This window comes from Anabrus simplex, chromosome X (genome assembly GCF_040414725.1).
Source record: "Anabrus simplex isolate iqAnaSimp1 chromosome X, ASM4041472v1, whole genome shotgun sequence".
In the NCBI taxonomy this organism is placed as follows: Eukaryota; Metazoa; Arthropoda; class Insecta; order Orthoptera; family Tettigoniidae; genus Anabrus; species Anabrus simplex.
In genome coordinates, this window is record NC_090279.1 from 202586967 (window position 1) to 202731145 (window position 144179).

At 39.2% G+C, this 144179-nt stretch overlaps 2 protein-coding genes across 7 annotated transcripts in view; one reads left to right on the plus strand and one right to left on the minus strand.

The window, feature by feature from the left end:
• ND-23 (NADH dehydrogenase (ubiquinone) 23 kDa subunit) overlaps positions 1 to 217 on the plus strand; it is a 13524-nt gene extending 13307 nt beyond the window's left edge. Inside the window, exon 5 of the mRNA XM_067159700.2 lies at positions 1 to 217. This exon is cut by the window's left edge and continues 341 nt beyond it. The gene's annotated coding sequence lies outside the window, so the exon portion shown is untranslated.
• Positions 218 to 26388: 26171 nt separating this feature from the next.
• Tango5 (Transport and Golgi organization 5) lies at positions 26389 to 89179 on the minus strand. Of its 6 annotated transcripts, none has more exons than XM_067158764.2 (9): positions 89122 to 89138; positions 88492 to 88813; positions 58603 to 58835; positions 52911 to 53001; positions 52639 to 52829; positions 49455 to 49683; positions 37904 to 37984; positions 30486 to 30767; positions 26389 to 27090 (listed from the first exon to the last, which is right to left on the minus strand). In XM_067158764.2, the coding sequence occupies exons 2-9, from the start codon at positions 88708 to 88710 to the stop codon at positions 26941 to 26943; spliced, it is 1476 nt and encodes a 491-aa protein (XP_067014865.2). In that variant the 5' UTR covers positions 88711 to 88813; positions 89122 to 89138; the 3' UTR covers positions 26389 to 26940. The 6 variants fall into 6 exon arrangements, with proteins under 6 accessions (XP_067014865.2, XP_067014864.2, XP_067014868.2 ...); XM_067158763.2 differs by having other exon boundaries at positions 88999 to 89128; XM_067158767.2 differs by lacking the exon at positions 88492 to 88813 and having other exon boundaries at positions 89122 to 89179.
• Between the last annotated feature and the right edge of the window lie 55000 nt (positions 89180 to 144179).

Sequence of the window (144179 nt, forward strand, 5' to 3'; positions counted from 1 at the left end):
AAATATTTTTATTTTTTGTGTTTGGGTTAATTTAATTCTGTGTACAACTTGAAATCCATTACTGAATTATGTTGGAGAACATTAATGTAATAGACCAAGACAGATCAAGGCTGTACTCCTCACGTCTTCGTGCGTTAATAAATTGCTTTGTATGGCCATGAGATAGAGATGAAAATTCCAAGTGATGTGCAATAAGCTATTGAAGTTGATACTGTAATTGCATGCTTCGATGCCTCTATTCATCATCACTAGCAGAAGAATATATTTTATGTCCACCTTCCCACAGCGTGTCATCCTCAGTTCTGTTAAGTGAATAGCGTTACAAGGCATAGGTGAAACTAGTTCATTACAAATATCAGGGGAATGTAAACAAACCTCATAACAATTCTGATCAATGGGTTGCCTACCCAACTTATAGTATAAGGGTGTCGTTTGAGGTAAAGCAGTGCCAACCTGATTTCAAATAATGTGGACACCCCATTTCACTGAAAAAAATATATGGAGTATTGGTGTATGTATGGTATTTTTGTTGTGAACTATTGTGGCTTTCAGCGTTCAGTTTGCAAGCTTCTAAATGCCTCCATAATTCCAGCTAACACACTCGTCACATTTGATTCTACATCTCTTATCTCAAAATCAAAAGCAGAGTTGAACCATGGTCAAGTCTATTAATTTTGTATTGCCTTACTTCAGGGCCTCTCAGGGTGCATGCACCAGTGCATTGCATGGTGCAAAAGACTACTTCGCTTGGTTGACTAGTGTAGACCCCCACTCCTCGATTTGGAGCAATAACGCCGTGTGTGTGTGTTCCCCACGCCTGTCTCTCTCTTCCTCACTTGTTCTGTAGCGCTCCAAATCTGAGCTGAGTGGGACCGATGCACTGTGCACAGGATGTCTGCGCCTCAGTTTGCACGCGTGAGATTTTGGGCATTTGAGAGGCCCTGCCTTACATGACCGTGGCACCAGAACCACTAGATATACACAGCTTATTTGAAGCATTCACAGACTTGCCAACTCCCCCCTGTTTAAGTGGGAGACTCCCACACTCCTGATTTTCAGAGCAGATTTAGTATTCCTGTATTTTTTGAAAATCCCAGGTTTTTCCCCGTTCTTTAAGTAGCTGGAGAGAATTGATGTTCAATGGGTTCTGCCAAGACAGTGCTGGTGTTCTTAAATATGACAGAATCTCTAAGGTAATGCTTTTCATTTTATCATTCCCAATAGTAATGCTGACAGACTACTTTTTAGCATATTTGCAAGGACAAAAACTGAATTTGGATCAAAGTTTCCCAAAAAAAAAGAATTCTGGAAAAAATGTTAACCTGAAACCTGTTCAACAAAGCCAGTGCTTTGAGCATAAATCTTGTTCTAGACAGTTATGATGAAGAATTGGTGTTCTATAGCTCAGATACATGCAGTATTTCAGTATTTATAAAAAAAAAAAAAAGAGGAATGACATAATTTAGTATAATGTGTTGAACATTCTTCCAAGTTACATCATCAATGATGTGTGGTAAAATAGTGATGGGCAGTCTGAGACGAGGTCTCGAGATTTCTCGAGACTAGAGCAGGCACCATTTCTCGCGATAAATTTTGAGCGAGATCTCGAGAGTGTTGTCCCCGCATAGTGCGGCAAGCAGCATGTCGTAGGCCTACAGGTATGATATACTAACAATTTGTTGGTTATTTTGATCCACCTTTTCAATACAAATTATTTGGATCAAAATAACCAACAAATTGTTAGTATATCATAGCATAGTTCAATACGGGTCTAATAATGAGATTAGTTACATGTAAAGGCCTACAGGTAGTCGGAGCTAAATGATGTTTGTGCCGAGTATGCGAATAGCCAACCACGGGCCTTCTCAATTTCATAAATACGGGTCAAGAAGCGACTAGGGCGTTCATTTCTATCAAGGTCTATTTTGACGGAGTATGACACAATTATGAAGGATACACATTCTGGCATTGTATGCACTGGTAGGTACACGAATAAGTGGTTTAAGTACAGAACCTGATGGCTACTGTAGGTACACGTACCTGGATACTAGAGGTGTGCATTATTTGAACTCGAGACGAGGCAAGATGCACCTTGCTGCATATGCAACCACCATTGCGCGCGAGTGGATTGTGAAATCTAAAATGCTTCAGTTTGCTCCAGTTCTTTCGACAGGTATGTGTACATCGTTATCAGACCCCGCATTCAATAACATATGACTACTGCTTGTGTTTAGTGATATTTTGGTGACAAAGGAAATAATTCCGTACAATGTTATAGAGTATTCGCGTCATAATTCGGTGCTGCGATATATGGTGGTGCAATGTGAAATTGTATTTAGTTGTACGCGACAATTTGAAGACGATGTCCGAAACACAATGCAAGTCGTGGATGTCTGTTATTTTTAAGAGATGTCACATAGCTCAGCCCACTGTGTTACTTATTTAAAAGAAGTAAAATACATCGGCAGAAATACTTCTGGGATGATCCGGCACTTAAAAACGCATAATATCAATGAAGATAAATCGTCACAGAACACTGGCCCGGTATGAATCACACGAAGCTACCCTGCCGACAACAATTGTCAGACATCCAGGTAGGTTTACAACCTAATGAATGAATGGCGTATGACTTTTAGTGCCGGGAGGGTCCAAGGACAAGTTTGGCCCGCCAGATGCAGTTCTTTCGATTTGCCTCCCGACCCGGCCGGGAATTGAACCCGGTGACCAAAGGCTAGCACGCTAACCATTTAGCCATGGAGCCAGACTTTAATCCTAATAGCACTCATTAACAAATTATACGGAATATTCAGCTAAGAAGTCCACCTGACATAACTCGTGAACAATTTAAGATACTGGCAGACTGTATTCACTTTCGTTAATGGCATTAAGGAGCTCATAGTTCAACATGCAGTGCTTTCCTAGGCTTTTGACAAAATTTATCATCACACACGTTTCCATATGAGAACTGATAATGATAACTACCAAGCTTACATTCGTAGTTACTGGGATGTAGCACAGCTCGCAGCACAAAAGAATCGGTCTCGAGAGCGCTGCCCATCACTCCTGCTGAAAGAATTGGTGCAAAGTCGGGCATTTTAGATTACACGTTCCACTCATATGTAATGGAGGTTGCATGTGTAGCAAAGCACATCTTCCCCGTCTCAAGTTCGAATACTGCATGCCTCTAGTATCCAAGTAGGTGTACATCCTATCTACAGTTATTCATAAATTATGCAGGTTTATTCAGCTAAGATGTTCACCCCAAATAAGTCGTGAACAGTTTAAGATACTGACATTCTGTTTTCACTTTCGTTAATAGTATTAAGGGGTTCATACTTGAACATGGAATACTTTCCCAGGCTTTTGACAAAATGTAATGGCTCGCATGTTTTCATATGAGAACGTTATTTCACGCAATAACTGCCAATGATATACTATCAAGTTTACAGTCATAGTTACTGGTACGTCGCACAGCTTGCACTACAGGAGCATCGGTCGCGAGAGTCTCGAGATCTGCGACGTCAGTCTCGAGCGAGAGCGTAAAATATTGGGATTTGCTGTTAAAAAATCTCCTGATTTTTGGCTTTTGTAAGTCTGCATTCACTTTTCTGTTCCCCACTGTTTGAGCCAAATCATCATTCTCAGTAATTCTATAGCTATTACTTCCAGCTTAGGATATATTCACCTTAAACTAAATAACGCCTGTTGAGCCTACCATTTACCTGTGAAGTACATTACATATTGTGGGGTTAAATGTAAGAGAGGACATTACTGTCTTAATTTTGCCTACTACTACTACTAAAGCAGACCTGATTAAAGGATGAGTGGTGCTCCTTGAGGAATTTCAGTGAATTTCACAGCTGATAAGCTTTGCTGTTCTTCCACAATGTTAGCCAATATTGACATTTCACCTGCCTTTCAAGTAGCCTTTTTTCAAGATGAAATGATTCACGCTGGAACAAGTGAGTTGGCCACGCAGTTAGGGTCTTGTAGCTGTATACATTTATCATAGCTTGTGAAGTGCAAGTAAAGGTATGTGTTTCCTTTGAGAAAGGGGTACTTAGATAGAGAATAAGCTGCAACATTTCCATCGTCATACGAATTGGGTTTCTGGTGAGCTATCACCCTTAGCCAGCTGTCTGTTGGGTTACGTCCCCAACGCGGTCATCCAAGGCCACCAGCGGAAATCCCTCTGCACAACTTTATCGTGTGTGCATTTTTTTTTGAGCAACTATACACTATAATACCAATATAATGGTCCGTTATTGGACATTATAAATTTTCCAGCTAACTCATTCTTGGTTGCCTGCGTTTCGCCCTCGTGTGCTAAGTTAGGCTCGTCAGTTGGGACTTAGCACACCACCCAAGACGCAAGGCTAGTGCATACCGAGGAGGCCACTGCATAGGCTATTTGAAGCCACCAGCACTATGAGAGCTATGTCTCATTTCCAAAAATAGATGTATGCCTGGCCATCAAATGATGTAGATGTTGATTCCCATAGGGAACCTAAAACATTTGTCCTGAATGAGTAAATGAGTAAACGGTGTTTTTCAAATAATGGCACCATTCACAGGCAACGCAAACCCATGGTACTCCTCACCTAAGGTGTATTAATCATGGACGCCGGTATTTCCATGGTGTTTCTCATATAGTGGATACTGATCACAGGCAACGCAGACCCATGGTGTCGCTCATACAGTGGTACTAATCTCAGGCAACGCCCAGACCTGTGGTGTTTCTCACAATGGTACTAATCACGGGTACTGGAATCCCACAGTGAACCACTCTGCTGCTACTAATCACAAACCTATTGTGTACCTAACATAGTGGTATACTTGCAAGTAAAAGTAACCCATGGTGATCCTCAAGTGATGGTACTAATCATAAGTAGTTTCAGGGTCCTAACATAATCATACCTTGGTCACCCTTTTTAGTTGCCTCTTACGACAGGCAGGGGATACCGTGGGTGTATTCTTTGTCTGCGTCCCCCACCCACAAGAGGTCATCCTCCTGATGAACCTGCGATGCAGAAATATTATAAACAGAAAGAAAAATCAGATGGTTAAATTCTTTACTGTATCTGCGCACATCACTGGTTACTTTCTCAGGTTGCACAGCTAGACTTGCAGCTATTTAGCAGTTGACTCAAGACTGACTTGTAGTTCCAGCTTCGCTTTGTATAAAGGCCACTTCCAGATCATCATGAGCACCTTTTTTTGTTAACCAGCTTCCTCACCACAAACCTCAACAATCTGCAGAATCCACCCGTGGCCCAACTGTCGCCGGCACTGTAGCAGCCCTTTATCATGTTGTTGCTTGGCCTCCACTGTGGCAATATAATCAATGCTTTGTTAAACTAGACATAGTTCTTTCTGTATACACTAGAAGACACTAATGCTAATGCACCACTGAAAACCATCTTCAGGGCTGCGGACAGTGGGGCTCGAACCCACTATCTCCCGATTACTGGATACTGGCCGCACTAGCAGTTGTTTATTATGCATATGGATGTGTTTGACTTTTGCTGATATTCAAAGTGCCGGTGTACGCGATTTGTTTCCTACCCATTTTAACTTGTTCACACAAGTGTTACGACTACAACTCGACTTAAAGTTTGCTTGCTGTATGCCCCCACTATGTAACGTAACAGCAGACTGCACATTCGGTGCTTATATCAAAGAAAAAACAAGCAGCCTCTCAGATGGGCCACTTCTTAACCATGTAAACATAACGACTAGGCCTATCAGAATTACTGCTTTAATCCCTTCGTAAGTATTCAGGTTTAATCTTTGATGCTTTTACTAGTATATCGTTGATGTACGTCTGTACCGGTAGGCACGTCCTATTAAAACATAATACCGGTAATGAAATAGCATATGGCTTTTAGTGCCGCGAGTGTCTGAGGACATGTTTGGCTTGCCAGGTACAGGTCTTTTAAACTGACACTCGTAAGCGACCTGCGCGTTGTGATGAGGATGAAATTATGATGAAAACGACACATACACTCAGCCCCCGTGCCAGCAGAATTAACTAATGATGGTTCAAATTCCCAACCGTGCTGGAAAACGAATCCGGGACCCCTGCGACCAAAGGCCAGCACGTAACTAATTAGCCATGGAGCTGGACTACAATGAAATAAGGCATTGCCTCGAAGTACAGTAATATGCATCATTCAAGTTAGAAGTTAAAACACCACATTACAATACACAAACTAAAATAAGAGTCAATGGAATAAAAGAGTAGTTAATGATTATGTTTGTTGTTTAAAGGCACCTAACAGCTAGGTCATCGGCCCCTAATAATACGAGGTGCAACAAAATGAAAATTAAGACTACAAAATGTATCCACTGACTAGAATCTGAAATGACTGATGATGAAGAAATGATTGTGAAACAAAAACCATCCGTGGATCCAATTCACAATGGCTTAATTACTGAGATGATGCTTATTATTTAAAGGGATCCAAAATCCAGGTCACCAGCCCCTCATAATGGCACTAATCACAGGTAATGCAGACCCATGGTGTTCCTCACATAGTGGTACTAATCACAGGTAATGCAGACCTATGGTGTTCCTCACATAGTGGTACTAATCACAGGTAATGCAGATCCATGGTGTTCCTCACATAGTGGTACTAATCACAGGTAATGCAGACCTATGGTGTTCCTCACATAGTGGTACTAATCACAGGTAATGCAGATCCATGGTGTTCCTCACATAGTGGTACTAATCACAGGTAATGCAGACCAATGGTACGTCACCACTCACAGGTAACACACCTGTGGCCTTTTGCAAGTAAGGGGTATTAACGATGTATGGTTTCCTAAAGCGGTACTGGAAATACCAAAATAATACCAGTAATTTACCAATATTATCTGTAGCCATATGGTTTCCTACTATGTGTGGTCTTATTTTTACAGTAACTGTTGCATAAAATAACTGTTTTAAAATAGTTATACCTCATTAACACAGATTCCAAGGGACTAAAAAATTAACAGTACTCTAATTTAAGAGGTAGAATATAAATCTCCTTACAGTACTGGTGCATTGTACAGTATATGACACTGCAGAAATAACTGTCAAGGTACTACAGTCATTTTCAGGAGAAAATTCAAATATGTTTAGCTGTCGCTCACGGGAACGGAAGTGCCTTGTCCTTTCATGCCGAGCTGTATTCATAGATACTCAGCTGTGACTTTTGATGTTTAAGCAAATTGTTTTAAAATATTCAAGGTGGTTAAAGATTTCTGGCAGCTAGACGAATTAGACCGCTCTAAGGTAAGAGGAATACAAAGTGATTGTTAACTTGGTAATGTTCATGAGGGTTGTTCTAAATGCAGCACGAAATGTCAATGTTCACCCACTTAACATCCATATAAATTAGTGTGACAGAAGTTTACTTTTTACTACGCACATTTCTTGCATGCTTAGCAGAGAAAGAACTTAAAAGAAAAAAAAACACACACAATAGCATTGAGGACATGCTATACGAAGAGGTGTCTGCCAGGGATGTGTCCTGTCCCCACTCCTTTTCAACATCTATTCTGAAGCTGTGTTCAGAGAGGCTATGGAAGATGCTAATCTAGGTATCAAGATCAATGGCTTTGTCATTAATAACATCCGATTTGCTGATGACACGACTGTGTTAGCCAGCAACCCTAGTGATCTTCAAATCATTATAAACAACATCGTGAGGACCAGTGAAACTTACGGTTTATCCTTGAATATTAACACGACCAAGCCGATTGTATTCTCAAAAACACCGAAACAGGCCTCCCTTTACATCAACAACATCGTCCAACAAGTATCTTCTATCAAATATCTTGGAACTCTAGTGAACCAACATTGTGATTCAAAATGCAAAATCTTATCCAGGATTGGACAAGCAAAAAATATGTTCAATACCATGAGGACCTTATTCACCAGCCGAGAACTCAACCTCCAGCTCAGAGTTCGAATGCTACGGTGTTATGTCTTTCCTGTCCTTCTGTATGGTTTCGAAGGGTGGATGCTTAGCCCTTTACTGGAGAAGCGTATTGAATCTCTTGAAATGTACTTATACAGAAGAATACTCCGAATATCTTGGGTAGAAAAGAAGACAAATGAAGAAGTCCTCAACATCTTGAACAAGAAGAAAGAGCTTCTCATAACCATCAAGGAGCGTAAGCTCAGCTACCTCGGGCACATCATGAGAGGTAAACGATACAAACTTCTCCGACTGATCATTCAAGGGAAGATTGATGGGAAAAGATCTGTGGGAAGACGGAGAAATTCCTGGCTGAAAGACTTGCGGCGGTGGTATGGACATACGTCGATAGAAATCTTCCGTGCTGCCGTTTCGCGTGTAATCATAATCAATTGGATCGCCAACCTTCGAAGGGAGACGGCGTCATAAGAAGAAGAAAGTTTGTGTTGAGCGACATATAGTGAAATTAAACGAGTTGGAAGTTCATGGTAACAGAAATTTGTGTTAACCTAAGAGACCTTCCATAACAAATAATACATTCCCTGCTTTTGTGGATGTTTAATGCTTACTGAGTGTTTATCTTGGGCAAGTTCGTGTTTATGAGGTTTTATTATATATATAATAAATTTTGGCCAACTATCTTAATTATTTTAGTTTTCTTTGGCACCAGAATTCCTTCATTCTCTTGTTTACAGCTTCTTTCTTTCCAGCCGTCCTATGTTGTTTCTTCTTGGTTGCTGTTTCTGGCTCTAGGAACCCCTCAAGTGTGTGTATCTTGTTCCTGAAAGTGGTTCTGTTGTGGATGTCTTGATGCACGATGTTCATTTCTTGCAGTCTTCGTATTAACAAACTATTTGTCATAAGAGTTCCCTTTCCTATTAGGCTTGTTGAAACGATTAAAAATTTTCTTAGTGTGTCTATCATCCGTAATATATAAACGTTAAACTGAATTTTTTCAAGTATCCATATGCAATATGCAGCTGTCACCACCACCATCATCGTTCACCATCTCCAGTTGCCCGAGTGTGGTGTACAAGCCCTCTACATCTTGGTCCGTGAACCATTGTTCTCTCATAATCTTCTCTCAATCTTGTCCTCTCTCCTCGACATCTTTCTTCACCAGATTCCGTCCATTTTCTTCTGGATCTGCCCATTGGTTTTTTTCCTTTTACTTCTCTTTCATATTCTCTTCTCGCAGTTCTGCTTGCACTCATCCTTCTTACATGGTCAAACCACTACAGTCTTGCTTTCTGGATCTTCTGTAGTAGAGAGTCTCCTAATCCCACCTCCTCTCCGACTATTCCATTCCTGAACTTGTCCTTTCTGGTCTTCTGTATCATGGTGCATAGGAACTTCATTTCTGCAGCTTGGAGTTTTAAGTTGTCTTGTCTCGTTAACATGGTTGTTTCCAAGCTATACGTGACGATGGGTGTATAATGCGATTTATATAATCAAAACAGACTTTCAACCTATTAGGTCGTGTTACGTACATTTAGGACGTGTTGAAGAGATGTTAAGAACAGAACAAAAATGGCCGGGTCCCACTGGTGTCCGGTTGGCCATTTTTGTTCTGTTCTTAACATCTCTTCAACACGTACTAAATGTACGTAACACGACCTAATAGCTTGAAAGTCGGTTTCGATTACAATACGGTCGTGAAAATTCAATATTCATTAATTTATATAATGTCATCTTTGCTTTTAATGGTACTTGTTTATCACACACCAGTTGTCTTACTTGGTGGTAAAATTGAGTTGCCTTGCTAATCGACTGTCCATCTCATATTTTGCAAGGTTGTCTTTTGATACTATACCACCCAAGTACTTAATGTTGGAACACTGTCCAGTTTGGTGTCATTTATTCAGATTTGTGGCTTGTCATATCACCTCTAACTTCATCACCACAGTCTTAGCCTTGTTGATGTTTAAATCATATCCCTTAAACTCTCGACTCAATTTTTGCAGCTTTTCCTCCACATCATTTTTGGTTTCATCCCAGATCACCACGTCGTCTGCAAAGATGGAAGCTTGCAAGTCCTGCTGCTCCTTCCGTTTTTGTCCTTTGTAATGGATGGCATCCATCACAGTAATAAATAGGATGGTGACAAAGCACTGACCTGCTGTACTCCTCTCTTCGTTCCAAACCATTTGGACAGCCCAATATCCACTTACACACAACTTTTGGTTTATTCATAGAGCATCTTCACTTTTCACTTTTGCAGCTGCCACCATTGCATAGATTACGCAATTTATTTTTCCTTTTCCTAATGGTTTTATGTCCGACACATCAAATGTTTTCGTTACAGAAGGATAGGAAAAGGCTAGGATTAGGAAGGTTCTGGCCGTGACTTGCCTGGTGTGAAAATGGGAAAACATGGAAAACCACCTTGAGGGCATCTGATGATGGAATTTAAACCCACTATCTCCAGAAAGGCAAAAATGAGTGCAATTGGACTAGACAAAAGGGGGACTGAATGGGTGGCTATATTTCTAGAAAATAGAACTAATTAGAGTAGGCAAAGCTTTATCTGACCCTGTATTAAGAGGGGAACTCCTCAAGGCAGTGTTATTGGACCATTATGTTTTCTTATATATATAAAATTTATATCATGTCATTTAATGATATGATTAAAGAAGTGGAATCAGAGATGAGGCTTCTTGCAGTTGATGATATTCTGTACAGAGTAATAAATAAGTTACAAAATTGTGAGCAACTGCAAAATGACCTTCATAATGTTGTGAGATGGACAGCAGGCAATGTTATGATGATAAATGGGGTTAAATTTCTTTTGGGGATCATTTTAAGTACCTCGGTTTTAATATAAGGAAAGATCTTCATTGGGGTAATCACATAAATGGGATTGGAAATAAAGGTTACAGATCTCTGCACATGGTTACAAGTGTATTTTGGGGTTATAGTAGTGTACAGGGAAAGACCAGATGAGATAGAATACAAAATGACGAAATAAGGAGACGCGTGGGAGTGTGTAAACTTCAAGAAGAGATTGATATAGCAAAGCTAAAATGAGAGAATACCAAAGTGAACATTCATGGATACAGAGACTGGAAAGAGGCCTGGGGGACGTCCTAGACTGAGCTGGAGGAGCTCTGTTGTGGACTGTATTGCAAATAGAGGAGTTGATAGCAATAAAGTACTAGAAGAGGAATGGTGGAAAGATCGAGTAAGGTGGAGGGCTTTGGTACACTACCCTACCCGGAGAGAAACTGGAGAAGGGAACGGATGTAGAAAAAGAAGGATGTAAAGGAGAGGGCATACAAGTCTCGGGTAAGACCCCAAACAGAGTATGGTTTCAGTGTATGGGACCCTCACCAGGAGTACTTGATCAAATACTTTAATATGACAATACGGGACAGCTTGCTGTTTTCAGCGAGAAAGTCGATAGTGCTGCTACCTACACAGCTTGGTGTGACCAACTCTTCAATAACATATTGCTATCTGTATGATTCTTGGCGCACTGCCGTGTTGTTTATAATGTATCAGTGCTTGTCACTAAATAATCTTACATTGTAGTTATATTCCAAGAAATGTGTTATGCGCTGAACAAATTACCCAGCAAGATAATGCGCATGGGAACTGATAAGAACCGCAAGTATTAAAAAAAGTAATGACCTCGCGTCTGTGTTGAGGTTACATTCTATGCTCCTTATATTAAGAAAATCAATCAAATACTCTACTGAAATGTTAGTGGGACCTAAAACCAATAATATTAACAAATATGGAACTCTAGTATACTAAAACTTGAGGGTCCACATTGTTAAACAGTACGATAAATTTCACAATCGGAAACTTGTGGGCCTGTAGCGCAATGGTTATCGTGGTAGTCTTGAAATTGAAAATTGAAGGACATGAGTTTCGAATCCAGTCACCTTTTTTACTGTAAGAAAATAATAATATATTTTTTACGTCCCACTACTTTCACGGAGACGCCGAGGTGCCGGAATATAGTCCCGCAGGAATTCTGTGTTGGACCTCTTCCATTTCCCTTCTGATTAGTGTTAATAGAGGATGGCTGGCCAGTTGTACTTCCTCTTAAAATAATCATCACCACGGAATGGTCAGCGTACTGGCCTTCGGTTCAGAGGGCGCTGGTACAATTCCCGGCTGAGTCGGAGATTTTAATCGCGTCTGTTAATTCCTGTAGATCGAGAGCTACGGATTTGTGTTCGTATTCATACGCATCTTCAAGTATATACAACACATCATACAGAAAACAACCACAAAAACACGCGATAGTGAGTACGGTATATATCCCTCCACATATGATTGCTGTTAGGAAAGGCATCCTGCCGGAAAACTAGGCTAAGTCCATATAAAATCCTGCGCTAGGTAATTGAGAAAAGGCTAAAAAGGAGCGGAGAGAGTAGTTGTTAAATATTTCCCCCAGAGGCTGGGTGGATCCTCAAACAAATTCTGCTTTATAATTCTTAAGACAGCAAAAGGCACGGCTAACATAATGCTCGTTTGGAGGTTTATGAAGGAGGCATTTAATATATTAAAATTTCATTATTATTATTATTATTATTATTATTATTATTATTATTATTATTATTATTTTAACAAAAATATTTCCAATGAGTGTAGTGCACTCCTCTCCCGTTGGTCTTGACTGTGGCATAGACAAGTATGCAGTTCACACCAATACGCTAGATGTCACCACCGTCACTGTTCGCACTCCACTCAATGCTGTTGAGATAGAGCTGTCCGGTATTGATGTATTAAAGTATTTGACTTGATTCAAGAACTGGGAAAAATCCAAAGAAAAACAGCTCGATTTGTTGTGGGGGATTTCCGATAAAGAAGTAGTGTTACAAAAATGTTGCAAAGTGTGGGCTGGAAAGACTTGGGAGTAAGAAGATGAGCTGCTCGACGAAGTGGTATGTTACAAGTAATAAATCTCATTGTATGTTGGTATGTTGCGAGCTGCCAGTGGAGAGTTGGCCTGGAATGTCATTTGTAGACAAATAAGTTTGAGTGATGTCTTTATAAGTAGGAAAGATCACAATATGAAGATAAATCAAGAGAGATGTTCAATAAATTTCCAATTCCTTTGCAATCATTCAAGAAAAAGGCTAGGAAAAGAATAGATAGAGAGCCTGCCACCTGGGCAACAGGCCTAAATGCAGATCAGTAGTCACAGCTGCGTGACCCTAACCGCATGGAAAGTTCGCTTGGTCTATGAGATTTTAGCCAACACTGAAAGGGATGCTCTGATGTATTCTTACTTTTAGAATAAAACAAACATAGCATCAAACCAGATTGTATCAATGTATTTACTTTAAAAATCCACTTACAAATAATGGAATCATTAAAATGGGAATGGGTATGTTTCCTGAATCATGTGGTGTGATTGACATAAGAAACAATTAACAACAACAAACTTGAAACAATTCACAAAACAACAAATGTCTCTGTAACATACAGAGTATAACAACAATACAAAATAATAATATTCAGTGTTTCAAACTGAACTTCAAGTGAGGAGAAACAAACATACTCTGCCAGTTACAAACAATTTTCAATGTTTGGCAAAAAATGTGCAATAATTAAAAAGTTTTATGGGACAAACCAATAAAAAAGGAGATTGGCATAAGTATGCCTAGCACTTCATGGGTTGAAATTCACACTCCTGAATAAGCCACAGATATTTGTTTTGAAATATACTTGATTCGTCCCAGGCTGTTTAGATACAACACTTCACTTCTTGAAGTACACCTAGGGATGCCATGTCCTGAAAAAGCAGGATTGTCTACTTTTAACACATGAAAATGTGTCTTGACTACTCTGATAAAAAGATCCTGATTTATTAAATTATGATACACAGTTTCTATCTTGACTTACACAGTACATAGTCAGAAATACAGGGGATTTGACTTTTTAACAAATGGCCTTGTTAAGAGAAAAGTGGGTAAAAGTAGTTATACTTTATTATTTTACATCAGTGAGACGTCCGTATTACAGCTCGGTTTAGCAAGAATAATACGTATTAACCAACAGCATGCCTATACTTGGCCCACTTTCATTTTACAGGGAGAGCATTTGAACGAAGATCCAGCCATTTCAATACACGGCAAGTGAGCACGGATTCATCCTGGCCTTGGATGTAATGCGGTCTTGTTAGTGAGGAAGTGCCTATTGAAAGACGTGTTTGTGAGTTGTGTCTTTTGTTTCTGAGGTATTTGCCTAGTGTGAAAATGGGAAACCCCCACCAAATGCAAGCACATAGCTCCTTAATTGGAAATGCACAGCCAACTCGCTTGATAGCACAACATGGTCTTTAGGTAAACACGTTCGCGGCCGCTCAGATATCGGTAACCATTACTGCGGTACCGTAATATTCTTTCTGCTTGACAGAGTTTATTTCTGTGTCCTTTTGCATTTTAGATTATCAACTGGTTATGTGCAGCCATGTTGCTGCAATGTGTTTACATTCAGTCAGCTGCCCATTGTAACTAAGAAAACATATTTTTAAAAATCCACTTTATTTTAGCAATTCGTGCATGTCAGTTGTATCTAGGAAGCGTGGGGAATTCACTGGTTCCAAGAAGTTATATGTTTAGCAGACAGATGGCACAGTAAGTCAGTTTGAAAGTCTAGTACGCTCTACTACGCAACCCGCGGGAAAGAGTTAACCTCAGCAACCGTGCAGGCTGTCTTCTGGTCATCTGAATTTAGCAGCCGTTGATGGATGGCCATGACCGAGAGACATATTTATGATCATTTGATTTTCGCAAAAGGAAAAGTGGTTTTATTTTTAAAGCATGTATGAAAAGAAATTTTGAGACATTTAAATTTTTTGTCTACACAGAAAACAAGTTCTTTTTAATGATACTTGTGTATTTCAATGGTTTAATCAGACATCAGAAATGCAGAAACAACACTGAAATGAACTTGTATATTTCTGGCATAGACAAAAATATCACAGCATTTAAAAAAAATGCTCATAATTTATCAGTGGATCCTGAATAAAGTATCTCCCTTCATAATGTTGGTAAGTAATAACCAAAGTTCTTAAAATAGTTCACGATGCTGATGCATGGCTGCCAACAAACTCTGCAGACTCCAGACAATGACCGTTACACGTGCCGGTAGGAAAAACCACTGCGTGGCTCATTCTTAGTTTATATACTCTCGCTGTAGCTTTACACTTTGTATATAAACAGTGTATGTTTCTATCTTTCAGTACATGATTTATATATAATGTAACCAACAACCCTTTGCTCAACATTGCAACCACTAAATTAACTTTCACATATTACAGTGTTTGGACATCCAGCTCATCATGAGATCTGTAAAGTTAGAATTCACATCTTATTCAAGAGAATAAAAATACTATATCACTGGTCTTTAAATAAAATCCGAGGAATTCAACAAAAAGTTTTCAGTCGCTTCTCGAAAACTGTGTAAATGTTTCAAGATAAAGAAGCTGAAATTATGACCACACTGGAACGTGCATCAAAATTCTTTCACTTCCAAACAGGAGTACTGACCAACTGTGCTAGCATGGCCAACTTGTGAGAAAGACCTTTCAACTTAGAAACTCACAAAGTTATATTTTTAAGTTGTTTATAAACAGAAAAATTAGTCATTTAGGGCATTGATCGGTTACATGTACAAATTATTATATAACTTTACATCTCATATTTTAAATTCATTTTAATCATGATTTGAAAATTGTCTATTCTGGGGTCAGGTGCAACATGGGCTTACTATGCATAGAAAAGTCAAGAATTAGCATTATTATGACCTCTGAAACATTTTACGCTCCTAGAACCACAAGACATTATCTTGTCCGTATGATCACAACATTACACTGGTTTTTCTTTTTTTTCTTCTTTTTTCCCAATCTTTCTTCTTATCTACCATATGCATGTCTTCTGCATTTTCATATAGGTAAGGTGTTCATACCCAGGGTAACCAGATGACGACTACTCAATTGGAGGACACTGGGCTCTGAAATGTACGAGGATTATACATAAAGTAGTGGCAACGTAGTCCAGACATTCGCAGGAGATTGGGCATGAGCGGTCAGTTGCCGCTGTTGTCGATGCGTAGTGTGCATTTGACGGGCATCCAGCTGGGAGTGGTGGTGTTGTGTGGTGTAGAACACTGACAATATGGACAAGATTGAACCATCACGGTTGAAATAATCAGTTTAAAGTGGTGTGTGTTGGTTTTACTGCTCTAAAGCAGGTTTTCAAGAGATAAGCGTTTGAGGTTGCCAGTGGTAAAAATGGATCAGAATGTTATTGAGGATTAAATGAAGCCTGTGGTGAGAATGCATTAACGTATAGGACGGTTGCACGATGGGTCAAGGCGTTTCGTGCGGGTCAGAATTAAACTACGGATTTGCTCGACACGGGTTGGCCATCCATTCTTCAAATCAGATTGACACCGTGAGTGGTCTCATTTCCGTAGACCATCGATGGACTGTCCGGGAATTATCCATAGATGTCGGTCTCGGTCATCAAACGGTGTGGCACATACTGGCGAAATGTCCTAACATGAGCAAAAATTGCGCACTATTGGGTTCCACATCAACACACCAACGTAGAGAAATGGCACCAGTATGCACTGGTTGGCATCCACCTGGACAGATACCGCAATGAGGCACATTTCTGCAGCATGAGACGTGGACACATGCCTAACTGCCTGAATTAAAGCGTCCATTTCGACACAAACCCAGTCGAGTGAAGCTTATGCTGATTGTGGCATACAACTACAAGGGTGTTCTTCTTACACATGCTGAGTCTGTGGGAAAAACCGTCAACAGTGGCTACTAATGCCGATTTCTGAAGCGACGTTGCGGCTGGTTATGCGGCATAAACGTTCGCGTTCATTGCGAGACCTATCGTGTTACATGACAATGCACGTTGTCATGTCGCAAACAATGTCAAACTCTTATTGCAACAGTGGCATTGGGAGGTCTTGGAACACCCTCCGTACTCACCAGACACAAGTCCTTCGACCTTTTTCTGAAGTTGAAGGAACCCCTCCGAGGCTGCCGATTTCCAGAGGCGGCATCTATACTCCGCGCAGTAGGGCGCTCCGACGCTGTCATCAACAGAGAAAGCCTTGCCAATGGTCCCCAATGGCTTCCCGATATTCGCCAAAAGGTAATGGATTTTGAAGGTGGCTACATTAAAGGAATGCAATGCAATTGTACTTGTTAGCTGATTAAATATTGCGTTCTATCAATGGTGCCATTCCTTCACTTACAGCCCTCACAGGACACTTCATCCACTGACAAAAAGTTTACTTCAAATACAATCTAGCCTATAATCATACTGCAAGTCATTAAATTAGTTGCTGGTTTGTTCTATGATGGATTCTAAGAAAAGCACATCATACTACTGTATTAAAACACAGATTTTCTTACCATTATGTGACACTGTTCGTTACACTCCTACTTATTTGCTATTACACATTTTTGTTCAATATGTAATAATATAAAATTCTGTGCATTCAAAATGTTTCATATTGTACTTCACAAACAACAAACCTTCAATTGATTCATTCTTTAAATGATTACGAATTTCAGACCATTAGGCAGACATTAGAGAAAACAACTTCTCTTCATTAGCATTATGGCCTGGTACTGAAAATAAATACTGTGCAATCTTTGGGAATTCAGAATACTGCTCAAAATTTGTCATACTCTAATAAACATATCAAGTTTCATTTGAAAGAAAAATCACCAAAGCAAGAAATCTTCAAATGTACGACATCTGGTCACCCTATTAATACCTAACGACCTGAATTTACATAATTTGATTAGGCATACTCTGCTTATTGGCAGCAATGTAATTCTCATTTCTTAATCTCTTTACATCATAGAAAACTTGAAGAAAATGTGTGCCGGTAATTTTAGTAGTTCGCCTTGGTCAATACAATGTTTTAAATCGATATTTGTGTATTGACTAAAATGGATTACTAATATATTTACATTTTTTTTTAACTGCAAAGTAAATATGGAATGATTATGAGTTTCTTAAATCATAGTGGCTTATCTGTAGAGAAACGTTTATCCTCCATCATCATCATAATCATTTCCATCTCCAGTTTCCTGGGTATGGTGTAAAAGCGCTTGCCACTTCTTCCTGCTGAAGTATAGTTTCTGTTCCTTCCTCTTGACATTCCTCTTGCTGACCTCCAATTTCGCTGTGTCTATTCATCGATTCCTTGGGCTCTCCCCTTTCACTTCTCTGTCAAAGTAATTCCTGGCTGTTCTTGTTCTGTCCATCCTCATAACATGTCCAAAACACTGTAGCCTGCATCTTCCTAACAAGTATTTTGATGCCAGCCTTCTTTCTGTTTGCTTCACTTTTAATCTTTTCTTTCCTGGTCTTTTGGTTCATTGTTTCACATTTACTATTTATCTTCATTAATATTCTGTCTCCAATAGTAAGCTGAATACGGTAATATGTTGCTGGAACATACTTCTAATCTTTCAATTACATTTTATTTCCAAAATGTTTATCCACGGTGTATCCATCTATAGCCATTATTAAACCAAAATTCTAATGCCTACACTACCATATTTCTTATAAATTTGCTTTAATGCTATTTATATATTTTCATAATAAGGGATTAGTGTAAGAGTGTAACGTACGGATAGAGGCGACTAGCAATTCGGAGTGATAAGGAGGACTAAATACAATTAGTATTACTCCAGCCTATTGAGCAACCAAGTCGACACACTTAAGCAAAATCACCAGTAACAATTTGTTATTTAAAGATTGTATTTTCTATGGAAAAAAGCAGAATATTCTGTCTTTTCTATTCTAATGATATTTTCTTTTTATTGCTTTCTCATTTTAGGTCCAAATTTATTTTACAAGAGAGATCAGAAAGCAGTTAGTAAGATACAACATTGCTACAATAGGAATTTCTCAAAACAAGCCAAAATATATAATCATCCTGCTTTTTCTGCCTTGGGATTGTTCAATAGCAGAAAATTAATGGCACCCATTAAACAGCTGTTGACAAAATAAGTGGCACTGATTTATGAACAAAAGAATATAAAGTGTAAATTTTCTTAAGAAATAACACCATTAACTCTCCCATCAAAATCACGTGCAAGAAAACAGAGAACTTAAATAATAGCTAGGAACTATAACTATGCAACAGTGGGCACAATTAAAATTGGGTTCCTACCAAAGCATCAAACTCATTTCACAATACTGAGTCCCATCATCAATACCAACAATAACATTTATAAGGAAATTCAAGATAATAATATATAAAATATTAATAGCAAATACTACATGGCACCAATACCAGAAATGTATGAGGGGAGATGTGTGATAATCAGCAACATTACATAACATATAAGACAATGAGCAACCTCAAATTTGCAAGAGATTAATGATTATAAAATAGAGCAGTGTCCACCAACTGGCTGATGTGCGACATCGGAGAGCCCGTGTGACGTAAGAGCACAGAGTGGTCAGGCACTTCAGTTGTAGAGTGGGAACTCAATCGAACTGCTGACTCACTGATCGAATGCTCGACAGTTACACATACACGTTCTTCGCCTTGATACTGATCATAATCTGTAATGTACTGGACTGGTGTTGTAAATTATATGTTTTTACACACCGTAGCTATTTTCTACAAACTTAACATTTAGCTGTAGCATTCCTATAATTTTATTTATTTATTTTATGGCTTTGTATGTGGCAAAGTTAGGGCTCAACAAATATAGGTCTTCACATAAAGACAGAAAGATCGGAGGCATAGATAGCTTGTCGCACTGTGATGCGCTTGGTTCATCCACACTGTACCACTACTAACATCACTGTGTACGTCACAGTATGTGCCTACTACAAAGCGTCCCACTCTACGACTGAAGCACCTGACCACTCTGCGCTGTTACGTCACACGTCAGCCGGTTGGTGGACACTGGAATACAGTCTATTACAGTTTTAGAGTTACGGGAAAGTGGGAAACATGCTTCTTGTAGCCAATTTAAAGAATTACAATGGTTGGAGCCACAATAGCAGACAATGTTGTCCTGCAACAAGATGGAGCACCAGCACACAGGTGATACAAGCGGGCCACTTAACATTAAAATCAGACAGTTCAACTTCAGTAATGATTGTGTATATCAGTCCATGTTGTGAACACAACAACTAAGCCAACAGTATACAGATACCAGTCGAACCCCACTAAAGGACAACAAAACTTTGAAACAGAAAGACCTTCAGCTCAAGACTGTTTTAACAATCAACATTTCACAGTTTTTAACTTTCATCATGTTTTTAAAAAACTTTTTAAATAACATTTCATTTTGTTTCCTATGTTTTTAATTCAATTTACAAGTCTTACTGAGGATGACCCAATGCCGGGTCATAACATGTCTATTTATGTGTGAAGTTTCGTCTTAGACGTAAAATATATAGTATTAACTAGGAGAGTTAAAATAGTTTTGTACAATTTTGTAACAACTTCAATCGCCAATATGGATTTAACATGAGATTCATAGTCTGTAATGATATTACTAAGCAATTGCAGTGCTAAACCCGCAGGTATCTGGTATTGGTGTTAAATAGTATCTGACGAAAGAAACACCGAACTCAGTTATCCATGTGAAGATGGGCTGGAGTTAGATACCATCTTCTCCAGCGAATCTCATTCCCCCTCACAGTTGGAACAAAGAATTTAAAGATATTTCCGAATGTAGAAATGTGCTAGCTGTCCAAATCCATCTTGAAGCGCTGAAGCAGTGGGATATCCATGATTACATGGGACTTGACGAAACATTTATATCTTTTCAAAATTAGGGAATTAATGTAAGAGTGTAACGTATGGATAGAGGTGACTAACAATTCAGAGTGATAAGGAGGATTATACTCTGCACTGCTTTACTTCTAAATTGACGTTTTGGCCAATTATGGCTCTATCTGGTGGTTATGTGCTGAAACAGACATCCAACCAATCCCAAGCTGCCATTCATATTGACTTACATCAGAAGAGTGTGATCTCGAAACCTAGTTGCTAACTTTAATATTTACGTTCACAATACTGTTAACCTATCTTGCTCAGCGTGTATGGTATTCGGTATGGTTCACGACCTTTTAAATTTTGCGATGACTGGAGGAAAGTTTTGCGGCATATACGAACAATAATAAGCAAGGTGTGGGAAAATGAAGGTGCAGTGGAGAACTGTGTCGAAAGTTTAATAATATATTTGGGAGCTGGTGATATTGATTTATTGTTGGAGGGTTCCAGTGACTGAGATCAGTGGAGTGTTCCCTTTGTAGCCCATAACCTCCTCCCTGTGCAGCCATTAGCAGTGAGTGATATTTCCTCATTCTCCTTTATTCTTAATAATATATTTCTTTTTATTGTCGGATCTTGTTAGTAAGTGCAGTTCTGTGAATGTGTTTACAATCCGGATTCATTAGCTTTTCTGAGGATGGTATTACATTTTAAGAGGGCTGTTTACCGCGATCGTATTGCATCAGCTGTTCTCGTGGCAGCAGCATGCTGGCAACAGAGGAAAGGCGATGCTTGTTTGTTTTGTGAAACGCCAATTTAGAAGTAAAGCCGTGTGGAGTATAAATACAATTAGCATTACTCCAGCGCCTATTGAGCAACCAAGCCGGCAAACATAAGCAAAATCACCAGTAACAATTTGTCCCCCAGGTCTACTCTGTACCACACAATCATGGATTATGATGTGAACTGGAATGCAGTGGATAAATCATGCTATCAGACCTGTAAATAACCTTGCACATCATAAAATTATATCCAATGCCATATTTACTTACATAATTTTCCCAAGTTTTAGGACATTTGTAGATTCCAAGAATTGTATAAATACCATTGCGCATGGAAAATCCAAGGTCAAAAACCATTACTTCCAATTATCTACTACCCCTACCTCCTCCTGGGCAGGTTCACTGATAAGGAAACAAGTATGCGGCACTCAGCCTCTTAAAGCAGCGATACAAGTGTGGTGTACAGTGAAACCTGCCTACAACGGCCATCAGTCGTTCTTCTGAAAAAATAGCTCTTAAATTAACGTTATTAAATGCAGTAAAACCTCGTTAAGATGTTTCCGCAAGGGACAAGGAAAGAAAACATGTTAAGCGGGAAAACGTACTATTGAACACACAAATAACTATCCAACAAGGATATGGAAACTCTTGATATGTTTCTTTTTTACTTTTTGACATGCATGTGTTTAATGTTGTGTATGTATGGGTACAGCAAAGGATATTGGCTACCTATAGTTTCTAAATATAATGGTGTGTGGCCTCCGGAGAGGCCTGGTGCAGGTCTTTTGATTTGACTCCCGTAGGCGACCTGCGCGTCATGACGAGGATGAAATGATAATGAAGAGGACACATACTCCCAGTCCTTGTGCCAGGGAATTAACCAATTATGGTTAAAATTCTCGACTCTGTCTGGAATCAAACCCGAGACTCCTGTGACCAATGGCTAACCATTTAGCCATGGAGCTGCACTTAAGCTCGTGTCCTCATCCCGAGGTAGTGCAGCTCTTTTCAGGCACACCCCCAGCGCAGGCGAGCTGCATGTACCATTTCAATCACATACCAGCCCTCCTGCCATTCTTAAACGTCTGGCAGTACCGGGAATCGAACCCGGGCTCACGACGACTGCAGCTAATAACACTAATCGTTACTCTACGCAGGTGGACTATTCTAAACGAGGCGATTATTAAAGACGTGAAAAAAACCCCCGAGAGAATACAAAAACCTTTCTTTTTCACGAGTATTAAAACATTTGCACTGTGTAAAGTATCAACTTATTATTGCATTATCACACACTTTCCAAAACAAATGTTAGTTGAAGCCAGTGGGTTATTAAACGATGTTTTCTGGTCACACTCTTCGACCTTGAATTATCTGGAGGTTCAGCTTAGCCGTGTGTGAGAGAATGACTTTGACCGCCATCTTGAATGTAAGGCAACTTGCCTGGAAGTGAAAATGGCGGACAGCTGACGGTGGGGTTCGAATCCACTCATCTCCAGAATTTAGAGGTTGGCTCCATACAGCCTTAGCGCGTAAACATGTGCGGATAAATTATATGAGTAAATACGGTAAATGAAGGCAGCTCCAAGGGGAGCACCAGGTTTAGCCTCCCCCGAGGAAAATCTTAAGGTCAACTGTGATCCTTGTGAGGTTTGAGTTTTGGCCCATCAGACTAAAGTTGAGTCCCATTTTGTTCACATTACTCTTGTATCAACCAATAACCAATTAAATTATATTCTGAAGCATAATTATTTGTACTACTTTATAGGTACACCGCATTATCAGTTTCTCTTTGAAGAAACGCTTAAGTAAATCTGTTTTTATGAGGAGAAGTCATTAAATAACAAGGAATTATATAATAATAATAATAATAATAATAATAATAATAATAATAATAATAATAATAATAATGTTATTGGCTTTACGTCCCAATAACTACTTCTTCTACGGCTTTTGCAGATGCAGAGATGCCAGAATTTAGTCCAGCAGGAGTTCTTTTACTGACACGACGCTGACGTATTTGAGCGCCTTCAAATACCACCGGACCGAGCCAAGATTGAACATGCCAAGTTGGGGCCAGAAGGCCAGCGCCTCAACCATCTGAGCCACTCAGCCTGGCTATTCTAAATTTCAGAGAGATTCGTGCACAATGAAAAATTAAATTTCTGGACACAAAATGATTCCTTAGCAATACATCATCAAGGTATCGTAATGATTGAGCAGCATGCACAGTGGCTCATACAACATGGCCACTCCACTTTTGACTTGTACCACAGAAGAGCAATGAAGAGTTGCTCTGTTTTTGAGGTCAGAGGGAGTGAAGGCTCCTGAAATCTCAGCAGTGTATAGGCAGTTGTTTAGGTCAGGGGAGAGAGTACAAATGGGTGGGAAGATTAAGAAATGGAAGACAATATGTTAGTGATGAACACCAGACCATTTCTTTTTTTACAATTTCCTTTAAGTCGTAATGACACAGATAGGTCTCATGGCGACAATGGGATAGTAAAGGGCTAGGAGTGGGAAGGAAGAGGCCGTGGCCTTATTTAACACAATGAAGTCCAGGCCCGGAGATCTCCGTATTACTGCAGCCAGTGATTGTGGACAGGCCCCGGAGATCTCTGTTCTTATGTACTGGCTTAATTTTCAGCTTGATGCGCTGTCTGTTAGCTAGAGTTTGAACTATCTGCCATCATATCATGGAGTAGTAGGATCATTGATGTTAGTGCCGATATTTTTTTCCATTTTTACGATCACTGTAACCAAGGCAAGATTATGAGTCCTAAACGGTTTAGTTATGGAATAAAAACTATCGCTATTGCTGCATCTTTCTTTCTTTAAACCGTCATGTATTTAGCACAATAATATCAGATATGTAGAGCTATTCCCAGGAGCGCCAGCGCGGACGTCAACATGGTGCAACGCATTCGGTTGCTGACAGATACCGATATTTACAATTAATTATCTGCAGATTGGTCATCATAGGTACCAAGCGACAGTGAATTGGATACTTCTAATGATTAATGGCTACAATTAAACGGGGAATAACCATAAAGGGAAATCCTTGAATACAATAAGTACACGAAAGGCACAAACAGGGCATTCTTACTACACCATGCTTAGAAAGACTCAAATGGAGACACAAACGGTACTGCTTTGAAAGGTATCACACTGTACAGACCTAGTGAGAACATGTTCTAAGTTTGAGGTCTATAACATTGAATACTTTTTGAGTTACGGTAGTTTGAGTACAGCAGTGTAATTTCTTTAACTATCCGGTCTACATAGGGTAGCAGCCTCTGTTCGGGGCCCATTCAAAATGTGTTAAATGTGTCAAAATGGGAAACCATGGAAAACCATCTTCAGGGCTGCCGACAATGGGGTTGAAACCCACTATCTCTCCTGAATGCAAGCTGAGAGCTATGCGACCCAAACCACGAAGCCACTCGATCGGAAGTGGGAGACCAGTTTGCATGCAAAACAAGCTGCAAATCACTGTTGATGGAACTTCTGCAGAATCAACACAAGCCCTGGATTTCTGCACAATAACGTTCATGATGACCTTGCCTATAGGAAAAGTATGTAACTGATGGGAACCTACGCAGCCGTCCAGTGATCACAAGCGTGTGCGGTAGACAGTTTGGCAGGAGCATTTGGACTGTTATGCCCATGAAGGAGATGCTTTCTCAGGAGATGAGTCCTAGTTGTGCCGTTATGAATCAGAGAGAAAGATCAATCGATTAGCGGAAGCACCCGCTATCTCTGGTCAAAAAGAAATTGATGACACAGGAATATGCCAAAGTCATGCGCACAATCTGTTAGGATGTCAATGGTGCAATTCCTGGAAAAGGGTCAATCTGTGACTAGTGCTCGATACATTGACACATTGCGTTTAAACCTGCCATATGGTCAAAAAGTTGAGAACATCTCTGAAAAGGAGTTCTGTTGCTGCACGACAATATGTGCCTCCGTATGGCTGTGCATATAATTGGTATAATATACGATATAAAATTTGAGGAAGTGAAACATCCACCGTCCAGTGTGGAGTTGGTGTCATTAACTTTCACTTTTTTTGAACCTTTGAAAGAACATCTGTGGGGTCAAAAGTTTGCAGATGATAAGCTAAGATGGTATGAAATTGGTTACAGGCCACAACAAAACCTTTTTTTTTTTTTAAGGCATCTTCATGCTTGTGATTATGTGGACAAAGTGTCTTGAGAAGCAAGGTGACAGTGCCAGGAAATAAGGCAAAAAACTTTTCTGTATGTACACCATACGAAGCAGAGAATAGGATTTTCAATAAAGAAGAAAAAAGCTCAAAACAAGGTATTCCAGAGGATTTTTGGACCAATGTATAGAGGCAAATGGAGAATCAAGCATGTCTAAGAGGTCACAGAACTGTTTACAGACCCTGAGGTTAAGAGCAGGAGACAGATGGGCAGAGCATGTCATAAGGACGGAAAAGAATACCATGATCAAAAAAAGTAATTTGTGGTAAAGCAGAGGGAAGACCTAAAACAAGATGATGGATTCAGATATGACGATGGGCCTGACAGACGGTGTTGCAGCAGACAGAAATAAATGACAGCAGAATGTTAGTGAAATAAAGTACCAACTGGGATACCGGTAGCCACAGCAAGTAAACAAGAAAGAAGTAAGTAAGTATCCGTGCAAAAAAAAAAAACCACCTGTTGTTTAATGACTTTCCTTCCTAATTGGAGAATCTAAAAAAAAAAAATTAAAAAAAAAAAAATATATATATATCCTGTTTAATGACTTTCCTTCCTAATTGGAGAATCTACAAACAATCTGTTTTTATCTTTATATCAGGCAAAATAATACTAAAGCACTACAAAATGAATTAATTGTATTGCTTAATACTATAATATCATTGATTACAATAATTAAAACACACAGTGTTTTAGTATTTATTTAAGATAGATACATCCAAAAACCTCAGCCGCTGACTCATAGAGCACTTTAAACTTACAATGCTGTCCCAATTTATGCCCTCTTCCAAAAGATTCGAGTATAAAGTCCTGCGAGCAATAACAAGTGGGTTTACAAATTCTAACGCCACTTATGTACCCGCAGGTTGTCAGATACAAATACGAGCACTTTGTTGTTACAAATACATTACAGTTATGAGGGTCGGAGAATTTCAAACCCTCTTACAATATAGGTAAAAACCCAAATTTGATTGTGGATGATCAAACAGTGAAACAAATATCACATCTGTCACTCGACATCAGATTAAAGAAAGAAGAAGGATCAGTGCTCTGTTTTCGTACATGTTCATCCATAACAAATAAAAGCTTATGTTTCAATTTCTCTTGTATCAAGAGCATAAAAACATAATACAAACCTATATTTACACACAGGCATACACCGATCATCATTCCTTGCTCACTTATACCCCCAACTTATTACCCAGTCACTAACGTGTCAATCTTGTGTCAATCCACAGCTTTCTTCGACGCGCCACGCGCTTGTTTGTGGAGCCGCTTGTGGTGGCTCTGCGCCAGCGAGTTCACGATCGACACCACGAAGTACAGGATCATGAGAAGAACAAACTTCTCAAAAATGAACGACAGCATATTGCTTTCCTGTAAGAGAGAAGAACAGGAAAGGCATTAATTACATGTGCACATGAAGTAGTACGTGTAGTAAGTTATCCTCCACGTTCAGTAGTGAAGCAGCCAGGCAGGGAAAAAAAAAAAAAAAACTAAATGCTGGTACACTAAAGAACTTCATAGACGATCTTTTGTAAAGTAAAATATTTAACCCTAGAAATGTTTCAGATTTATCAGGTAAATGCTGCAGTAATTTTCTACAATGCACATAATAAAAGAAAACAGTGTCTGAAAACATATTCTAATCAACCTTATCATACATAAATATAAATCTGAAAGACTGATCTATATATATTGATTTTTTTAAAGTTTGTCATTTTGAATTACCATATTTTCTTGCATAATTAAAGCACTTTCTTGACAAAAAATACAGGCAAAAATTTTGGATGCGTAAATTATTCAAGGAATTCAGATATTTAAAAATGATTTACAACACATTTAAATGATACATCACATATAATATAAACACAATTGGTTCAACTCATTTGCGGTTATCGTCATTTGGCGTAAAATTCAAGCGTGAGATTTTTTCTGGAAAGTCAAATAAGGTACCTACATCAGGTAAGCTGGACACATGGGTTTGATGTACCGACAATGGTAAACATTCTTCCCGTTACGAGCTGACAATACGACCTGAAGTGAAATAAACATGAACTAATAAAAGTACAATTTATATAGGTACATAATGACATACCAGCAGAAAAAAATGTAAAGTGTCCAACACAAGAATGGCCGGGCATTGAAGGATGGACCCTGCTAGATATATATATATATATATATATATATATATACCATTCGTATCCAATCTTGTACGAGTGATATGTCCATCACCTTTTATCTAGGATACAATCGTGGATCCATCGCGGAAATTTTACTTAGGCACTGTTTTTTCGTTTTAAAACAACGAAAGGTGCAAGCTTTCTGCCATCAGCTGTTACAGCAAGCACTGCAGTATATCGTTGTCTTTCGCTTCCGGTAGCGCGTACGATAACACTCACTGTCCTTCGACTTTGTGCCACACGGAAACTAACTGGCGTCCGACCTGTGGTTCCTGTTTGGGGGATCAAATATTCCTTTACTTTATGCATCTCAATCACAAAGCGATGAAAATCAATTACTTTTTGGTTGAAATCATTCAGCATTTTTTGGTATAATGTTAAACTTCGTCGAAGACAAAGTCCATTTCTCTTCATAAAATTAAGCATCCAGCCGCGGGTAAACTTCGAATCCGAGACACTGATGCCATGTGCAGCAGCTATTTCTTGCCCTTTAAAATACAGCATTTCATGAGAAACGGCATACCCAACGTTGCGTAACAAAATCATATATTTAAGCAGATCCTCCTCAACTTGTAGAAACATGCCCCTTTTTGGTCCGCGAAATGCTTTGCTAGACTTGATGGACGCTTCAAGTTCACTTCCCTGTTACCACGGTAGCGCACGTTGCATTTGGACACTGAATACTTGGTGGCCACTACCCTATTCCCGTATGTTTCGGTGTAACTGATCACCGCGAGTTTATATAATGCAGTGTTACTCAAATACTTGCTCACTGTGGACTAACAAACAATTTTGAGATCACACATTAGACTTGCAGACAAGCTTCTGGAAGTAGTGGAAACGTTCAAACACCTGGGGAGTGAATTAATGGAGAATGCTCGAATGGATGCTGAGATTAGTAAGAGGATTCAAGCTGGAAGTTGTTCCTATCATAGTGTAAGAAACATGTTATGGGACAAAGATGTGCCAGTAGAAGTAAAGGAAACTATGTACAAGATGTATTACGTACCCATAACAATTTACGGAGCAGAAATTTGGACAATGACAAAGAAGGATGAGAGTCGAATACTGGCAGCCGAAATTCAGTTCTTAAGGAGTATGATACAGAAGAGTAGAAGAAACCCAGGAAGAAATTGGAGTGGAGAAAATGATAGAATAGAGAAGAGCTGATTAAGACGGTTTGGGCACATAAAGCGAATGAGTGATGAAAGAATGCCAATAAAGGTGATGGAAATGCAAATGAAAGGAAGGAGAGGCCGTGGACGACCACGATTGAGATGGAAGGATACAATCCAACACAGTATTATAGAAAGAAACCTGGACTGGGACACAGTGTTGGAGGAGGAGTGGTGGAAAGACCGAAGAAAGTGGAGAGGAACCATATTTGCCTCTACCTGGCTACAGCTGGATAAAGGGAAATGATGATAAAAGGCATGTCCCGTACCTGAAACATTCGCAAATTATGTTAGTACCAGACTGGAATAGAGCGCCACTAGTCACTTCTGGGCTGATTCTCTCACTGAATTAGTGCAGTGGTATTTTCTACCGGCCGGTTTTGCAATAGGAAGGCTGCTACTAGAGTAGCTGATATCTTTATAATACTAATATGGTTGATCCATTATTGGACATTCCTGGTTGCCAGAGTTTTGCCCCAGTGAGTTAAGTTGGGCTCATCAGTTGGTAAATAGCACACCTACCAAGATGCATGGCTAATGCATACCGTGGAGGCCACTGCGTAGGCTACTTGGAGCCACCGGAAACAAATATTTCCTGTTCCCTATGGGAATCAATATCTTTATTTCGAAAAGCATCCGGAGCTGCGTGATGGATATCCAAGGAAGTGGGTGCGTCACATACGTGAACATTTCTTTTTCTCCACTTTGGACCCAAAAATATTGGGATGCGTAAATTATGCAGGGGCGTTAATTATGCGACAAAATATGGTAATCATAAAAAAATTATAAATATTTTTAATAAAAAGTTATTGATTTTCGTGCTGGAAAAAAAGGGATATTTTCTCACACAATTAGTCTCAAAAATATGATACAAGCAACGGTCAAGGCATTGATTTAATTACTCAGCCAGTTTTCGGTAAATCTTTACCGAACTCTATCCGAAACCAATTTCGAGTAATACATTTGTTGTTTAAAGAGGCCTAACATTTAGGTCATTGGCCCAAGTAATAAATTTATAAACTACCTTAAAACTGTGTAGTGACAAAATGATGACTCGCATTATTTTTTAATAATAATGTTATTGGCTTCATGTCTCACTAACTACTTTTACGGTTTTTGGAAACACCAAGATGCCAGAATTTAGTCCCACAGGAGTTCTTTTACATGCCAGTAAATCTAGCGACACGAGGCTGATGTATTTGAGCACTTGCAAATACCACCGGACTGAGCCAGGATCGAACCTGTCAAGTTGGAGTCAGAAGGCCAGCGCCTCAACCGTCTGAGCCACTCAGCCTAACACTAGCATTATTATGAAAATATTACAAAAAAATAATAACACTCTAATTAAAAATAGTGTTTAGTACACCTCAATATTTCCTTAACAAAAAAACAAAAAACCATATAAAAAACCTACCGAAGGCACCTCTGCACCAGAACGGCGGTGCAATTTCATCTTTTGTTTAACAAGGAACTCCTTAAAAGGCTGTTGTAAACGAGGCCCAATGTACGGGACATATTCCATCATTTCTACGGCACGTTCTACAAGAGTCTCGTTGAATGCGATGATCACAAATAACTTCTGGATGTGCATCTTGATGACTGCTTTGCCGATGAGTGTCGCACCAAAGAAGGTCCAGAAGGGCACCAGGAAGTGACCACAAGTGATACCAGCCAAATCGAACAGAGGATTGGGAATCTGCAGCAAAAGGCAAACATGAAAGTAACAATATTTCTGTGGTAACATGTACACCATTATCAAATAACAACTCTCAAGCTGTAAAACATAAATACTGTGTATATGCAAATAATCCCTGCATATCTTTTTTTCAAAATGCGATGATGACAAGTTGTGGTGTGGGTATTATTTGTGTCAAGATTGGTACAATATTCCTGACATACAAAAATCTGTAAGTTGGTATTTTTCCATCCACACTGCTGGCAAATATGTTTTCACCACAAGCGAGAAGCGCACTGTGTCCATAACGCGTCATTTGCATGGTGTCAGTTTAAGCAGTAACCCCTGTTTAGGAGGGTTGGTATGAGTTGTCATTACAGGTAATTCACAGAGAAAGTTATCATGCAGATGGGAGTTATGGTGACTCAAGGGAAAAGAGTGAAAAGCAGCACCCGTCAGGCATAACGGGATAAAATGTGAAATTACCAGAAGTCGAAAAGAAGAAACTGTATGGAAGTATGTAACTGAAAAGTGTGTTTGAATGTGCATTCAAGACTGAACAATGCCTGTTGAAAGATATAGCAATAGCATGAGAGGTGAAATTTGTATGGATGGCTGACGTGTGTTTTTGACCAAAATAATTTCAGTTTTCATAAGAAAATAAACACTGTGAAACGTCTCCCAGCCAATTATGAAGAAAGGATTGTGAATGTCCACAGACATGCCATTGGTTTGCGCCAGAAAAATTTGTATTTACTCTCGCAAATTAGAAATGCAGACCAGACGCCAATATATTTTGAAATTCTGCTGGACTATACTAATGAAGATTATGATGACACAAGTTGCTCAATAATTTCGTAATTTACTAGCTGATGTACCCGTGCTTCACTACGGGATTGTCAGAAAGACTGACTTATTGGTTTTCCTAACTGGTCAACATAGGTCATTACAAAAACATTAGTAGGAAAGCAGCATTTAAAAACAATGTTATCATATAAAATACTCGATCAAATGAAAACCCGCACATTTTCTCACTTTTAATGAACAGAACTACGGTACCGATCTAACAGTCCAAAGTCCCAGTGCTGGAATTACCAAGCCGCAGATAGCTGTGAACACTCCTCTGCCATTATTTATGTAAGTGTGCACAATGCTCATTCCAATCAGTGCTTCAGAGTAGGGATTGAATAGCTCGAATGCTATGATGAACCAGTGTGTTACGTACCATTAGTATCAGAAAATTTATGAACCAGATGAATGGCATGCTAAAGAAGAAAGTTATCCCAACTTCCCTGCTACTTCCCGCCAATATTCAGGCAGGCTGTTACACTCGGTACGACCGGGCGAGTTAGCCGTGTGGTTAGGGGCGCGCAGCTGTGAGCTTGCATCCGGGAGATAATGGATTAGAACCCCACTGTCGGCAGCTCTGAAGATGGCATTCTGTGGTTTCCAATTTCCACACCAGGCAAATGCCGGGGCTATACCTCAATTAAGGCCAAGGCCATTTCCTTCACATTCCTAGCCTTTTCCTATCCCCTCACCGCCATAAGACCTATCTGTGTCGGTGAAAGCAAATTTAAAAAAAAAACTAGTTACGCAGCAGTAATTCTATCTATCGGAGATGAGTGGCAACAGAAGGCACAAAGCACATCACAACAAACAATGGTCAATGTAATGTTACTGTTGCATCAATTTTATGAGCTTTCTATATTGTAGGCCCTCACATTTAGTTTTCTTTCAACTCTGTGATATTAGAGCATCTTATAAAATTATTTATAGCGTAGATTGTAGTTCCTTATTCTCTGACTTAACACACAGAATTTCATTAAATTCAGTTTACCCATGTTCTTGTGACTCGGCGCAGATATGGACTTAGTAACAAAAATCTAAATTCATGAATATTTCTGTGATCATAGTCGGTACGACAAGAATGTATAAGAAATAAATAATCGGAAATTTACTACTATATAACTTTAGTTATGTAGTATTTATCGATACGACCACTAATAACAAATATATGAGAATTAAATTTTAGGTCTTTCAGCGTGAATAAAATTATTAATGGCCTAGACTATAGCGACTTATTCCCCAACTTCACATACCGATTTTCATTAAAATAGGACCATAAATAAAATAAATATTTGAGAATTAAATGTTAGGCCTTCCCCTAAACTACCATTTTTATCAGCGTGAATACAATTATTTTTGTCCTAGATTATAGCGACTTATTCTCCGACTTTGCATATCGATTTTCATTAAGGTACTACCACTTATAACATAAATATTTGAGAATTAAATTTTCGGCCTTCCCCTAAACTACCATTTCACGTAACTTGAATAAAATAATTTATAGTGTAAATTGTAGCGAATTATTCTACGACTTTGTATACCGATTTTCATTAAATTCTCTTCAGCCGTTTTCTTGTGATGTGTGTACAGACAGACAGACAGACAGACAGACAGACAGACAGACAGACAGACAGACAGACAGACAGACAGACAGACAGACAGACAGACAGACAGACAGACAGACAGACAGACAGACAGACGTTAATTTTTGTGCTTTAGCTAATCTATTTGTTCTTGTTTGGATTGAGATTTTTTCATTTAGGTTATGTGTTATTATTTCTCCAAGATATTTAAATTGAGTTACTATTTTGATTTTATTACCATTTATGGTAACTTCTTTTAGTTGTGTTGGTTTTTGGGGCATAATTTCTGTTTTCTCAAATGATATTTTGAGACCAATTTTATTTGCAATGTTTTTTAGTTCTGATATCTGGGTTTTTGCTTCTTTTATGTCCATTGCTAGTAATGCTAAATAGTCAGCAAAACCCACAATTTTTTTCCCCTGGCCAATCTTTATTTTGGGGGGACATTTCCTAAACCATTCCCTCATTACCATTTCTACAGCACAATTAAATAATAGTGGTGAGAGCCCATCTCCCTGCTGTAGTCCAGTTTTAATTTCAAATATGTCTGATGTTTCACACCTTAACTTCACTTTTGATTTGGTGTTAGTGAGAGTCAATTTTATCATGTTTATTAATTTGGGGTGTAGTCCAAGGTGTCTTAAAATTTTGAACAGAGATTCCCTATGGATGCAATCATCAGCTTTCTTGAAATCTACAAATGTTATCACCATATCTCTGTTTCTTCTCCTGTTATAGTCCATTATCAACTTAAGACTCATGCATGATCTGATCAGGACAGCTCCTCCAGGGTCTGAAACCTCCTTGATATTCTCCTAGTTCTTTCTCAAGTTGTAAACTTATCCTATTAAGGATGATTATTGAAAATATTTTGTATGTTATGTCTAGGAGCGAGATTCCCCTGTAGTTATTAGGGTCGGTTTTGTCTCCTTTTTTGTGCAGTGGATGAATGAGGGCTGTTGTCCAGTGTTCTGGTAGTTCTTCTTTAATCCAGAGAGAGACAAGTTGTTGATGGAGGGCAACTTTTGCTGATGTTCCTGCATATTTCCAGATTTCCGCAAAAGTCTGATCTTCTCCTGGCGCTTTGTAGATTTTAATTTATTCAGGGCTTGGTAGACTTCCTTTATTGTGGGGGGATTTATGTTCTCTGGTGGTGTTTTTATCGGGGTGTTGGTGTCCAAATGAAGGAGTTCTGTAGGTTCCTCACAATTTAAAAGCTTGTTGAAATATTTAGCCAGAATTTCTGCATTATTGTTATGAGCCAGCTTACAATTTTCATCCTTCATCAGTAGGGTCGGGGGTTCATATTTTTGGAGCTGCTTTCTGAAGGGTTTGTAGTAGTCCCTTGATTGAGTTTTATTGAATTGTTCTTCAATTAACTGCAGTGTCCCCTCATGATGTTGTCTTTTTATTCTTCTTAAGACTTGGGTAGTTTCTTTTCTCTGTTTTACTAGATTTTGATAGGATATTTCTGTTTTTTGGGACTGATGTAATAGCCATGCCTGATGTCTTTTCTCCACTGTTTCATCACATTCACTGTTCCACCATTGGTGTTTTTTAAGTGGTTTAATTGGAGCCAGGTCTTCTGCAATTTGTTTAAGGTTGTGTATTAAGTCTTCAAGTTTATCTGTGATTTTTATTTTTTCAGTTGCTTTCTGGTAATTTTTGTTGTTGATTAGCTGGCTAGGATCTATTTTTCTTTTAGTTTTAAGGGCTTCCTTTTGCTGTCTCCTCTGGGGAGTGAGTTCAATTTTAATTTTAACTACGTAGTGATCTGAACCTGTGTCTATTCCTCCGAGGACTTTGACGTTATAGATCTGTTTGTGGTGGTATATGTCCATGCAGATGTGATACAGTTGCCATTCTCCTAAACCCGCGTTTTGAGTTTTTGAGGCTTCCCCTTAAAACATGTAGATTTTGAAATTAAGTTATGGTTTCTACACAGGTAAACTAGTCTCTCTCCATTTTTATTTGTTTTCTTGTGTGCTGGCCATTTTCCGATGATGTCACGGTATTTTCTTTCTCTGCCTAGTTGGGCGTTGAAGTTGCCTATTAATAATTTTACATGGTGTTTGGGGATGTTATCTATGGTCTGGTCCAATAGGTTCCAAAATTCTTCTGTTTCCTCATGGTCTTTTGAGGAGTTGTTTTTATCATTACTGGGAGCATGGTCATTTATTATAGTATAGATTTTATTAGATGCTTTTAAGGCGAGCGTTGAGAGTCGTGGAGACTGTGATTTGAATTTTTGAACTGAGTTTATTATTTTAAGGCTGACCAAAAATCCTGTTCCAAATTGTGGGACATTCTTCATCACACTCTTCCCAGGTATACCTTCATAAAGTCTGTACCCTTGAGATTCCAAGGCATCCTGGTCAGTAATCGAAACAGACTTCCAACGTATTAGGTCGTGTTACGTACATGTAGTACGTGTTGAAGAGATGTTAAGTCATCATCATCATCCTAAACCATCTCCAGTTTCCCGGGTGTGGTATATGAGCCTCCTCCATCTCATCCTGTCCTTGTACCATTCTTCCTCCACCAACTTGTCCCAATCATGACCTCTCAGCATTACATCGCTCTTAACTAAATCTATCCATTTCCTTCGTGGCCTTCCCACGGGTCGTCTTCCTTCTACCTTTCTGTCAAATTCCTTCCTTGCAGTTCTGTTTACTGGCATCCTCTTCATGTGACCAAACCACTTCAGTCTTGATATCTGAATCTTATTTAGGAGAGAATTGTCTATTCCTACTTCTTCTCTTATTTTCTCATTCCTAATCTTGTCTTTCCTGGGATCCGGCTGGCCATTTTTGTTCTGTACTTAACATCTCTTCAACACGTACTACATGTACGTAACACGACCTAATACGTTGAAAGTCTGTTTCGATTACAATGCGGTTGTGAAAATTCAATATTCATCCTGGTCAGTGTTTCTAATTTCCTGTAATCCCATGATAAGAATTTTGTGTTTAAAGAATAAGAACAACAGAAACTGATAAACATGAACCCAAAAATACCTAAGGCAAAGGCTCTGAGCAAAATACATGAAAATAACATACTCATCCGACAATCATAAATAGCAGGAATAACCGCACTTATAACACATCAAAATTTATACACCAATTTCTAAACTAACATTACTAACTTAAAAATAAATCTTCAGTCAGAACACCGATAGAATTCTGTGAAAGATTAATAAAGTGCAACCTGCAGCCCCATTACAAAATAATCTTGTTTGATATTACTTTTTTGTTTTTGCTATTTGCTTTACGTCGCACCGACACAGATAGGTCTTATGACGACGATGGGACAGAAAGGGCCTAGGAATTGGAAGGAAGTGGCCATGGCCTTAATTAAGGTACATCCCCAACATTTGCCTGGTGGAAAATGGGAAACCATGGAAAACCATCTTCAGGGCTGCTGACAGTGGGGTTCGAACCCACTATCTCCCGGACGCGAGCTCATAGCTGCACGCTCCTAACCACACGGCCAACTCGCCCGATGAACAATGGTTCATTAAATTTTCTAGATGTAACACGCACAGATTTAGGATCTGATTTTCAGATATACAGAAAACTGATACACCCCCAATTACCAAAGATTCCCTTCATCCGAAATCCCATAAACAGGCATCCTTTATCACCTGTTAACTTAAGGAAAGAACTTAGATTTATAAAAGAACTAGCACTAACTAACGGTTACAGAGACGATAAATCGAATCATTAACAAAGTAAAATCCGCCCACAGTTCCTTCCCCTACGCCTCCTACTCTCTCTCCACCACACCCGCCCCACGCATATAACACAAGAAGCCGAAACACGATAACAAATAGTCACAGTACTGCAAAAAGCACAGCTAGGCACTAAAGTGTGAATAAAGGGGTAAGTGAAATTCCAACCACAAGAATTTCTCATTACAACTACAAACAACACACTCATAATATTATTTTGTTACACACACATTCATCCACAATTGTTGCAGTAAAACAATACGTCAGCAACTAAGCAACATTTATTGGTGTCCCTTTTAACCACTCTTTAATAACAAACAGATCAGTGTTAGAGTAGGCTAACTCAAACCAGGTGAAGAACGGGGAGGACTACTAGTAAGATGATTCCAACAGACCACAAACCTTCAATGCACACTCTTTTAATAATGTAGTGGTTTCTCAACTAAACTGAAAGTACAATGAAGGAGAAAAACATTGCAAGCTTAATTTTCTAACATCATTCGTTTCAAATAGGACATATAAACTTACAAAATAACTTAGCACTAAATAGTGTTAGTAAAAACTGGGAACTAACAATATTTTTAGCCAAATCTTACAAATGTTTAGAACATTACTATGACTTGGACATCAGTAAATTGTGATCAATGTGTAGTCCATCACAGCTATATTTTAATTTGTTAATTCTTTTTAATTATTGTTAACTAGTGGTAATATTCTAATGGTGTAAAATAATTTTAATGATCAAATTGTTTATATGAAAGTTCAATGTAAAGACTTAACCTTGAGATATTTGTTCAAATGAGGCTGAAGATGCTCAATATAACGAGTGAAACATGTTCCTGTTAGTGTTGTTTTGTAATAAAATGTCCTTCTAGAGATGAACATTTTTATGTACTGAATTAGGTGGGAAATAAAACAAGAATTGAAACAATTAGTTCTACTGTAGTCGAAACTGAAAGGAATGGCTTCTACCATAACTGAAGAGTCATACTTACCGAAGCACAGGCAAGGATTCCCAGGAAACCAACTCTCTCCACTATCTTTTCAACAAAAAGTTTTGCTCTATCGATGATAGTCTGCAACATATAAGTGAAAATGTAGTACAAGGCTGTTGAAAACAAATAACAAAAGCAATACAATCTAATGAGAAGCTACTACATGCAATGAATCCTCTGTTTTACTCTTAACAAGGAGCCAATGTAACCAAACCGAAGTAAAACACAAAACAACAATCCTCACAATTATCATTTTTAAAATATAGTAAAATCTCCAGTTTAACATTTGTTAATGGATGTATGTTGTATGTTGGGTATTCAGCCTGAAGGCTGGTTTGATCCTCTGCAGCTCCGCCAACAGCTGTCATAAATAGCCTAGGCGTCACTGAAGAGACGTACTAGAGAAATGAGGAGTGAGGTAGTTTCCCGTTGCTTTCCTCACCGAGCCAGCAGCTGCTGTTACATTATCAGTCTGCCAAGCCCACTGAAATGCATGCACCAACCGACCCTATGAGGGATACTTTCACACCATTCATAACAGGGACTGGCTGCATAAGGAATGGTATTACTAGCATCGCTCATACCTCAGTCACTTTCATACTGTCAAAGCCAAGGATGAGATTGAGACAGGCCAATGAAAGTAACACATTTGATATAGCCCATACCAGAAGCCATAGTGCACGGTAAACACTACATCTCGCCAGCAAATAAAATCCTTTAAAGACACGTAAAAGATATGTAAAACAGACATGTCCTCCTTCATTTCTCCTGGACATAAATTTAACTCTCAATTAGGGACATTTCAAGTAAGTGGAAAATCAATTAGGCCTACACAAATAAATGATAGAAAGGTAAAATGTGTTACTTTGTTCTCTTCGTGTTTCAGCACTTCTTCATTATGTAGTAAGAATTAGAGCAATTTTATTTCTCTAAGACCGATTCTGATGCATTTTGTTTCATTTCCAAGTTAAAACACCACATAGTCAACGAAAATGCAATATGTATATGGGGGAAAACTGTTCTCAATTTTGCAAGTACTACACAATTAATTTACGTACGTAAAATAAGCAAAAAGCACAGGAAAGTCATCTCCGTACAGGCCATGAAGGCCCCTGGAGGATTGGAAGGTAAAGGCTTCTACTATCCATAACTTACTACCAACCTGGAACAATACACATCCTAAATACTTGAAATTATCTACCTGTTCCATCCCTAATCTGACATTCAATCCTCTTGAATTTCTTACCTACCATGGAAGAAAAATAAAGAAGCAAGTCTCGTGATGATTACACAAGAAAGAGGCCTTCAAATTGTGGAAAGTTCCAAGTATGTGGACATGGATATCAGTAAAAGTGTACAAGATTTTATCGGTGTATGAGGAACTTGATCTCGGAGTGTTATGAGCGGGTAGAGTAGTCAGCTCTACGTCTGGAAAATTAACCTGGCTGGTACTCGTGTTTGGTGTAGGCTGAGTAAACCTCATGGGCTGTCCAGAAGCAAGTGGACTTCTTGTTCCAAAACTTTTCGACCTCTTGACGGGGAATCAACCTCAACATCCTTCAAAATTTACCTAGGTAGAGCACATAAAGTTTTCAATACTAACTTCAATAAATACATAAAAAGAAAAATAGTTGTTTTTACAAAATAGCACATTACTGCAAACGTACAGTTTTGAATTTTCAATCCATCTACTGCATGTGCATCTTTCCCCAACACGGACTCCTCCCTATTATGGAACCTTAGGTTTTACTGCGTTCTATTACACTTTGAGAGAACCACTTGTTTAGATGCTAGACTGAAAGTAAAAGAAGAGGAAATTATGGAATGGTATCACGTGGAACAACAGATGCCATTTTTTGCAGCCTCACAGCTTATGGAGAAACACCAGGAGAAGGTCCATCCACTGCACATAGCATTCCTAGATCTACAGAAGGGTTTTGTTCGTGTCCCACATCAGCTGATCTGGTACGCACTCCGTGAACATGTGTGCCTGATAAGACTTGTCAACTGTGTGTGATATATGGCTAGCCTTTCTGACAGTTTCCCAGTGATGGGTGGAGTGCATCAAGTTTCAGTACTGTTACCAGTTCTATCCATTGTGGTCATGGACACCATTACACATGACTTACACATACCTGCCAACTTTGCAAAACAAAAATCAGGAGATTTGAACATGAAAATCAGGAAAAATCAGGAATAATAATAATAATAATAATAATAATAATAATAATAATAATAATAATAATAATAATAATAATAATAATAATAATAATAATAATAATAATAATAATAATAATAATAATAATAATAATAATCGTATGGCCTCAGCTACCGTGTGCAGACATTTCAATTTGACGCCATCTGGCTGTCTGCTCGTCAATTTCGACGTTCCGTTTTACTCTAGGCCCCCACTAGATGGCAGACCGAGTAAACCGAAACTTTCTTGGGCGTCTATGGCTGAGATTTAATGAATTTTGTCGGGTAAACACCAAATGTGTTACCAGAGATTTTTTACATGCTGACATCGTACGACATGGAGTGTCGAATGGACTTTTTTCCACCCTTCAAAAATCCAACTACCTCTGCCGGGTTTGAACCCGCTATCTTGGGATCCGGAGGCCGACACTCTACCGCTGATCCACAGAGGCAGCTAGGAAAAATCGGGAGGAATCAGGAGATACAATTGCTCAAAACCGAAATACAGGAGTACTATGGTACATTATAATACTTATTGTCCGAAAACACGAGTGTTGCTATACGACGCTACAAGGTTGAAAATTACACATCTCTAGTACCTCACAGGAAGTATGTCCGACTCGTTGGCTGAATGGTCAGCGTACTGGCCTTCGGTTCAGAGGGTCCCGGGTTCGATTCCCGGCCGGGTCTGGGATTTTAACCTTTATTGGTCAATTCCAATGGCTCGGGTGCTGGGTATTTGTGCTGTCCCCAACATCCCTGCAACTCACACACCACACATAACACTATCCTCCACCACAATAACACGCAGTTACCTACACATGGCAGATGCCGCCCACCCTTATCGGAGGGTCTGCCTTACAAGGGCTGCACTCGGCTAGAAATAGTCATTGAAATAATAACATTAAGTTATTTATTAGACCACCTAATCAATACAAAATCGTCTTGGATGATTTACATAAATTTGTTAGCTAATAGTGGGACATGTTTCGCCTTCTCTGAAGGCATCATCAGCCATAGTCTTAACCTTAAATTAAAAATAAGCGTCTAAATAACATGTAGTGATGAAATGAATTTTAAAATCTTGAAGAGATTTGAAGTAAAATAACATTAAAAATAACAATGATGGTTTGAAAATACAATGTGATGAGATACAATAGTGGAAGTATTAACAAAATTAACCTTAGAAGGCTGCTAAAATAAGTACAATGGAATAAAACAACAGATTGTTATACAACAAGTAGTAAGATTGCATAAAAGTAAAGTTGATAGTAATGGCGGTTATAATTAGACGATGGCGAAAAATCTTATGTAATCAAAGTAAAGAGGAGAGAGTAAAAGTCAAAGTTAGTCGAGAGATCCGAAGTTCATTATGATCTAGAAGATAAAGGATGAAAGTCAGATGCATATGGTGAAGTTGTAGAACACGTTGAGGATATGAAGTTGGTGAATAGAAGTTGAAGAACAGTTTCAAATAGGATCACTATGGACCATCTCAAAATTTGAAGTGATGTTCAAATGTTGTAAATTGTGAGTTTGTAGATATTCTAGTTGAAAAAGCATATACAAGTGGAATCTGTAAATGGAAGCAAGAAACGTAGAGTTAATTGTGTGAAAAGATATTTGAAAAATCTTGAAGTAGAATCGTATGCACTTACCACTTGACGGTGACAAAGATAGCTTGTAATATTATGAGTAAGAAGTATTTGCAACAGTAGACTTCTTGCTACGTGTGTTATAACTGAAGTTTTGTGTTGGAGGGGGATCTGTTTGCGTTGACGTAACTATTAGAGGGGGGCTGCTATTGGTGGGAGGGAAGGAAGAGAGTGTATTACTGCGCGTGTTGTAACGGTGTAAGGCTATTGGAGGGAGCGATGTTCCGGTGGGTGTGGCTATGGGTTTATTGGTTGTATTTGAATTAGAGGTACTAGCGGTGGGGGGAAGGGAGGGGGGTATATTAGCTGTAGGGGAGGTGGGAACTCTAATTGATGTGAGGTTGAAGATTTTTAAGAATTTGTTGGTGAGGGAAGTTGATTCTCGTAATAAAATAAGAATCTGTTCATACAAGGGGCTTTTTTTATCAATAGTGTCATTTAGATTTTTATCTTTATTAAAATGTTGGTCGAGGAAAATAAATAAGTTTTCATATTCTGTCATGAGTTTGCTTTTATCAACTCTTTTTAGGATATGGAGGTCTTGTTCTATTGTGGTGAATTTATGCCCGGTGTCCCTCATATGGTTGGCCATTGCGGAGAATTTGTTGTGTTTTTGGGCATTGTAATGCTCGGCGTATCTGGTAGAGAAGCTGCGGCCAGTTTGGCCAACATAAGAAAAATTACATGTAGAGCATTTCAATCTGTATATTCCTGATCCAGAGTAACTATTGTCTGTGATGTTGATAGAGTTGTGATTGAAGAATAAATTGCGATTAGTGTTTTTTGTTGTGTAGGCTATTTTTATTTCGTGCTTCATTAATGAATTGGTTATCGGGTAAATGCTATGGTTAGTGAACGTGAATTTAGCGTATTTTGGTTTGACGGGTTTTAATGGAGTTAAATTGGTAGCTAGTTTTAGTTTGGTTTTATTGATGATTTTATCAATCATATTCGTGTTAAATCCATTGAATTTAGCTATTTCCTTGATGAATAGTAATTCTTTCTTTAAATTAGTAGAGGACATAGGGATCTTTAATGCTCTATATATTAAACTGTGATAAGTGGCTTTTTTATGTGAGTTGGGATGTAAAGAATCATTTTTTATGGTTGTTGGAGAAAAGGTGGGTTTTCTGTATATTTGGAAGTCGAATTTGTTCAATGCTCGTGTGATTTTGATATCTAAGAAGTTCAGAGAGTTATTGAACTCATCTTCTTTAGTGAATTTAATATTATTATCTAAGTTGTTGAGGAATGATAGTATGTTATTGCTGTTGTTGATTTGTTTATCAATGATAGCTATGGTATCATCAACATAGCGATGCCAAAGACAGAGTCCGTTGATGTTATTAATAATCTTACTATGTTCGAGATTATCTAAGTATATGTCGGCTAGTATTCCAGATAACGGGTCTCCCATCGCTAGACCTTCTTGTTTGTAAATTTTCTTATTGAAGGTAAAATAGTTGTTGTCTAAAACGAAATTAAGTAATTTTAACCATTATCAATTTCGATTTTACTCAATGTGCTATGTTTCAACAGATTGTTTTTTATGATGTTAATAGTATTGTTGATAGGGATATTAGTATACATGTTGGTGATGTCAAAAGAACATAAAACGTGGTTTGGTTGTAGACTGAACTTATTTAGGGAATTACAGAGTTCGATCGAGTTCTTTATGGGGTTGGAGTTGTGAAATTTGAAGTGTTTTTTTAGGAATTTGTGTAGGAATTGAGAGGTTTTATAGGTAGGACTATTGATACTATTAATTATAGGTCGAATGGGGACATCTTTTTTATGAATTTTGGGCAGTGATCTGACTGTAGGTAATTTTGGGTTCATTACAGTTAATTTCTGATAATCTTGATCATTTAAAATGAAGTTAGAATTTTTCAGAAGGTTCTTTAAGTTACGCTGTATTTTGTTTGTAGGATCTTTGTTAATTAAGGTATAGGTATTGTCTGAAAAAAAGGTTTCAGTTTTATTGATGTAATCTTGTTTGTTCATTATTACTATGGTGTTGCCCTTATCTGCTTTTGTAATTACTACGTTGTTGCTATGGATTTTGGATTTCAGGTTTAGAATTTGTTTCGAGACATTGTGGTTATTATTAGATGTTATCTCATTAATCAAAGTTGGGAGTTTCTTTTTTACTTCATATCGTACGTCATTCTGTTTATCAATTGGGATTTGTTTATCGATATTAGTTTCGGTTTCAGCGATGGTAGTGATGATGTCTTCTGCCTTTTTGTGATTAGGCCAATTATGTTTGATGCCTTTATCTAATAGATTTAATTCTTGGTTAGAGAAGGTTGCATTAGATAGGTTGATTGTAGTGGGAATGTTAGTCAAATGGGAAGGGGACACTTTGTTGTTTGTATTTTGGTCAGGAGTTTTACATTTGTTTTCTTGAAGACTAAGTAATTTATGGTTTAGGGTTTTCTGTTTCTTGTCTAATACGTAAGATAGTTTGAGGTCAGTGTACCTTAAAAATGAGCTCCATTCAAGTGGGGGTAATTTCTGAGAGATGGTCAAATGAGTCCTATATAATTGTAAATTTAGTAAAGATTTCTTCTTGTATAATAGTTTAATTTCATTTTTCAACCATATGTTGTTTACTTTCTTTTGAGTGGCATTAGATTTTGAATAGGGATGACTTTTTCTTTGTAAAGATTTGAGAAATTTAGGTACCAACTCTAATTTCAAGCAATCTTTAAGAAACTTGATATCTCTAGAAATCTTGCCTATTTTAATTTTTAGGTTTAAGTACTTGTTAGGTTTTACTATTGCCTGGTTGGCATTGACATTACATGTAATAAATATCATTTTTGGTCCGTATTGATGATGTAGATTGAAATAATAACATTAAGTTATTTATTAGACCACCTAATCAATACAAAATCGTCTTGGATGATTTACATAAATTTGTTAGCTAATAGTGGGACATGTTTCGCCTTCTCTGAAGGCATCATCAGCCATAGTCTTAACCTTAAATTAAAAATAAGCGTCTAAATAACATGTAGTGATGAAATGAATTTTAAAATCTTGAAGAGATTTGAAGTAAAATAACATTAAAAATAACAATTTAATTTCGTTTTAGACAACAACTATTTTACCTTCAATAAGAAAATTTACAAACAAGAAGGTCTAGCGATGGGAGACCCGTTATCTGGAATACTAGCCGACATATACTTAGATAATCTCGAACATAGTAAGATTATTAATAACATCAACGGACTCTGTCTTTGGCATCGCTATGTTGATGACACCATAGCTATCATTGATAAACAAATCAACAACAGCAATAACATACTATCATTCCTCAACAACTTAGATAATAATATTAAATTCACTAAAGAAGATGAGTTCAATAACTCTCTGAACTTCTTAGATATCAAAATCACACGAGCATTGAACAAATTCGACTTCCAAATATACAGAAAACCCACCTTTTCTCCAACAACCATAAAAAATGATTCTTTACATCCCAACTCACATAAAAAAGCCACTTATCACAGTTTAATATATAGAGCATTAAAGATCCCTATGTCCTCTACTAATTTAAAGAAAGAATTACTATTCATCAAGGAAATAGCTAAATTCAATGGATTTAACACGAATATGATTGATAAAATCATCAATAAAACCAAACTAAAACTAGCTACCAATTTAACTCCATTAAAACCCGTCAAACCAAAATACGCTAAATTCACGTTCACTAACCATAGCATTTACCCGATAACCAATTCATTAATGAAGCACGAAATAAAAATAGCCTACACAACAAAAAACACTAATCGCAATTTATTCTTCAATCACAACTCTATCAACATCACAGACAATAGTTACTCTGGATCAGGAATATACAGATTGAAATGCTCTACATGTAATTTTTCTTATGTTGGCCAAACTGGCCGCAGCTTCTCTACCAGATACGCCGAGCATTACAATGCCCAAAAACACAACAAATTCTCCGCAATGGCCAACCATATGAGGGACACCGGGCATAAATTCACCACAATAGAACAAGACCTCCATATCCTAAAAAGAGTTGATAAAAGCAAACTCATGACAGAATATGAAAACTTATTTATTTTCCTCGACCAACATTTTAATAAAGATAAAAATCTAAATGACACTATTGATAAAAAAAGCCCCTTGTATGAACAGATTCTTATTTTATTACGAGAATCAACTTCCCTCACCAACAAATTCTTAAAAATCTTCAACCTCACATCAATTAGAGTTCCCACCTCCCCTACAGCTAATATACCCCCCTCCCTTCCCCCCACCGCTAGTACCTCTAATTCAAATACAACCAATAAACCCATAGCCACACCCACCGGAACATCGCTCCCTCCAATAGCCTTACACCGTTACAACACGCGCAGTAATACACTCTCTTCCTTCCCTCCCACCAATAGCAGCCCCCCTCTAATAGTTACGTCAACGCAAACAGATCCCCCTCCAACACAAAACTTCAGTTATAACACACGTAGCAAGAAGTCTACTGTTGCAAATACTTCTTACTCATAATATTACAAGCTATCTTTGTCACCGTCAAGTGGTAAGTGCATACGATTCTACTTCAAGATTTTTCAAATATCTTTTCACACAATTAACTCTACGTTTCTTGCTTCCATTTACAGATTCCACTTGTATATGCTTTTTCAACTAGAATATCTACAAACTCACAATTTACAACATTTGAACATCACTTCAAATTTTGAGATGGTCCATAGTGATCCTATTTGAAACTGTTCTTCAACTTCTATTCACCAACTTCATATCCTCAACGTGTTCTACAACTTCACCATATGCATCTGACTTTCATCCTTTATCTTCTAGATCATAATGAACTTCGGATCTCTCGACTAACTTTGACTTTTACTCTCTCCTCTTTACTTTGATTACATAAGATTTTTCGCCATCGTCTAATTATAACCGCCATTACTATCAACTTTACTTTTATGCAATCTTACTACTTGTTGTATAACAATCTGTTGTTTTATTCCATTGTACTTATTTTAGCAGCCTTCTAAGGTTAATTTTGTTAATACTTCCACTATTGTATCTCATCACATTGTATTTTCAAACCATCATTGTTATTTTTAATGTTATTTTACTTCAAATCTCTTCAAGATTTTAAAATTCATTTCATCACTACATGTTATTTAGACGCTTATTTTTAATTTAAGGTTAAGACTATGGCTGATGATGCCTTCAGAGAAGGCGAAACATGTCCCACTATTAGCTAACAAATTTATGTAAATCATCCAAGACGATTTTGTATTGATTAGGTGGTCTAATAAATAACTTAATGTTATTATTTCAATCTACATCATCAATACGGACCAAAAATGATATTTATTACATGTAATAGAAATAGTCATACGAAATTTTTATTATTACAGGAAGTATGAGAGTGAGATGTTCGGTCTCTGATAAGTCTTCCGAAAATAGTATGAACTCATGCTCCACATGTGTGAATCAGTCATGCATTTACTGTAGATGCCATTAACTTAGCAAGTGCATAGAATATATTGCATCACGCGCCCGCGCGATTATGCGAATCACAATACTATTTTCTTTAAAGTAATAAATTTAAATTCGCCAGAATTGTCTCCGAATGGCTCCTAAAATCTCCAGAAAAGTCACTAGCCGCTATCTTTGAAATTGTCACTAATTTATTAAAACACTTCAAACCTAGCGACTAGTGTCTAGAATAGACTAGACTGATTTGAACGAACATGAACGTAGCACGTGACGAGAGATTGACGATCAAAATACGCGCCGTGATATTCAGGTTTCAATAAACATCGCACATTCGCGTGCATTTCTCGTATTAATAAACGTTGATATTTAACTTGAAAGCGGCAATGAGCGAAGGCTTCCGGCCACTAGCGTACAATGCTGAAATGGCGGGATTTGAAAAAAAATATTTTTAGTTCAACAAAAAATAAGCTACAATCGGGAGAAATAATAGAATAATCGGGAGGCGGGAAACAATGTCGAAAATCGGGAGTCTCACGCCTAAATCAGGAAAGTTGGCAAGTATGCTTACAGCTGAACATGCCCTGGACCAGGCTCTATGCTAATGATGTCGTGCTTGCTGGTAGTACGAAAAATTAACTGCAGAGACAAGTCCAGCCATTTTGGACTCCACCTGAATACACAGAAACTTCCTATCTTGAGTCTAGTTACTATGGAGTGCCAATTGTCACTAACATCTTTGTCATTGCTCTGAATACGATCCTGGTTGCGGGTTTGAATCGAGTAAGTGTATAATATTTATTTCATGACCTAATATCCCGAAAATAATATAATGTTATTTAGTGGTCGTGAAAGTCTGTTTTAAAGAACTCAAAGCTGTTAAGAAAAGTACGAAGTCTTACAAATCAAGTAAGCTATTTTCTGGTTCTCAACTTTTGACATGGAGCTTTAGTTATGAACTTGAGATGGTAGTTGTACATATTGTATATAATATTGTATTCATCATACAGTAAATAATAAATAAGGCATATGCAGAATGCAGAAGGCATTTTTCACAAAACTGCACTTTTATCTAATCAAAATGTAATGCTTTTTCCATGAATGTTCAAACTATGAACAAAATTTTTAGTATCATTGTACTGAGACATGAAAAAGAAATGTTTTCCTAAAGAAGTTCCTGGACAAAAATTAAATATATCATGTATAACATAAAACTTGGTCGTTCTTCTGCTGTGTTTGTTCAATCACAGATGAACTCCAGCTATAGATGACCGACATCTACACAAGTTCTATTATTTACTTCTGAAAGTGCAAAGCTCAAATAGTACTACAGTTGATGTATCTCATGTTCACAGTGGCCCATTACTGACGGCTTATAATACACAAAATTTCTTTGAAAAAGGAGAAAAAAATGTAAAATTCCACCTTAGTCAATACAATTCAATATACGGTAGCCTATATTAGAAAACACTTAAAAGGTCACAATAAAAAAACTTTGGTACATGTTTCAGCCAAATATCTAGGAATGTATGATATGGAGTTCAAAAATTAAAAAGAAATTGACAAAAATGTATAATAAAAATGTCCATCTTAATGGATGGATATCAGTCTTTTTCAAGAAACATATGCCTGGGTTCTTCATGAATCACTTTTTGAATGCTGACAAGACAAGAAGTGATTCATGATGAACCCACCCAGACATATGATTTTTGAAGAACACCAATATCCATTTTCATCAAGATGGGACATTCTTACACGATACATTTTTGTCAATTTTAATTATTTTTTAACTTCATATCATGTTTTTCCAGTCACTGTTTTATATGTGGCTGAAGAAGGCCTAGATATTTTGCTGAGACATGAACCAAAGTTTTTAATCGTGACCTTTTAAGTGTTTTCTAATATAGACTATATTGAATTGTATTGACTAAGGTGAATTTTTTATTTTTTCTCCTTTTCAAAAGGAATTTTGTGTATTAAGCTCAAGTAGTACAATATAATGCCCAAGCAATTGCACAACATGCCAGAGATCAACTCGGCTCTCGAGAATGAACAGAAAAATTGATAATTACAGACAAAAGAATGCAATGAGACATTTTACATTAGCTAGTTTCCTTCCCATTGCTGTGCATACAACTTTGAGAGAGATGACTGGACCAACAGGCAGGTTTCAGTTTGTGTGATGAAACAGAAACTGTTGCATAACTCACCATCGACTCTGGACTTTCCTTCTTTCGTTGCAGTTCTTCGAATTCTCGAAGGTCTTCCTCATCGTCAGGATCGTACCCGGACAGACGAGCAGCTCGCGCCATGAAATAGGGAGGCAGTTCGCCCAGCGCAGTGCCTGTTCCCCACATCATGGCTTCCAGACGTACTTTGGACATGATGTTCAGAATGCTAGCACCCCACTGTGGGTCCACTTTGTCTGGACAGATGATTCTGAGAAAGAGAAATTAGCCATCACCATGGTAATGAAACTGTAAATAATTTTGATATACTGAGCATCTAACTTAAATTTAGTAAAATTTACGATTTTATACATCAGCTATTAGAGATGCTTCTTAAATCCTAGCCTGGCGTGCAGCCATTGCCTGGGGTTGGTGTATTTCAGTGCCCTGGCACCTTCCTTACAGGAAAGAGAAAAACAAAAATTAAAAAATGAAGAGGGTGAACATAAGACCACTTTGGGTCCCTTGGCCACTATTTGGAGACAGGCAATGTTAGGTATTGTTTGGTCATGGTCTGGTGTGGCCTGATATCTATAGTTATAATGGACCAGTTGTGCATGCTATCGTGGCGCAGTGGCAATGAGTTGAACTGGTATTCATGAGGTCATACATTTGAACAAACTACAGCTTGTTCATTTTTTAAGAGAGAAAATACAAATGCCCCTGTCACTTTTATGATTGCTTTAGTAATTAACACAAGGGTCATTAATTTATTTATAATTATTTATTATAACATTTCAGAACTTGCACAAATAAAAAGTACCAGGTTGAAGGAGTATGGAGAATCCTCCCCAATGAAACTGTCTATCGAGAGATGACCCAGTTACCAGCACGATGAAGAAAAAAATAATCTCTTATTTCTTTCACATCTTACGATTACCAAAAACCAGGATTTTATGACAACTAGTGATGAGAAATCTGGGAAAGAAGACAGGAGGGCATTGGTTCAAAGGAATTCAAGAGGATCTCAAAACAGTTGGACTCAAAATTACAGATGCAGAGAAGAATAAAATGACCACCCTTCTTAAGAATCACAAATTTTCAACTGAAATGATGCACAGAAGGCCTGTAGAGATTTCAGATGAATTAAGAACACGAATGAAGAAGTACTGGGTAGATAAGAAGAATCAAACAGTACATCCTTCAAAGAAAAAGTGTACATGGAAGACTCAAGTGGTCCAATGTGGCCAATTAAGTTAATAATAACATTTCAGCTTCAAATAGAAAGAATGAAAATTTTATTCTCAGCATAAATATCTCTTGTGGCATAAACAAAACACTTAATGGCACCTGACTTATAAAAATTATTATTATTATTATTATTTTTTTTAAACTTGTTTTACGTTCCACCAACACAGAGAGGTCTTATGGCGACGATGGGATAGGAATGTACAAGTCTCGTGAACACTGTCAGCTAGTTCTTTCTGTGCACTCTCAAATGCTGATGTAGACATGCTCATAACTCCATTGTCATTTCTAAATGATTACTTAAACCTACACCTGGAATCACCAGGAAACTTGTTGGACACACTTGACAACAGACTGCCTTGTTGATGATCAAAAATAACACTTGAACTTGCTCCCATTTCACACTCTTCAACTCAGGTCGCAATACAAACAAAAGCAGCAGCAAGGAGAGGTATGCAATCTGTTGTTCCGAATGCATGCTAAATGCTTTAACATGTTATCCATTCCCCATTCTGTGAAGTGAAGTACTTCACACGCATTCTCTAGAACAGAGGTTCTCACACTGGGCATTCTGCCCCGCGGACACCCAGGGCTGTACGTGGGTGGGCTGGCAGGCGATGAGCGTAAGCTATTGAACCACAGTGACGTTGTGGCCACGTCACAGGCCGTGAAGTTCTCCCCGTCACTCTCAATAAATGGAGCGATGCCCGAGTTTGAAATGGAGGCAGAAAATAATGGGGGGAAAGAGAGCAGAAATCCACGTCATATTCAATTTACGTTGCAAGAAATACCTTATTTATGTTCAATGCAGTTTATGTATTTTGACCGGATACATTAAAGAGTTAGGCCAACAACCTCAAATATTTTTATAATGTACGTAATGATTTACAATTTTCACTATTAAATTTTAAGAAGTGCTTTGGAAACAGTTCTAATATAATACGGAGTTAAGGTGAATAAGCTGTGGATTGTGATTTTTAGGGCTTAAATTATCTGATAAACTCACTAACAATCCAATCATGCTTATCCGGAATAAAATTAGAGAGTTTATTTGTTTGAAGGCATAGTGTACATCTCTCTGGTGGATATATTTACATTGTTGTTGTGATGAAACTCCCTCTCGCCATTTAGAGGCTACCCGTTATCACCGGATGCCTGTTAAATTTTAAATACTACAGTATTTTCAGAAATTCAGTAAACAGGAAAAATCTTACAAGACTGTGGAAAATCATTGTCGCATTATTACTTGCTGCTTAATGAATAACAGGAATTTTACATTTTTTAAAATGGAAAGATTGTCATTCCAATACAAGGAATTGTAAATCATAGCTTGTAAGCTTAAACCCTGTACCTTTACAGACTGTAGCACAAAAATTATAACGTGTCAGTTTTCTTTCAATGAATAAATATAAGAAAATAAAACAGACCGTTTATATCGAGCGCAGTATAAATCAAACCGGAATATCTTGAAAAGGTCAAGTTTTTTTTTGGTTGCGATTATAAATTTTTATTTTAAATAATGTACCCCAATCAACACTTCGGTGGAGAGCTTTGTAATGTCAATGATCCCTCGCTTCCCGGTAAAGTGTGTTTGTTCCATTGCTTGACTGTGACGTATGCTTATTACTACGAAAGCTGCTCGCATTTATGTTATGCCAGCCCGGTCGCTCTGGGCTAGCCTCAATGGCCATCCAGCTAAACACCTCTGCTCTAGAAGCACATTGTAACGAATTATTTGCAGTGCTGAAAGCAAAATGAACTATAATGTGAAAGTGCACGAAGACAATAAAGAACATCAGCCAACTGACTCATTTCGCCCATGTGCTCTACATGTGCGTTTATTTACAGCAATGCTGCAGTAAAGATGAGCAGATTGAAGTAGTCTTCCATCGTCTCCCATGCCTACAATTTTATAGTCAGGATTTAGACGTGCAACTACCTTTAAAAAATCGAAGAGATTAAAGACCAGTTTACTTACTCGTCTGGGTACGGAGGCTCTGGAAAGTTGAGCCCTCCACATTCATAGGCTGCGAGCGTGACTGATGCTATGTGTGGACCCAAGTACAGAAGGAATGTATGCAAGCCTGTCCCCAGGCCGACCGACGACAGCACTCCGAGTCCTACCCAGTAGAAGCACCATAAAGAATATGTGCGCAAGGATGCCACATACTGGAAACAGAAAATAATCTCTAGAACACTGTTCTTGAGGAGATGAAAGATGGAAGGAGATCTGGACATATACTGACTCACTTTCTGGTGTGGACCGCCAATGTTGAAGAGTACTGTTGTGGCTGCTAAGACTAGAATTATTGCTCCCACAGCTTTACGGTGTTGGAGCAACCTGCCAACATAGCAAATAAAAACAGGCATAAGAACATGCTGGACATGGATGGGCTCTAAGCCCTTTAACATCTGTATTCATTTTTATCTTTGGTCTCTTCCCTTTATTTGACTTTCCAATTAACCCACATTCCCCTACTTCATGGCAAGAGATCTGTGAGGATGGGCCCCTCTCAACGGCTGGATATCCACTCCCCAGATATTGCTGGGAGGCAGAATCAAGTTTGTTGGCATTGAGAAGAGGTAGATATGGAAAAACTGGGATTAATGAGAGAATCTGTCTACGTAGGGACGGCTGTGTATGACAATACAGAGCTTACATGTAGAACCTCGATTATACGTTCTCGGAAACTACATTTTCCAGTATTATTTGTTCAAATTACGTGATCCCACAATCATCCCAATTAAATCACATTGTAAAAATCCTGCATTATCCGTTCCTCGAAGAAACGTTTTCCTGGATCAACCGTCCAGAAATTTCAGTACCATCAACGCTAAATCCTCGATCATGCGTTTTTCAAGAAATTGCATCTCACGAAAGGATGGCTATGGCATACTTTTGGATCTTGATGTTAAAGTTTCGTCGTTGCAGTAATTTGAGGAAGTACTGTACTGGAAAAAAAATCGGCGGCGAACTTGCATAAGGGACCATCTTAGCATCGCATTCGGGTGGTACTGTTTAGAGAATCTGTGGAAATGATGAAGCAGAGAGTGTCTGTTGTGTATCCTTCGCAATCTCAGCTCTGCGCCTGATGGCTCCGCAACACGCCGCAGCCCAGATCTTTCTCGACTCTACGAGGTTCCTGCAGTGCGCTTGCTTGTGACGTCAGCCAGCGCTATGAAAGAAGCTGCAATCCGCTCCTTCCTAGGACTCCTCAGTGTCTAACGCCAGATTACACTGCAAGTCGAACACGGAGGCTATCCCTCTTAAACATATGTATCGAACAGGTGGACGGAATTCTGGTTGTGAGGTCTCACCTCTAGACACTGCCTCACCTCCCGCTTCCTGTAACCAAGTCGAGCCCCGATGTCAGTATTCTACTCATCCCACAGTCCTCACTTAGGCTCCGACATTAACATTAGTATTCTACTAATTGTGAATATTTATGTCAGCTCCTGACAAGCCTACGGCAACTACTAGCATTCTGTTAGTACGAACTTGCATTGCGAATTACACTAGTAATTCTACAAGGCAGATAGTTTTCGACTATCTTGGACTCTCTCTTATTTATTATTATTATTATTATTTATTTATTTTCCTTAAATTGTACATGTACAATTTAGGGGTGGTAGATGGAGAAAGGGCAAGCCCCACATACACGAAAGTGCCTCCATCTCCACATGTGTACATAAACTCTACTGAATATTTACATACAAACTGACAGACTATCTCCGCAAGATAGATTCGTGTGTATATAGACTCTCATGTATATAAATATATATTTCAACAGACCCTCAGTCTACTGTAACCTCATCATTAGTTGCGCAGAAGTTCATCCAGCTTCAAGAAAAGTTTAGTTGTATTTATGTACATACTGTGTAAAACTGATTGAAACAAATCTCATTTTGACAGCTCTACTTGAAGACGGAACGAATTTCGTCAAATGTTCGTACATGCAAAATGTCTACATTATGTCCAGGGTTAGACGTTTATAATTTTTCCTTTTTTCGAGTGTATCACCGAACAGGTTTTCGGCATTTCCCTCAGGGCACTGTAGAGTCACTGGGCTTTTAGGAAGGAATTGAAAGTGCTCCTTCCTAAGTAACACACATTTACAGTAGTATTTTAATATTATCGTACCCGCTTATGTTATCGAGACCAGAAAAGATATTGCACCCTACATACATAAAGCCATGGGAGGTTTTGAGATTGCCTATTACTGTTTTCGTCCTAATATAAGAAAGGGAATTTCACGTTTGTGTTTAAATGTTGTAAAAACCACAGTCGTTTTATTTGTGCACGTTACATTTAAAGCTTTGCATAATTTCGAACTTGTACCGACCTGTACAGAGAGCGCGCTTTCCAGCTGACCTCAAGGTCGCGAATAATCGTAATTTCGGAAGAGTTAATGATATTTTTTCTCTTTCCAATTTGATTATGATAAGTGACGGGCAGAATTGAATTTAACCCTGACAGTAACATCATACGTTTTTCTGACGTGTTGTGCGAATGAATGCCATCTATTCCTCTTAAGGAGGGGAGAGTTATCCCCTCCACCACCTCTATTCCTTGTTCATTCCATCTGGTAACTTTAATGCAACTTTAAATAATAGGATTTGAGTGACACATCTTCGAAACGTGTGGTGTAACTAAAGCGATATTTATAGACGTGTTACTGTCAGGGTTAAGGCATTCGAGAACTTGAAGATCGATACTTACATTCGAAACAATTCAAAACCATATTCTCAAGTTCAATATAACCTTGAAAAGCCGATGTAGGCCTAGGCCTAATTTACGCGGTACAAGATTTCCATAAACCGACTACCGGTGACCAAATTACAATGGAAGATAAAAAAGAGGATTTCGCCACCATGTTGGGCGCTTTTGCATCTAATGTGCTTTATTTTATTTGATTAGAGAATTAAAAACTACTTGTGGCCGATTGTTGTTTGGCTTGCCGTTACGGGTATTAGATTAGATTAGAAGAGTTTGGCTCTGGCTCATCAAAGTTGCTGAACTGAAAAAAGTTTTCAGAGCAAAACTGACAAAGTTTCCAGGGTAAAACTGAATGTAAAGTTTCGAGATGTTAAAGTCGCGCACGGGTGATTAATGTGGTCTAACATGCCTGCCTCTCACCTGGAGGGCCCGGGTTCGATTACCGGCCAGGTCAGGCATTTTAACCTCGATATGAGGGCCGGTTCCAGGTTCACTCATTCAACGATTACCTTTAATTGAGGAGCTATTTAATGGTGAGATGGCGGCCCCAGTCTAGAGAGCCTGGAATAACGGCCGAGAGGATTCGTTACACTGACCATGTGTCACCTTGTAATCTGCAGGCCGTCAGACTGACGGAGGTCACTTGGTAGGCGGAAGGCCCATTGGGGCTGTAGTTTGGTTTGGTTTAGGGGTCTTTGTAAGATTATAAGTATACATATTTAATTTTTGTGATGTTTAGCCAAATTGTTGATGGTTCATTCGTTCCCGGATTTTCTGTTTTCTCATGTTGTACGTTTTTTTTCCGTGGTCCCTCCAAAAATGGAGAATCAAGGTTCCACTGTATTAAACTTCATTTTGGATCCATACTGACAATTATGTTAAATAAGTTGAAAAACTAGTATTTTTAGTTCCACCTAGTCAATACCTTTACATTAATTTATAATTCAAAGTTGTAAAAACATCATATTAAAACAACAGGACATGTTTTGGCCACATTAGGCTGTGTTCAGCTGTCTAGAAATAGCTTAAAATTAATATATTACAAGTTATGAAACATTAATATGACACACGAGGGCAAGTCAATAAGTATCTGCAATAAATTTTTATAATTTATTACAAAAAGAGTACAAAAGAGTATCATTTTTCAATGTAGTCACCCTGCATTTCAATGCACATGGTCCACCGTTTCACAAGCTTTCTGATCCCATCTGCAAAAAAGGTTTTTGGCTGCGCAGCAAACCACGTATGCACTGATTCCTTCACCTGTTGATCAGAGCTGAATCAATGGCCTCTTAGAGCATTTTTAAGTAGACCAAACAGATGGTAATCTGACGGGGTGAGATTGGGACTGTACGCAGGATGCTCCTACACCTCGAAATGCAGCATCTTAAGAGTTTGAGTGGTGTGGGCAGCGGTATGTGGATGCACATTGTCATACAACAAAACAACTCCTTCCGACAATCGACCTCTGTGTTTGTTGCGAATTACAGGTTGCAGCTTGTTTACCAGCATATCACTGTAACGTTCACTGTTTCTCCCTTTTCCTGGTAATGTTCTAGGATTGGCCCCGGAGAGTCCAAAAACACTGCGAGCATCACTTTTCCTGTGGAAGGTTGACTCTTGAATTTCTTTATGACTGGGGATCCGGGATGTTTCCATTCCATGCTCTGACGTTTGCTCTCTGGTTCAAAGTGGTGAACCCAGGTTTCATCTCCAGTGATGATCCATTTCAGAAACTTTTCACCTTCGTTAGCATGACGGTCCAGTAGGTGCTGACAGATTCTCCCACAATTGCGCTTCTGCTCTTCATTGAGTTATTTTGGAACCCATTTCGAACAGACTTTGTGAAAGTTAAGCCTGTTATGCATGATTTCATATGTAGAACCACGGCTGATGTGCATATGATTTGCCATGTCATCAACAGTTACTCGACTATTATTCAGGATCATATCACGCACTTGCTCAATATTTGAAGCAGTTACGGTTGCAGATGGATGCCCGGATCTTTCCTCATCCTTCACACTCGTGCGACGACTTTTGAGCTGTTCAATCCACTGGTAAACACTTGGCTGTGGCAAAACATTGTCCCTGTATTGTGCTGAAAGTCTTCTACGAATTTCTGGTACACCCTCAGACCACAAAAAATGGATTACGGAACGCTGTTCTTCCTTGGTGCAAACAGAGAGTAGTGCAGGCATCTTTACATCGCAACAGCGCAAGCTGTACTGATCTGACAACGCTGAAACCTACCACAGACGTACACAATGGTGCCGTCTAGCGGCTGGTGAGCACACAACACCATAGAAACAACCTAGACAATTAGAGCAAAATTGCAGATATTATTGACTTGCCTACGTACTTATAAATTAAAGGTAGTGTATGATGAAACACCATCAGATGAAAACGTCGTTTGATGTAGTGTAATGAAGTCAGAATGACATTGAACAGTTATATGTAATAAATGAAGATGTAATTAACAGTTTCTCTGTTCCTTAAAATTTGTTTCATGTAAAAGTAATGTTGTTCCACTTCATATACAAACTTGAAAAATGTTATGAATTTACAAATGTAGATTAAATTGTATAATGCCAGCCAGACCACTGAATGGAAATCAACTGCCATCAGGCCATGTTGCGCGATATGAAATCTAGAAGGAAAACGAAAAATTACTAAGATGAATATTAAAACTAGGGAAGCAAGATGTAGGAAAAGAAGAACCATGTAGATAAAAATATAGAAAAACAGACAGTTTTAACAGCTCTTTGTTTGAGTCATATCATTTCTGTACGCTGACTAATTCGGTAACATGTTTGTCCTTGTGCGAGTGTGAGCAATGTTATCAGCAGCAGGGAACACTGGAGGGGAGGAGGAATGTAAACAACGGGAGTAATGAATGGAATGCGTACGTAAGACGCGTGTAATATGGTGATGGCAAAAGTTTGAACTTATTATAAAAATTTACGATTTCATCATATAGGACATTGGCTTTCTTCTAAATTTCATTGATGTTAAAGGCTTCATTATATATTTTTTTAAATACAGTATGTGCATAAAATGCATAAAATTTATGTACATATGCTAAAATTTTTGGCTCATATGGAAGTTAGTGGAATATCCTCTGAGGGAATCAGACTTGCAAAAGGCTGCAACATTGATTTTATAAGAGAAGACTTTCTTTTCATGGCCAGAACTGTATTTTATTATTTTTCACAGTGTACCACTTACTTGAAACCATACAGTTTGAGGTCCAGGAGAAGTTCTCGAATGAAGTAGTCGAACGTTCTGACAGGTTGTCTCCACAGTACTAGTCGTTCCCGTTCTAATCTCTCCTCTTCTCTGGACCGAGCACTCTGGGAGGCAGCCACTGCAGACGAACTGTCGCCGTTCGAGTGACTTCCTGAGCTGTCGGGCTTTCTCTTCACCGTTGCTGCCGACATTATGCTACCTAACCTCTGTAACTGTTAACGAACAAATCTGTACTTTCACGCATTAAACAGTATACACAATGGCATAGATTTCGTACAATTTTCAGTGTGTCCTGTAGTGCAGTAGCATAAAAACAGGCAGCGAAGCGATGAATCAAAACAGTAGGGTTCTCATGCACAGTACATTAGGGAATCCAGAGCTATGAAATACAAGGTAACTTCAAAACATCATTTAAACAACAGCTCGAACAGGTAAATATTAGGGCATTGATAAACTTTACTATTCAACATTGTCACAGTTTCTGTCCAAGCATTTGTTCCAACGGTACAGCAAGTTGTGTTTCTCTTACAAGTTGCTTTATGTCGCACCGACACAGACACGCCTTATGGTGACGATGGGATAGGAACGGCTAGCAGTGCAAAAGAAAGTGGTCGTGGCCTTAACTAAGGTGTAGCCTGGCTGAAAATGAAAAACCACGCACAATCATCCTCAAGGCTGCCAACAGTGGGGGTTCAAACCAACTATCTCCCGAATGAAAGCTCACAGCTGCGAACCATAACAGCACGGCCAACTCACCCGGTGGCATAGAAGAAATCTGTGTCCACTCCCTGGAACCCCACTGAATTAGCTGTTTAATTGCTTCTCCAATGGTTTGAAGAGATAGAAATCACTGTCTGCCAGGTCAGGGTTGCAAGGAGGATGGTCCAGAATCTTTCACCAGAATTGTTTTAACAATTCATGCATGCTGTTGGCTGCATGTGGTCTGGTGTTGTCACCCAACAACACGATACCTGCTGAGAGAAGTTTTCAGGTCACTTTCTGCGAACTGCTACCCGCAAATGCTCCAGTGTCTCGCAGTAACTGGTAGTATTCACTGTCACTGCGCTAATGAGGGCAACAACTGCCATCTGGACCATCCTCCCTACAGCCCTGACATAGAACCCATCGATTTCAATCTGTTCAGACTCTTGAAGAAGCACCTGGGTCGTAAACGATTGAACGATAAGGTTGTTCAGCATGCTGTCATGATGTGGCTTTAGGGACTGGACGCAGATTTCTTCTGTGCTGGCATAAAGGGATAGTGAATTCTTCACTAAATTCAAGAGATTTTGCAGAGATTACCTGTTGAAAACTTCCGACTCATGAGTCCACTGTACAGCCTAGTGTGTGAATGGTGATATATATGTAGAACTAGTTGATAGTTGTGTAATATGTGTACGTATTGTGTGTACGTGTGCGCACGTGTTTGAGCAATATTATTTCATATTGGTTAAAGTAAAGTATAGTATTCAATTCCTTTATAAATGCGAGTGAGAGTGCGTACGTTGGCATAATGTTATTGTCCTAAATTATACGGTAATATATCTGCAGAAAAGTATTGTAAATGTAGTGAAATATAAGAGAGGGCGATGCACTCTAACTTTGCTACTTGAAAGACGACAAATAAATAAATAAAATGCCATGGTGCACCGTTCTAACAAGTACTTGGACAGGAGTGCTGACTATGTACAATAGTAGTGTCTCTCAATGCCTTACTACTGTGCATCCTTATACGAGGCGCTTAGGATAGCAGAGACATATGCTATTTTAATTTTTTCTTGTAACATATAGTATGATGTGTATCCTTTCATAGCTGTTAAATCTGAATGGTCGATATGCTTCGCTTATGAACAAAACCTCCATTTCAATATAGCATGTCTTTCAACCTAATGCACTACAGCTCAATCTCGGGAATAGCAAAGGCGTATGAGCCAGCCTGCCGGCCGGTCACTCTCCTACGATAGCTACTATGTCTCAAATAGTATGGGGGCAATAAATCTCTTAAGAAAGGGTGTTGTTTGTTTTCAGCCCTTTAACCCTCATAAATTCTTTAAGCATTTTAATGGATATTTGTTGTTTTAGATTTAATTTTTCCTGTGTGGCTGTATCTGTCTAGAAGTTCGCTATTCTTTCAGCTTTTTTCTTCAAACGCCAGTCATAACTCTCATTCTTTGTATCATGCAGTTTTTGCAGTAATATTTAAATTTGTGCTTTAAACTATTATCATTCTAGGAATGAAACTTGTAGTGTAGACCTTTCATTATTATTTACTTTTGTTAAGCACAAACAATGAGTGATACAGATAGTGCTTCTCCTCTTCATCACATAAGCCTCCTAGAAAACACAGTGTGTACAGAAAAAGAAATGGAAAATAAACATGGCAAAAAAAAAACAGGTGAAGATTATTTACATTCAAAAACTACAAATGTTGCAAGCGCAAAGGAAGTCGGTGTGGTTGTTTTGAGAGAAAGTGGGTCGAGATGAAATTGATGAAATATTTGGGAGATGGGGTATTAAAATTTACAGAACCACTATTTAAATAAACTGAAGGTAAGCATGGATGTGAAAAGATTGCATGTAATAAAAAGGCCTTCTTGTACATTGCACACAGTAGTTTAAAAAGTCACTAATTTAAATAAAAGTAGAATATTATTATCAAATTAGTGTTAAAAATCTAGAATATCTGTAAAATTGTATTTTACAAATATAATTCACAGTAGTAATGCCTATTGGTTCATTTCTGAACAGTGTACAATATTTTAATCAAATATTTAAATGTATGTGTATATGTTTTTCTATGTGACGCTTAGCAAAACTTACAGCACATTTTTCTCAAAACTAGCTTTTGGCGCATACGCCTCTGCAATTCTAATGGCCTCATATCTACTAGTAAAATAAAGTTTCTCCATGCAAGCTCTTGTTTTCTTGAACGCCTTCGTAAATAATAAATTACTTAATTTTAGAACATAGTGGTGATGGTGAATATTCTTTCATAAGGAAGTACAACTGGGCAACCAACCACTAAACAACTTCATTCTCTATTCTATCCCCTAAGTAGAACTAGATCAAAATAATGGCATATTCTAAAGATTTCATCAACATTACAAAATTTAATTACATTTTGGGGCCATTGGGTTGTGCAGAAATATATGAAGGTATTAATGGATTTCAAAAAAAGAATGTGATAGTCAAGTCCTTGTAAATGCTGATAGTGTATGGAATGGCAGAATAGTGTCTTGAAAATGGAAGTTCATAACTGAAGTGTTAACCTTGAAATAACATTTTTTTTTTTTTAATTTCTAATTTTGATTATAAGGAATAAATGTTACCAATTTAATAATTATTAATAATCAAGTAGCATATGAGAATTTGGAGCACTCGTAGCTTAGGCGGTAGCATGCCAGCCTCTCACCTCTGGGTTTCATGGTTTAAATCCCGGTCACTACCTGAGGATTGTGCTGGACAAAGCAGAGGTGGGACAGGACATATTTCTCTGCGTACTTCAGCTTTCCGTGTCATCTTTCGTTCCAGCAACACTCTCCAGTATCATTTCATTTCACCCGTCAGTCAATCATTGACCCAGACGAGTGCAACAGGCTTTGGCAGCCGGCACAGTTCCTATCCTCACCGCTATATGGGGGCTTCATTCATTCTATTCCTGTCCCGGTCAAATGACTGGAAACAGGCCAAGGATTTTCATATGAGAATTAACAAGTATTAGGAGATGCAACCATTTTTGCCTAGTGATTTGACGCTAAGCTGCATTTCGCTCTGAGGAATCAATCTTTTATTAGTTATTTAGACTATGAATAATGTTTATTATATTTAATTTTTACCTGTTACCTGTATTTTATTTAACTGTTTTAAACAACAGGCCTACTTCCATGTAGCAGAATCTCATTAGTGACAACATTCTACTTTATATTACATATCTGGCAACCTCATTAATCAAAAGAAAGTATCGCAGAGGAAGCCTCTCAACACCATTCCCAATGTACATTTACAAACAACTGTCGGAAGCTGACAGATTTCTTCACTGTCATTACTAATATTACCGTATTCTGTGAGCGTGAGCTCGTGGCTGTCGTATACTGTCGGCCAGAGACCAGCGAGGAATCTAGGCCAGACTGTCAATAAAACATAGATATACAGGGTCTCCCTTATAAACCCAGACTGTCAAGTGGCGTTTCTACTCAGCGAGACCTAAGCACCTGTACGGGAGGCACGCGCATTAGTTCTTGACCTTGCAAGGAGCGTGCACGTGTTTGACCTAGCATCAGTCGCCAGTCTGAAAGTCTGAATGTCAGCTGTTAACACGGTGAGACAGTTATCATTGCAACACAGCATTTTCGTAGGTAAAAGTTATTTTAAGTACGAGTCGGCTCGACAGCGACGCGATGCATTTGTTCAGCAATTTCCTGGTGAAGTGCCACCTTCAAGAGCACAGATTCACGTAATTGTAAATAAATTTGCAACTTTTGCAACTACTGGCTGAGTGCTCACAAAAAAAAAAAAAGTGCGCACATGAACAGTTTCAAAATGAAAAGCTAGATTGGTGCGAATCTTGAACGTTCACCGAATAAATCACTCACAAAGTTAGCACAACAGGTAGGGGTTTTGGTTTCTTCTGCACACACAGCTACAAAGCTGTTACACGTCATCAAATCGTTTAAAACCTGTTCCATTGTTTAAAAACTGCTGATCCAGCCACAAGAATGAGTGGTATCTTGCATCACTGAATGATCGTTTATTCGACCCACAGCTTGTGTTCTTTACGGGTGAGGCCTGGTCTTGTGAACAGTCATTACTCTATTGGTGTGCAGAAAATCCTCATTATAAAGGATGACACTTCAACATCTTTTATAAGGTAAGATATCAAATAAGATTGTATACACACTCAAAACAGGGCGACTGCACGTGATGAGGCAGCTGCTGTAGCGAAGAGTACATACAACGTGCGCTCGGTCTGGGTTTATGAGAGAGACCCCGTAGGCCTAATACTTGCAGCTTGGACTTCAACAACATTCTCAATACATCCCCAACAGATGCATAAACATGTACGCATTACTAACTTCTGCTCAATTTAAAATGCCAGTGTGAGCAGTAACTGGAAAACACCAAAACAGCTAAAGTCAATTAATCTGCAGCGAATGCTACACTGATGTGAGTCGACAAAAGTGTACTGCTGCAACGGAAGAGTTAATTTTAAGTTACATCCTGAAAATTTCATTCTATGTGCTGAAAGAATAAATATTTTCTTTAATATATATATTTTTTATACATTGACACAAATGTGTGTTTGCCAAGGGACATAGAATAGCTCACACGTTCTTTGAAAAAAAAATTTTTTTTAAATGAACTGTTGGTTTCGAAAAGAAATAATGTACTGAAGAATATGAACATTATTTTTTATGCGGTCAGGAGGAAATATACGCTAAGTTTTCCATACAAATGGTTCCGCATTATTGCCACTGAGAATTTCATAATTGTGGTAACAATTTTGTACTGAATACTTCTGCCCAGTCTGTACGACTGCCGCCATTCGACAAAATTTCTGTTAATGGCAAGCTTAGTACGGCACCAAGTCAATGTAGGCCACTGAGCGCCAGGATTCCTGAACTCAAACTTTATTTAATCTGATTACAATATTTTTGTTGTTTTTGCCACAGAAGAGTCTTTCTGCTTTCTATTGGAGTGTAATAGAGGTATTAAGATGTCTGTACAAACAGTGTTTTCTGTTATTCAGTGCACTAAGGGAAACTGGAACAACTGACAGGTGAACAGTTCTAGTGTTCATGTAGTCTGATTGTTTATGTATTCACACATGTCTATAATTGCCTGTTATAACCTTTGATACCACAATCCATAGCATTTCTGATAAAACTTAAAACAAGATCAACATGCAGCACAAATGCAAACAAAACACACCTCTACAACTTCTGGCCAATCTCCACACTCTATGACAACATAATCTTGGTGTTTCTTCATGCATGGCACATTCACAACCATCACATTTATGTTATTCACAAAGACAGAACATTCATTCACAAGCAAGAGAACCCCTAAGAGTTTCAATACAAAGAGTTCAAGGTCCAACTTCAGTTTGGTTTCTCTGATAACCACAAGGCCAAGAGGTCCACTCACATTTCTTCATGCAAACACTGTGATGTTTCATTAGCATTGAATGAGAGTTGAGTGAAATAAACTAATGATATACAGTTATCAGAAATGTCATAAGCACACAATATGCCTGGGATGGCTGAGGAGTATGTGTACAGACCCAAGGTCTCACGGTCCTCCGTAAGTATGAATCACACTCATCTGGAAAGATAAAGTTGCTTGTTTTTATATAAAATGGAAAATGCAGCCACTGGCCCTATGTATTAAGTGTGAGTATATTCTCAATCATGTAGTAAATAGGTCCTGAAGGAGATATTGTCTGGTTTACAGAGAGACTCACAGGAAGAAGAAGAAGAAGAAGAAGAATATGTTTGTTTAAAGAGGCCTAACAGCTAGGTCATCGGCTCTAATGGTATGAGGTGAATGAAATGAAAAATAAAACTTCAAAATGTATCCACTGGCTAGAATCTAAAAAGAATGATGAAAAAATGATCGTGAAAAAAATAAACAATCACAGGATCCAATCCACAATGCCTGAAATACTGGGATGGTATTTATTATCCAAAGGGATCCAAAATCCAGGTCACTGGCTCCTCATAATGGTACTAATCACTGGTAAAGCAGAACCATGGTGTTTCTCCTATAGTGGTACTAAATCACAGGAACGTAGACTCATGGTGTTTCTCGCATGGTGGTATGAATCATAGGTAATACAAACCCATGGGTTTTTGCACATAAGGGTACTACTCACAAGCAACGCAGACCCGTGGTGTTTTTCACATAGTGGGACTAATCACGGGCCCCGGTATCCCTGTGGTGTTCCTCATTTAGTGGAATAAATCACAGTCCACGTACACTTATGGTGTTGCTCACATAGTGGTATTAATCACAGGCAGTGTAACTCACATTATGGAAACGTCCACAGGTAACACAAACCCATGGTGTTCCTCGCATAATGGTAATACTACTCTCAGGCAACGCAGACCCATGGTTTTTATCATAAAGTGGTACTACTCACAGGTAATGTAAACCCATTCTGAACATAGTGAAACCAACGATAGAATGCACACAATGACACTTATCACAAGCAACGCCCTTACCCGTAGTGCTCCTCACATAATGGTACTGTTCCTATATAACATAGACTCATGCTTTTCCTCGCAAGGTGGTACTAATAGCAAGTAACGTCAACCCATGGTGTTTCTCACGTATTGGTACTAATCCCAAGTAGTGTTCTGGTTTTAATTCTATCATTCCTTGGTCGCCCCTTTTAGTCACCTCTTACAACAGGCAGGGGATACCATAGGTGTATTCTTTGCCTGTGTCCCCCACCCACAGGGGCTAGACGAAGAATTGCATTGGACACAGTGGACGGCAGAAGACCACAACCAGATTACATTCAATTACCGTACTGGCTTCTTTAATAACATCTTGTATCCACTGAACACACTTATCTAAATTAATAAAATCATAATTTTGTCAGAAAACTTCAAAATTTGACTCGTACTTCAATTTTTATCTCAAATTAAGCCGGTGTACAGAAAGTCTAAAGTAGGTTCAGTTCAATTTTTGTCAGTCTGTCACATCACAAGACAACAGCTAAACAGAATTTCTTGCTAGCTCAGGTGAGTTCTAGGCTATATATTACTTGATTGGTGTACTGTGGTGTAACAATATTAAGGTGTCCAAAACAAGAAATGCCACATATTTCCTAGTGGAATAAAAAAAAAGTACACTCAACCGCACAAAATGTGGCCATCAAAGTAGACTACCGTCTTTCAAAATTCTCTTGTATGACGTACAATTAACGTACTGTGCAGGTGGTAAGATTACAAGTACAGTAGAACCTAATTACACACTTTCACTGATCAAACTTGACACTCTTATTGGTTTGAAGAAACTGCTGACCTTCTGTTGTCTACCTTTGATATTAATTTCTAATTCACGCAGGTGTGTCACATGTTCATGATATGCAGATATGTTTTCATTGTTGTTACCTACAATGTATTTAATGAAAATGTTCATATGGTCCTTAATTTCACTAAGTTTTGGCTTAGGGTTAATAATATCACCTGCTTCATCCTGGTCATATTCATCCGTTTCAGAGCTTTCTACAGCGATCACACTTTCAATGATCTCCTCATACGTGGTTTACAACAACATTGCATTTGTAACTCAGCTTTATACTGTAATTGCATTTATGTATTATTATTAAACAGCTGTCTGGATTAAGCAAAGTCCAGACTAATAGGGTCTGGATTAATGAGGTTCTACTGTATCATCTCTTTGGCCACTGGCTATCCACAGTCTACGAATATCCTCGCATTTCGAGAATGTATAAAATTAAATGTGTCCCTGGATGCAAATTTTTGTGCGGCTGAGTGTGCATAATAAAAGTTGTGCATGTATTATTCTACAAAGGAAAGTATCAACTGTCAGATATCTTGGTAATTAGCCCCATGGTATGATCTAGAGGAATTATCACCCATGATTTTGTCCAGTTCTGATGACAGTTTGGCACAGACCTCCTTCATTTTCTTCAGTGTTTGTCCGTCCTGCTGGCGGGGTCTGCTAAATGGATTCGTTGTCTCCGTTTAGTTCTCTCCTGGGCCATGTCAGGGTAGAGATTGATATTCTTCAGATCTTTGTGAAGGGTATCGGCCCATCACTGTTTTGGTCATCCTTTTGGTCTCCTACCAGCGACTTATAACATGTAGCCAGTCTTCGCGATAGTGTCGGCGCCTGCCCTTAGTACATGTCCAAACCATCGTAGCCGAGTCTCGTGCATTTTTTCTTGAATCGGTGCAACGCCAAATCTCTCCCTGATGGATTCATTGGAAATGCGATGATCCAGTTTAGTGGTGCCAGCTGTCCATCTTAGCGTCTTAGTCTCCATAACACCCAGTCGATGCTCTGTCTCAGTCGTAGTAGGCCAACATTCACAACCACACAGTGCAACAGCTTGGCTGACAGTACGATAGATTCTTGATTTGAGATTATCTTTCATCCTCCGCTTGCAAGTGACACCGGTTGTTGTTCTCCATTTTATCCAGGCTGCAGATATCCTTGCAGTGACCTCTTCGACAAGTCTGCCATCATCAGTGATCATGGAGCCAAGATACTTGAATCTTGTCACTAGCGGTAGATCCTCATCGTCTACCTTGTGGATCTGGCAGTCTTCTTTTTATTTAGGCGCAGGCCGTACTGCGCCAGCCGATCGCTCCATTCTTGGGTTTGGCATATATAAGAACCTAATAAGGAACATCACGATCAGCACACAGTGCGGTTCCATAACCTTCCTCAGGAACCACTTGTGTAGATTGGGACAAGTGCTCATGAATAATTAAATTATCATACAACCATATTGATATATCCAGTTCAAACCGGGTTACAACGACTCTGAAGGACCCAACAATTAACGGTCGTTATAGGTGATAGTCGCACAAACCAGTCTTTTTTTTTTGTTGCTAAAAATGTCATATCTGTTAGTTTTAGGTTGGAAACAGGATAAGTTAAAATTCCAAAAAATATAAGGGAAATAAGTACAAAATTTGGAATACATACATTAACAAAGCCAAGAAAACAGAATATTTAGGCTATGTTCTACAAGGTAGAAGTACTGGCTTCTACACCTAGTATTACAAGGAATGATAGAATGCAAGCGAGGAGGAGCTGGTAGACCACCGATGTCTTGGCTCATCAAGGACTGGATTTGCATCAACAACACCGAACAACTCTTCAAGTTAGCGAAGAAAGGGGTGCTTTCTCCAGGTTGATCACCAACGTCTGGGGGACCGGATATGGTACTTAAAGAAGATTTGGAATACCGTATTTGTGGACTGGGACTGAGAAGAATGTTTCATCTAATGTTTACACAGTACGTACAGGAACAATATGTCAGCAAAATATAAAATAATACCCGACGAAATAAGTAGAAACAATGTAAATTGATCAAGGTCTTGGCTGTTAAATGAAATCATCTCTCTGTCCTTCCAAATTGTAGAAATCGCCGAGTGTGATATACACAATTCATTGGCGAAGCTGACTTGTATTTCCTTGTTTTGTAATCACCATTTTATGTGTGACCTTTCTTATTTCCCTTTCTTTCGCGACATTCTCATAGTGATGCTTGTCTTGACTATTTAACAGACAAACTGATTTGAAATCTACAATCTACTGAAAACAAGAGTTTGAAAATAAGCTTTTCATTGTAGTCAGCAATTTCCAAACACGTAACAAAAATTGATGTTGGACATTATAGTCAGTACATTTCTCCGAAAATGTGATAAAAATATACAGTTTTATAGATAATAAGCGATGTCATATAGAATTTAGATGGGACCGCTAGATTTCGCCATTATATCCAATACATTATTAGAAGCGATGTCGCAATAAACTGTTTCGACTGTACTTTAATAAGGATGATTTTTTGTAATAAGACCGTAGGTTTAATTCACTTTAAAACTGTATTTTATTTTATGCACCAGTGGTTGTTTTAGTACAGTCTCAGTACTTGGAGGTGTCAGATAAACAAACAAATAAATAATACCGTACATAAATAAATAAAAGCCCGTCTGGTGGCCATGATCGTTAAGGCATCAAGTCTATATGGTCTGAGGCCAATGACCTAGATATTAGACACCTTTAAACAACACGCATCATAATCATCATCATCTATATGCGAGGAATGATAAAAAAAGACATCCTAAACTTTTTACAAACTTCGAAATTTCTCCAGAAATATTAATCCCATTTAAAAAAGTAAAAACCATAGTTTACAGAAAATCCAATTACCACTCTTTTATACCTGATACATTTTTACCATGCGAGCTATAATAATGAAAATAAAAATGAAAATCGTTACTGCTGAAATTTCTGAAACTAACCATCACAATGACTGGTATATAACTAGTAACTGCATAATCCATGGTCCAACAGCTTAAGAGAGAGAGAGAGAGAGAGAGAGAGAGAGAGAGAGCGCGAGCAGGTGAGGGCTTGGTATCTCAATTGGTGTCGGAAGTTTCTTAAGATTTAGGAAATCACAGAAAAAGACATCTGGAATGGACAAAGAGGAAGAGTCCAATATGTGTAGCCAAGATTTGCACTTATTCGTGTTTCAGAACACAAAGTAATATGCCAAGGCAAAAGTTTGGCTACTATGAGCAACAGAGATACGATGCCAACAGATATTCTTACAAGGCTTCTATCCATGTGATGCTGAAAATTGCACCAGCAAACACTACTAAATACAAAACATGAACCTCTTCTAGATTCAGTAACACAAGGAAGCTATTCTGAAAATTATTTCAGGTAAAAGAACTATATTTCTTCACAATAATAAAATATCCAACCTTGAATAAAGACACCATGTTGTATCGTAATGATAAGCAATACGGTAAATTATAACTCCTACACAGAAAGTGTACATAGTGATCACACGAACAAACATATTTCATATTTGTAAAAAATTGCATTAACAACTTAGTCTGATAATTGAATGTACATATTCAAGCCACACTGACCAACCTCCTGAACACTAACAATCATGACCATAGTTACCTAAAGTATGATGCAATGCAAGGGAGAAAGAGAATGCAAGATTTGAACATCATGGTATTCAATTTTCATTTTAAAGCCACCAATGAGAACTGGACTTCCAGCCAAACAAGACACTAAGTTCTGTCATCACTGAGTTATAATCGGGAGAAAGAGTTAACTGATTGGAAGATTGGGAAGCAATGTAAAAGTCAGGTGTGACACAACTAAATTGGGAGAACTGGCACGTTTTATACTAAATCATCTGCACTATCATCTTCAAACACTCACCGCACCATACAACAGCTGACACTACTGAGAATCACAAATAAAAACAAAAGCTTTCACCACACCAGGAAGACCTTGAACAAGTGCTTTCATCGTGGCAGCTGTTATTTTATATTTGGCAGCTGGCCACGTCACGATGCCAAGACGACTCGCTGATTAATTAGAAATAGAGATGGCATACAGTGAATGAGAGCATTAGCCCTGGCTAGAATCTCTTCAAATCAATGAACACCTCACATATTATGTTGTTGTTTTTGGATTAATTGCAATCAGTCTTCTGGCTTTACAACAGTCTTAGTGGATTGTTAACCTATTGGCTGGAACAGTCCAATCTTGGGCACATTAGGATGTCATCTCTAACCATGGCTGAGATCTGCTGTTAGTGTATTGTATGACAGTGAAGATTTTGAAGATGACTTGTGCACAGATGAAAATCTGCATCTACCAGTTCTCTAGGCTTAATTTTTGTTTCTTTTTTTCCCTAAATTAATTCCATGTTTTGCTTTTGTTGAGTGAGAAGAATGTTTCTTCAATCCTCTCTTCCACAAGACTAGTATGATGATGACGACGTTGTTTAAAGGGGTCTAACGTCTAGGTCATCAGCCCCTAATGGTACGAGGTGGACGATATTATATAATAAAAATTTTAAAATGTGTCTACTGACTAGAATTTAAAACAAAGGATGTTGAATAATGACTGTGAGTTTAAAATAATCAGTGGATATAATTCATAATGCCTTATTTCTGATAAAATGATAGATTATGGTAGGATAATACATTGCCTTAAAATGCTATAATATATCATGCAAAGTAATATTTAAAAAACACATTAAAATAATATACACACACAAAACGAAAACAGAGCTGATAGAATAAAACGTAGTAAACAATATAAAGATTAATACGAAACACTATGTTTATATGCGATAAAACAAAAACAAGACCAGGAATACCTTGAACAAGTGCTGTCTCATTGCTAAATTGTGCTATTTTGGTTTGAAGCGCAATTCCTTTCTTCGGAAACAAGTGAGCTGTTGCATACTTTATATGGATGATTCACTTGAAGACATTCTTTGACAGGATGCGAAGGTCACTCCAAACTGAATGTAACATATTTCTTCACCTGGCAATTTTTATTTTACAGTGTACAGCAACATCTTACACTGAGTGCGAAATATCAAACACTCAAGTTAGTTTTAGAAGGGGCAGAGGAACAAAAGAGATCATTAGTGATGTGTGTTAGGTGAAGGAGAGAGCAAAAGAATACCAGAAGCAGCTCCAGATATGCTTTCAAACTAATCCAAACCAAACCCCGTGGCACGACAGCCCCGAAGGGCCATGGCCTGCCAAGCGACTGCTGCCCAGACCAAAGTTCTGCAAATTATGAGGTGTTGTGTGTTCAGCACGACAAATCCTCTCAGCAGTTATCTTGGCTTTCTAGACTGGGGCCGCCACCTCACCGTTAGATAGCTCCTCAATTGTAATCACACAGGCTGACTGGACATCATACCAGCCCTCAGATAAAGATAAAAATCGCTGATTTGGCCGAGAATCTAACCTGGGGTCTCTGGGTAAGAGGCAGGCACGTTACCCATACACTGTGGGGCCGGCTCCTACACAAGTCTCACAGAAATCATAGGAAGATGTGGGATGTGCTTAGAAAGATGGGGATTCTAGAATAACCCAATGTATTTATGTGTAATACTTTATTTAGGACAAGAAGCCATGGTTAGAACCGTAATGATTTCCAATTAGTAAAGGGCAGGTAACGATGGGATTTAAGCTCTACATAAATACAAAATTAATTAAATGTGGTGTGACAAATAAGCGGCTAATTTACATGCTTCCTTGGTAGCGTCGATCACATTCTGGAGAGAGCAAGTAGTTGGACACAAGTTACAAACAAGAAGATAGCTCATTGTCTGTTCTTCACCACATTCACATAGAGTGGAGTCACAAACAAAGTACAGCATAAGAAACATTGATTTGGAAGACCGCTTAGGTATACCTATTTATAACATAACTAGTCAGAATATTATTAACTTGCAGTATGCAGACACCACTTTGATAGAGGAAAGTAAGGAAGATTTGGAGGACATCATAATGAAAGTTAAAGAACACACTGAAAGGATGGGACTGTATTTTAATGTAAGCAAGACAAAAATTCTAACGGCAGTTCATCATCAGATATCAGGATAAATAAGTAAATTATCAAAGTAGTGGATCATTTCTGTCTGCTAGGAACAAACATCAGTCCACAAACTCACCAAAGATTAGCTCTTGGTAAGGCAGCATTTGAAGGCCTAGATAAGATCTTCACAATCTTTCCCACAGCTGGACCATAAAATAACAAGATAGGAAACACACTGATGTGTATGAGCTATGGTGGTAGCGAAGAATTTTATGTATGCTCTGAATGGCCCAGAAGAGAAACAAATGGGTAATTCAGAAGCTCAATCCAGATACGTCTTGAGTCATTTATTACAAGGTTACAGCCGTCATAGTTTGGGCATGTTATGGGTCAGTCTGATTCCTTGGAAAAATGATTATGCTTGAAAAAAGTGGAAGGAGCTTGGCAATGAGATGGATACACTGTGATTATGTCACTGGATTCATGGAAAATTTAAACATCTGGAGGCAATTGCTAGGAGTAGTCACTGACTTGATGGCACCCTGCTACATCCGTTAGCCACATACTGTCACTTCTCTCAATAGCCTCCATTCTTTTGTCTAAGCCACTGAGTAGCAACCATCCTGAAAGTATAGTTATCTCCAAAGCTCTTTTCGTAACATCAATCCATTAGTTTACTACATATATAAAATGCAATTTGGGACGCATGTTGTATGCTGGTTTGGTTTGTTTAATCACCAATTTACACATAAAGTGCATTGAGAGTAAAATGGTTTGTTAAGCAGAAAAACTGTATACTCTGTGACAAGTATTGGGTCAATGCATAACTTTGTGCGGTTCTTATATTTTATATTTTATTTTACTGTCGCGCACTGTAACTTACAATCACAATCAATCACTCAGTGATGTATTCACCTCCACTCTGTACGACCTACCAATGTTCACGTAACAGTTCAATGTCTCGCCTGTAGAACTGTTTTGGTTTTGACTGGAAGAAATCTGTTAGCCATTGGTCAAGAGAAGCTTTGTCAGGAAACACTTGCCACTGAATGTAGTTAGAAAGAGAGCGAAAAAGATGGAAATCTGAGGGGGCAAGGTCAGGGCAATATGGAGGATGAGGAAGAGGTTCCCAGTCAAGTTCAGCAATCACACCTTTGGTCAATTGCGCTGTATGCAGACAAATGTTTTCATGGAGCAATAAGCCTGGTTGTTGTCTTTGTCCTTTGTTGTCAATAGCAATGGCAAGCCTTCTTAGCTGGTCACTATACACAGCAGAGGTAATCGTTACATTTTTCAGTTGAAGTTCATGGTGAAGAATAGCATCTTTGTTCCACCAAACACACATGATTTTCTGTGGATGGACACTATCCTTGGCACGGGGAGTTTTTTCTTTTTTTTGATGGGCTGAGCCACTCTTTCCTCCTCTTTTTCATGTTGACATACAGGCACCATTTCTCGTCACCGGTGACAATGTTTGAAAGGAATGTTTTGTGTCTATCACAAGCCAACCGGTGCCAGGGAAGCAACGACGAACAGATGTTTGGAAATGCTCACATTTCTCAACTTGACATTCCATATCTGTTTGCCTGAAATACACACAATACGTTCACAATCAAGAAAACCTGTGTTTAACAACACACAAACTCCAAACTCAGTTACCCATTTTTGTGCAGGACTATTTGTATCATTCCTCAACTGTACTGGCTCATGTGGCAGGGGTCACCACGCGCATCACAGATCATAAATTAACAGAAATTCAAGCTTTAATTATTTTTGGCCATTTTGTGGCTGGATTGCTATCACTGTGTTAATTCATTTCAGTTCTAGTAACTATTCTAGTCATACTGGATCACGTGGAAAGGAAAATGTGATGATGATGCTTGTTTATTAAAGGGGCCTAACATCTAGGTCATCAGCCCCTAATGGCACGAAACAAGACGAATGTAATGACAATTTAAAAGTTCAAAATCATCCACTGACCAGAATAGAAAACATGATGAATAATGAACGGTTGGATATGAATTTAAAACAATTAATTGATCCAACCCAGAAACTATCATAAACAATAGTATTACTGACCAAGGTTCTGCTTCTAAAGCACAATCCTGAATCGAGGATGCTTGTTGCCTGAAGGGGTCCAAAATCCAGGTCAACGGCCCCTCATAATGGTAATTATTGCTAGTAAAGTAGAACCATGGTATTTGTCATGTTGCGGTACTAATAAAAAGTAGCGTACACTCGCGGTGTTCCACACATTATGGTACTACTCACGCGGTGTTCCACACATTATGGTACTACTCACAAGTATTGTACGTCTCACAAGTAACACAGACCTATGGTGTTTCTAACATGATACCACCACTCATAGGCAATGCAAATCCATGATGTTCCTCACCTAGGTGTACTAATCACGTGCCGGTATTCCCATGGTGTTCATCGCACAGTGGGTACTAATCACAGGCAGCACAGACCCACGGCGCCGCTCATGTAGTGATACTAATCACAGGCAACACCCAGAACCGTGGTGTTTCTCATAATGGTACTAATCACTGGTACTGTAAAACCGATACTGATTCACCCTCTATTGGTACTAATCACAATCCTATTGTATACCTAACAGTGGTACTACTCGCATGTAGAGGCGAGCCATGGTGTTCCTCGCGTGATGGTACTAATCACAAGTAGTTTCATGGTTCGAATACAATCATCCCTTGGTCACCCCCTTTAGTTGCCTCTTACAACAGGCAGGGGATACCGTAGATGTATTCTTCATCTGCGTCCCCCACCCACAGGGGGTAAGGAAAATGTATTAATCACTTCAGTTAAATAAAGGAAGAAGAGTTTATGATATATACTTCAAATTGCAGTTTTATGAAAGATAAAGCATACCAATAAAGTACAGGCTGCAAAAAAAGTTGTGTGTTTACAAGTGTAATGTAGCCTACGACCTTACAAGAAATTAAATTCATATTTCAAAGTCTGTATTGACTGTAACATCTAAGTCAAAATATAAAATTTCAACCTATTCAATAATATGTAGTGTAATCTTGTAGATTAATATATAAGTCATGCCAACTATTTTTTTCTCGTGAACATGAGACAACACGGACAATCTAAGATATGCATTTGGAAACGTACAATATGTACTTGCGTATGATGCCACTAGATGATGTATGTAAACAACAGTGTGGGTCTAAGCATGCCCCCAAGTTCAGTGTGTGAATGAGAGCATCACAAAATGAAAGTCAACAAGTAGGAGCAACAATCATATATTAAAATAGCAGTTCTCCACGCAGAAATGCACGCCAATGCCATGCAGAGCTGCGGGAAGCATTAGGTGTGCATGCCATGCCGTACAGAACAGTGGCGAGGTGGGTGGAGACGTTCAAACGGGCGACAGCTCACACAGCAGCCATCATTCAGCATCGCTTACAACGGTGGGGATTCGCCTGATCTGAGCCCATGCGACTATGATCTAATCCCCAAAGTCAAGACGTCATTATGTGGACAACGGTTTGTTAACAAAGAGGACATTGTAACAGCATTTCGGAGAGGTGTCCCACGTTAGCGATACACATGCAGTGAATGGTATTCAGCGTCTGCCCCACCGGTGGCGACACACAGTGGAAACCTTGGGTGATTATTTGGAAGGTCTGTAACCAGTGGAGACCTGTCCTTTGTACGTAGTCTTGTGTATTTGCTGTCTATACCATAATAAAACAATGTTTACCAATGGCCTGTGATCTGTCACTTCCTCTGAGAATCTCCTGAAGTCAGAATATTTCCAAATGCATATCTTAGATTTTCTGTGTTGTCTCCTGTTCGCGAGAAAAAAAATAGTTGCCATGACTTATGACTCAACCCTTGTTTTACAGTATATATTATTTTTTTAATGTACATGTTTCAGCTCTTTGAGCCATTTTCAGGATTAGAGAGGACATACATAAGTGTACATTATTAATCTATACAGTATGTTTGAGAGAATTTAACACAAAATGCAATATATAGTTAAAATCTAATGCAGTAAAATATGGTGATGACAGTAAAATAAAAACTGGCTCCATCCACTGTAGTCCTTGTTCACAAGTAATAAACTTGATATGATATCGCCACTGTTTCGTATTCAGTCATACAGAAATTGAAACGATAATATAAGTTTTGTATAAATGGGCCTCATGGATTGAGGAGCGTTGTGTAAATAAAATGTTTGTGTGCCATACCCAGCACAGACTGACAGCAAAAATGACATGGATTTCTGCTTCCACATTTATGAAGATGCAAGCAATTATTATAAGCTGCATCAGGTAATGACTAGATTTTCAGAGCACAAATTTCAGCAACCAGGCTTAGATTCTGTTGTACACTCTGTGGGACGTTGTGTGGAATATTCCGCGTAATGTATTGTAAGGAAAGATACAATTCCCTGACAAGGTTCTGCACTGCACAATAATAGTCAAATAAGAGTTTCTATGTTTTATTTCTAGGTAAGTTTATGTACAGCTATTGGCTGCAATAAATATTTTATTCATAATTTAATTGTATAAATATTTACTGTTCTGATAGGTAAAACCATCACTTACTGAATAATGTTGAATAAGTAATGATATCAGCATATCTTAAATTTTCTCTATCATTCTCTCTCTCTCTCTCTCTCTCTCTCTCTCTCTCTCTCTCTCTCTCTATATATATATATATATATATATATGTGCAATGGCAGTGTACACAAATGCAGAGATGCCAGATGCCCATTTGATGTATGGATTATCAGACACTCACGCTCAAGTCTGTACCAGGAGAGGTTTCCAGGACGAAGGTTCCCCGACAGGAAAACGTTTGAAGCCATTGATAGTCGTCTTAGGGAACGTGGGGCATATCAGCCTGATACTCGCGACCGGGGGAGGCTTAGAAGGACGAGGACACCACAACGGAAGGCAGCAATTCTTCGTGTAATTGACGATGATGACCCTAGTGTCAGTGCAAGACAAGTAGCTGCAACAATGAATGTTGACCACATGACTGTCTGGCGAGTGTTACATGAGGACCAGCTGTATGCATACAATTTACAGTGTCTGCAAGCACTATCAGCAACTGATTTTCTTGCACGGATACTCTTCTGCGAATGGCTTATTCAACAATGTGTCAACCCTAATTTTAGTGCAACGGTGATGTTCATAGATGAGGCGTCGATTCAACGAGACCAGGTTGTAAATTTAAATGTAACAAAAACTTGTCAGTCTGTCAAACACCTGCAATTACATATAAATTATAACACTATAAACATCTGTAAAAATACATACTGTAAAAAAACAATTATACAAAGAATGACATGTTTTGTTCTACAAGAACATCCTCAGATTCTATCAAATCACTTAAAAAATGCCTATATATGCACAGTATTGTTTACGTTGCATAAACTTGCCAATGATAGAGTTAAGTGATAATATGAACCAGTAATGACAAAAAAAAAAATTTACTAGTATTTGGTAGTGGCTTTACATCGCACCGACACAGATAGGTCTTATGGCGACGATGGGATAGGAAAGGCGGCTGTGGCCTCAATTAAGGTACAGCCCCAGCATTTGTCTGGTGTAAAAATGGGAAACCACGGAAAACCATCTTCAGGGTTGCCGACAGTGGGATTCGAACCCACTATCTCCCGGATGCAAGCTCACAGCCGCCCACCTCTAATCACGCGGCCAATTCGCCCGGGAAATTTACAGGTATTAATATAATGAAAAACTTCTGTACTTATCTAGACTACCGATGCTAAGTCCATTGTCACAAAACACTATTTCAGGGCTGTGTTCATGGAGAGGCAAATTGAAAATTTCGGGTATAGCACACTGCTCGCAGAGAGGGGAGGGGATGCTTGGAAGGGGCTGTGAGGAGCGTTGTGGATCCCTCCTATTGGATGTTAAAATCTAGTATACTGTACTGTGGAGAGGGCAGGGGGAAGTAGGGCAGAGCGAGTGGAGTCCTGTGGAACCTTCTATCAACACTGGATAGGGGGAGGGGAGAGAAGGTTATTCACCTACCTCATGTCATAATGTATTATCTGCGCACTTTTTATCGATAGATTTGTGTACGGGTTTGAGGAGTAAGGAGGGAGCAAGTCCGGTTCCAGTAGTACGGCCAACTGAATGGAAATGAAATCAGAACTGAACCGATAATATGATCGATCGATATGAATTTTGCTAAACCTTTGTTACCTTAAGCCAACAACTGTGTCACACACACATTATATAACATTTCTCGATGCGAATCTTATTCCTAGAGTGAATTCTATAGTTTGGCTTTGCTGCGTAAATAACAACAGTACTAGTACGTAAAGGGTACGCCAGATGTCGCACAGCGATGCATAAGCGATTCATAGTTTGTGTTCCAAAGGTTGCCAGTACGAATCTCGAAGATTGCTGAGGTCAACCAATTCAGCACTAGGGTGTAAATCTATCCAGAAAAGGTGCGCAGATAATACTTTTATGTAATATGGATGAATGCAAGTTAATGATTTTAGGTGAATAAAGTAAGGAATTGAAATAAAGACTAACTATTATATGTTATTATGATAAAAGCTAATTTAATTTTAAAAAATGTTGTCCACATGTTATTTGAGTAGAGCGAAGAGGGGAGAATTTTTTAAGTGTGTATGGTCATTTTGGTTGGTTACATTAGCATTTTTTGCAATGTAAATTTCGATTGCTTCCTTTATATTCAAGTCAGTGCTTGTTCTACATCAGACATTTAATTCTTTTGCCTGAGGTCCTAAGTCAACTTAAAGACATCGTATTATGCCAAGAAGATCATAAACATTAATTTTTGTTATATATATTTTAATGTTATAATTATTCTTACAACATTGTCTTTGTCTGGTATGCATATGTTTTAGTTATCATATAATTTGTTTATTTTTATTTAGTTGAATATGGCCACTAAGTGGCTGAAACTAGTCCCAAGACTTATGTAATATCATTTACTTGATATATTCATATATTGCATTTCAATATGGAACAAAAATGAAATTTATAGCTTATAATAATGCATTTTAAATAAAATTAGAAAATACCTGAAAAATAAAATATTTAATAACAGATTATACCTGAAAGAGATAAATTAATTAAAAACAGGAGGACACATTTTGTACTTGGAAGAACACCATTAATAGGGTTCAAATGTTAAAGACCTAAAAACTACCCAAATATGCTCCTGAAAATGTATAAATATCACCCAAAAATGGAAAATATGACCTAACCTAAGTACTTCCAACGAATGATTTTTGCTACCAGTTCTTTTATACTAAAGATAAAATTCATAATACAATGTTATGGCATTACTTCCTTACAACTACTCTGAACATAATTCCACGAGTCTCAATCATAAATTTACTATAAATCATTAAATTGTGGTCAATACCGGAGATTTTAAATTAATACTGCAGTCTTACACATAGACCACATTGCTGCTCCTGCAAACCAATGAAAATTGTATTAGTTATTGGAGATATAATAAGTGTCAACTATCCAGCTCTGAAGTCCGAGCTTCAAGTTTCGTCACAATGCCACAAATACGTTTACACAAGCAACATTGGCAATCAGATTTTTTCCGTGCAAAATATAATAAAAATATGACCAGAACAACAAAAAATGGTAAAATATGTTATTTATATGCCCTATAAAATATGGCTAAATATGTTCAGAAACATCCAATTTGTATTTTCCAACAAATAGCCACAATGGAAGAAAAAACAAGACGTTTTCTGACATCCGAACCCTAATTAAATTGAAATAAGAAATTAAGTGGTTCAACCTATTCAATACAAGTAAATAAGGAATGTAGTGTTACGTTCTTATTTGGTTAAAAGCGGTACCGGTTTCGACCACCAATCTGGGTCATCATCAGCCGATTAAAAATACAAAAACAATGCATAGGAAAACAAAGAATTAAAGGATAAATCTTTAACAAAAGCAGTTCAAGAAGCAATATAAGACAATAGGGGTTAGCACTGCACGATTTTAAATCATAAAATCCAGAAGAAGTCGAAGATCAGTCACTTGTATGTAGCAAGGCGCAAGTCCCTGAAGAGTAGCACAACACATGCAATGTTCGGCACTGTGGCTTAAAATGTTTACGAGAAGAGGTGAACAGTTCATTAAACAAGCTCGCAAACACTGCCACGCGCGAAGTCACAACACGATTTAATAAATTTGAAGTCCCAAAATTGATGTATACTTCAATTATATTAACTTGTACTATATATTTTTGCAGGCTTGTTTCTTCAAGCTATTTACCGAGTTTCATCGGCATTTAAAAGCACAGTGCCGGACATTACGTATGTTAATATAGATGTTTATTCCCATAGGGAATATTGGTATTATCATTACGTATGTTGCACTGATCTTCAGGATCTAGCATCTTACTTTAATTTAAGCGACTTGTCTTAGACTTCTACACAATTTAATTCTTTGTTTTCCTATGCATTGTTTTTATATTTTTAATTAGCTGATGATGACCCAGATTGGTGGTCGAAACTGGTACCGCTTTTATCCAAATAAGAATGTAACATTACATTTCTTATTTACTTGTATTGAATAGGTTGAACCACTTAATTTCTTATTTCAATTTGTGATACAGTTCAATACGGAATATTATGAAATTTTTATCTTTAAATCCGAACCCTAATCATCCCATTTTATCAAATCACACTTGAATTTTTTTGTGTTATCTTATGAAATGACAGGTGTAAAAACATTTATTATAACATTCTGTGTACACCTTCCTTATGGCAACGATGGGGTAGGAAAAGGGCTAGAAGTGGAAAGGAAGTGCCGTGGTCCTGATTAAGGTACAGTTTTCTTTCTCCTCATTAGTCCTATGCGGAATTTCAACATAAATGTTTTTACAATCATCATTTCTTTGAAATTGAAAGTTTTGAAAATTGCATTTGATAGTAGAATCTGATGACATTCTTTCAAGACTGAACAAGTCATTCTGTTTTTCATCACGTCAGCGTTTTCCGGGCTTGTAGGCCGTGGTCCAGGAGTGACTGAATGTCCCGACGTTTCACTGAAGACTACGTTCAGCATTGTCAAGGGTTCCGACTGACTTTGATTGCAACAAAGCTCTCAGTGGAATGAAGTGCTGTTATAATTCCACCTCATTATATAGTACAGGATATAGTACGCTGCTCGCTTATTGGTCCGCCATGGTGGGGGGGCGGTCACTGATTGGCTGTTCTTCGGCCAATGGTTGAAGCGTTAGGGAGCCCGGTGTACATCGACCTGCCTTGGCGGAGAAAGGCAACTGATCACCCGTTGCTTTTTTTGGTCTGCCGCGGCTATCGTGTCCTCCAGGATTTAAAGCTTTCAGGACTGGAAACCAGGCTTTGTTTACCCGTTCAGATTCCTCTTTACGGTCGAAGCTGTTGGTGTGCTTCAGGATTTCAATGGCTTCGCTCTGTAGCTGGGCGTGATAAGACACAGTATTTGACAGTACTTCGGTATCGCTGTACTGTATGTCATGGCCTGCTAGCAGCGAGTGTTCAGCGACGGATGATCTATCTGCTCGTCCCAGCCGGCTATGTCTGCTATGCTCCTTCAATCGTGTGGCTATGCTGCGTTTGGTAGTGCCTATGTATACCTGGCCGCAGCTGCACGGGATCTTGTAGACAGAGGATGGCGCTTGTGGCAGACCTAAGCAGTTCCTGGATTTTCTTCGCCGGCCTGTATATGGTTTTAACCCCATGGGACTCCACTAGCCTCCCTATTCTGTCAGTAATTTTCTCAACATACGGCAGAAAGGCTTTAGCTACCAGCCGCTCCTCTTCTTTCTTCTTGGTTGTTGGACGTCTAGGATGGAGTGCTTGCTGGATATCTTTATGGCTGTACCCGTTAGCGAGTAGGGCCCTATTGAGGTGGCTGAGTTCCTAGTTTAAGTGCTGAGGTTGACAAATTCTCTTAGCACGGTCGGCTAGCTTCTTAACCACTCCATATTTTTGTTGTGCGTTGTGGTTGGAAGTCTTCTGAAGATAGCGGTCTGTGTGGGTCGGCTTGCGGTATACTGTGTGTCCCAAGTTTAAATCAGCAGTCTTCATTACCAGAACATCGAGGAAAGGGAGCTTCCCCTCCTTTTCTATCTCCATAGTGAACTGAATATTCGTGTTAAAACAGCTGTAATTGTTCCTTCCCATGGCTCCAGATCACAAAGGTGTCATCTCAACTGCTACATCCTGATTTTAATTAAATGTAACTTTCTGAGGTATAACCTGTTATTAAATGTTTTCTTTTCCTGGTATTTTCTAACTGTATTTGTTTCAACAGAATGAGAAACCTCACATTTCAAGGTGATCGTTCTTTGACATTCACTTTCAGCATCTTCCTGGTCAATAGCTCCAGCGACCACATGAAAAATGAAACATTAGAACAAGCCTGTGTTTGAAATAAATATCTGAGCTATATCCATACCGTATTTGAATGCAATTTTTTTTGTTTTGTTTTTTACAAGTTGCTTTATGTCACACCGACACAGGTAGGTCTTATGGAGACGATGGGACAGGAAAGAGCTAGGAGTGGAAAGGAAGTGCCGTGGCCTTGATTAAGGTACAGCCCCAGCATTTGGCTGGTGTGCAAATGGGAAACCATGTAAAATCACCTTCAGGGGCCTATTCCACAAAAGTATGGTCTTGTACATTACAAGTTACTAGTGTGGGTTCTTGTAATGTATGGAGTTGTACATTTCTGTTCCACAAAAGATTGATAGTCTCTTGTATATTACCAGTGAATTGTTACAAGTTTTACAAGTGACGACATATCAATAAACATACTACGTCATAGCATGAATCAGCTGTTTATCTTCGTATTCCATTCGTTGAATTAGGTTATGCTTGCCTCATTTATAGTAATATCGTATTTTACTGTAACTTATGCAGCAAAAATTGAAATAACTAATATTCCTGTGAATTTTTTAATGCTACGATGTTATTTTTCAGTTTATTTCTTTGATCATAGGAAATTACTCCGTTATTATCACCCATTCTGTTCTTCCGCGATCCTCGTGTATGTTCTACGAGAGTCTAACATACCTACCTTGGTCTGTCATTAGGAATCAGATGCCGCTAATAACGATATTCGGCCGCCAAACTTAATTGTTACGAAATTGCAAACTCTGCATGAATTGTTAAAATGATGTCAAGAAAAACAAAGTTATTCATTTTGAAGGAAATAGAAGGTAGGAAAGATATTCGTTTCGATGGATTCAGCGAGAGTCTGAAAAAACAAGACAAAATAAATGGTTGGATGGAAATATTTGACTTGGGAAAAGCTCATGGAGCTTTTGAGGGGAAAAGTTGGACGTATGTAAGAGATATTCTGCTCATTAATGATTCCAGGAATGTCCTTCTTGGAATATGTTTTTTTTCAGTATTTTCAGGCCAACAAACTATTTTGAGGAAATTTTATATCATTTATTGCAGCTACCACAGACCGAAGATTTTGCCATTCCAAGCATATCTGCAGTACCATGGTACTGACCACCATTTCCTGGCCAATGTAATGTTGTTAGTAAATGTTGTTTAGCAGAGAGAGATTTATTTCTGTTCGTAGGATATTTTAAGCTATGGCCAATATCTATCAAAAGTTCTTCCACTTGTATTGTGCTTAACCGAAAACGTTCATTGTATTCAAATACAGTGTTAAACTGGAAGTTTATTCTTTCCCTGTACAGACGATAGTTTTTCATTTTCATCACCATCACTATCACTACTGCTAGACCACATATTTATCAAAATGTATCCAAAATAAGCGTATTTAAATAGCACTAGTACATTTATATATTACTGTCCATTCACTGGTAGAGAATTCTTCTCAATTCGCTAGTAAGTTACAAGTACTAGTACTTTTGTGGAACACGCCTATAAAAATTCACTAGTAATTTGTAAGTATGGAGTAGTAAAGTACAACTGTAGAAAATTCTTTTGTGGAACAGAAACTCTGGTATTTGTACAAGTTACTAGAGAATTTACTTGTAATGTACAAGACCATACTTTTGTGGAACAGGCCCCAGGGGTGCCGACAGTGGGATTCGAACCCACTATCTCCCGAATGCAAGCTCACAACTGCGTGCCCCTAACCGCATGGCCAAATCAGGTGCTGGTGGTGATTAAGGTTTTAAGGGGAAGTACAACTAGGCAACCATCCTCTATATAACACTAATCACATAGGAAAAAAGGAAGGGATCCGACACTTCGAAAAATGAAGATATCGACCAAAGTAAGACAAGGGCCACTAAGGGCGTGAAAATGAAAGTCTCCCTAGCCCTCGCAAACCTAATAGTGTCGGGGTCGGAAAAGAACAAGAGTTGACCAAGAGAGGTCGGATAGGATAGATGAAAGTGAGGAGCTTGGCAGAAGTGGAAGCAATGCCAGGACTCAGCTAAGGGCCCCGTGGTCGCCAATCCACGCTCCGAAGTTCACAGCCCCTGGGGCCATGGTCAACTCACCCCGTTGTTCTCTTTTTTCGCGGTATTTTCTAACCGTATTAGTTTCAACAGACTGAGAAATCTCACAATTGTAAGTGATCGTTCTTTGACTGTCATTTTCATCATCTTCCTGATCAATAGGTGTAGCGACCACAGAGAAATATATACAGATTGATGGGCGCCATTTTTAAATGACTAATTACCGACATTAGAATAAGCCTGTGTTTGAACTGAATATCTGAGCTATGCCCATACCACATTTCAATTCAACTGGCGATTGAACGAAAAAGAAACAGACACCTCATTTTAAGCTGTTATGCAAATAATTTCAGAAATAATATATTGTTGGTCATGTGACAGCTCCCTCTGAAAATGTTTGTGTAAAATTTCATGAAATAATTATTCAGTTACAAAATCGTGAGCCAATGCAAGAACACCTAGACAATGTAGTGAGTTGGACAGCAGGGAACGGTATGATGGTAAACAGTGTGAAAAAATCAGGCTCTAAGTTTCACCAAGAGAAGTCATCTGTGTTCATGGGGTGATAATACCTCATGGGGAACGCTGTACGTACCTAGGTGTTAATACAGTGGCATAGTTTTATCTATGCACAGAGGGTCACTCACCCGATCGCCAGTGCTGCGAGTTTGCCTCCTGTCAAGCACTTTGCTGTAATGCGTTTCTCGGCACCACAAGTTCCCGTCCTATGCAGTCTGCTGAGAACTTTATTAGTGTAAGGATCAGTTTGGACAATTCTTCACGTGTTTAGTGCTCAGTGTATTGTTCCAATGCCATTTTCATTATGTGAGCACAAGCGTGTATAATACCTTCATAAAGTACAGGAAGTCCTGTGCGAAAACATGATGAAATTACACAAGAAATTCAAGCAGACCTGTGCCTAGCGTCAATACAATAAATATCCAGCTAAAAATTTCAGACAGACAGGTTCAGTAAATGATTGTAAAAGATGTAAAAGGAGACATGCTCTTACAGAAAAATTATAAATGAGCTTAATTAAAGACTATAGAAAGCTAACATCAAGTCATTCAGTGTTGAGCAACTTCTCAAAGCAAATAATTTCATAAGGAGGTGCCAGCAATGTATAGCAGTGAATGGCGAACATTTGCAGCACCAGCTATGAACTGGGCAACGTCTAGACTTCTTGGCGGGAGACAAGCTCGCAACACTGGCGACCAAGCGAATTACAATCTCCAAGGTCCCTGTATAAGGAAAGATCTTTACATAAAAAGGATTGTAAATAAATGTTGCAGAACTCTTCATGTGGTTAAGAGAGTATTTAAGAGTTGTAGTAAGTATGTAAAGGAGAGGGTGTATAAGTCAGTGATAAGGACCCAATTAGAGTTGGATTCCAGTGCATGGGACCCACACCAGAACTATGAAGGAAAGCAGCTTGATTTGTTCTGGACCATTTCCGACAAAAGAGTAGCGTTAAGAAAATGGTACAAGCTTTGGACTGGAAAGACTCGGTGGGGTAAGGAGACGAGCTGCTTGACGAAGCGGTATATTCCAAGCTGTCGGTAGAGAGATGGGGGAGATGGCATGGAAGGTCATTAGTAGACAATCTTGAATGGAGTTCTTGAGAGTAGGAAAGTGTGAAGATAAAGTTGGAATTTTACAGGACAAATTGAATATTGCTTTATAGGAAGAGGGATTGGAATAATTTACCAAGGAGATGTCTGATAAATTTCCAACTTGACTGAAATCACTTAGGAAATGACTAGGTAAACAACTGACAGGGTAACTGTCAACAAATGCAGATCAGTGGTGATTGACAGGACTGAACATCTGGTAATCACAATGTGGCAACACTAACACTAATTACACCATGATGGTAATAATAATAATAATAATAATAATAATGCTGTTATTTGCTTTAGGCCCCCTAACTACTTTTATGGTTTTCGGAGATGCTGAGGTGCCGGAATTTTGTCCTGCAGGATTTCTTTTACGTGCCAGTAAATCTATTGACACGAGGCTAGCGTATTTGAGCACCTTCGAATACTACTGGACTGAGTCAGGATCGAACCTGCCAAGTTGGAGTACGAAGGCCAGTGCCTCAACATTCTGAGCCACTCAGTCCGGCAAGAGAAGAGGAAGAAGAAGAAGAAGAAGTGAAGTAAACTAGCAGCTTTTCAGATACTGAACAAGCATGAACTTTCCAGGTTAGTCACTAGTTGCATCATGTGCTTCCCAAACATTACATAACAACCTGGGCCTTTGAGCTGGTCAATATCTAGTAACTGAAAAAGAAAAAGCTTCTCATTTTTTCATTTATCTATTTACCGCAGGCCTCAAAGTGTTTCAGTTTTGTGGCAACAATGAGAAAGGGCCACGGCTCAGAAGAAAGCGATCGTAGTTATTAATGTAAATCCTACAAACCCAGCATTACACTGGTGTAAAAATCAGAAACCACGGGAAACCATATCGAGGGCTGCCAATACTGGGGTTCGAACCTATCTCCTGAATGCAAACTAAATGCTATACCAGCAAGCACCCGAACTGTACAGCCAACTCATTCGGTGAAAAAGATTTAGGGATGGATTGTTCATTTTAACTTTACAACAGCCTGTAACTTTTTCATAGTTTTAGAATATTTTCTGTGATTTTGCACAATATTAGCGGTAATAACACAGAATAACTTTTGCATCTTCAGCTAACTCAAATATAAAATTACCAAAGCATAAGCAAGTGAAAAATGACACTGATAACTGTAAACCTTTCTTGAAGTCAACTAACGTTTTAGATTATTACTGGTAGACCTACAAGAAAAAAGCAGCATAAACATATTTTAGCAAATGTATTCAAAATACCTTAAAAAAGAACACACGAAAATCAAAAATCCTATAGGTTACAGAATATTCTGTTGTGGTTTTTTCATTGACAGGTCTCCAAGAACAAGGATGCTTGAAGAAGTTAAAAGAAAATTAAAAAGTTAAGATGCTGTACAGTGTGAACTGTAGAGCAATCATTTTTTCAAGAACCTAGAGATACGTTAAGACAAATTGATGTTTAAATAATCGAAATGTTTCAACAAGGAAACAAGTTCATTTCATGCACATATTTCAACACAACTCTTTAACAAGTCCAACACATGCAGTTAACAAGCAGATTCTTTCTAACCTACTAAGCAAAACATATATAACAACAAAGCACACTGGAGAAATAAAATATTATTGTCAATTAAGAAAGCCCAGACTAAGATAAAAACAACATTCAGCAAAGTCCAAAAATTACACGCAGTACTCACACAAACTAAAGCAGAAAAACATAACACGAAAAGTATAAAGGAGAGACCCAAAAGCCTACCAGCTCTGTCTTATTGCCAGAAGTCTTAAGACCCCGTCTCTTCAATTCTGCTTTAAGTTGATCTTTGGTGAATTGGAGAAAGTCAGGTGGTGAATCTAATTTATCACCATAAGCAACACTATGGGCGGAAGGTGTATTTCCTGGAACCATGCGAAAAGACGTACTTTGCACAGCATTTTTGGATTTATTTCCGGAAGTACTGTTCTTCTTTGCACCCATACTGACAATCAACGGAGAACTCCTCTTTTTAACGAAGCTAGTCCACGCTTTGCTCTTGCAGCTCCCAGATAATTTCCTTCACAAATTACCATGCAACCTCAAACTATAATTTGTACAACAAAACATATGTTAGTAATCCGACTGTGACTACTTTCTACGATCTACTTTCGTGTTTCCCTTCACCCAATGCAATCCTCAAACAGGTAATGAATGCAAACCTGAAATATTCAAGAAAAAATACATGATGTTTTTAACCATGTTACAGCAAAATAAATAATCAACACATACGTGTGCCTGTTAAAGTCCGGATATCTGGTACATTTAATTTCAACAATGTATTACATATCACGGAAATGGAATAAAAATAATTTGAAGAGGTTAAATTTAATTTACACGAGATACATTTCTTACATCGTCAGGTGATCATCAGCGAGAAAATTAAATGCCCAGTCCGCAGACGTCATCAAGATCATTGATTGAATATTTTAGGAAATATCAGAAAACTCCTCGACTTTTATATTATTTCATAACTATTGCCAAAAGATGTCGCCATGCACATGACTCTCCGTTCGTACAATACTCCAGGCAATCACCAAATTATATTAATTTATTATTTCTCTCTTAAATTTAAAGCGAAATGAAGTATTTTCGGCTTGTTATCATCTTACCTCCAATTTTTAAATAAGGACCTGTAGTACCTAAATGTATAATTTTATCTTTCTCCTCCTCCTATCAATATTGTTTAGCAGAGAACAGGAAAATGCAATAAAACCGTTTCTATACTGCAGTGTAAAAGTATTAACATAAGCAAAGCCTCAAACGGGACACTCGTTTTCAAATCACAACAAAACATGATTATACGATGGTCATCTTTAATATTTTGTATTCAATGATAGAATTGTAGATGTATCACAAGAGGGCGGGTGAATCGCTTGACTGAAGAGGGCGCTGGTGTTTTTGTTGTATGGGGCAAAGGTCAAAAGTGCAGGGTTGAGGGAGGTTATTACTAATGTTTACGTTTTGCTGGTTGGTAAGTAGTTTGTTTCAGTTTAGCCTTAATTTAATAAACAAATCCCCAAGCATGTGTACTATTTGTACGTTTTTCGCAGTACGTGCTTGTTCGTAGTTTACAGTTATGTTACTTGCACCAGCATAATAATGGCTGCCAAGTCCTGGACATGAACCCAGGCCCATGTTAAGTAAAACAATAGAATGAATGGCAACTTATGCCTCACTGCTGATGTTATATTTATCGACTTTTATCCCTTACTTTCCTTAAAACATTAGTTACATACTGTATTCAACGATGTTTTCGATATTTTGATTTCCCTTATACTTTAATATTGTAACCTAGATATTATGAATGCATTGATTGCTTGCTTAGCCAATCACAGTTTTATTGGATTGCTGTGTGGCATCGTCATTGCATATTTGTGAGTTTTCCAGTTTTGTTCAACAACTTGTTGCTCTGAATTATTAATGCACATATTTAAGTACTGTTTCTCTTACTTTAACCTGGTATAACTCATGTAGGATACTTGCAGCAAAGAAGCTTTGCATATTTACACTCTTTATCATTTCTATAAATATTTTGGTTTTGTAGTAAGTTTAATCTGTATAATGTAACATATACAGCCATGCTGAAATAGTGCCTATATTTTCATTCCTCTAAGATATTTGGTAACAAATGGGACCACAAATAGATTTCATTAAGTTGCAGGTTATGTTATGAACAAATCATTCCTCTTATAAGTTTTTAATGATTTAATTGTATTGGGTACCTCTTATACACTTATTTCGGAATTCTAGTTTGGGAAATATATTCCCAAGATATTTTATATTTATGGTCTGTATGTTAAGGAACACTGTAGTATTTTGGAGAATTCTATTTTTCATCATTTATGTGATAATTCCCATTTGTTATCTATGCAGAAGTGCACAGGACAGATTTTTAACACGGCTTCAATTCTGCTTCATTTCTATTTGTAAGTAATTAGAAGGGTTTAGATAAAGCCCAGACCTCAAGGCAGGTAGGGCAAGGCATTTGTTGCTTTTCCAAACCAAACCTCAGGGCATTCCAGCCCTGATGAGCCTTGGTCTACCAAGCAACTTCTAAGTCCAAAGACCTGCAGATCACAAGGTGACACATAGTTGGTGTGTCGAATCCTAGCGGCCATAATTCATGGCTCTCTAGACTGAGGCCACTACCTCACTGTCAGATAGCTCGTCAGTTGTTCTTGTGTAGGCTGAGTGGACCTTAAACCAGCCCTCAGAATCTCTGACCTCGCTGGGAATCGAACCCAGGGCTTCTGGGTAAGAATCAGGCTCATTGCCCCTAGACTGTGGGGCAGGAATGTTTAAACTTCCTGTAACTACAAGAATGTCTTGAAAGTCGCTCATTTTCAACCCCCAACTCTAAACCGCCTTAAACTTTAGATGGAAAGAATCTCTTTACTTGCTTAGCACACCATAAAGTTAGAATAAAGGTTTGAATTCTACCACAGTCGTTAATCATAAAATGGTTGAAAATGAGATCTTTTATTATAGTAGATTTACCAAAATTTTTTCAGATGTTTAAGAATGGTAATTGGAAGGATATTGCACATACGATACAGTGAGCTTGCATCTGGGAGATAGCGGGTTTGAACTCCACTGTTGGCAGCCCTGAAGATTGTTTTCCGTGGTTTTCTCTTTTCACACCAGGCAAATGATGGAGCTGTACCTTAAATTAAGACCAGGGCTGCTTTCTTCCCACTCCTTGCCCATTGTTGCCGTAAGACCTATCAGTGTCTGTGCAACGTTAAGAAAATTGTAGTGGTACTGCTTAGTTCATGCAAAAATTTTGAGATGCGGAAGGGTGGCAAAGTGAACTGATAACATAATTTCTCCTCTTCATTGCGTACATAACTTCTTTTCTAGAGTTAAGAACAAATAATTCTGTGAATTGAGCAGAGTGGTTGAGAGTAAATGTCATATTATGTTTGTGTTTGGAATGCAAGAAAGCAATTTATGGAGGGAAAAGTCACCATGCAAAGTCAGGTTTGTCTCCATTACAGAATGTCGGATACATCTACTTTCAGAAGTTCTCTTAGTTCAAGAAGTATGGGGAGGGTAAGAAAGGCGGAAACTGGAGAGTAAATGACTACAAATTTTTTTTAACGTCTCACTGACACAGCTAAGTCTTATGGTGACGACGGGGTAGGAAAGGCCTAGGAGTGGGAAGGAAATTGTCGTGGCCTTAATTAAGGTACAGCCCCAGCATTTGCCTGATGTGAAAATGGGAAACCACGGAAAACCACTTTCAGGGCTGCAGACAGTGGGACTTGAACCCACTATCTCCCAGATGTAAGCTCACAGGTGTGCAACCTCAACCGCACGGCCAACTCGCTGGCTATACATGAGTGAATGACTGAACAGAAGAATATTCTAATTATTTGGAACAAATGTTTCTGAAAATGAGATGGCTAGGAATAACATATAACATATCTTTGTACTTCAAATCACAGAATGCAAGAATGGTAGGAACATGCTTTCTCACTGTATGAAATATATTACACTGTTTCTAATTGCACAGGAATCAAAATATTCTAAAATTAGATTTTTTAAAAGGGTTTTGAATGAATTTGCATGAAGCACAACCCTTCCAGTAGTCTTTCCGCATATACAAACCCGCAGGATGAACTGATATTGTTGTCATTCACCGGGCAAAAGGTATGCAGTGTTCTCCCTATGACCATTTTAATGAGTACACCGCCCTGCCGTTATTACAGATCGCCCGGCTAATATAACCTAGATCTGCGCTAGTTACGTAAAATTAATACATAGATTATTTGAGTCTATTAACATGTAAATACTGTAAAACTGTTAATTTAAATGATAAATCATTATCGTCAGCATAATTGCATCCATTACATTGGAGATAAAATGTTTAGCTTGACCACGTAGCGTCGTGCCTGAGCGGGGTCTGGATTAGCTTGGAATTGCGCGTGCGAGCCTTCTATTCCGCATGAAGTCACAAATCCGTATGGCAGTCCATATGTCCACAGCAGTTGAGGGGTAGGCCTAAGACCGCTGTTACATCATATGGAAGGAGCAGTAGAATACTAGAAGTTCAGAATGCCGTGTTATGTCTTATTCGTGATAATAACACTAAAATAGTACCATTTTACAGTTAGTGTTTACCTGTCTGATGTTATTGTTAATGCCCTGAGGGTTATGCATGACATTTTTTTCATATTGAAGTTTTATTCCCCGTCTGGCTACTCGTTCCTGCCACCTGGCTGATGAAAATTTTTGCGGAGAACACTGGTATGAGTATAGTGATCTCAGAAAGAAGTATGGGAAGCCATTGGGCTTACGATTGGCGCTAGAGGGACATTTGCTAGGAGTCACAGAATTTCCTAAGAATAAAAAACTGTCTGATATCATCCAGAGCAGAGTGGACTCTGTGCTGAAATTTGATTGGCAATTGTTGAGGCACTATTTGTACTCCTTAACGTGAAATACCATATACACTAGAGTCCCATTAATCCGAACGTCTGGTTAATTCGAACTGAAATCTTCAATTTTATAAAAATTCTCCTTATTGAAATGAAAGGACATATTATAGAATGAAGATTTGCTTGCAATTTATTAGTCATATTTTACTAGAATAACATAATTACACATCATAAACCATCTATTACTGGTCGTTTATCTTTACAAAGTCTGTTAGTTTATTTTGCCATAGTGATTGGAACCTGCTCGAAGATGCAGTGTTAAACTAGCGTCTTATAAACATCACATCAGTGGGCGTAGCAGCGGAGCGTTGCTCGACGTAGCGTATGGCAAGTTCTAAGGCGGCTGCGGCATCTGAACATGATGCTAGTTGTACTGTACTGTATTGTAGAAACTATTTTCCTCAGCCGGTTGAGGCGCTGGCCTTCTGACCTCAACTTGGCAGGTTCGATCCTGGCTCAGTTCGGTAGTACTTGGAGGTGCTCAAATACGTCAGCCTCGTGTAAGTTAATTTACTGGCATCTAAAAGAACACCTGCGGGAGAAAATCCCGGCACCTAGGCATGTCCGGAAACTGTAAAAGTAGTTAACGGGACGTAAAAACAATAACATTATTATTAGAAAATGTATATTCGGTTAATCTGAAAATTTCATAATCCAAACAGACTCCGGTCCCAATTAGTTCGGATTAACGAGACTCTACTGTATTGGATTTTCTTTTCCCAATAAAATCAGAAAGATAGTCAACCTGATCGTTCACAATTCTAATTTTGAGTCATAATTCTCACCTCGCTTACATCTAAAAAACAGGTAAAAGAAATATTGCTCATATGATCTGATTAGGAGCCGATCATTTTGATTCCCTGATAGGAGCGCTATCAAGTGCATTCTCTGTAACCGAAAGCTCAGGTTCGATCCTGGCTCAGTCCGGTGGTATTTGAAAGTGATCAAATATGTCAGCCTCGTGTCGGTAGATTTACTGGCCTGTAAAAGAACTCCTGCATTACAAAATTCTGGCACCTCGGTATCTCCAAAATCCGTAAAAGTAGTTAGTGGGGCGTAAACCAGATAACATTATTATTATTATTATTATTATTATTATTATTATTATTATTATTATGGAACAGAAAGCTGCCTGGTTCTTCTTAATTCATCTCGCTTTATTACAGGGTGGCCAGAATAAAACTGGTCCGGAAAGTATTTATAAAACAGATGTTGAACTGACCCTTATTGTTGAACAGGAAAAGCTGGAAACCTTAATTTCGATGGACCAATCTGTTGCTGTCGTATGTCTGCGCGTGTACGTCTCTTGAGTACTTACGCTGTGTAATTGCGTGTGTGTGTGTGAGTTGAGAGGAGCAGTCGTGTTTAGTGAACAGTTGAATGCAACACAACAGGGCGCTCATGATAAAAGAAGCGCATGTTCATCGTCGAGTGTCATGCGAAGCACGATTCATGGAAGACCTGTGCGGAACTGATTGCGCGAAAGTTTAACTGGAAGTGCTTTGGCAAAACCTCCAGCAAAGTCTGCAATGCAAAACTTCGTGGCAAAATGGCCTGAAGTGGGCTCTGTATCGAATAAAAATCCTAACTGTCCGAAAGGAGTTTGAACACCAGAAAATGTTGCTTGAGTGAAGGAAAGTCTGGAAAGAAGTGCGACAAAATGTCATTTATCTGTGCAAGTGAGAATTAAGCGATCGTTGTGTCGAACATTTGTAAGGACCTGCTTCTGTGTCCTTATAAATTTACTGTTGTGCATGCATTATAGTGCCCAATATAGTTGGTCCGTTATTGGACATTATCAGTTTTCCACCTAACTCATTCCTGGTTGCCAGCATTTCGCCCCGTGTGCAAAGTTCATAAATTTACTCATTCGGGACAAATATTTCAGGTTCCCTATGAGAATCAACATCTATATCGCCTGATGACCAGGCAGGCATCAATTTTTAAAAATGAAGTCTCTCATAGTGCACTGGCACTGCCGGTGGCTCCAAGCAGCCTACGCAATGGCCTCCGCGGTATGCTCTAGCCATGCGTCTTGGTATGTGTGCTATTTACCAACTGATGAACCCAACTTAGCACATGGGGGCAAAACGCTGGCAACCAGAAATGAGTTAGCTGGAAAATTTACAATGTGCAATAATGGACCCACTATATGGTATTATAAATTTACTCATTCGGGACAACTGTCAATGGTTTCTGAGTGAAGTGGACTTACAGACACTGTTTTTCATTTCTTCAAATGAGGTCATTTCCAGCATCTTCTGTGATGTTCATTAACAAGAGTCAATCCTACTGTAAATATTTTCGAGGTTAATTTTACTTTTCCCACGTGGGATGTGAATAATTTGTCAACATCTCCTTGACTGTGACATTCTGCACTCACGCAATGACATAAGATTAAGGTTACTGTATTTACCGGGCAGGAACCACCAACGAGCAGGCGCTTAGCAAGCTCATTTCTGTATTCTTCGATGACAAAAACAGACCATGATAAAACATTACTGCTGACACTGCCACCCTAAGCTTACCACCATCCAACTGTCATCGTTATTTTGCTCAAAGAACATATCACGATATCACAGGTTTTTTTGTTTGTTTGTTAAAAACGAAACCATACTTTCCAGTGTCGACTTAGTTAAATGTAACAAAAACTTTTCAGTCTGTCAAAACACACTGCAATTACAATATAAATTAGAACACTATAACATACCTGTAAAAATACACACTATTATATAAAGAATGACAGGACAAAACGAAACATGTAATTCTTTGTATAATATTGTGTATTTTTACAGGTATGTTTATAGTGTTCTACTTTATATTGTAATTGCAGTGTGCTTGACAGACTGAAAAGTTTTTGTTACATTCGTTTCACAGGTGCTCTTTTGGCATAGATCTTTCTAAATAAAGTTTTTGTATCATTATGGTTGCACCTGTAAATGTTAAGCTTCAAGGGGCTGTTTAGCTATTAATATAATTTGGTGTAAATACTTGTTTGCCTAAAAAATGTGTATTTTGATAGGTGTTTTTTTAAACAATTATATATTTTAATGTATTGTGTGTATTTAAAAGTTTTACGATATTTGTGCCTAGATTGGCTTCATTTGGAGAGTTCCATTAATCCTATTTCAAATGTAGATAAATGCTAGAGGGAGGATGGAAGAGTGATGATGTAGGCAATCTTGTGTTGGAGCAAATATTATGTTCGCAGGTATTTTTAAAGGCAAGATAGTGGTGGTGATTATTGTTTTAAGAGGAAGTGCAACTAGGCAATGATTCTTTATATAATATTAATTAGATAAAAAATGGTAGGGATCAGACACTTTGAACGGCCAAAGAAAGACAAGGGCCACAAAGGGCATGAAAATTGAGACTCCCTAGCTCTCGAATGCTCTAATAGTGTCAGGGTCGGAAAGGAACGAGTTGACCAAGGGAGGTCTGATAGGATAGACTAAAGTATGGAGTCTGGCACAAGTAAGTGGAAGCAATACCAGGTCTCAGCTAAGGGCCCCCTGGTCACCTCTTACGACAGGCGGAGCATACCGTGGGTGTTATTCTACCGCCCCCACCCACAGCCGGTTAAAGGCGAGATGAAATTAAGCCGACATTCTCAGGTCATAAATATTGTCATTTGGTGATGTGACTGTATCCCCAGATTGAGTATGTAGTGGTTTTAACTCCCCTTTGTAGTGTGTTTGTTGATTAAAAAAGAATTGAGTATGAATGACCTTCAAGACACTTTTGCAGCTACAGGAAGTGTACCTAACGTTTGTCTTACCTGCCTTGTGTCCAAGGTTCTCCCTAATACCTTCTTTTAAAACCATGCTGAGCATGCTACAGCTTGCTGTGTTTGTGTCATGTTATGTTCACCAAGTTGCCCATTGCACAACAGTCATTTGAAAAGAAGAGTGGAAGAGTATTCCTTCTTGTCAACCACAAGCTGTCTTGGGCCTGTAAATGTTGCACATCTTGAGATTAAAAATCTAAATTTTTTCCAATTACTTTCAATGCAAGCTTATAGTTTTATGTGGCTGTTGATGTTGTGATTATAGCCACGCGACTTCGTTTCATATGGAATCCGAACCACAGCGGCAAGACTTTTCATTTTAAAAATCCCACATGAATTGGCTTGTACATCAAAACTTAAGAAACAAGCTGCTAAATGGTATGCTCTCTGAGCGAATTTCTACAGAGAGGTAAAGGTTGACAGTTTACCGATTTCAGTGTGGTAATAATAGTTTATACTACACAATAAAACCTTCACCAAAGGAACAATATTACACATTTATTGCAATTAAATAGAAGTACTGCGTGATTATACAATTAAAATAATTTAGTATTTGACTACACACTAAGAAACTAACAGACACTAAAGAGAATGCCAGAGTGCCGCGGCAAGCGGGTAAATCATACCGCAGTGCCCATGACCTTGGTAAAAAAATGTATGTATATATACACACACACCACATGCAAAGTCTCCACTAGCTGTGGCGCTGTACAAATCGGTTGGCCAGGTTGAACAACATTTTGTGCCTATTTCTGCTAAAATTTTGTTAATAATTAAAGAAAATAAAGGACAGAATTAGCTGATAAGATGAATAGGACCTGTACAAGTTGCTTTTTAAAATAATTCCTGGCTTCAGGCGGCTACAATGCGAATAAAAATAAAAGTGTGCCCCCCCCCCCCCCCTCACCACTATGACAGCTATTTACTGTCTGTAAGATGTATATATGTATGAGGAACAGGTAATTATCACCATATTGTAGGAAAAAATACTCGCAGGAAATTAAGACTTGAATTCAGTGGTTACCATTATGGTACTTTTTGATTTAAAAAATGCCAGCTTTACAATACTTTCATTTTTTCAGAATAACAATTTCCTAATAAAATTAGATATGCTTCATTTCCAAGGGGGCATCTTCAGCCATAATCATAAGAGGAAATAAAAAAAACTACGACAGAACACTCATTGGAACTATCTAGTTTCTTTTAAAGTGTTCTCCGATATAACACATTTAATATAGTATAACACCAGGCGAGTTGGCCGTGCGGTTAGGGACGTGCAGCTGCAAGTTTGCATCCGGGAGATAGTGGGTTCGAACCCCACTGTCGGCAGCCCTGAAGATGGTGTTCTGTGGTTTCCCATTTTCACACCAGGCAAATGCTGGGGCTGTACCTTAATAAAGGCCACAGCTGCTTCCTTCCCAATCTTAGGCCTTTCCTATCCCTTCGTCGCCATAAGACCCGTGTTGGTGTGTCGTAAAGACAATTGAAAAATATATATATAACTACATACTTCTCCTTGTCAAGACGGTATATAAGTGAAAAAGCTTTTAGGAATGGTTGTGTTTTGTTTATTTTTTATGTAGCTAAATAAATTTTGGTGATTGAAGCAATACAAATGACACTGATATTACAGTATAACTCATCCTGTTATTCACAACTCTTCCAGCAAGATTCCCCCTCCAACAATTTCACTTTCTCCCCTCCCTCCACTTTCTGCAGTTAACAGCCAACTTGCTTGGTAGTACCAATATAGTTGGTCCGTTATTGAACATTATAAATTTTCCAGCACTTATTCCTGCTTGCCAGCGTTTCATCCCATCATCTATATCATTGCTTGGTACTGGCAAGAATGAAATAAACTTGAGGAATTGCTAAGGAACACCCATCATCACAGAGTGAGAGCAACTTTACCTCGTGCACTGAGCGATTGAAACTGGAGATTTCATGAAGTACACAGGATCTAACAGAGGAGCAGATATTCTCGCGGTCCACCAGCAGGCTCGGATAGCTGTTGTTCTTGATCCGTCTGGTTTGAAAGGGACTTATTCCAAGCCAAGGAAGTTGTCCAGGAAAAGAAGAGCATTTATGAACCATGCCTCACATACTGTATCTGAGTGAGACATACAACATTCATCCAGAAAATTGGTCCGAGGCGGGTTTGCTATTCGGAAGCAGAGGCAGTGTACCCAAGCATATGTGGGAAATCCTGAAAAACCTTCGAAATCACCACGCGACAGTGGAAAAAATTATAGTGGACATTTTAAGACATTCATAAACTATTCAACAATAATAAAGGTGTTTTAATTTGTTCCACCTATTCAATACGTCTATGAATACCTTAATAAATGACGTAACTTCTTTGAATATACAACAGCAAACTCAAGAAGCCAGCATTCAACTGATAATTCTTCTTTATAACATCTTTTAGTGCACACTGGACTTTTAATGCTATACGGCGCACTGAACTTTATTCATAAATAAACAACATAGCTTCTGCTCAGTGCTTCATCAATTGGAAGAGTTATTATTTTTTATATATTGCTGCTCAATATCCCACATGGTATGTACTTTTAAAAAGACTGTACTTGTGTTTACATTGTTTATTTTTTCTTTGATTTTTACGCTTTAATTTACTTCAGGTTGATGATGACCTATTACTAGGTCGAAACTAGACCCTATGTAATTTAAACTATTTACATTTTGTATTGAAAAGGTGGACCCAAAATAATATATTAATTTACTCTATTGTAATCACAGTTCAATACTGATCTATCATTATGAAACTTATTTCTTTTAAATACATTACGGAATACTGGAGGTAGAAAGGTAATAATTGACACACGATTGGCATGACATGGGGTTTTAATTGACTCCGAAATTAATTATATAACGTGACCAGCAGATGGTGCTGGACATCAACACATCAGGTATAAGTGGCCACACATGCTTGACATGACATGCGGTTTTATTGACACCACGAGTGCACAAAGAGGACAGCAATAAGTCAGTGATGTCGCATTAGACCTGTGTACGGTGTAAAAGGAGCTGTTGTGAGAGAGGGTGTCAGATGCGTCTGCATGTTGACGTTAACAGAAAAGGCACTGTTAATGAAGCTTTAGTACTTCATTTTGGTGTCAATGAAACATCGTGTGTGTCAATTATTACCTCTCTACCTCCAATATTCCGTGAAGTATTGCTTCGTCAAATGTTAAGGGACTTTTGGGTCATGCTGTATATTAATGGAAGTTTCTACAATGAATTAAGATAACAAAAATCTTAAAATGGCTACTTTTTACAAAAGTTTTTTTTCACTGTTATGTTGTAATATCAGTGTCATTGGTTTTAGTTTTATCATCATAATTTATTTCTAAGGCTGAAGAAGGCCAAAATAGGTACTGTTTCTTGTACTAGTTCTGTAAAACCTAATTTATATTCACCAAGGTGTGGAACCTCTTTAATTGTATTCCTTCATAGGAAATTCATGTGATATGCAGTCAGTACAGAACAATTTGAACGCAAGATTTTTGCAATATGAATGAATGAGTGCGCATCAAATCCTTAGCATTATACTTTAGGTGTGGTGCCTTGCGAGTGCTGGGGCTCCATGGTGCCAAACTCTCAATGTAATGTAGGCCTACATCAGTTACTAGAATGTAACAATTTTTATTTTAAGAAGTAAATTAAGAGAACAAATTAAATTTTGTGAAAAGTAACTATTACAAGTAAAAATTGCTAAAAATGTATTGGTTATAAGTAAGTAAGTAAATACTTTCCAACTCAGGTCAGGTGAGGTGAGTGGATGAGGTGGATTACTTTAGAAGGGTAAGAGTAGCAGAGGGAGACAAAGATGACAATGCTGTTAGACTCAGATTCTAATGGTTTAAAGATGAGGTGTGTTGAACAAAACGAGACCAGTGAGCTAGCTGCAGATTGTGCGGGTGCTTAGTTAATTCGCAAAAGCTTTCAAAATGAATGCTGTGTTATAAACAGTCACTTCAACCTGCTCCAAGAGGGTACCATCTGGGGTGTAAAGAATATTTTATTTTTTAGTATATAAAAACAACAATGCCATGTTTTTATATTCCCTTCAAATACTGTAAAACATCTCGATGGTGGACAGGTTTGGGGATTTAAGAAATGTCCGTCATTAAGAAGAGTCCGCTATTCGGAAAAAGTAACGCAGATACAGGAACACATTTTCCATATGAACACCCCAACTGAAGTTCAAGAATAAACAATTGTCTATCAGTAGAATGAAGTTTTATTAATAGATGTAATTAATACAAAATACATAGCGTAGGTAAAATTACCGTAATAGAGTGCAGTTGAAACTACTTCTAGAAAGTCTCTTGCCCAACATTTGAAGGCAAAACCACTCCCTACATGTGCTCTTTCATTATTGGATAATGCGCTATTGTATCCATTTAAACAGGAACTAACATTACAAATGAAGTTGCTATGGGCCTTACTGTGATTAAAGACTGAGGAAAGAATAGGAAAGAACTAAAACTTGTACAATAAAAGCGCTAAATCTGAACATTTTAAATAAAATATTGATGGTGCTGCTGACTTAATCCATTGATGACACCAGATACACAGTGGATCCATTCATGGTGTTACAACATGCATCTTGAAAGTACCATCAATGAACAGTGGGAATTATGGACGTGAATACATAAAGTAGGGTCCACCTTCACCAATGTGTCATTGTTTTGTTGCAGAGACTGAACTCTTGCTAAGACTCGGTTAATGAAATGTGTTCCGCAGTGTACTGTTTGAAGTAGACGTATTAAGCTGAAGTTTAAGTCTTAAGACTACATGTCCGACTTAAAAGTTTTACTTAAGACTGATAAGGACCAAGAAAGGCTTGTTAACACTGTTAAGCTGTGGCTTAAGCCATAACACCATATCGTCGTCGTCGTCCCCCCCCCCCCCTGCCAAACGAATGTGGAAATTGGTAAGAAATTAGGAGAGCTGAAAGAAATTGTGATTACTCATGTAAAATCAATGTTTTTATTTAATGATTGGTTTCATATGTTAGCCATGCAGAACGAGCTGGAGATGTGAGACTTTGTCAGAGGGTAGACGTTATATAAATAATAAAATCTAGCTCCAAACTTTAGAACTACAGGTTCCCTAGTTCGTCACTTTCGCTAGTTTGCCATAGTGGGGGACGATATGCCCGACTTAGAAGTTTTACTTAAGACTGATAAGGAGCAAGAATGGCTTTTTAACACCACAAAACAGGAAAATTAGATGCTTCGGCTATGTCGTGAAGAATATAGTGATATACCAAAAGCTATTATAAGGGAAGATCTTTGAGAGGATGGCTATGAGAAATCTGAGAGACTGGTACAGAATGTCTTTATGTTCTGTGATCACATTCACCGTGATTCTGCTCGCCTGGTGGCCAAGATCGTGAAATCTTTATGGTCTGATTACTGTGGTTTGCGGGTTGGAGTCCGATTGGTGGATAAAAATTGTCACCATCGGAATGTTTTCCAGCAGGATGGGTGAGCTGGTGGTATACACGTTCTAATCGCTTGATTGCATGGTAAACGCCTAGATACAATTCCAAACCTCTCCACATGACGTTGTTGTTGGTTATTTCGTCCATCGGATGGGGACATTGAGCGTTGAGCAGACTCTGGTGTAGTGATGGGATAATCGAATAACCTCCATTCGAAAATAATCGAACGAGTTTCAAATATCGTTCAGTTGTTTCGCATAGAATAATCGTATACATCACAGTTTTCGGTTTAAGTGTATCGGATGGATTGTCGATTGAAATAGCGATGGAATTTTGAAGATTGTGACTTCGCCGTTTAGTGAAAATGCTGGCGAATTTTAATTTATGACTTGATAAGTTCGGTGAGTCGCGTAGTCCAACAGTAGCATTGTGCTTCGCGTACTTCCGTGAGCGCGTGATGCAGTATATTAATCTATGCATTTTAAGTTATGGCATCGCGCATGATTCATTCACACGTATGGAACATGAGTTCGTATTATTTCTTATCGGAGGCCGATCGTCCCACCCACACACTCCCGGTAAGGGAATGGGGATACATAATTTCCGTGTGATGAGTTGATGACATTTGGATCGAATACGAATTTGGAAAGCATTCACTATTCGATTGCCTCATTCATTCGAACGAATAATCGAAAAAATGTCTGGCTCAGTGGCTAAATGGTTAGCGTGCTGGCCTTTGGTCTGGAAGGTCCCGGGTTCGATTCCCGGCCAGGACGGAGATTTTAACCTTCATTGGTTAATTGCAATGACGCGGGGGCTGGGTGTGTGTGTGTGCCGTCTTCAGCATTGGAATTCATCAGAGGTAGGGCTTTATTCTCTCAGACGCGCACGTCGCCTTCACGGCGTCGACTCGAAAGATCTGCACCAGGCTTCTTGGGAGGCCACACGCCATTATTATTATTATTATTATTATTATTATTATTATTATTATTATTATTATTATTATTATCATTATCGAAAAATAAAAAAACCAAAAAACCAAACCCCATGGCACTAGAGCCCTTGAAGGGCCTTGGCCTACCAAGCGACCGCTGCTCAGCCCTAAGGCCTGCAGATTACGAGGAGTCGTGTGGTCAACACGACGGATCCTCTCGGCCGTTATTCTTGGCTTTCTAGACCGGGGCCGCTATCTCACCGTCAGATAGCTCCTCAGTTCTAATCACGTAGGCTGAGTGGACCTCGAACCAGCCCTCAGGTCCAGGTAAAAATCCCTGACCTGGCCGGGAATCGAACCCGGGGCCTCCGGGTGAGAGTCAGGCACGCTACCCCTGCACCACGGGACCGGCTATCGAAAAATAACCGAATCAAAAAGGCTAATCGAATAAAATTAAATGCTGTAAGCGATTATTTATTATTCGATTATCCTATCACAACCTTGGTGTTATTCAGTGGGAGTAGCCTACGAGCCGACGCTCGGTTGCCCATCATCTCTGTCTCATTAACATCACCACACACCTACACACTCAAATCGCCCTTGGGCATCAGATAGAAAGTTCTGCACTAGGCCTTTCCAAAGGCCACACACAGTTTTTAAAAACTCGATTTTAGCCAACATGTGAAAAAAAAAATCTGAGGAATGTTGCGTCCTATAACGGATTTTTCATTTCTGGATTCATCTCTCATCCATTTCGAGATAGGGAAAGCGCTGAGTTGTTGATATCTGCGGGAGATAATTTGCTGTTCACGATTCCGTAGGAACGAAGTATCTAATTATTGTGTATAATAGTTTGACATATTATATTACGAACAAGACAAACATCAGGAAAACATCTCTTACTTGTATAAGTAAAGCGCCTGGTCTTCTATGGGCACGTAACCCGCATGAACCCCTGCAGACTTCCCGACAGGATCTTCGCTGTGGCAGGTAGAGGGAAGGCATCCAGGAACAAGTGGATCTCTTCGGTCAAGTCGTGCTAACCACACGACACCTCGTAATCTGCAGGCCTTCGGGCCGAGCAGCGGTCGCTTGGTAGACCAAGGTCCTTCAGGGCTGTAGTGTCATGGGTTTGGGGCGTTAGTCTAAATTATCCGCCATTCACATGCAAGGTACACTGCGCTGAAATAGATGGTGGCTAAATATTAGCTACCCTTCTATTTTTTTAATTTTTTAGTAAAACTAGCAAATATTCCATTCCAAAAGCATTCCTAATTCACTTCACCCCTGAACTCAAAAATCGCAAAAATAGTTTTATGATTAAAACAAAACGAACTCACGGAAAAGTCAAGTGGGTTGAAAAATGTAAGCATCTTGGTGAATTGATAGAACCTAATATGTCCGAAAAAGAAGCCTTTTGCATCACGCATGAATAAAATTGAAATTGCTTACCATCTGACTAAAAATGTCTATAACAAAAGATCTATATATCTGAATGCAAAAATCAAACACTACTTTACTCTCATCCGGCCAGAGGCTCTACATGCAGCGGAATGTCTTGCCATGAACAAAAAAGGCATGATGGAGAAATAGGAGGCTAGGGACAGGAAGATTTTGAGGAAAATCTTGGGTCAAAGACATTGGCGAGTTTAGGAAACGGCAAAACCAGGAGTTGTACTCGCATGTGGAGAAAATAACCGATGTGATGCGGAAAAGGAGGATTGCTTTTTATGGGCACATGGCCCGAATGAAGTTAACACGGTTAACCAACCGCTAAAACTCCAAGGACATCAGAGTTTCCAACCAGAGCCGAAGCTGAAAACTGGAAAAGCATGGACGGAAGTGCGAAAGGAGCAACATCGTCTATGAATGAAGGAATACTGGACCAATATTAAAGTTCAAAGGATACGGTTGAAATGACGTGGTCTTTAGTTGGCCGAAACGAAGCAAGAAGAAGAAAACAAAGGGTTACGAGGAGTGATTCCCCGAACTCAAAAAGCCAACAGGGTCAACTTTAAAAAAATAGAACATCGTCCCTAAAAATATCATACAAAATAACATTTGTATAAATTCTAGCGTACTCAGATAAAAAAAACACAAATCCACCCCTCATATACTCTACATTAAACCCAAAACCAATTCAGATTCCCCCTCCGCAAAATAAAGGGGAGTTCGATTAGTTTCAGCTAAACACGATGAAAACCATGCTAACAGAGGGAGGTCAAAAACAAATCACACTTAACCCTGAAAACTCAAAAATCTTATAAGACAGTATTTATCAAGTAAAAAAATAAATCACCGGGCGAGTTGGCCGTGTGGTTAGGGGGCGCAGCTGTGAGCTTACATCCGAGAGATAGTGGTTCGAACCTCACAGTCGGCACCTCTGAAGATTGTTATCCGTGGTTTCCCATTTTCACACCACGGCCGCTTCCTTCCAATTCTTAGGCCTTTCCTGTCCCATCGTCGCCATAAGACCTACGTATGTCTGTGCCACGTAAAGCAAATAGTTTTAAAAAAAATCTCAACATAATCAACGCCAATCTCACCTCGTAAGAAGTTGTCCGAGATAACAGCACGTAGACTCCCCCGCCCCTCCCCCTCTAAGAAAGCACAATTTGAATTAGGTCATCACCGCGCAATTATTACAATATAAACCCCCAAGACTTGAACACACTAAAGAAAACAACATAAAATAAAAACTTTAAACAAACTAACATTTGTCAACAATCATAAATCCAGATTTCCATAATTACGTGAAAAGAATTGAAAAAAAATGGTTACATTTTTAAAATGAGTTTATATCATCAGTTGGAGCTAGGGGCGTCATGCAAAAGTCGGAATAATCTAACTACACAGTCTAATTCAAATAAACGCACAGTAGCTACAGTGCAGTATATAAAATATTTGCGAACAATTATGAATTCAATTTTTTAAAGCATACAGTACAATATTGTATATAAAACATTTATAAACAATTATGAAGCCTCAGAGCTTACATGACACATCGACGTAGGAAACAACACTCTTCACGTCCGAAAAACAGAACTCCCGAATAAGTGTTTCTACAGTACAGTACGGCATTCTAAACACCCAAAAATCAATCATTGTTCTGCATTTAGGGCTGTCGCCCAGGTGGTAGCTTCCCTATTAATTGTTTACGGAGCTTTTCCTCAAACATTTTCAAAGAACGTAGAAATTGATCGAACATTTCCCTCGATAATTTATTCCAATCCTCCTCCCATAAATAAATATTTTCCTCTTATTTGTCCTATTGAATCCCAACTTTATCTTTATATTATGATCTTTCCTACTTTCAAAAGCTCCGCTCTAAATTATTTTTCTCATGCCATTTCACGCTAACTCTCCACTGACAGCTCGAAACATACCCCTTAGTCGAACAGCTCGTCTCCTTACCCCCAAGTTTTCCCAGCCCAAAGTTTGCAACATTTTCGGAACACTGCTCCTTTGTCGGAAATTACCCAGAACAAATCTGCTGCTTTCCTATGATTTTTTTTTTCAGTTCTCGTATCAAGTAATCATGGTGAGGATCCCATATACTGCAAGCCATGCTGCAACGTGTGGTTGCTCAGCTGTCCTAACAATCATCGTCATCTTTGCATTTTCCCATTTATGTGGGGTCTGCCTTCTTGCAATGTTTCCTCCACTTCATTCGATCCATAGCGTCCCGAGGGATGAATTTGGTGAGCCGCATTTCAACTCTCACCCTATCCAGCTAGCGTGTTTGAGGTCGCCCTCGAGGTCGGCGACCCTCCACGTTCAGTTGATGGGCAGTGTTTGCAACTGAGTTTTCACTGCTCCGGAGTACATGCCCGTACCATCGCAGACGTGATTAACGCATTTTCTCTGTGATTCGGGCAATCTTGAATTTCTTCCGTACAATATCGTTCCTGATATGGTCTAGTCGAGTCAAGCCATCGGACTACCACAGAATCATTTCCATTGCATGAAGTGCCTGTTCTTGCTTCGATGTTGTAGGCAAGCATTTCGAACCGTAAAGGGCCACCGGTATAATCACTGTGCTTTAGATTTTAGATGCAGTGGTATTTTCTTGTCACACAGAACTCCAGTAACTTGGCGCCATTTCATCCATGCTGCGCTGGCTCTTTGTCTCGACATCAGGAATCGTGCTGCAGTCTGAGGTGATGCTTGACCCAAGGTATTTGAACTGGGTCACTTTATTAAGTTGACCCCTACCCACAGTGATCGTGCCATCAGTTTGGTCACCGCATTCCAGGTACTCCGTCTTCTTCAGATTTAATTTTATCCCAAATTCCTCAAGACGCATCTTCCGCTCTTGTACTTGCTGTTCGAGGTTCACGCGTGTCTCGTTAGCTAACATCACATCGTCCGCATATAATTATGTCCATGGATGCCTGGTCTGGATGTCATTTATGAAGGCGTTCATGCAGAGTATGAAGAGTAATGGGGACAAGGCTGATCCTTGATGGACCACGGTGGCCCATGGGGTACACATACTGTACCAGCGCAATTAAATAATATTTCCGTATCGTTTGTTTTGCCGCATACGATACATTCTGACACGAGCATCTGCTTCTCAGTATATTTCACTGTAGTAGTTATTTTACCGAGCGTGTTGGCCATGCGGTTAGGGTCGCGCATTTGAGAGCTTTGCATTCGGGTGATTAGTGGGTTCGGAACCCACTGTCGGCAGCCGTGAAGATGGTTTCCCGTGGTTTCCTGTTTTAATACTGGGCAAATGCTGAGTTTGTACCTTAACGCCGCGGCCCACTTCCTTCCTACTCCTAGCCTTTTCCTATCCTGCCGTCGCCATTAGCCCTATCTGTGTCGGTGTGACGTAAAGGAAATTTACTTCTTCGTTGTGAATCTCTTTGTCCCAGCAGCCTCCCACTCCTATACACTTGTAATTTTTTTTATAAACTTCCTTGCATTGAATGCAAAAAAAGAAACTATTCTTTTATTCACGATGATTTCACCGGCTGAATATAGAAATTGGTCAATTGCTGGCTTTCCTTTGCGCGCGGTTTTAGGACACAATCTCAGTAAAATCGGTGAACTTTGAAGTGTATTCCAATGCGACTTAACAATATGAGACCATTTCCTGTCTTGTGGAAGAATCTTCATTTAGGGAAAAATTTCGGAATTCCCATGTGTCTTACGAACGACTGTAATCGAAAGGTCATTTAAATAATTATTTCTCAGGACATTAAACTGTGCCGCTTAGAGTGCGCCTTGCTGTATGCTCATTAATCGCGCGTATTCTGTTCCATTCCGTCCATCGCCCAGAGGGTACCTGTCTTCTTACGGGGCTCTCTCTGTGGATCAGTGGTAGAGTGTCGGCCTCCGGATCCCAAGATAGCAGGTTCAAACCTGGCAGAGATAGTCGGATTTTTGAAGGACGGACAAAAATGTATCCGACAAAATTCCATAAAATCACAGCCATAGACGCCCAAGACAGTTTCGGTTAACTCGGTCTGCCATCTAGTGGGCCTAGAGTCAAACGGAAACGTCGAAATTTACGAGCAGACAGCCAGATGGCGTCAAATTGAAACGTCTGCACACGGTAGCTGAGGCCATACGATTATTATTATTATTATTATTGTTATTGTTATTGTTACGGAGTTTCCATGGAACAGAGAGAGGTGAAAGAAGGTGTGGGTTTGAATGGGTTTATCTACGATACCAAAAGATTAAATTTAAACTTTAAAATAAAGGTTATATTTCTTTTCAAATCTCAAACTTAACAAAAAAATTCACTAAGTGAAATAACTAGGTTACAGGTACAAAGCAATGTTGATACACGAAATTTACTATTTTTGTACACAGGGGTATATATTACCCAAACTACTGGGCCTTCGTGGAAAAGAAGAACAGGTTAAATTACGGACCAAACTCGAGTATATGGAGGCGTTGACTTGCGCTCCAAGAAAACCAAGTATAAAATACTACTTGGGCTCGCGGCCCGATAACGCAGAGGGTAATCCCAAGCTACTGAGGTGACTAGAAGGAAGGTTAATTAATGTTTTACAGGAAGGGAAACGGTTACAAAATCTTAGTCACCTCAAGATAAATTGGAGGGAGACTCTAGAGCAGGGCCTCTCAGGGTGCATGCGCGTGGTGCATGCACTGTGCACGGTGCAAAAGACGACTTCGCTTGGTTGACCAGAGTGCAGACCCCTCCACTCCTCTCTCCCTACACCTGTCTCACCCGTTCGGCCTGTCTCCGCGTTCCTCACCTTCACTGCAATTTCTCCCACACTGCGAAATGTTTATGTGTGGTGAGCGGAGACGCTCAGTTGTATGGGACAAGGCTACCAGTGTTATTAATTTTTTTAAAAAAAAGTGAATTAGAAATACACATACATGTTTGAGAGGAATGTAAACATAATTTAAAAAAATGCAGAACCCGTAACCAAAATGAAAATGCTACAGTACTGGAACAAACCTCATTTGTGGATATAGAATGTTCTTCTTCAAGATGTTTCAACTTCCTTAATTCTTTCTCTCTGAAGTGTCCTATGATTTCACAATAATTTTCCGAATGTAGTCTATTGTAGTGTCTTTCAGTAGACGATTTTTTTAAGCACGTAATTATCGTCCCACAGATTAAGCATTTGGCGTTATCGTCACGACAGACAAAAAAAAAAAAAAAAAAAAAATTACGGAAGATCCCAGTTCGATTGAAATGGACTTTCGGAAGTCTTTGCTTTCTTCGAAACAGGTTGCTCCATTATTATGTAGTTGTCGTGCGCTTATCTATTTCACTGATAAACACGTCGTCTACCACCAAACGCTTCATCGCTCTCAGCACACTACACCATCCGAGTCAAGCCGAGTTGAGGCGAAGCGTACCGATGCACAGTGCACAGAGCCTATGCACCTCGCTCTGCACGCGTGAGAGTTTGGGCGTTTGAGAGGCCCTGCTCTAGAGGGTAACGCACTCTTTATCCCCGATTTACAGTTTAAATCTTTATGAAATTTTACATTAGCAGGAAGAAGTTTACATTTTAGAAAACATACATAGTTGAAGATTAGGACCTTCACCTCGGGTAAGTTTGCGGAGAGAGCTACAGAGATAGTAAACTGATTTCCATTATCTGGGCTGATGTTCTGCCTGCCGAAGAATGAGGCACCCCGCCTCCTGTCTTAACACACACTCAGAACTTCGACGATCAATAAGACAAAGTAGCTTGAAAAAACCGCAGCTTATATACCCGAGGGGAGGGTTCGAGAAGGCTCTGGACTAAATCCGGACACACCCTCTCATTTTTATTGGCAGAATAAAAAGTTACAAGAAGCTTAATATTGGTTGAAAAATAAATACAGAAAATTTCTGATTGGTCAGACTCAAAAGCTGGCGGGATGAGAAGAAAGTGTTGCAAACCTTGAAGTATTAAAATAAATGAGAGTTAATTTAGTTGAGAAAACATATAAAAATAAAACTTCTTTAAATCGCTCATTCTTCCATCTTGCACCAGAGTGCGTGACCTCAGTTTTTGTAGAGGCATCTATGGAAAAAGGTTCAACCTTCTTGATTTACACCAAAACAAAGAAAAATAAATCCAGTCAGTTTAGGAAACTTTAAAATGACAAACTTCTCAGTTATTCAGTAGTGACATCTTCTGATCAATGTCCCAACTTTTATGTATTAGCAGTTTACTGTTTATTTGATAAGAGTTCCTTACGGCGCTTCTTTTAAATGTGCGGGGTTGATGTGTACCTCCCGGTACGATTATTATTATTATTATTATTATTATTATTATTATTATTATTATTATTATTATTATTATAATTATTATTATTATTATTATTATTATTATTATTATGGGGCGGTGTGTGCTGCACATATGCTTGCGGACTGCTGTTTTTCATTCATCCTAATATCGCTACAAGTGCAAAATGATACTTCTGACATAATTGCAACATAAGATTTAAGAAGGTATAGTAAATTCAATTTCTGATATATTTTATATATTACGGTATGTATTTTGTATGTTTTTATATATTTTAAATATATTTCATTCATGCATTGCAGTTTTCTCAGAAGTATCATTGTTGCACTTGTGGCCCTCTTCTTCTCAAGGTGCGATATTATGCTCTTCATCGACAGGCGACACACGACACTAGCAAACAGATACGCAGTAGTAAATATATCCCTCCACATAGGGACATCCGGCCGTAAATTGGGAGAAAGACCATGGATAAGATTGTTATTGGTTTCATACGTATAATGCTTTGCCTGAAAGCCTTTGTAGTCCCTTATTATCGGCCGCCTATAAGTTTGTGTTATGTACATGTATTGATTTTATATCGGTTAGTAGTTTTATGGCATGCTTAGCAGCGAAACAACTGCATTATCAGGTGTAAGAAAGAGTCACGAGTTCGACCTTAGATATTTGAAACCGATAAAAACATTCCGCAATTCATTAGTTGGAAAGATAAGACCCCTTATCAGGTCAATTCTTTTGGTTCACCGGGCGAGTTGGCCGTGCGCGTAGAGGCGCGCGGCTGTGAGCTTGCATCCGGGAGATAGTAGGTTCGAATCCCACTATCGGCAGCCCTGAAAATGGTTCTCCGTGGTTTCCCATTTTCACACCAGGCAAATGCTGGGGCTGTACCTTAATTAAGGCCACGACCGCTTCCTTCCAACTCCTAAGCCTTTCCTATCCTATCGTCGCCATAAGACCTGTCTGTGTCGGTGCGACGTAAAGACCCTAGCAAAAAAAAAAAAAAAAAAATCTTTTGGTTCAGAGCGCTTGTTAGGGTTACACTTGGATTGTTAAGGTGAGGGTCGGGACGGTGTACAAATGCAAGATCCCTGGTTCGAATATTGGCCCTGACGACAGCTTTCTGAGCATGTTTTCTCCTACATTCCCGTTAAATGCTATGGTGGTGCCCTTTTAAGTCTTCGGGCAAATTTTCCAATCCGTGACTCAAGTTAGGGCATATTTCAACAAGACAGGTGTTAGGACCGTTTCTACTCGCGCCGATTTTCGTCCGTACCTTCCATCCTTGAGATGGTGTTTTGAATGTTCGCAAGATGGTGGCATTTATGACAAACATACGTTCCTCTTACTGTCTTTGGTGTTCTGGCACAGTACTGCTTGCGATGAGTTGAGGGGGAAGTTTTTACTGCAATAAATTTTATTTTATCATTGAAAATGTTGCTTAGATTCCACAGTATAGAAAACGTAAAGTTGAGCTATTTCACTCAATTGTGACTGAAGTATTGAAGGTAGAGAAATGGCGAAGGTGTCAAGACGCGTGTTTTTGGAGAGCTCTATCAAATGGAAAAAGAAAATTTTGGAAATCATATCCGGTTCAAATGTTACTCACGAGAAACCCGTTAAAAAGGGGCAATCTTTTAGAATGTACTTGGTCTACAATTATTATCCGATATTAATTTTAAATATTTCAATAAATAGATTGATCCATTGTTAAAAAAAGGTATCCAGTTCGATTTGAAGGGGGTCATGTATGAGTTAGTCAACCAGTGAGTTTCCGGTATGTAGTTATGTCTCATCTAAGAATGAATCACGTGAGTATGTCGTGCGCCATTATGCCGCCAACACGTAAACGTCGTTTGCTTGCAAATAATAAGTTAGAAAAGTGGAAAAACTTAGTGGTGAAATATAGTTGTGAACCAGGACCGTATGTTCCTTCGGATGAAGATGTCGTGCGTGCAGTCCGACACAAAGATTTGTTAAAAAATCTAGGTAACAGCATGTTTCACTGTAAGTATTCAAAATATTTAGAGATTTGATTACTTTTAAAAAAATCTTCTAGCGGTTCGATAACATGAAAATACTTCTATATATTTATTGAAATCGATTGTTATGGTGCAAAGTGTATTAAGAACGTATGAAGATCTGTATATGAAATGAAAATCCACAGCCTGTTTGTAGTCATCCGACCGGGTCACGAATGGAATGAAGGATATGAATTGTACCGGCTGCCGAAGCCTGTCGCACTCCTCTGGGTCTATCGTTAATGACTGACACATGAAATGAAATGATATTGGAGAGTGTTGCTGGAAGGAAATATGACAGGAAAAACCGAAGTTCACCGGGCGAGGTGGCCGTGCGGTTAGGATCGCACAGCTGTGAGCTCGCATCCGGAGGATAGTGGGTTCGAACCCCACTGTCGGCAGCCCGGAATATGGTTTTCCATCGTTTCCCGTTTTCACACCAGGCAAATGCTGGGGCTGTACCTTAATCAAGGACACGGCTGCTTCCTTCCCATTCCTAGGCCTTTCCTCTCCCATCGTCGCCATAAGACCTGTGCCGGTGCGACGTAAAGCAACTAGCAAAAAAAATAATTAAAAAACTGGAGTGCTGGGAGAAAAAGCCGTCCCGCCTCCGCTTTGTCCAGCACACATCTCACATGGAGTGACCGGGATTTGAACCACGGAATCCAGCGGTGAGCCACGAACGCTCTATAAAAATCCGCATATCGCACCAAAATTAAAATTTCAATTTATGTTTTCAGTACATTTGTTAACTATTTTCACAGAGAAACATTCAGCCTAAGTACGGCACATATTTTATAGGTTAAATTCACTTGTTTATTTTGCAAATATTACAATATTTCTAATTTATTGTAGGCTATTTTAAAACCCGTATATGTTGTTTAAATTTGTCAAATTCATTTTTATTTCGGAGGGGGTTTGAACCCCCATCCCAACCCGCCCCCTGACCAAAGATGTATTTATTTGTATAAAAATTATAGTAATAAATAGTGTGCACATTGTAAGCAATCTCATGGTTTACTTCTCCTTCATGCCCTAAAAGTTCCCTTTTCCACATTTTGTGAAGGAACATTTTCCATGTTCAGTTGCTTGTCCAAAGAACTCCAACTGTGGACTTTGGGTAATCTATATAAACAAACTTGTACGGGGTCCAAGTTCATTTGTTTTGCTAATTTTTAAGATATTTACCCGATTTAGATCAACTCAAGACCGTATCAGTGGTTTTTAGCTTTCGTTGTCTGTCTGTCCGTCCGTCTGTTCCACCTTCACGGTGAAACGGCTGGATAGATCTCGACCAAACTTCACATGTAGAGTATACTCATCCAGGGAAAGGTTTAGGTATGCAGATACCGGGCGAGTTAACCGTGCGGTCAGGGGCGCGCGGTTGTGAGCTTGCATCCGGGAGATAGTGGGTTCGAATCCCACTGTCGGCAGCCCTGAAGATGGTTTTCCGTGGTTTCCCATTTTCACACCAGGCATTTTCACAACTTAATCAAGGCCACGGCCGCCTCCTTCCAAGTCCTAGGCCTTTCCTATCCCATCGTCGCTATAAGACCTATCTGTGTCGATGCGTATGCAGATGATTTCAAAATCGCTGAATAGACTGAGGGTTTATACGGAAACCACAACAGTTTCCTTTCATTTAAAATCTCTGGACTATATTAAACAACTTTTGTTATGCACATAATTTCGCTTGGTTACTGGACATTCTTTCGTTTGAGAGAAATTTCCAGGTTGTTCAACTGTATTACTTTTAGGCCCCCGAAAATATCGAAATATAGAGGCAGTTTCAACGACGGTGCAGACTTTCATTTCGTGGTAACTGCTTTCTAAAACGGTAAGTAATTTCACAAAGCAGATTTCACAATCGATGCTCAATTTTGAGAGATCTTCAACTTATTGTCGTGTCTCGATTCTTTATACTTTAGTTAGCGCTGCATTTCTCGATTATAATCAATCTTTCCAACTCGATTGTGTCTTGCATTAGGAGAGGGGGTCTGCTATTATAATGAAAACTATCCATCTCTAAATTGTGAATGACAGTTGGCAAGTGAGCCTGCCGTTATTGTAGAAACTTCCGAACTCGATTGTGAATGACAGTAGGAAAAGTGGGCGGCCATTATCATCGAAATTTCTCCAACGTGCACCTTACATAGGAAAAAACGTATACTGTTCTCCCCGTTTTGTTTCTCGGATAGCACTAAGAGACGTACAATTTAATATAATCTTACTCACTGCGTGTACAGTAACGTACGTAGTACATAGTATATACAACGTAGAATACGGTAGTGAAGCACGGGTACATTTGTTAGTGTTAAAATAATTAATGAAAAACGGAAGAGGAAGAGGATGGAAGTGGTTAGTGATTACAGACAAGTGTGAAAAAATGTGGGTCTCAAAATAGGACACACAGGAAGAACGACTTAATAGAATCTGTGATGGAAGACCTCGTAAGGAACTAGGTCCTATACTAAGCTGAATAGAAGTAAGAAAGGTATCAGCTTTCTACCAAATGAATAAAACTGTAGTAGGAAAGACTGACCTAAGCATCAAGACAAAAAGGGCAGACACACAGCACATTGATGGGCTCAGTTAGCCTGGAGCCTATGATACGTAAAACAGGGCCTAGCACTGCAGCAAGACAAACATCTGAGTAAGATCACTGACATAAAAGTGAAGTTTTTTTTTAAGACGAGCAGTAGGAGAAACTCTGAGTCCGAGAAGAGGCAGGACAGAAGAAAGCGATAAGTGTAATGCTGGATGAACGTCAGATGAAGTGGCGAAGCGGGTCATTGAAATGCAAGTGGAAGGGAAGAGCTCGCTTCTCCTGGGATGTCGTGCTTAGAGAATTGGAGAGAAGTGCCATGGAAAGGAAGAGATCGTGTGAGGTTAGAAATTGTTTGAACGAGTGAGAGAGTTGGCCGTGCGGTAGGGTCGTGCAGCTGTGAGCTTGCATTCAGGAGAATCCCGCCGTCGAAAGCCCTGAAGATGGTTTTCCTTAGTTTCCCACTTTCACACCGGGCAAATGCGGGGGCTGTACCTTAAGGCCACGGCCGCTACCTTCTCAATCCCAGCCCTTCTCCATCCTTCCGTCGCCTAAAACCTGCGATGGGTTAGTGCGACGTTAAAACAGCAACAAGTGGTAATAATTAATAATAATAATGATGACATGTGGCCTCCGGAGAGGCCTGGTGCAGCTCTTTCGACCTGCTCGTCTATGAGGATGGGCCCCTATCTAGGATGATTTCTAATGCTTAAGACAACACACACATCCAGCCCCCAAGCCATCGGAATTAACCAGTTAAGGTTCCCTGCCGGAAATCGAACCCGCGGCCCCTTGGACCAACAATTTAGCCATGACGCCGGACAGCAGCAAGTGGTGAGAACGATGTTACGCAAACGCTTGGAAGTATAAAGGAATTAAACATGAAGTTAATATGATAATAAACACGATATAGGCTTTTGGGCTTATGCCGTATCAAGAAAATAAGGTGAAATTCTTTACGTTTCGCAGAGAACTGCTCTGCGTCATCAGAAGAAAATCTCGTATGTTACGTACACATGTTATGTGACCCTCTTAGATTGATTATGATGATTCCGTCAGCTTCCGCTTCGAACGCTAGCGTTGTACCGCGTCCGGGGAGCCATCTGGTGACGAACGTACCATTTCCAATTATATTATAACGTTTAAATTCAAAAGCTCATTGTTTAAGAAGTCTTTTTCGTGGACAGTCAAGAAACTGTGAAACGTAAATAATTTCACCTTATTTTCTCGACACGGCATAAGCCCAAAAGCCTATGATGTCTATAACTTCAGGCCGTGAAAGCATCAATGCCAACATTAATATGATTATGTTTAGGATATTTTTTATAGCAAGAATAGCAGTATAGAAGATTGACATGGAATGTTTGTAAGGTACCTTCTGATTGGACGAAAGCAGTGATTGCTCCTGTCACTATAAGCAAGGGAACAGAAAGGATTGCAACTGTCAACGTATTTCATTGATCAGTATACCAGGCAAGGAGTTCACTGACATTTTAGAAGGGAGGGTGCAATCAATAATAATAATAATAATAATAATAATAATAATAATAATAATAATAATAATAAAATAAGAAGAAGTTGGATGAAAATCAGAATAAACAAGTGAAAGTCGATTCAGTGGGTTGGCTCTTTTGAACCTTCACATGGACATCTTTGGAAAACCAACAGATCTCGGGAATATTTCCTAAGAAGCCTCGAAAGTTGGATTTTATATTGTAATCTGAACATACCATTCGCCGTAAAATTACTCACCTTGATGATATTGTTCTTGTTCTGTACTTTGATGTAAGATGTTGTAAAGTACCAGAACTGCAGTCTAAATATCAACAAAATGTGTCATTGTCGTTATGACACTCGTGCATGCGCCCACCGCACACACCTTTGTTATGTTCCTTCGTCGTTTTGTAAGTATAGACCCACCTATCGGTCGATTATGGTTACGCTACTGGTTTTAGATTTTCAGTTTGCGCCGGGTAACTGAAAAATGCTAGAGGAGGAATAGACAGTTATGTTTGGTAGATCTAGAAAAAGCATATAACAGAGTACCAAAGGGAAAAAAAATGTTAACCGTACTGAGGTATTATGGGATTAAGGAAAGGCTGTTAAAAGCGATCAAGGGCATTTATGTTGAAAATTGGGCTGCGTTGTGAATTGATGGTAGAATGAATCCTTGGGTCAAGGTACCAACGGGTTAGACAAGGCTGTAATCTTGGCGACTGCTTCCTTAAGACCAGTCGTCCTTCTAAAACACTTAACAGGTAACGCATATCTCACCTACTGGAAGAGGTATAGATACAAGGGGTTATGTGGTTGCTACAAGTTGATGCTCCAGCCCACTTCCACATCTTTTACTTTTGTTTATAGTTTACATGGATCATCTGCTGAAGGATACATCATGACAGGGAAGGATTTAGTTAGGTGGACAAGTAGTAAGCCGTTTGGCCTATGCCAATGACTTGGTTTAATGGCAGATTGTGCTGAAAGCTTCCAGTCTGATATCTTGGCACTTGGAAATAGGTGCGTTTAGTTTGACACGAAAATTAGCTTTTCCAAGACTAAAGTGTTGTCAGTAGGGAAGAAATCTAAGAGAACTGAATGTCAGGTTTGGAATACAAAATTGGAATAGGTACATCATTTCAGGTATTTAAGATGTGTATTCTCCCAGGATGGTAGTATCGTGAGATTGAATCAAGGTGCAGCAAGGCTAATGCAGTGAGCTCGCAGTTGCAATCAACAGTATTAAGTAGGAAGAAAGTCAGCTCCCGGTCTGTTTTCAGAACGGCTTTGCTTTACGGGAGTGAAAGCTAAAGAAGTTACAGACTAGAAAGTAGCGTGAATGATGGATGGTACAAACATGTAGGAACAATGGCAAGAGGCTACTCGGAATGAAGAGATAAGGCTAAGTTACGAATCAACTGATTGATGAAGCGGTACGCATAAGCCGGCTATGGTGGTAGGATCATGTGAGGCGAACAAACATGTGGGAACAGCGAGGCTACTCAGAATGAAGAGATGAAGGCTAATTACGAATCAGCTGATTGATGAAGCGGTATGCATAAACCGGCTTTGGTGGTAGGGTCTTGTGAACCGAATGGAGGAGGATGGGTTACGTAGGAGAATAATGGACTCAGTCATGGAAGGTAGAGACTGAGAAGTAGACCAAGACGACGATGGTTAGACTTAATTTCTAATGATTTAAAGATAAGAGGTATAGAACTCATTAAGATTTATCGCAGTTTATTCGTCTAAAAAACATTTGAAACAAAAATTGTAGTGAAATTGAAAATATTACATAAAAGTCCTTCAAAGACATCTGTCTCCTATCATACCACTCCGCGTGATATCGTTCACATTTCTGTCCATATAGTCCTCAGATGCACTCTTAAGGCTGGCACAGATAACTTTGGTTTTACCACTGCCTTCGTGATGTACAGGCCGTACTGTAGCTCAGATGACGTCACGCAAAGAGGCGAACGGCTTCCTCCGTCCGACCCGTGCAATGCAAAGACTTGATACGTCTGTACCTTGTAATTATGAAAATATTCACAAATGTTGTATTAATATAGCAGGTGAGATCACTAACACCTGTAATCGCACTGTAATTCGTAAGTCAGGTCTATATTATTTTAGGAGAAGTAGGTTTAAAGTGTGATTTACGCGGTCAGTGTTTCCGTGTTTTACTCGTTCAATATACCCAACAAATAATCATTAGCATTAATACAAATATGGAGACAACAAACATAATAATAATAATAATAATACCTCCTTGACTCTAGATGGCGATAAATACAGTTGTCTTCTTGTTTTTCGTTTTTTCTTGACACTTCTGGCGCTATACTTCGAAGGCTTTTTTGCGACCCTTTCTTCCACACAAATATTGTATCAGTTTTTGTTTAGGAATAGCCCACGTTTTCCCAAATAAGAATGCACTGACCAGAAAGGTCTGTTAGTTATTTACCACATTCACGGAAATTGCCGAGGAAGAATTCCTTGGTTATTACTCAAGTATTAATCACTTAATTATTAAGATGCATTGCTTCCAACATCTAAATATTATCTACCAGCAATAGTTTAATTTGATAATTTTACAATGTATGCATGAAAATGTTAAATTCATTTAGCAGAACGTCAGGTTTTATAAATTCTAAATTTTTAGAGTGGCTTTTGTTTTTACTGACACTAATGTTGGGGTGGATAACCCAAGAAATAACCATATGTAGGTATGTACTTTCCATTTTTATGCTTGTTCTATATCAACAATAAAACGCCCTGTTGTAAATCTGTGTAACAAGAGTCAAAAAAGCAGAACTCATCATCAGCTCGGGAAAATGAGTGAAACATACTCCTTTATTTTTCGTAACAAGTACTTTTTCGGTTGGGATTCTAGTTTTTCATAAAGGTAACCTGCTCTCATACGAAGAAAATGAAGATATTAGTGTATATTTACTTGTATAGTTGTATTTTCGACGTGGTACGCACAATTTCTTAGCATTGTGGCAACTGCGAACTTTTACTCGCTGTACTTAATTTCGCAAAACATATTTCCACAAAAAACGTGTTACACGATAACAATTAAGTGAATAAATTCCATGAGAAGTATTACGTCCCTTGAATTTATTCGAGGATTGGGGCAAAAGTCATGGCAACTATTTTTTTCTTGTAGGTATGTGAACGGATCACAAACGTATATGTGTCGCGTGGAAGTTCTGCAGGCATAGTGTGTATGCAGAACAACAGATGGCTCTGTGATAGCTGGTAGTAGCGCAGCGAGGGCTGTGAAATCAGTCGGTTGGTGAGTGTCGTGCGAGATGGAAGTAACCCGTGTTGAGCAGCGCGCTTACATCAAAATAGCCGTTCTCCGAGGGAGAAATGCGATGGAATGTCACAGTGAATTAGTGGAAGCCCTTGGGGATAATGCCCTACCATACCGTACAGTAGCACGGTGGGTACGAAAGTTCCAGCAAGGACGTGTGTCAACCTGTGATGAGCAACGTTCGGGACGACCTGTCAGTGTGCGGAGCGACGTGACACGTGTCGTCATCGAGCAGCTCCTGGATGAAGACAGACGATGGACGCTATTGGAGTTAGGGCAAGTGGCATCGAGAAATGCACCGTCCACAGGATATTGCGTAATGAGCTGCAACTGCGCAAAATCGCATTGCGGTGGGTACCGCATTCACTGACGGAAGTTCAAAGGTGGGTGCGCTATGCAATATGCTCCGAACACCATGCACGTGGCAACAGGACGGCGATCAATTCTTGTCACGAATAATCGCCATCGATTAATTTTGGGCCAAGACATACGAACCAAAACTGAAACATCAGTCCGCGGAGTGGCGACATGCTGAATCACCAAGGAGGCAAAAGGTCCGTTAGAATCCTTCCCCAGTTAAATTGATGGTGATCGTCGCGTATGGCGTCAGGGGTGTCATTGTTTGCCACTTTGTTCCATATGGCAGAACAGTGACCGCACAGTACTAAGGGGACTTCCTGGTGCGACAGGTACGACGTGGCGTCGGAAGAAACGTCCGGATCTTGTGGACAGTGCAATAATCCTGCACGACAATGCAAAACCACATAAAGCAGAGTGTGTAGTTACTGCGACGTTGGGGATGGGAAGAATTGGAGCACCCACCGTACTCTCCCGACATTTCGCCCTGTGACTTTGAGCTCATTCGAAAGATTAAGGAACCATTACGTGGTAGGCGGTTTGAAACACGAGAGGACATTGCTAATGCTATGCGCCAGCAAGTGACCCGATTCACACATGGTACGGAAAATGCTGAGGCAGATGGTATTCAGCGCCTCCCACATCTTTGGCAGCGTGTGGTGTCAGTATCAGGGGTCTTCAGGCCCAGGTCTGTCATGACAACTTTATGTGTAGTGCGTTGTCATTCTTTTGTACCGGGAAGGCCATATTGCCCTGTATACTACCGTAATAAATTAGTGTGTTACGATATTTCAGTTCTATTCATTGCCCACACATGTAGTTAACACCTTGTCCTTTTATCTTTCTATGTCATATTTTCCAACTGGACTGGTATCTTCAAGAAAAAGAAAGTTGCCATGACTTTTGCTCCAACGCTCGTATTACCACGTGAAGATATCATGCATGTATGTTCAGTCCGTCAGCGCTAACGCTGGTGGGATCCTCAACAGCTCTGCCATCAGCTGTCATAGATGGCCTAGGCATCACTGAAGAGGCATACTAGGGAAATGGGGAGTGAGGTAGTTTCCCGTTGCTTTCCTCACCGAGCCAGAGTTGCTAATACATATCAGTCTGCCAAGCCCACTGAAATCCATACACCAACCGACCCTATGAGCAACATTTTCACACCATTCATAGCAGGGACTGGCTGCATAAGGATTGACATTACTAGCATCGCTCATACCTCAGTCGCTTTCATATTGTCAAAGCCAAGGATGAGACTGAGACAGATCTATGAAAGTAACAAAATTGCTCTAGCCTATACCGTACCAGAAGCCATAGTGCACTGTGAACACTGTCCTGCTAGCAAAGGCATGAAGATACCATACCTAACCTAAACTATGAGGTCTCATTATCTTAATACCAGCTGTTTGCGTAAGTCCTGATGGGATAAATTTAAAGAACAAACATGCAATGTGCTTAAATATAAAGTTCTGCCTTTGATCAGTCGCAATTATCCAAAGAATTCTCCCAATCCTTATTAATTACATTCACAAGTACGATTTGTAACATTCGCTTAGCTCGCCTCAATCGATCAGCTGATGGGCTTGGCGCGCTTTCTATGGTACGGCCTGCATATTACGAAGGCAGTGGTTTTACGCACCCGAAAGTGGAATGCGTGCACTGACAAACGAGTCACCCTGTGTTGAAGATCATAGTCTGGGGCTTTCCTGTCTGAAGATGTTATGGCTTCAGTTGCATATAATTTAAACCAATTTCTTTCTTCGGTATAGAACTAAACGAGGTCAGAGCTAGTTTACAAGTGGAGAGGATTGCGGAGTCGTTTAGTAAATTCACAGAGGCTTTGCAGACTGAAAGGTGGAACAGTCTGCAATGAAGATGTATGTATAGAAAAAATATAATTTAGGATAAAACTCAACTCTTCCCACTTCCTAACGAACATAACGGAAGTCAAGAACAAAAGAAAATCAGAATAGTGAAATTAATATTGTTGCATTTATATCCGTTGTTTACTTGTCACTATCGAATTCTGAGACTGCTGGGCTGGAGGCTGACGTTATGTCACGTCAAATATTCGTTTTCGTACTGTTGTTGATATGTAACGCCCGTGGTAGCTGGTTACGATCTAGTCAGATGCCGAAGAGTCGGAATTTTATTCCCCCATGAATTCTTTAACGTGCCCGATGCCAACGACATGTCTCTTTTAAAATCCCTTAAATGTCATCGACCAATGCAAAAAATGTATAAAGGAAAATTAACCTTAAATACATTGTAATGTAGGAGTGCGTAAATACTCCACGCAAGCATACATTCCTACAGTACGTTACGGGAAGGTTCATTTTCCTTTACACATACGCATAGGAAAACGAACACAACGAAAATTGTTCTGATGGACTGCGTGTCCTTATGTGCTTGGAAAATAATGGCTATGAACAGCATTGTCAGATACGTGGCATAAAATTAAGCCGTCGATATATTACTTCATTTTGTGTGTGGTGTTAATTTTTTTTTTCAACATAGAGCCATTAAGTGACTATCACTAAGCTGAAATTTCGAAATGATCGCTTTCACCATTTTTATTTCAGTTAATGACTTTTAGCGTTTCAGAATAATTTGCCATTTACTTTGCAGATACATTAATTAGTCCTTAAAATTCTCATCCCCAAGCCTCGACGTCTTTGGGAGGAATGTATATCTTTGTATTTACTGGCAAGTGATGGTGGTGATTATTGTTTTAAGAGGAAGTACAACTAGGCAACCATCCTCGACTGGCAAGTGAAGGCATATCTGTGTTTAATTTTAATAATGGAGACGTAGCTTTTCCCGTTTCTGCTTCCGTGCGATATATATCAATCAAGAAGTAAATTACAAGTGCCAAGGGCCATACCATATTGAGTACACCGTTTCTCGTCCGATCACGAAATATATACAGTACTATTAAGCAACATTGGGCGTGGTCAGTACTTGGATGGCTGACCGCTTGGGAACACTATATGCCGTTGGCTTTTAGGTCGGCCCTGCGGTGTAGGGATAGGATCGGCGAATGCAAAGTGCGTTTCGGCCATGGCTGGTCCGTGGTCCGACAGCTCTGCCCTTCGGCTGGCCAACCGAGTAGAGGAGGGATGGCCATAGCTCTACCGTGGCTCTACGCCTCTGTATTCGGGAGACAGAGAGGGGTTGGTCCCCACCATAGGTTGTCCTGAGAATGGTTGTTCCGTGGTTTTCTATTCTCCTACACTAAGGCGAATGCCGGGACAGTTCCTAGTATAGGCCACAGCTGCCAACCCCCTCACCTTTTCCGATACAAACCTCTTGGTCTGAGAGACGGGGTCACCATCTAGGACACCCGCTTCCCCTTCAGGGGAGGAATGAAAACATTCAGCACTAGTAGTCGTGGTAGAAGTGTAGGGGTAGCGTGCCTGCCTCTTGTCCGGGGGTCCCGGGTTCGATACCCGGCCAGGTCACGGATTCTTACCTGGAATTGAGAGCTGGTTCGAGGTTCACTCAACCTACGTGATTACAATTGAGCTATCTGGCGGTGTAGAAAAGCAGAATAACGGACAGGAATCGTCGTGCCGACCACACGACACCTCTTAATCTGCAGGCTTTTAGGCTAGCAGCGGTCGCTTGGTAGGCCATGGCCCTACGGTGCTGTTGTGCCATGGGGTTCGGTTTGGTTTAAATTACACGTAAAAAATACATTTTGTAAAACGTAATGATTACGAGTAAAAATGATTAAGAATGCAATCGTTACAAGGAATCCAATTATTTTTACTAAATTACTTCCCAACTCTGGAACTCTGCTACTTAACGTGGTCTGCTTTTCACCAAAAAGGAAACAAGTCGAAAATATTCTTTATTTTGGTACTCCCCAACAGAAGTGAAGTGTTATTCCTTAACGCTTACGTGAATGATAAACCGTAGTCATGTTACCATTGATGCTTTCACGGCCCTTACTTATAAGCACGATATATACATTTTGGACTTATGCCGTGTCAAGAAAATAAGGTGAAGTAAACTCGTGTCCTCATCGCGAGGTGGTGGAACTATTTTCAGGCACACCTCCAATGGTGAGCCGCATATGCCATTTCAACATCATCCCAGCCCCTTTGTCATCCTTAAATTTCTGGCAGTACTCCGGGAGTAGAACCCGGGTCCCCGAGGAGGGCAGCTAATAACACTAACCGTTACGCTGCGGAGGCTGAAAATATAAATAGGGTGAAACGAAAAGAAATCCACCCTACATCATGTCTAAACCGTAGTCATGTTTCGTAACTGCCAATATTTGAGTTATGCAATCCTGTAGGTTGCTTTCCTTTATTTCCCCATTATGCACTTTTGGCTGCTAAAAGGTATACTTTGCGTTTATGGCAGCTTCTGTTTTTTTTTTTTTTTTTTTTTTCAAACACGCGGGAAGTAACAACACAAGCAGTCCTTATAGGCGATCGTTTACGAGCTATGCCTGTTTTAGTTATTAGTTAGAATATGGGGAGAACTTGCATTTAGGATGGAATCAGCCATGCCGTTATGGACGTTGCCGTACTTGGCCAGAGTGTGGAATACCTGCAATGCCTGGAGTGTTCGAACGTGGTCAGTGAGGCGGCGTGTTCAGGCGTGCATTCAGGCGCGTGGTGGTACATTATGAGCATTTCTTGTATTAGAATCGTCCAGCGAGTTGGCCGTGGGTTAGGGTCGCGCAGATGTGAGCTTGCATTCGGGAGATAGTGGGTTCGAACCACGCTTTCGCCAGCCCTGAGGATGGTTTTTCAGTGCTTTCCCATTTATTTTTTACTGTTTGCTTTACGTCGCACCGACACAGATAGGTCTTATGGCGACGATGGGATAGGAAAGGCCTAATTACATAAATGAAACTGTAAATTAAGGGTTGAAATACAAGAGCAAATTGGGGCAAATATTCGTTTATAGGCAGGCGAGTTAGGGATTGGAAAAACTGACCAAGGGAGATATTCAATAAATTTCCACTTTCTTTGCAGTCATTTAAGAAAAGGCTAGGAAAAGAACAGATGGTGAATCTGACACATGGGTGACTGTCCTAAATATAGAACAGGATTGATTGATTGATTGATTGATTGATTGATTGATTGATTGATTGATTGATTGATTGATTGATTGATTGATTGATTGAAATGGGAAGGAAGCGACCCGGAGAAGAAGCGGGAAATCACGGAAAACCACTTCGAGAACGGCTGAGGTAGGAATCAAACCACTTCTGCTCTTTTGACCTCACGAGGCTGAGTGGACTCTGTCCAATTCCTCGTACCACTTTTTAAATTTCGTGGCAGAGCGCGGGCCTCCGGGGGTGGCAGCTAATCACACTAACCACTACACCACGGAGGTGGACGATTTCCCATTTTCACACCAGGCAAATGCTGGCTGGGGCTGTACATTCCCAATCCTAGGCTTTTCTCATCCGATCGTTGCCGTAAGACCTATAATTATGTGTCGGTGCGACGTAAAGTGACTTGTAAATTGTATTAAGAAAGCAGTGCCCCTGCTGGTTCACCAACATGGCGACAGCTTCTCGGCAGCCTATTACTGTAACTCGTAAATGGTCGACCGCAGGGCACACGCGTTCTCCTCTTGTTTGGGAACACACTGAATAGTGTGAGATTACGTGTGTTCAACCTGTACGTTATAAACCCTAGGACTCTTACGAGAGGAGTTCGTTCAACCCACAACTGTATATGTCATTATTTCCTTGTCGGGCTGAGTGGCTCAGACGGGTGTGGTGCTGGCCTTCTGACCCCAACTTGGCAGGTTCGATCCTGGCTCAGTCCGATGGTATTTGAAGCTGCTCAGATACGTCAGCCTCGTGTCGGTAGATTTACTAGCACTTAAAAGAACTCTTGCGGGACTAAATTTCGGCACTTCGGCGTCTCTCAAAACAGTAGTTAGTGGGGCGTAAAAAACAAATTACATAATAATAATAATAATAATAATAATAATAATAATCAGTCAATTCAATCTAAGGCAACAAGGTCGAGATGGTGCCAGGAATGCGAAAAGGATCTGAGGCAGATTGGTATTTCAGACCAAGAAATTCATGATAGGAACGCATTAAGAAGATTGGTGAACAACTATCAAGGTTTCAAAATGGCATCAACTTCCAGAAGACGGAAAGGACCTTGGTCTGAAGAGCATAAACAGGCACTCGTCGCTGGGCTCAGAAGATATTGGCAGGAAGTCAAAGCCGGAACAAGAACAAGATCTAGACACTAAAATGAAGTTGGTTGTTACCACGCAGTCCATCGAGGCTCAACTCGATGTATAATAATAATAATAATAATAATAATAATAATAATAATAATAATAATAATAATAATAATAATAATAATAATATCATCTATATCTATTAGTGATGTCCGCCTCTGTGGTTTAGTGGTTAGTATGATTAGCTGCCACCCACGGAAGCCCGAGTTCGATTCCCGGCTCTGCCACGAAATTTGAAAAGTTGTACGAGGGCTGGAACGCGGCCCACTCAGCCTCGGGAGGTCAACTGAGTAGATAGGGTTCGATTCCCTCCTCAGCCATCCTCGGAGTGGTTTTCCGTGGTTTCCCACATCTCCAGGCAAATACCGGGGTAGTACCTAACTTACGGCGACGGCCACTTCCTTCCCTCCTCCATGTCTATCCTTTCCAACCTTCGCCGGGCTGATGAGTGGCTCAGACGGTTAAAGCGCTGGCCTTCTAACCCCAACTTGGCAGGTTCGATCCTGTCTCAGTCCGGTGGTATTTGAAGGTGCTCAAATACGACAGCCTCGTGTCGGTAGATTTACTGGCACGTACAAAGAACTCCTACGGGACTAAATTCCGGCACCTCGGTGTCTCCGAAGACCGTAAAAGTAGTTAGTGGGACGTAAAACAAATATTATTATTATTATTATTATTATTAGTTGGGCCAATGACCTTAGGTGTTAGGCCCCTTTAAACAACGATAATCATCATCATCATCATCAATCTTCCCATCCCCTCACAAGGTCCCTGTTCAGCATAGCAGGTGAGGCCGCCTGATCGAGGCACTGGTCCTCCACCCCACTTGTATCCCCACGCCTTTGAGGTGGTAGAGGTGGGATCCCTGGCTGAGTCCCAGGGGAAAACCAACCCTGGATGGTAAACAGATTATGAAGAAGAAATATTTATTAGTGATTGAAGCCCAGTAGGGAGAGCTTATGACTAGTTCTTTTTGGATGCTCGCTTTCGTTCCTAATACCTCTTGAGTCCTGCTATTTGTTCTTTCTTTCTTTCTTTCTTTCTTTCTTTCTTTCTTGTGAAAGGGGTTGCGATATTTAACAACTTTTGTTAGAGAAGACCACGAATTTATTATTATTATTATTATTATTATTATTATTATTATTATTATTATTATTATTATTATTATTATTATTGATATTTTTCTTAAAATGTTCATTGATCCTTGTTATATTTCTCGCATTTCCAACAATCAAGGAAAAGTTTTATCGTCTGGTAAAGGTGATTTGGCCAACAATGACACTTTTCAACAATTACATTGTTCGTATGTTTCAATCTTACAAAGCATAACGAGCGAAAGCTAATTCCTTTTGCTAGCAGTGTTGCCAGATTGAGGGAAATTTCCCATGGAAGTGTTTTCAGCCTGCGCAAGATACCGAAGTTGAACTGTGTTTTACCGAGCGAGTTGTCCGTGTGGTTAGGGTCGTGCATCTGAGAGCTTGCATTCGGGAGGTAGTGGGTTCGAACCTCATTGTCGTCAGCGCTGAAGTCTGTTTTCCGTGGCTTCTCGTGGTTTCCCGTTTCACACCAGGTAAATGCTGGAACTGTATCTTTATTGAGGCGACTGTAACTTCCTTCCCACTCGTAGCCCTTTCCTATCCCGTCGTCGCAGTAAGACCTATCTGTATCGGTGCGACGTAAAGCCAATTGTAAAAAAAAAATAGTAATAATAGATTCCGTTGATTATTTGACACGTTAACGACACTATTTACTTCTCTTAAAATTAACTAAGTGGAACAGTCCTGACGAAGTATGTGATAATCTGCTTGTTAATCGTTTATAAACGTTTTTTCAATAAGCGACGATAAATATTTGATTGCGCACAAATTTGGCATCATTTAGCAGTATTTAATTGCATTAAACAATGAATGAACATTAGTATCGATTGTATTTTGCAGCGCGCTGTGCATGCACCCGTTCTAACACCGATAGGACTTCTGCGGCAGCTGCGAGGTTTGTGCAGCCCGACATCAAACGTGGTAGCAATGACAAACACAGTCAATCGCTGATTAAATATTAATTATCCGTTCAGTGTACGATTGCAGTTAAAAGTGACGCTATAAAGTATATTAAGTGAAAATACCTTTTAAGTAATTGTGTTCCCTTAAATCGACCTTTATCCTGTAAGATTAAACTGACCGGGCGTCTCATACTATACAGGCCAGTTTCATAGATTGATTATGCGTTCCTTTGTTCTGGAAATATTTTTTGGGGCGTCAAAAAGTCCCGTATTTCTAGATTTATTGTAGTTACGTATTGGATGCGTTGGCAACGTTTCAGTAATTATTTACAATTTGATTTACCTCGCACCGACACTGATAGGTCTTAGGGCGACGATGGGATAGGAAAGGTCCTGGAGTGCGAAGGAAGTGGCCATGCACTTAAGGTTCAGCCCCAGCATTTGCCTGGTGTGAAAATGGAAAACCATCTTCAGGGTTGGTGACAGTGGGATTCGAACCCATTATCTCCCGGATGCAAGCTCACAGCTAACTGATTGCTTTTAGGATATCTCTGTAGAGTATTTTGAGAAATAGACGTCCATTTTAGCTGAATTCTTTTAAATAGTGATCCTGCTTGAAGTTACATGGAGGGTTTTTTTTACATAAATTTCTTGTAAATAGTTGATGGCAACGAAGTATTTGACGAGTACTTACGTACTTTCTTAAATGGTGAAGTAGTAAAACTCATTCTCGAAATGTAATAATATTAATAATAATTGACTTTAACCCTCGGGACGTCGTGCGAGGCAGTGTAACGTCAGTCGTCGCGTGCGGTGGAAAAGACCGCGGAAGAATTCCATATAGTTTTTGTATTTCAATTTTCTATTTATTTTTGTTATGTTGCTATATTTTTGTTTACTCTCTATTTTCATCATTGAAAATACAAATATTATTTATTTACATTTAAATAGTGCTTTAAAATAATACAATAATGCACGTTACGTTCTACTTAACACACTTCAAAAAGCAGTGAAATGGGAAGAACATAGTTTCACGGAATTCATAAAAGTAAAGTGGTAAAAGAAGTATATTGGAATGTACGAGTAATTTACAACTATCAGTAAAACTATGTAGAAAACGAAGTTACAGCAATACAAATGAGGTATACAGACCAATGCTTAAGAGCAAGGCTACAACAGATAGAGGGGTAACAACGATTAGAGATTTACTGTTCACTAAAGACAATTTGTTATTTTTCATTATATTCGTGACCCGAATGTGTCCTTAGATAATTAAACAGTCATCTTCATTTCCTTCATCTTCACCTGCAATTAAACATCATCTTCACCCCCATACTGCATGCTTGACAGTTGAAGACAGTGTGCACCCGGCATATGCACAGAGAGCAGGTAGCACACGAAGTCTTCGTCTTTCTGTTTCCTTTTCCCACCATCAATCAACTTGTTTATCCTATCAACTTCTTCGGGATCCAGTTTTCACTCACAACACAGATAAAGTCAAACAATTCGTGTATACGAATAGTTGAGCGTCCAGGGTTAGAAGCAAATTCAACAAACGGCAGTAGTCGAAAACACCGCGCACTCACATAAACATCCACAGCGAGAACAGGAGAGCAATTAGGGGGCGCTACCTGGCTATAAACACTAGAGGATGGTTGCGGGGTAGAAAAATGTGGAGGGAGAAATCTGTCCTGTAACAATCGTAGACAGAGTAACAAAAGAAGGATGCGTGAGGTCGAAAAGACCGCGGCGCGACGTCCCGAGGGTTAAGGAGGCCTATGATTCAAATGACAGAATTGCCTTCATTCAGAATTAAAGGAATTTGGCTTGGACGGTAAAACAAGGGCGATCATCCGACTCACTCTCACCAACACCATCTCAAAAGTGAAGTTCAGAGGAGAGACTTCAAATGCCTTTGAAATACAGACAGAAATTAGACGGGGAGATGGTCTCTCACCTCTGTTGTTCAACTGCGTTCTTGAGAAAGTGATCCGTGAATGGTGCAGACAAACAAGTTATGAAGGAGTCGAAAGCGGAGTCAGACTAAGCCACAAGACGAAAGAGCGAAAGGAGCAACACGGTCTACGAATGAAGGAATGCTGGACCAACATTAAAGCTGAAAGGAAACAGTGAAATGACGTGGTCCTTAGTTTTGTCAACTGACATTTCCATCATGCTTCAAACGTCTAGACGGATCATTAGAAACAAATAACAAAGAAAACTGCAAACTTCTTGCCAGACTGCTTTAAAAGTCTATTAAATTGCGAAAGTCCACAAAACCAGTTAATCTTTGAGAAACCTACACTAAATCCAAATTCAGAACCTCCCACTCTAGAAGAAATCAAGCAAATAATTCAAGAATTGAAAGATAATACAGCACCAGGAGAAGATGGGATAATTGTTGAAATGTTGAAAACAGGTGGTGAGAAAATGGCTTACGCAATTCAAGAAATCATACTGAACATTTGGAATACTGAGAAAATTCCAGAAGACTGGAAATGTGCACCAATTCACCCACTCCACAAGAAAGGGGATATACCCCCTGTGGGTGGGGGACGCAGACGAAGAATTCACCTACGGTATCCCGTGCCTGTCGTAAAAGGCGACTAAAAGGTTCGACCAAGGGATGGTCAAATTAGAACCATAAAACTACTTGTGATTAATACCACCACGCGGGGAACACCATGGGTCGGTTTTACTTGCGCGTAGTACCACTGTGTTGTGTACCAAATAGGTTTGTGATTAGTAGCAAACGAGAGTGCGGCGGCTTTTACAGTACCTATGTTAAGTAGCACTATATGAGCGACACCATGGGATAAGGAACACCACGGGATAGTACGAGTCCCCGTGGTTAGTACACTTAGGTGATGAACACCATAGGTTTGCGTTGCCTATCAATGACGTCGCAATGTGCGAAATACAGTAGGTCTGTAATACATGTGCGAATTTCATTACCTGTGAGTAGTACCATAATGTGTGGAAATACCGTGAGTCTGCGCTACTCTTGATTAGTGCCGCAATATGACAAATACCATGGTTCTACTTTCCTAGCGATAAGTACCATAGTGAGGGGCCGCTGACTTGGATTTTGGACCCCTTTCGACTACAAGTATCATCGATTCAGTATTGTGCTATAGAAGCAGTTCCTTGCTCATTAATACTATTGTTCTACGCCAGCTTCTGTGCATGTGTCACTGTGGGTCGGTTCCACTGATCGTTTTAAATTCATATCCATCCATCCATCCATCCATCCATCCATCCATCCATCCATCCATCCATCCATCCATCCATCCATTCTTCGTCCTCACGTTTTGAATTGTGGTCAGTGGATGTTTTTGGGCTTTTAATTTGTCATTTCAGTTAGTCTCATTTCGTACCATTAGGGGCCGATGACCTAGATGTTAGGCCCCTTTAAACAAGCATCATCATCATCATCATCATAATCAAAAAAGGGATAAATCAGATATAAGCAATTACAGAGAGATTTCCTTACTATCAGTCGCCTAGAAAATTTTCTCTAAAACCCTATTTAATAGATTAGAGAAACAAACCGGCCACCTCATTGGAGAATATCGAGCATGGTTTTGAAAAGGAAGATAATGTCCAGAACAAATCTTAAACCTAAAAACTATTTTACAAATTCGTAAAACAAAACAATAATTACCTTTGTTGTCTTCAAAAAAAAAAAAAATGATTCAATAGACCGACAGACTCTATTCAACATACTTGAGGAATTTCAGGTCGACAGAAAAACAAGGGAATTGGTCAAGGAAACTAACAGGCACAACAGTGAAAGTTACATTTTTATGAGAAATTTGAGTGTCATTCGAAATTACAACAGGGGTCAGATTACCACCGCTACTACTCAATCTAGTTCTGGAAAAAGTGGTTAGAGAACGGAAGGGATCAATATTGGTAGACTACCTTCTCAAAAACAATATTCACCTTGATTGCTTCTGGGTGATTGAATTCATTAAACTTTGCCCCTTTCCCTTCCTCGTGCTAATAATTTGGCATATAAGACAGAACAGGTCATTGCCGATAAATATGAAATATCATAATTGATAACAAAATCATCAGCTGCTGATTATTAACATCAACAAATCCATAAGATATAAAAAGTGCAGTCAGGGCACATCTTATATCCACCAGCAAGTCATAAAAAACTTATGTTTTAATACAAAACTAGTAGACCCGTGCTGTTACGCAGCATTCTTCATAAATATAGGTTAGATACCTCCTCTTGTCGCAGTTATATTGTTTTGCCTGCCTTTTTTCAATCGTTTTATGAACATTTCATGCCGGTAATGTAGTTTATAACTATATTCACTGTGCTTCGACCATTCTGGATCTGGGTCTTAACATTTCAAACCAGCTTGTCGGAGATAGTGCAACATACAGTTAACCGTCGCTGAATACTGGTTCGGGCAAATAGACACCCACTTTTTCAAGTTTGTCCAAGCGTTTTGTTGATGGTCATACGGAAGACTAGTCAACTTGATACCTTCCCGTCTGTACGTACGTAGACTGTTTTCTCTTAGTAGAATGTCCGCCTCTGGGTGGGGGCGGTAGAATAACACCCACGGTATCCCCTGCCTGTCGTAAGAAGCGACTAAAGGGGGGCTCTGAACTTTGTAGCGTGGTTTTGCAACCACGGGGCCCTTAGCCGAGTTCTGGCATTGCTTCCACTTGTGCCAGGCTCCTCACTTTCACCTATCCTATCCGACCTCACTTGGTCAACCCTTGTTCTTTTCCGAACCCGACGTTATTAGGTTTGCGAGGGCTAGGGAGTATTTCAATTTCACGCCCTTCGTGGCTGATACCTTCATTTTTCGAAGTTATTATTATTATTATTTATTTTCCACTAATTGTAGTTACAATTTAGGGATGGTGAATGGAGAAAGGGCATAGCCCCATATACACAAAAGTGCCTCCATCACCACTTAAAATGATAATATACAAATATACAATTACATTCTACATGATGTTCTTATATACAGTTAAAATATTTACATAGGCATATTTACATACAGTAATACTCACAAGACCTGTTCAACATTCAAGTCATTCGACACACACACACACACACACACACACACACACACACACACACACACACACACACACACACACACACAGAGTCTCTCTCTCTCTCTCTCTCTCTCTCTCTCTCGAAACCCCACATATTTTAGCTAGGCCGGCTCACTCATACACATTTACCGTCTCAATCACTCGGGACCCCATAACTTTCATCCATCCTCCCACTCATACTGAACATTCTCACAGTAGATAAATTATGTTTTGTACAGAGGGTTTCGTTATATATACATCCGTTTTACGTCTTTACAGAAATTTTCTGCAGGTAGTTCTTTTATCTGCGGTTGGAGTTCATTCCACAACCGAGCAGAACGACTAAAGAAGCCACTTTGATATGATGCTGTTCTTGCAAATGGAGGGAAAAGGGACACACCTCGACCTCTTTGAGCGGAACGATAGTTCAGCTGTAAGCGGTTGAAAGGGTTTATATGAATGTTACCTGCGAGGGATTTTCTCAGGAAAGTAATATCTATTTGTTTACAGAGGGATGTTATGGAGGGCAGTGACCTGGCTGTATTTAAATGACCGTGTTGAGTAATTAGTCGTTCTGCTCGGCGTTGAACTCTCTCTAGTTTCGTCATGTTCTCCACTGTAGTACGGATCCCTTCCATTTTTTCTCTCTGATTAGTGTTATGTAGAGGGTGGTTGCCTAGTTGTACTTCCTCTTAAAACAATAATCACCACCACCACTCTCAGCAGTATGTAAGTTATTAGGAACGTTCTGCCATCTGTTGTGTATATTCAGAAGCTGGGGGTCAGAGAATAAGAGGAAGTGTGTACTCTCTGGCTTGATAGGTAATAATCAAACATGGCTGCATGCTATAGCATTACTAAGGATAAGAGTCGCATATCATATTATGCTAAATACAGAATGTATTGCGTGTTTTTACTAAACACTTTTAATATATACAGATACCCATATTGTTATTTGTGTTATTTATCTCCGATTGTTAACAACACACTTCAAGAATAAACTAGGAAAATGGTAACCTAGTCAATAATTAACGAAACTGAACTAACAACAAAACTAATGTTTGGAAAACAAAGGCGTAAAGCGGTACAACTAACGTAGTACCACTCGGAATGTTATCACAAAAGCAACTGACAGAAAGCCGGGGCACGTGATGATAGCGTCCTCAAAATGTGGGATCGTTGACATAGAAACGGACCATTTTCGAGCAGCGTTCGTCAAGCTTCTCTTGCCGTTGACGCTAAACGTCATACTCTAACTCTGGTGGGCCTACTTTGGATCACGCTTGTTCATTTTTGCTTTGATCTTTGTCCAGTATTGTCGCATTTTCTGCCGGTATAACTCCATTGTTTCATCTGTCCAGGGGGTACCTTTCTTCCGTGTCCCCCCCCCCCCCCCTGAAATCCAATGACTTCTTTCAGGCTATGTTGTACAGATGTCTGTCTTGAAGATCTGATATTCCCAGTTCTTCAATGTCCTCCTCGCTTTCTGTCAGCCAACTGGTACGCCGATTGTTCAGTCTTTTGGGAGGCAATCTTACTATATGGCCATAGAACGCCACTCTCCTTTTCTAGCACAATCAGAGAGCCGCTTTACATGTTCGTAAAACTCGGAATTGTGCCGTCTATTGAATTCATCTCTGCCTTCCGGATCTGGAGATCTTCCTGAGAATTTCCCCTCTTGACTTCCAGTTTCTCCATCAGGTCTCTTCGGTTCCATGAAATACACTCCATGGCATACAGAGCTTTTGATCATGTGACTGACGTGTAATGCTTCAGTTTCAGGTTGCGTGACAAATGGCATTCTTCATTATAGGCTAATGCCTTCAGTGTTCAGTCTGCAAGCCTTTATGAATTAACCTGCTCTGTTTCCATTTTACAACTAGTTATTTGAACCCTTAAATCAGATACTTGTTTTCAACCACTATACTAAATTACACTTGACTCCCAGACTGGCTCAGATTCCAGCTCGGTCTGGTTGTATTTGCAGGTGCTTAAAAATACTCCAGCCTCATGTTATAGATTTATGGCACGTATCGGAACTCCTGCGGCACAAAATTCCGGCACCTCGGCGTCTCCGAAAAGCGTAAAATTAGTTAGTGAAACATTAAAAGTAATAACATTATTATTATTATTATTATTATTATTATTATTATTATTATTTATTTGATCGAGCGACTGGCCGCGCGGTTTGTCTCTGTCAGCTTACATTCAGGAGATGGTGGGTTCAAACCCCACTGACTTAGTGTTAGCTACTGAGTGTATGATTCGAAGCAGGGTATCGATTCATTCAGCTTCCGAGTGAATCGAACCGCAGCAGCGGCTAGCTCACAGCACACGATTCAAGCTGACTCGCAGCAGACTGCTGAGTGGTGCACTCACGGGTCAGTGAGACACAACACACACACACACACACACACGGTTCATTTTCGGAATACTGCACATTCGCGGGGTACCGCCCTTGCACATTCTCGGGGTACCGAACTTCCGTTGCAGGCGAGGCATACAGAACCATAGCGCACTGAATAGAATCGTACGCTATAACGGACTCTTGCTCTGAGCTCATTTGAAAATATTACTCACTTGCATTCGCTGTCGTCTTCTTACGGGGAGGTTTAAAATGTTTAAGATGTATTTGCAGTCTGAAATGGAATAGCATATGGCTTTTAGTGCCGGAAGTGTCCGAGGACATATTCGGCTCGCCAGGCGCAGGTCTTTTGATTTGACGACCGTAGGCGACTTGCGTGGCGTGATGAGGATGAAATGATGATGAAGACGACACATACACCCAGCCCCCGTGCCAGCGAAATTAACCCATTAGGGTTAAAATTCCCGACCCTACCAGGAATCGAACCCGGGACCCCTGTGACCAAAGGCCAGCACGCTAACCATTTTGCCATGGAGCCGGACATTACAATTATAATTACAATATTAATATATAATTATGCGATGTAACCTTTCATACAACACCTAGAGGTGTGAATTAAGATGGTGATTCAGAATTTGGCAACTCTTCTTTAGTACTTTGGTGACTATCTCACTCATCTCGTATGAAAGTTGAAATGTTATATTTTTATATTTTTTTAATATTTTTTTGGAAATTCCTCAAAGAAACGAATTATAGCATTTCGTGCTCTTGTCAGTAGATCTGTTACATCAACATATTTGAGCTTAAACCTGTCTTTGAAATATTTGACGGTGGGTTTATAGATAGCTTCCTTTTCTGTATCCACTTCCTCAGCTTATTGAAGACCAACCTCGAATCGTCTCATTTCATAAGTTATTTGGTTAATCCGGACTTGCATTAATTCGGGCAACGTAGAGCCTCAATTAGTCCAGATCAGTGAAGTTGTACTGTAGTTAAAATACGATTAACAGAAGTAAACAATGAATTTAGGTAAATAATTAAACTAAATTAATATTAACAACTGACATATTTTAAGTTAAATTAAGAACTCTGGGTAAACATCAATAAAATGAAATTAATAAAACGTAGGTACCGGAAAATATTTAAACCTTAAATTAAACAAAATTAGAACATTATTTAGGAGTATTCATATGCAGTGAGTCGTCGGATTATCATTATCTCACACCCAGACGCTCAGGTCGTGCCATTCGCTAATTGAATACATAAATGTAATAAATAACATAAATGAATAGAATAATATACTCTCTTTCACATCACTCATTTAATAAACTTAATCATTATAGCTCTGACATAAATTTCCATGGTGTATAGAACTATTACAAAGTTCTGTTTATGTACTTCCATTCCTCTGTAACTCTTTACAGTGTAATACATTGAAAAATTGTCTCTCTCTTAATTGTCCATTCACCAGCATGCTTTGTTAGACTGGTTTAGCTTCGTTTCCTGTTCTGTCACCACCAAGAACTAGATTGACAGGTACAATTTTTAATTCCTAGCGTCGTGCATTGAATATTGTTGAAAAGCATTCCTCCTCTTCTTCTTTACTCCGTATAACCTTGTGTTTACAAGAGGAGCAACAACAACGTGGCTATCTCAGCCAGGCACAGGTGACAAGGTCAGAGTCCACAGTTCACATCCAGGATGATGCAACAAGGCATACTCAGTTTGTTTCTCCAGTGCCTGTTTTCTGATTTATCCTTGGTGCAGAGTTCTATATGCTTTATAGCACTGCAGCCGATATATAGAGATTGTGGTCATCAACTCTGTACTCTTAATATGTGAAGCCTTTTTTTATTATAGTGATAAGACAGACCTGGCAGGAATTTACATTCTCCAGTTCAGATCCTGTTTTGTGCTGTTATTACCTCTCAGTCACAATCTGGCTTTTGTTAGGCTTTATTTTCCCTTTGTTCGTAATTACATTGATATGACATTATTTTCTTCTTTATTCATCTGTTAAACAAGTCCAGACCATCTGAGTTATTTTTCCTGTGTCACTCAATATTTCTACGTTTGACCGCGCTCTGCTCTCCCCTTTTCTTTTTCCAATAACATGTTGTTTGCATCATCAATTCACAGACTGGTTTGATCGTTCTCCATGCCACCTTATCCTGTAACTACTACATGATACGTCTACTCTAATCAGCGTTAAATTGAGAGAGAGAGAGTTTCCACCTTTTCAATACTTCATTTGCCCTGAATACATTTGGACTAACGCATTATATTAGTTCAGGACATGCAAGAAGACGACACTGTCAATCATTATGAACGAGAAGATACCAATGACAGAAATATTTTTAAATGACTTTTAAAAGTATTATTAACATATCTTACTATGTCAAGTTTAGATAATGTGTTAACTATTAAAGATGTTTCGTAGACGAGACGAAACATGTTCTAAACTGATATAATGTGTTAATCCTAAGTATATGCTGGGCAAATAATGTATTGAAAAGATGGAAACTCGCTCAATTAAAGTTGATTGAAGGTCAATTCGGATTCAACAATGAAGTTTGTAAACAGTACTCTAATCTGTTTCTCATTCATGTCTGATCTACTTCTACAGTACCCTCAAAATGTAACTTAACAAGTCGTGAGCATTTCAAGATGTGTCATATCATTTTATTTCTTCTTCTCTCGCTGTGGGTGGGGTATGGTAGAAATCATTCACGGTATCCCCTGCAATAGTAAGAGGCGACTAGGAGGGGTCCCAGGGACTCTTAACTTAGGAGCGTGGATTGGCGAATACGGAGCACTTAGCTGAGTCCTGGCATTGCTTCCACTTATGCCAGACTCCTCCATCTATCCTATCTGACCTTCCTTGGCCTGTCTCTTGTTCTTTTCCGACCCCGACGGTATTCGGTCGCGAGGTCTATGGAGTCCTTGCCGATACCTTCATTTTTCGATTTGTCGGATCTCTTCCATTTTCCTCCTGATTAGTGTTAATAGACGATGGTTGCCAAGTTGCACTTCCTCGTAAAACAATTATCACCACGATCCATCTGTTCTTCTGGTCTGATTTCGTCAAATCGTTCTTCTCTCACCAGCCGAATTCATTATCTCTTCATGATCCGATCAACCTATCTGACCTTCCCCCATTCTTTTGTAACACCACGTTTCAAGAGCTTCCAGTCTCCTTTTTGTACTAGTTATTGTCCATGCTGCACTTCCATACAGTGCCACGCTCTGCACAGAGGTCTTCAAGAACACCTTTTTAATATACAAATCTGTGTTTGAAGTGAGCAAATTTATTTTCTTAACTAAGATCTTTGCTTGTGCTTGTCTGCATTTTATGTCCTGCTTACTCCTGTCGTTGTTTATTATTCTGCTACCCAACAGTATTCATCTACTTCCTGTAATACTTCACTTCCTAATCTAATGAATGTTTCCTGTATCATTTTATTTGTCTGCTTCCCATTATTTTTGTTTTTTGGATTTACTTATGTTGTACTCCTCCAAGATTGTGTCTAAGCCTTTCAGCAGTTTCTTCAGAACGTCTGCAGACTCATAAAATAACAATATCATCGGTAAATATTTAAGGTTTTGATTTTGCTGAATGTTCTATGTAAACATTCAAAAAGAGTGGGGGTTAGGGGCTCCTTTGATCCTCAAAACCATCACCATATGAAGTGTAGTTGTAGCTCGCCTCTATCAACCTTCCAAAGTAAGATTATCAGGTGTGGAAAGGATATCATGAACATTTTCTGACACAGCATCTAGTGGATTATCTGCTTGACTAAAGGTATCTGTATCACCTGTAATTAGGAGTGGTGATTTCTGGCGTTTGGAAATCAGAAACTTTGCATTTTGATTTGCACATTTAGCAGTGTGTATAATTTATAGATATGAAAGTTAGCATGTTATAGCATTTTTTCGATTTAATTCTGATAAACATGTAATCTCTCTTTATAGTATTAATGTGAAATTGAAATAGCACATGCATAGAGCTAATAGTAAAATTGAGATGCATTAAGTACAATAAAATTAAATTGATGAAGAATGGAAAGACAAGTTGAAGCTGAGTTGGGAGAAGATCAGTTTGGCTTCAGAAGAAATTTAGGAACTCGTGAAGCAATCCTGACTTTACGTCTGAGCTTAGAGAATGGTATTAAGAAGGACATGCCCACGCACATGACGTGGCGTTCGTAGATCTAGAAAAGGCATTCGATGATGTTGATTGGTCCAAGCTATTTGAGATTCTGAAGGTGATTGGGCTCATATACCGAGAACGAAGAATTATCTGCAGTCTGTACAAAAATCAGTCTGCAGTGATAAGAATCGAGGGCTTTGAAAAAGAAGCAGCAATCCAGAAAGGAGTGGGGCAAGGCTGCAGTTTGTCCCTCCCCTCCTTTTCGTTGTTTACATAGAACAGGCAGTAAAGGAAATCAAAGAGGAATTTGGAAAGGGAATAAAAATCCAAGGAGAGGAAATCAAAACCGTGAGATTTGCCGATGGTCTTGTCATTTTATCTGAGACTGCAGATCTCGAGGAATTGTTGAATGGTATGGACGTTGTGGGTAAGGACTACGAGATAAAAATAAATAAGTCCAAAACAAAAGTAATGGGAGTGCAGTCGAACGAAGGCAGGTAATGCAGGTAATATTAGATTAGGAAATGAAGTCTTAAAGGAAGTAGAGAGAGACCGGGCGAGTTGGCTGTGCGGTTAGGAGCGCACTGCTGTGAGCTCGCATCCGGGAGATTGTGGGTTCGAACCCCACTGTCGGCAGCCCCGAAGATAGTTTTCCGTGGTTTCCCATTTTCATACCAGGCTAATGCTGGGGCTGTACCTTTATTAAGGCCACTTCCGCTTCCTTCCCATTCCTAGGCTTTTCCTGTCCCATCGTCGCCATAAGACCTATCTGTGTCGGTGCGACGTAAAACAAATCGCAAAAAAAAAAAAAAAAAAAATAATAATAATAAAAAAATAGATGAATATTGTTACTTGGGTAGTAAAATAACTAAGGATGCCAGAAGTAAGGAGGACATAAAATGCAGACTAGCAACAGCAAGAAAGAGCTTTCTTAAGAAAAGAAATTCTCTCACTTCAAACATTGATACAGGAATTAGAAAGATGTTTCTGAAGACTTTCGTGTGGAGCGTGGCATTGTATGGAAGTGAAACATGGGCGATAACTAGCTCAGAAAGAAAGAGAATAGAAGCTTTTGAAATGTGGTGTTACAGAAGAATGCTGAAGATGAGATGGATAGATCGAATCACGAATTGAAGAGATACTGAATGGAATTGGTGAAAAGATCGATTTGGCTAAATTTGACGAGAAGAAGAGATAGAATAACAGGCCACATCTTAAGACACCCAGGACTTGTTCTATTGGCTTTTGAAGGAAGTGTAGGTGGTAAGGACGGTAGGGGTAGACAAAGATATGAATATGACAAGAAGATTAGAGCAGATGTAGGATGCAATAGTTAGGTAGGAATGAAAAGGTTAGCAAAGGATATGGTGGCATGGAGAGCTGCATAAAACAAATCTATGGACTGATGACAACAACAACAATAGATAAAACATAATGTATTTTTATATTGATGCAATGAAATGGCATGTGGCTTTTAGTGCCGGGAGTGTCCGAGGACATGTTCGGCTCGACAGGTTCAGGTCTTTTGATCTGATGTCCGTAGGCGACCTGCGCGTCGTGATGAGGATGAAATGATGATGCAGACGTCACATACACCCAGCCACCGGGTCAGCAAAATTAACCAATGATGGTTAAAATTCCTGACCCTGTCGGGAATCGAACCCGGCACCCCTTTGACCAAAGGCCAGCACGCTAAACATTTAGCCGTGGAGTCGGCCATATTGATTTAAAATCAAAATAATAGAAGGAAAAATATACAAAATGAACTTAAGTTGATGAATTAGTGACTCGACTGAAGGAAATCTCGGAACATACCTGAATATTTTCGTCTGTCATTCGTTTACTGTCACCATATTAAATAGTATTTAATGAAATATCATTCAGCACATACTCTGTTGCTAGAACTCAAATACATTGCAGAGCTGCTTGGGCAAACTATGGGTTTTTGTACTTAAACTGCCTGCAGTAAGTTATTTACAGACAGTCCAAGAGGGTAAGCACTCCTGAGTTTAAGTTTGCAGAAGAAGAAGAATAAAATAAATAATTACAAATTTACATTTATATCACAGTTTAGTATGAATTTTGCATTTTGAGTAAATTTGGCTTTTATCGCGGTTTCAAAACTCATTGAAAAGTGGTTTATAGATCGTGAAAAATACAAAAGTATAAACCTTTAGAAGCATTTCGCGTAATTTCGCGATTGCGAAAAATCACCACCCTTACCCATAATAAATCTCAGGAACTGGAAAGTACTCATCATAACCATGATCAAGTTTGGTTCCGTGTTATATAGCACAGTTCAGCGACCTACATTCTATGAAGAAATTGTATTAAGAAAATGTCACAATTTATGGGTACTTTGCTAGATTACTGTTATCACAAAATGAAGTCCTGTATAGAAAGATAGGAACATTTAAATGTGCGAACACAAGGGCAAGTCGTCATTTAAGGAGGGAGCGAGTTGGCCGTGTTGTTAGGGTCGTACAACTGAGCTTGTATTCGGGAGGCGGCGTGTTCTAACGCCACTGGCGGCAGCCGAGAAGATGGTTTTCCGTGGTTTCGCATTTTCACACCAGGAAAATACTGGGGTGTAACTTAATTAAGGTCACGGCCACTTCCTTTCACTCCTAGCCCTTTTCTATCCCATCGTCGCCATAATAACTATGTTAATTGTAAAAAAACAAAACAAAGGGAACAACAGAAACAGGAACCAAGGACAAACGTGTAAACACAAAAGAACAAGGAAAATCCCCACACCTTTCTGCACTGCCATCTTAAGGTATTTTATCTGTTGGTTGTCAATATTCTTAGTTCTTCTGTATCCCTTTCTTCTCGACCTGCTTCCCAACTTCATCAGGAGGGCGAGCTTAGACACTTCTGGAGGGGCCATCGTCATAGGCCTTCAGTCTTGATGTAGGATGTGTAGGATAAAAAGGAAGGTGGATAAACACAGGGAAAAGGAGACATAAAATGTTATTTAAATAATGGATATATCTGTGCACCAGAGGTAAGTGGCACTATGTCTTTTTTGTTTGTTTGTTTGTTTGTTTGTTTGTTTGTTTGTTACAAAATTAAGATTTTAAGTTGTTTACTGCAGTTTCTTCACTATTTTCCAGGGTGTAAAACGCCTGCTTCTATGCACAATACTAAGTTAGCTAGCCAGTTTGAGATGAAAGGCACCAAGTCCACTATACTTTTAATCAAATTAAAGTAATAATCATAATTTTTGAATGGTCTAAAAAAATAATATTATTATGTAAAAGAAGTTTACGAAGCTTTTGATTAAAAAACAAGCAAGTGAAATACACTTAAAAAATATTTTAGCTCTCCTGTAAAATTACATATGTGCGACATGTGGTGTTCTTTACCTCCGGAGCACAGATATCAACCTGCGTGTATTGTTAAAATTCTTTATTTGTATTTATTTATAATTCGTTAATTAAAAGTAAGATAATTATTTTTAAGAGGTCTAGTAAGGTTTTCAATACAAAGTCAGAGAAT

What these genes read in the sequence shown, in the direction of transcription:
- Tango5 (XM_067158764.2), bottom strand. Translation starts at nt 88,710, where the DNA reads ATGGGTGCAAAGAAGAACAGTACTTCCGGAAATAAATCCAAAAATGCT. An exon ending in CTGGCAATAAGACAGAGCTG is followed by an intron (nt 58,836 to 88,491) that starts GTAGGCTTTTGG and finishes GTTCGTTAACAG; the next exon opens with TTACAGAGGTTAGGTAGCAT. An exon ending in AGGAAAGTCCAGAGTCGATG is followed by an intron (nt 37,985 to 49,454) that starts GTGAGTTATGCA and finishes TATATGTTGCAG; the next exon opens with ACTATCATCGATAGAGCAAA.